Source organism: Saccopteryx leptura, chromosome 11 (genome assembly GCF_036850995.1).
Source record: "Saccopteryx leptura isolate mSacLep1 chromosome 11, mSacLep1_pri_phased_curated, whole genome shotgun sequence".
Classification (NCBI taxonomy): domain Eukaryota; kingdom Metazoa; phylum Chordata; class Mammalia; order Chiroptera; family Emballonuridae; genus Saccopteryx; species Saccopteryx leptura.
Window position 1 is genome coordinate 15,350,979 of NC_089513.1, and position 144,179 is coordinate 15,495,157.

A 144,179-nucleotide genomic window follows, 5' to 3' on the forward strand; every position below is an offset into this window, starting at 1 on the left:
CTGTATGCTGCCTACAAGAAACTCATCTAAGCAACAAGGATAAAAACAAATTCAAAGTGAAAGGCTGGAAAACAATACTCCAAGCAAATAACATCCAAAAAAAAAGCAGGCGTAGCAATACTCATATCTGATAATGCTGACTACAAGACAGCAAAAATACTCAGAGACAAAAATGGTCATTTCATAATGGTTAAGGGGATACTTAATCAAGAAGACATAACAATTCTTAATATATATGCACCAAACCAAGGAGCACCAAAATATATAAGACAGCTACTTATTGACCTTAAAACAAAAACTGACAAAAATACAATCATACTTGGAGACCTCAATACACCACTGACCGCTCTAGATCAGTCATCCAAACAGAGAATCAATAAAGATATATTGGCCTTAAACAAAAGACTAGAGCACCTGGATATGATAGACATCTACAGGACATTTTATCCCAAAGTGACAGAGTATACATTTTTCTCTAGTGTACATGGATCATTCTCAAGAATTGACCATATGTTGGGCCACAAAAACAACATCAGCAAATTCAGAAAAATCGAAGTTGTACTAAGCATATTTTCTGATCATAAGGCCTTGAAACTGGAATTCAACTGCAAAAAAGAGAAAAAAAATCCCACAAAAATGTGGAAGCTAAATAACACTCTTTTAAAAAATGAATGGGTCAAAGAAGAAATAAGTGCAGAGATCAAAAGACATATACAGACAAATGAAAATGACAATACGACATATCAAAATCTATGGGATGCAGCAAGAGCAGTGATAAGAGAGAAGTTCATATCACTTCAGGCATATATGAACAAACAAGAGAGAACCCAAGTGAACCACTTAACTTCCCACCTTAAGGAACTGGAAAAAGAAGAACAAAGACAACCCAAAACCAGCCGAAGAAAGGAGATAATAAAAATCAGAGCAGAAATAAATGAAATAGAGAACAGAAAAACTACAGAAAAAATTAACAGAACAAGGAGCTGGTTCTTTGAAAAGATCAACAAAATTGACAAACCTCTGGCAAGACTCACTAAGGAGGCCCTGGCCGGTTGGCTCAGTGGTAGAGCGTTGGCCTGGCATGCAGAAGTCCTGGGTTCGATTCCTGGCCAGGGCACACAGAAGAAGCGCCCATCTGCTTCTCCACCCCTCCCCCTCTCCTTCCTCTCTGTCTCTCTCTTCCCCTCCCGCAGCCAAGGCTCCATTGAAGCAAAGATGGCCTGGGCACTTAGGACGGCTCTGTGGCCTCTGCCTCAGATGCTAGAATGGCTCTAGATGCAACAGAGTGACGCCCCAGAGGGGCAGAGCATTGCCCCCTGGTGGGCATGCCGGGTGGATCCCAGTCAGGCGCATGCGGGAGTCTGTCTGACTGCCTCCCCGTTTCCAGCTTCGGAAAAATGAAAAAAAAAAAAAGACTCACCAAGGAAAAAAGAGAAAGAACTCATATAAACAAAATCCAAAATGAAAGAGGAGAAATCACCATGGACATTATAGATATACAAAGAATTATTGTAGAATACTATGAAAAACTTTATGCCACTAAATTCAACAACCTAGAAGAAATGGATAAATTTCTAGAACAATACAACCTTCCTAGACTGAGTCAAGAAGAAGCAGAAAGCCTAAACAGACCTATTAGTAGAGAAGAAATAGAAAAAAACATTAAAAACCTCCCTAAAAATAAAAGTCCAGGCCCAGACGGCTATACTAGCAAATTTTATCAAACATTCAAAGAAGACTTGGTTCCTATTCTAATCAAAGTCTTCCAAAAAATTGAAGAAGAAGCAATACTTCCAAACACATTTTATGAGGCTAACATAACCCTCATACCAAAACCAGGCAAGAATGGCACAAAAAAAGAAAACTACAGACCAATATCTTTAATGAATACAGATGCTAAAATACTAAACAAAATACTAGCAAATCGAATACAACAACATATTAAAAAAATAATACATCATGATCAAGTGGGATTCATCCCAGAAGCTCAAGGATGGTTCAACATATGTAAAACGGTTAACGTAATACACCATATCAACAAAACAAAGAACAAAAACCACATGATCTTATCAATAGATGCAGAAAAGGCTTTCGATAAAATACAACACAATTTTATGTTTAAGACTCTCAACAAAATGGGTATAGAAGGAAAATATCTCAACATGATAAAGGCCATATATGATAAACCATCAGCTAACGTCATATTAAATGGCACAAAACTGAAGGCTTTCCCTCTTAAATCAGGAACAAGACAGGGTTGTCTACTCTCTCCACTCTTATTTAATGTGGTACTAGAGGTTCTAGCCAGAGCAATCAGACAAGACAAAGAAATAAAAGGCATCCATATTGGAAAAGAAGAAGTAAAGGTATCACTTTTTGCAGATGATATGATCCTATACATTGAAAACCCCAAAGAATCCACAAAAAGACTACTAGAAACAATAAGCCAATACAGTAAGGTTGCAGGATACAAAATTAACATACAAAAGTCCATAGCATTTCTATATGCCAACAATGAAACATTTGAGAATGAACTCAAAAAAATAATCCCCTTCACGATTGCAACAAAAATAAATAAAATACCTAGAAATAAACATAACAAAGAATATAAAGGACTTATATAACAAAAACTACAAACCATTGTTAAGGGAAATCGAAAAAGATACAATGATGGAAGAATATTCCTTGTTCTTGGTTAGGAAGAATAAATATAATCAATATGGCCATATTACCCAAAACAATATACAAATTTAATGCAATTCCCATCAAAATTCTGATGACATTTTTTAAAGAAATGGAACAGGCCCTGGCCGGTTGGCTCAGTGGTAGAGCATCGGCCTGGCTTGCAGAAGCTCGGGTTCGATTCCCGGCCAGGGCACACAGGAGAAGCACCCATCTGCTTCTTCACCCCTCCCCCTCTCCTTCCTCTCTGTCTCTCTCTTCCCCTCCTGCAGCCGAGGTTCCATTGGAGCAAAGATGGCCTGGGCGCTGGGGATGGCTCCTTGGCCTCTGCCCCAGGCGCTAGAGTGGCTCTGGTCGTGGCAGAGCGACGCCCCGGAGGGGCAGAGCATCGCCCCCTGGTGGGCAGAGCATCGCCCCAGGTGGGCGTGCCAAGGGGATCCCGGTCGGGCGCATGCGAGAGTCTGTCTGACTGTCTCTCCCTGTTTCTAGCTTCAGAAAAAAAAAAAAAAAAAAAAAAAAAAAAAAAAAAAGGAAGAAAGAAAAAAAAGAAATGGAACAAAAAATCATCAGATTTATATGGAACTATAAAAAACCCCAAATAGCCAAAGCAATCCTAAAGAAAAAGAATGAAGCTGGGGGCATTACAATACCTGACTTCAAACTAAATTATAGGGCCACTACAATCAAAACAGCATGGTATTGGCAGAAAAATAGACACTCAGACCAATGGAGCAGAATAGAAAGCCCAGAAATAAAACCACATATATCAATATATGGTCAAACAATTTTTTTTTTTTTCATTTTTCTGAAGCTGGAAACAGGGAGAGACAGTCAGACAGACTCCCACATGCACCCGACCTGGATCCACCCGGCACGCCCACCATGGGGCGACGTTCTGCCCACCAGGGGGCGATGCTCTGCCCATCCTGAGCGTCACCATGTTGTGACCAGAGCCATTCTAGCGCCTGAGGCAGAGGCCACAGAGCCATCCCCAGCGCCCGGGCCATCTTTGCTCCAATGGAGCCTTGGCTGCGGGAGGGGAAGAGAGAGACAGAGACGAAAGCGCGGTGGAGGGGTGGAGAAGCAAATGGGCGCTTCTCCTGTGTGCCCTGGCCGGGAATCGAACCCAGGTCCTCCGCACGCTAGGTCGACGCTCTACCGCTGAGCCAACCGGCCAGGGCCTGGTCAAATAATTTTTAGCCCTTGCCGGTTGGCTCAGCGGTAGAGCGTCAGCCTGGCGTGCGGGGGACCCGGGTTCGATTCCCGGCCAGGGCACATAGGAGAAGCACCCATTTGCTTCTCCACCCCCACCCCCTCCTTCCTCTCTGTCTCTCTCTTCCCCTCCCGCAGCCAAGGCTCCATTGGAGCAAAGATGGCCCGGGCGCTGGGGATGGCTCCTTGGCCTCTGCCCCAGGCGCTAGAGTGGCTCTGGTCGCGGCAGAGCGACGCCCCGGAGGGGCAGAGCATCGCCCCCTGGTGGGCAGAGCGTCGCCCCTGGTGGGCAGAGCATCACCCCTGGTGGGCGTGCCGGGTGGATCCCGGTCGGGCGCATGTGGGAGTCTGTCTGACTGTCTCTCCCCGTTTCCAGCTTCAGAAAAATACAAAAAAAAAATAAAAAATAAAAAATAATTTTTGATATAGGGGCCAGCAACACACAATGGAGAAAAGAAAACCTCTTCAACAAATGATATTGGGAAAACTGGAAAGCCACATGCAAAAGAATGAAACTGGACTACAGTTTGTCCCCTTGTACTAAAATTAATTCAAAATGTATCAAAAATCTAAATATAAGATCTGAAAAAATAAAGTACATAGAAGAAGACATAGGTTCTAAACTCATGGACCTGAGTTTTAAAGAGCATTTTATTAATTTGACTCCAAAGGCAAGAGAAGTGAAGGCAAAAATTAATGAATGGGACTACACAAGACTAAGAAGTTTTTGCTCAGCAAGAGAAACTGATAACAAAATAGACAGCCAACTAAATGGGAAATGAAATTTTCAAACAACTGCTCAGATAAGGGCCTAATATCCAAAATATACAAAGAACTCATAAAACTCAACAACAAACAAACAATCCAATAAAAAAATGGGAAGAGGACATGAACAGACACTTCTCTCAGGAAGAAATACAAATGGCCAAAAGATATATGAAAAGATGCTCTTCTTCTTTAGTTATTAGAGAAATACAAATCAAAACTGCAATTAGATTAGCTATTATTAACAAGATAGGTAATAGCCTGTTAGATTAGCTATTATTAACAAGACAGGTAATAGCAAATGTTGGAGAGGCTGTGGAGAAAAAGGAACCCTCATTCACTGTTGGTGGGAATGTAAAGTAGTACAACCATTATGGAAGAAAGTATGGTGGTTCCTCAAAAAACTGAAAATAGAACTACCTTATGACCCAGCAATCCCTCTACTGGGTATATATCCCAAAAACTCAGAAACATTGATACGTAAAGACACATGCAGCCCCATGTTTATTGCAGCATTGTTCACAGTGGCCAAGACATGGAAACAACCAAAAAGCCCATCAATAGATGACTGGATAAAGAAGATGTGGCACATATACACTATGGAATACTACTCAGCCATAAGAAATGATGACATCGGAACATTTACAGCAAAATGGTGGGATCTTGATAACATGATACGAAGCGAAATAAGTAAATCAGAAAAAACCAGGAACTGCATTATTCCATACTTAGGTGGTATATAAAAGTGAGACTAAGAGACATTGATAAGAGTGTGGTGGTTACGGGGGGAGGGGAGAGAGGGAGAGGGAAAGGGGGAGGGGGAGGGGCACAAAGAAAACTAGATAGAAGGTGAAAGAGGACAATCTGACTTTGGGTGATGGGTAAGCAGCATAATTGATTGACAAGATAACCTGGACATGTTTTCTTTGAACATATGTACCCTGATTTATTGATGTCACCCTAGTAAAATTAATAAAATGTAAAAAAAATAAAATATTAAACTTAATATGTGTAAATTTTTAAAAGGAAGGAGGACCTAAGCTTAAATAAACGCCTCTTTTGTTTTTTCTCTTTATAAAATAGTACATTCTCTTTACAGAAAAACAGAACAGGATAAAAAAACAATTGAGATGACAACAACATCACAATCAAGAGATAAGTAAGCATTGCGAATATTTTTTATCTATTTCTTTCTAAATTTTTTCTTGCATGCATGTGCACATCAAAACACAGGCAGAGATGTTTTAAAAAATTAAACATTTTGTATTTTGTTTTGAAGCTTTTTCTGCATTTACAAATTAAAATATTCCCACAGCATTCCATATATTCTTCAAACAATTGTTTACTTGGTATTTTTTACTACATATTGAAATAAGTCCTAATTTTTTTTGATATTATAAATAAAGCTATGATGAATATCCTGGTATAACAATAGTGTGTTTATCTCTTTCTTTATCAGCTTATTGTTATACTTGATGCAACATCTTTTGTATATCTTTCTAATTTAGGTTACATATTTTTTGTTAAGTTGATGTTGTCCTTTATACATTGACTATATTAACATTTTTTAATAGTTCCAAATATTTCCCCAGTTTTTCATGCATCTTGTACATTTTGATGCTTTTATTGATATCTAGAAATGCTCAATTTATTGATTTTCCTTTGGTGTTCGTTCCATTGCGTTTAGGTTTGGAGAGTCCTTCATTGCCTCCAAGATCAATAAAATGCTCACCTACATTTGCTCCTCAGCCTGGAAATTGTGCATGCTCGTTGCTTTGCTTGTTGTTTTTTGGAAGACGCAGGAGAAGAATACAGTAAATGTAGCAGCACCTTTGCCCCTCACCCCCTTCTTTCCCTCAATCCCGAACCACGGATGCCCCTTCAGTTTTGGATGGTTTTACTTTTCATATGTCTCTGTTTTAACATCAGCTGGAATTTATCTGGTTGTGTGGTCTGAGGTGAAACTCAAACTTGAGAATTTCTTTTTCCAGATAGTGAGCCAATTTTCCTAATACCATTGTTCAATAATTCATCCCTTCCTCCTTGGTTTGTGAAGGACCATATTTTTTGAATTACAAAGACATTATGCAACAAAAATAACCTGCTTTCAAAGGCTTGAATCCGAGCCTGGCTAAGCACGTGGCAACTTCTACACCTACATGCTGTGCGAAGGCAGAGCGTGCCACTATAGGGCAGGCGGCTGGAGTGTCCATTGTTAACAGAGTGTTCTAATTTGCTGAACCACACAAGTCTTTAATTTTTCAGTTCAGTTCAGTTCAAGTCAACTGACTTAATTTCGACCAGTGTTTACCAAATGCTTATTACATGCATTCACTGTAGTCCATGTGAATTACAGTTGAGTCAGTTTTGGATTTCAACCCAGCTTATGAACAACTTGTCTTGATAACTCAGACAAGAGCCAGATAAAATCCTCTAACGATTCCGGGGGTAGGGGGGTGGGGGGGAGGAGCCTTTGCTGAAATCATTTTAAATGATAATTTTCCGAGTCTGAATTGATTTGTCTTTTAGGGCTGCAGGGTCCCTTCATGTTCTCATCTGAGAAGCTGACACTAACAAATTGCCCAAGTCATTTGGACTCTGCCATGGGAGCAGACTGAAGCCTCATAAACACATGATGGAGCAAAATAAATAAATAAAGCAACATATGTAAGTCAAGGAGACACATTCCTTCCTCAGTATAAAAACGCAGGAAGACAAAGATGCCTGCCATTCCTGGATAACTACCCCTAGTTCATCAAGTACACAGGAGCGGGCACAAACAACGCCCTTATCACAGGTGCCACGTGAATATAGAAAACAATCATGTCCACAAATATTCCATTTTACTTGTATTTCTATTGCTTATCTTTTCTTTTCATCATGTTAGTATTCGCTTTTTCAGAGAATGATACAAAAACAACCTGGTGAGATTTTATGTATATTTTTGGTTCCTATTAGAGAAAACACAATTATTCATGGGATCCCATTTGTCTGACAGGAAACTGCTGACAGGAGGGAAATGTACCAAAGATGTGTTTCTTCTGTTGGTAGTTACACTGCCATCTTTCTTTATTATTCCTGACACACTGCCTGTCACGCCAGGCACAGGATGGGAGACTAGGGAAGGCTGCTTGAAGCCGCACTCCTCCGGGGAGCTTGGAAGCACCTGCTAATTGCCAGGGACCACTGCATTCATTCACCCCTTTCGCTGCTCTCCACCTCTTGAAATCTCCATAGGGCAAGCTTTCTCACAATCCATGTGGAGATTGTTTTTAGTTTATTCAACAACATTGTTGTTTAAAATTTACTTAAAAGAAAAAAAGATTTACTTAAAAAAGTATTTTTTAATACTATGGTTTTTTACTTCCTAATATTCAGCATAGTTGCAACTTTATATTTATTATTGTGACTTTTTAACTGATTATGTAAATCCAGTATGGAGAATTTAGTGTTTCTCCACACCAACGTATCCCCAGTGCTCCAAACAGTGTATGTAATGGGAACTCAGTAAGTATCTATTGACTGGATGTTGAATGAACCAATTACAGGGAAGACATTTTGCTGTATATGAAAGTAGACACAAAGATACATGACATATTGTTTCTGTTCTCGAAGTACTTGAGCTGGGAGCCAGGACAGGCAAAAAATTAAATAGAACGACAATTCAGTTCAAGGGATGTTTTTCAAAAGTATACCAAGTATCCAAGTAAAGTAGCACAGTCTTATATCCCACCTGTGTGTGAAATCATGGCCATAGATAACAGTGGACTGGTTACCAGGAGGAGGGGACGGGGAGTAAAGAGGGAAAAGACTCTGGAAACTACTTACTCTGACAGTGTGAGCTTCCACCACAAACTTCCGCCCACAGGTGATTGTTCTTTGGTGAGGTCTTGGAAATGCAGGAGCACTGAGAACTTCAGAACCACAAATTAACTGGGGTGGGAGGAGGGGACAGCAGGCAGCCCCCCAAAGGAAACGGTCTTCAGGGTAGAGACACTTTATTTGGTACACACGATGCTGACCCCCTTAAAAAATTCAGACCCGCCCTGGCCGGTTGGCTCAGCGGTAGAGCGTCGGCCTAGCGTGCGGAGGACCCGGGTTCGATTCCCGGCCAGGGCACACAGGAGAAGCGCCCATTTGCTTCTCCACCCCTCCGCCGCGCTTTCCTCTCTGTCTCTCTCTTCCCCTCCCGCAGCCAGGGCTCCATTGGAGCAAAGATGGCCCGGGCGCTGGGGATGGCTCTGTGGCCTCTGCCTCAGGCGCTAGAGTGGCTCTGGTCGCAACATGGCGACGCCCAGGATGGGCAGAGCATCGCCCCCTGGTGGGCAGAGCGTCGCCCCATGGTGGGCGTGCCGGGTGGATCCCGGTCGGGCGCATGCGGGAGTCTGTCTGACTGTCTCTCCCCATTTCTAGCTTCAGAAAAATGAGAAAAAAAAGAAAAAAAAAAAAAATTCAGACCCAGTTTTCTCAGCTTTCACAAAGGGCTTCCAACTGCATGGACAGAGAAAACACACCGACTCACATAACAGTGACCTAGAAGCTTCTGAAATTGATTTAAAATGCTGTGGTTGCTTTTGTTTGGGAATGTAAAATGAAGAAATTGGACATTAAGCTTTTAACTCAAAGGAAACAAAGGAGAAGAACCTGAAAAACTTAATATTAAGAAGGAGGACTGGAGTTAGGCAACTCTTAATGATAATGGTGGAAAAATCATTAAATCATTGCCAGTCTTTCTATAGAAACCACCCTCCTTGAATCGTGTGGGCAACTTTTAGTCTGATGGGTTTCCTATCTTGATGTCCTGGACCCCAGCCCATCAGACGCTTTAGTTTTCCTTTGCTTCTGGTTAATTTTAGAGTTTAGCAGAAAAGAGAAAATGTCAGAGTTCCTCTTGTGGTAAGATTTCTAAGACTTAATACCAATGCTCCAGGTAATGCGAACTCTGCCGTGTGTGTGTGTGTGTGTGTGTGTGTGTGTGTGTGTGTGTGTGTGTAGATTGATTACACCTACAAAATAGAAATACAACTGAGCAATATCTTGTAGATATGTCACACTGTCACCATCCAGCCCCACCCAAGCTGCCCCGTGTACTTTGGTCTGATTCAAGCTTAGATCACAGATAGCTCGTACCAGATGCATTTCAGCATCATAATAGTTTTCGGTCACCCAAGGCCTGGGAGCTACAGTTTAATTTGATCCGCCGCAGCAGGGAAGCAGCAAAAGGTCCCACCAGAAGGTATTATTCAGCACTCTGGATCCAGTATTTACTTGTATCAATTAAACAGAGAAGTATTCTAATACAGGCTTTGTGTAATTACACTTTCTATATTTAAAAGTTTGCACGCCATGAACTTGCTAGATTGAAAAACTGGAGTGTAGTAATATTTAAAGTTGTCTGGTGGAGGCCCCCTCTTGTCCTGGACTCGAAAAAGAAGCGCTGTCTCCAGTAGGCTCGGTGCGAGCTGAGCCACCCCGGTCTGAACAGCTGCTCAGAAGATACCATGTGGCAGTGAGCATGGCAGCTCTGCCAGAGAGTGGTCGCGAAGGAGACAAGGCTCCCCGTACGCATGCAATTGGCCCGTGTACCAGTGCCTGCCCTTCGGGAAGCTAAGCGAGAGCAGTGGTTCCACTGTCGTTTCATTCTGTCTGAGCATGCGCACCGCTCGCCAAAGGAGGAGCCTTGACTGGCTTCTTTTCCAGCCCGGAGTTTGCTCACGATGCTCATCGTAACCCGTAACCCAGTTTCCCTTGCAGGGTCAGAAGAACGCAGCCCCCCAGCGATGCCCCACTCTCCTGATTCCCTTCAGGTACATTCCTGCTTAGTCCTCACTCAAATCTGCAAGATACTTGATGAGCACTTGGAAGATTTTGGTTTTGTTTTTTTATTTCCAGACTAGCAAAACCTTATAAAACTTTATAAGTCTGTTGGAATAGTGCTGCAAAACCTTGTTTTGAATGGGTGTGTCGTGTCAGATTGATTGGAAGTTTCTGGCTAGAATGTCTAATTATCACCTAGTAAAGACAGCCTTTTCATTAGTCTCTTTTTCGTATGCCTTGAGATTTGCCAGCGGCAGGGTAAGTCTTGCTTGACTGACACCTGTCAGTGGCCTGTATGGAAATGACAAATAATATGACAGGATGAAGGTAAAAGGTTTCACCTCAACACTGACCTGTGCCAGGATTGCTTTTCCGTACTTGTTTTTTTGTTGTTGTTTTTTTGTTTGTTTGTTTTTAGGCAGATGCCATGGACATGGCATCCACTGACTTGCCCATTAGAAGTTTGTGTTCTGGACAGTGACTGCAGTGGCCTGAACGACTGGTCATCATAACCCAGATGTGAGCTGTCTGGGTTTGACGGGCTGATCCCTGAATGATCCAATGCTTTGCTCTCCACCACTCAGATGGCTGAAAACAACAAATTCTACTTAGAAGAGCTGAGTCCGTTCCCACTTAAGCCACACCCAGTGTATTTATAGTAATGTATAGTAATGCATACATCTTAATAAAATCAAAATAGAAGATGACAGATCAGTGGGCTCTGATTTGAAAAGTGTGGTATATAAGATCATGGGGTGTTTTCACAGGCCCCAGAAAGGACACGGATATGCTAATTCCAATTTCTTGCCTATTCTATTCATCCTGATCAGCACCCCAAACTGATTCCTCTGGAAACATCAACTTTTGTCACATTAATCACCCACTTAGAGGTTGCTGGAAGACTGCCCATTGCTGACCATAAAAATCCAAATTCGACTTGGATTCAAGGCTGTGTAGACAACATGGTTAACCCCTCCATCCTTCCACAAAACCTCTTGTTCCTTGGTAAGAGCTACACTTTGCCAAACTCTCTCCTCCGTGTTTCCTGAGCCCACCTTTCCCATTCTTATTTCCAGCCTTGTTTAGGGCTTTCTTCCAGTGTCTCCTCTGCCTGGATGTCTTCCAAGAATCCTCACCAGACTTCTTGCCTTGACTGAAGTTTAGCTTTTTCTGGGGCCACAGATTCTCCTGGGACTCAAAGGGCAAAGGTGGGTTATTCTTTACACCTCCAGTGACAAAGTGTAAACTCACGTCTTTGCTCTGGTCTGTGTAGGTCTCATTGAATGATCCCAGCTGTGACTCTTTATGAAGTCACCTTCTCTAGAGCTAGGCCCTCACAGAAGCTCGTCACCATACAGAGCTTCCTTGGCTACAGTGGCCGACATGGTAGCTATTAGATCACTTCTGTCATTGCAGCAGGTTCTAGCAGATTGCTGTGGTCCCAAAGCTGCTTTTTCCATTATTCTTTTTATATTTTTTTTCATCAGAGCCAACGTAGACCCAGGCCATAAGTCATGTTAGCATAAGGTAGGTTGATGCTGATGGAAATATGTCCATAGGATTAGGTACTACATTCCTTTTCTTAAAACATATTTTTTTTAGATTATATTTATTCATTTTTAGAGAGGGAGGAGAGAGAGAGAAGAAGGGAGGAGCAGGAAGCATCAACTCCCATATTTGCCTTGACCAAGCAAGCCTGGGGTTTTGAACTCACAACCTCAGCATTTCAGGTCGATACTTTATCCACTGCGCCACCACAGGTCAAGCAGGTACTGCATTCTTATGATATGCCAGACACTGTGCTAAGTGTTTTATATGTATTATCTTATTTAACCCTCCTAACAAATGTTTGAGGTGAGCATAATGAGTCCCATTGTATAGACAAGGAACAGAGACTTAGAAAAGTTAACTAACTTGCCAAGGGCCACACAACTGTCAGAATCCAACACAACTCCCTTATGTCTAACTCCAAAACTCCTGCTCCAGTGATTCTCAAACACATACCTTCAACCAGTCTATATCAGATTGCTTGGGGAGCTTATTTATTTATTTAAGTGAGAGGCGAGGAGGCAGAGGCAGAGAGACAGACTCCCACATGTGCCTTGACTGGGATCCACCTGGCAAGCCCCAACTGGGGCTGATGCTCTGCCCATCTGGGGCCGCTGCTCCGTTGTTCGGCAACTGAGCTATTTGAGTGCCTGAGGCAAGGCCGTGGAACTATTCTCAGCACCCGGAACCAACTTGCTCAAGCATTGACTGCAGGAAGTGAGAGGAAGAGGGAGAGAGAGGGAGAAGGGGAGGGGGAGGGGTGGGTAAGCAGATGGTTGCTTCCCCTGTGTGCCCTGACTGGGAATCAAACCTGGGACTTTTAAACTAGCAAACAAGCTGGACTTCATCACAGACTTAGAGATAAGCTTATGTGTTTTCAGGTTTGTACAAGAGTCTACTGGGTGCTTTGTATAAATAACATAGGCAGCCTAAGGCATGGTCCCTTCCTTTCCAGAAAGACCATGCACTTGGCCTGCTCTGTTCTTTGCTGTTCATCCCCCTTGCAAAGTCATAGATCCAGGTAGGACTGTGCCATTTCCTGAGCTGCTTGAACGAGACTGAAAAGCTATCCTCAACCCCCCACTGCTGAGATGACTGCTTTGACTCTCAGGTCACAGTCAGCCCAGCCTGCCTCCTCTAAATGGAGTTACAGAAGGAATAGCTACACATTATTTTAGGTGGGGTTCAGTCTCAGTAAGGGAAATAGCAGCCCAGAGAAGAGGAAAAAGCCATATGGTTGGCAAGTCAAGAAAGGTTTCAAAGAGAAAGAAAATCTGATACTCAGTGGTGCAGTTTTGAAACCCATTGCATGGAAACAGTAACTTCAATAAATGTATTTTTTAGTGATGTACCAATCAAAAAGTTTTACTGCATTATTATTTCACTTTTAGTATTTTTTCCTGTTATAATTTGAACTAACAGTGGCAGATTTTGAGGTTTCATATTTATACAAAGATTCATGTCACAAAATGATGAGATCCTATTTCCACTGTAATCTGGAGTGGATAAATTAGGACCAAATAGTCTGGTGGTTACACACACAATTGCAGTTTCAAAATCTGCCGAGGTCATTAGCTAGGATATATTCAATAGTAGAATGATGTGTGAGCCTGACCAGTGGTGGTGCAGTGGATAGAGCACTGACCTGGAATGCTGAAGTCCCCAGTTCAAAATCCCAAAGTCTTCAGCTTGAGCACAGGATCATTGACATGATCCCAAGGTCACTGGCTTGAGCAAGGGGTCACTGGCTCAGCTTGAGCCCCTCATAAAAGCACATATGAGAAGCAATCAATGAATAGCAAAAATGAAAGAGCTATGAGTTGATGCTTCTCATCTCTTTCCTCTCAAATAAATAAGCAAATAAATAGATAAACCTAGAAATTATTCTTTTTTTTAAAAGAGATAAGATGGAGTGCAAGTGTTCAAAGTAAGAAATTAAAGATAGTCATAACTTCCCAGGGAAGATGCAAATGAAATAATTATAGAATATTACACAGCAGTAATAATTGTGAACAGAAATGTGTGGTATATGCTCTAATTGCTTAGGCATTCAGAGAACATGATCCATTTTCTCTCCTAGTGTGTTTTAGAAGTTGCTAATGATATAAATAGCCTAGTTTGCTTGTTCAACATCCAGTTTCCTGGGCCCCTCTCCAAATTTATTAATGCATAGTCTCCAGGGGATCGTATTTCCCAAATGATTCCTGTTATTACAGAAGTTTGCACAACCATGAACTAGAATGATCATCAAAATGTTGGGAGTTGCAGCCCTGGCCGGTTGGCTCAGCGGTAGAGCGTCAGCCTAGCGTGTGGAGGACCCGGGTTCGATTCCCGGCCAGGGCACACAGGAGAAGCGCCCATTTGCTTCTCCACCCCTCCACTGCGCTTTCCTCTCTGTCTCTCTCTTCCCCTCCCGCAGCCAAGGCTCTATTGGAGCAAAGATGGCCTGGCTGCTGGGGATGGCTCTGTGGCCTCTGCCTCAGGCGCTAGAGTGGCTCTGTTCGCAACATGGTGACGCCCAGGATGGGCAGAGCATCGCCCCCTGGTGGGCAGAGCATCGCCCCATGGTGGGCGTGCCGGGTGGATCCCGGTCGGGCGCATGCGGGAGTCTGTCTGACTGTCTCTCCCTGTTTCCAGCTTCAGAAAAATGCAAAAACAAAAACAAACAAACAAAAAAAAATGTGGGGAGTTGCTGGAACAGAGGTAAAGCATTATGGCATGGGCAGAAATTAGGCACAAAGGTCAGAGGGCGAGCGTTCCTGGGAAGGCATCTTGGAATATACAGAAACTGAGTTTAAGTTTCTATCAGCAGAAAAAGGGAATTAATACAACCAAATGAGTGCTGGGCAAGTTGCAAAAGGGTATTTTGTTTAGAGATAGTTAGCCTTCAAAGTCACAGGTTTTTCTGGGTAATTAAAAGAATGTGATTTTAAGTGAAATCTGTTTCTGTCTTTTTCTCTTTTAGAGCAGAGCATGCTGTAGTCGAACCTCCAGACCTCTTGAAAATTTATATTTGGACTTGCTACCCAGATTTTGAAATGAAAGCAGGGGCCAGAAGGGTATCACGTTAAATGGGAAGAACCAGGAGAAGCTATCATATCCTTTTATCCATTTACATTTAATCCAAACCATCCATCCTCATAACAGTTCTTCTCTGCCTTCCCCATGGGCTTAATATAAATCATGGGAGATAATTTGCAGAGAAGGCTATTTCAAATTGCGGCAGAGCAGTTCATTTGTTTCGATAATTCACTTTGGTGTAAAATTCAATTATTACTGACAAATACACGTTAGTAACTTAATCATTATAAAGAACAGACGTCTGGGCAAGGAACAAGTAATTGGGGGATACCCAAGTCTTTTAACCTCCCCCATTCCCCCAAATGATTCTAGAGAATTTTCAATCCTTGTAAGAGCTTTAAAAAAATCTTATTCTTCTTATCCTTGGATACAATACCTCTCATCACTAATGTTCAAAATAATAAATGTGTAAATACTTGCCACAAATTTATATACTTGCACAACTCCGTAACATTGCAAAATCCGGCCTAACTATTCAGAAAATTGTCTTGATTTTTTCCCCCTCTTACACAGACCAAAGAGAGAACCACACCCCGTTTGTTGGAGCTCTGACATCTGACCTCTGCTGATTGGTCAGGTTTGTTAAATTAAAATGGAGTCACGTTTTTGAGGAAAGGGGAGATTTGGCGAAGCCAATGTTGAAGAAAATTAGTTCTACTCTGGCCAACATCGACTTCCTGGATTTTTGCATTAATTGAGATATGCTTTGTGACTGAGGAAACCACTTCACACAAGGATTGGGTGAATTGGGGAGATTTCATAGACCAAAATGAATACAAATTGAAAAGGTAGGTGTGACAGAGGTCACAAGCCAGGACGCCATACCCTTGGGGCAAACAAGGCAGCTCCGCACCCCCAGCCCGCCCTGTGTGTCCTGCCCAGCAGGCACTGAGGCCTGCGTCTGATGAGCCAGCGGAAATGTTAAAGAGCTGGAGTCTGTCCTTTCCCTCATTATAGTTCCCCACTTCAGGTAGTTAGTATGCATTTAATCCTTTCGTATTTGTATTGGAATCCACTGCTCTATCCAGACCCCAAAGGAGTGCGACTGAACAGTTTTCACAGCTCAGCATTTTTTTGTACAAGGGAAGAAAGCTGGACAACCAGTTTATAAAATGCTGACAGAAATACACAGTAATTTAGAGAGCTTCTATATGCAGTCTTCAAGATTAACTGCCCTACATCTCCCATTATTGTTTTAACTCATCCTTCGGAAATGGTTTAGCACGTAGAGAAAAGCTGTAAAGGTGTGGTGAGCAGTGAATTATTTACAAGCAATAGAAGAATGGTGATAAACCTTTTAAAACTTGTATCTATGGAGCGGGCACTTCAGAAAGTAAATAGGTATAATAACACATCTATGGCTCCCCCTCTCTTCCACCCTTGCATGCATTTCTTTTCAAACTGAAGAAAGCCTGACTAGGTAGCTGGCCTTTAAGCCTTCAATTAATTGAACAAAGATTTCTAAATTGTTCAATTGGTTTCATTAGGAAGTGTACAATGACATAATAAAGTAAAACAAATGATATAAAGCAGAGCCACTAATTAGCTCTACATGATTGATATAGCTTTGGACCAGGCATTTGATCTCAAACAAAATGCAGTTCCTTGTTAAGAGGATTTTTAATTGATGTGCAGAGAGGTATTAGATGATGTTGGAAAATAATTACTCCAAACCTATTCATGCATTTGGCTGAACATAACAAATGAAGTTTGGGCACTGGATCTGGCGAAGTGGACACGTGCTAATTAATAACGAGAAGAACAAGCATCTTCCATGCGTTTTTAACCCAGTATTTGCTAGGAGATTGCTGAGCAATTATGCACCATAATGAGGTTGTCATATAAACAAGATTAACATTACTCAGATGTCAGAAGAGATTTCAAATTCATGCAACCCATATGTATTTTCTGGTTGTTATAGATTGTAACGCAATGCTAACCAGTCAAGGTTGCCGCTCCAAGTTCAGGTATGATTCAGGAAGCATCACAATGAAGAATCAAATATTCACTGGTTCCTAATGGTCAAATTAAGATTGTCCTCTTAGAATAAATAAGCAGATGCACTTGAGCTCATGTCAAAGTACCAATACATTAAAAAAAACTTTTCTCAAAATATGAATATTGACAGGGGAAAATATGCTCTTCATCTCTAAAAACTTGATGAGCATATGCACTGAGTTACACATAATTTGTTAAATCTGACAAGAACGTTAAATTAACATTTGGTTGATCTTGGCCAAATTCTTTGCTCAGAAAAATGTGTGCATGTTGACATGAAATTAGAGGGGTTTATGGATGAATATCTGAAGGCGGAATTTGTCCTTTATTTTATGTATGGCTGTCCCCCCCCAACCCCCCAAAGGTAGCAGATAAAGCTAACTTGTGATAGGACTTTACAGCCAAAAATGTAGCATTGACTCAAGCGTTTAGATATAGTAGACAATTTAAAACTGCAACAAGGAAATCTTGAGTTTGGTGTGAGCTAAAAGTACTGAATAATTGCTCAATCTACTCTTGCAGTATATAAACTCAGTTCAAGTGACCAATTTAATATCTACCTTTTAAAAAGTTCATTTTACTCAATCATCCTCCGCAATGTTTAAGCACTGAAAACTTGACATTTCCCATTAATGGCTGTAGACGTGAATTAAACTTTCTAATTTCTTTTGCTGGACTAAGAAACGTTATGTGTGTGTTGTGTGTGTGTTTATGTATAGATTGCGTGTTTGTGTGTGTCGGGGATGTGTGTATAGAGGAGGAGAGGGGTCAGAGTCAGAGTGGAATATTCCAAACTAACCAGTGTCTCAGTTTCTTCACAAAGGTTTACTGCTCATCTTCGCACCCACGCAATCGTCTTTGCCTGAAATGGTCCCTCTTTATAAATGTGTGTGTGCACGTGCATGTGTTCATGTGTGGAGGTGTTTATTTACAAAGGTTTTTTTCCTAAAAAGAATAGATTTTTAGGCCACTATTTTCTCTAATTTTTTTTATAGGTTTCCTTGATGATCTTGATAATTAAAAGTTAATTCCTTTCTACTCAAGAATTGAATTTTTAAACCTAATAAATGATATCCTTTTCTAACTGGAAACCTCATAGAATAGAGCAGTGATTATTACAGGACGCTCCATGTCTGATCCTGCCTCCCTTCAGTCCCAGGCCCTGTTACTGTGTTTGCTGCAGTGTGGGTAGCACAGTGCAGAGACTGGAGGACAAGACCCCCACCCCCCGGGCTTCTCCCGAATCCTGGGGGCGAAGAAGCCTGTGATATGAGCAGAAGCGCAGGGTGCTCTAGAGCCCGCGAGATGCTGCAGTCTCGTTCAGACGGGTCACATGCCGACATCACGGTGGCCTGCAGCATCAATAGACTTGGATAGATGAAGAGAAATGTGGAGGAATTCTGGTGGGAAAAATGTAATTCTCCCCCAATTAAATTCCAGAAGCATTTATAATGAGGAGAATAATGAAGGGCTGTATTGCTGCCCAGTTCTGCGGAGATATTAACAGAAGTGAAGAAACAGAACGAGAAATCCAAGGAGCAAGCTGGCTCCTAACCCAGGATGGGTCGCTCATTCTGACCTACGAACTCAGAGATATTGAAGTGGAGTTTGAGAGGCCTCCTCCTCTTGGGCAAAGCACTGAACCATCTGAATAAATGCTGCAGAGCAAAAACAAACAGAAAATCCCTGGGATCTAAGTGGAAGGTTGGTCTGTCTCAACGCTGGCGGAAAGGCTGTGGCTGTTGAAAGACTCTTCTGTGTTTGAAGTCTAAGTAATTACATGGATTATTGTACTGTGTAATGTTAAGTGAAAGGAGAGTTATTGACAATATAATTATAAATTATGACCATATTAAATAATACAAATTGAAATAAGACCGGAAGGAAATAAGCCAGAATGCTAATACCAGTTTTGTTACAGTGGTGAGATTAAGGGTCATTTACCCTTTCTTTTCCAAATTGCCTGTAAATTTTTTAAATTATTTTTATAATGAACACATTAAAAAAAGATTTTATTTCATGAACTTATTCCAGAGAAAAATCAAGGAAGCTTCTAGAAGAGCAATCAGTAATTCTCTCTGTTTTGTATAGCTACCCCAACCGATGGCAGGTGGCAACTTCCAAGTGCAGGCCACACTAACTACCTGGGTCCCACATCCAGGCCAACAAAATGTTCACCTTTGCTGAGTTGCCCGGACCTGACCCTCCTGAGCCCCCTGACTGGGGGCAGGTGCAGAAGTGGGTGGGAGGCAGCAACAGCCAAGGTACAGGGTGTTGGGAGAGTGAGGCCAGGTGGAGCTGGGCACCAGGACGGGCACTGGCGCAGGGAGGCGACAGGAAGTGGGGCTGCGAGTGTTCTAAGACCGCACATCCGCCCCCCATCTTGTCCCATGAGACTTCCCTCACAGAACACTTACCCAAAAATAAAATTAAGGATATCAAGGCAGCAACGGCAGAGTAAACTGCAAGTGTGCGACCCTTCTGAGCACAGGCCACGGGTGACTGCACTGTCACTGACCCCTGAGTGACACATGCTCCCAGGTGAGTCAGGTGGTAAGTTGCCTTGCAGAAGGTGATTCGGCCTGCGCCATATGTATTTAGACTCTATCCTCTATTTGGGAAGGATTAGAGACTTCTCAAATGAGGTTTTATTTACCGTAGTTAGATGTGGCCTGACCATTTGGTCAGGCATCTGATTGAGACGATTTGCTGTGCTGTTCCCTCTGATCAGGGGCTTTGTTTGGAACCCAGGGCTCTAAAATACGGAACTGTTCGTGCTCACTGTTGTGCATAGGAAGCAATTTTTCACTGACATGAAGAGACATTTGGATATATTGAACTTGAAATTATAGAGGAAAAAGTACAACTCCTTATGATTTAAGAAAATTGTAGCCATTCAGATTTCCATTGGAAAACTGGCAACTGAATGTTATTCTTTACATTTATTTCTCGTTGCCGACCTTTCTGGAAATGGTGACGTCATCAATTGTGTGCTTGCATGTGTGTGTTTGTGTGTGTGACTATTTGAAGTACATTCACTTCAAAAATGTCAGTCATACACATGAATCTTGTTTTAAACTTTTCTAGAGATCCAACTTCAGGGCTCCAGCAGCCCATGGCACAGTAAGTGCACCAAATACTGCCCCCTGAAGTGTCATGAAGTTGTCCTGTTGGCACTGTTCAGTCCATCAGGGCTGACCAAGGAGACAGTGTATGAATCCCACAACCATCCTGACCTTGCTCACTCTGTGGGCAAACTCAGGCCAACCTTTGGAGTAGCCTCTTTTTAATGAAGCAGCTGAAATCAAAGCCAGGTGCTCCCCTCAATGGTTCAAACCTGGAGTCAGACACAAGATGTACAGAGATCAAAGTCCAAATTGTCACAGGCAGAGGATAAGCTGGGAGCAGCACCCTGGAGCCTCTCTTTTGATTTAAACTATTGTAACATCCCCTGCAACCCCAACGTTTTCTTGCAGATGCTTCATCTGTGCGAGTAAATGCAGTGTTTCCCTGTTGTGTCAGAAGCCCTCACGGTTCCGGCTGGTAGCAGCACACAGTGTGGTCTAGAGTCTATTTCAATGACTAAAAAAGTCAGCTATCTCCCCCAGGACTTTTGATGACAGAGAATAATTCAGTTTGCCAAGTTGTATTGTTTGACTTGACTTGCTCCTCAAACTGACTCCAGACTAGCGATTATATGTATTTTTGGATGAATAATTGTTAAATTATACCTTTGTATAAGTTTGAGTCAACTACTTTTGAACTGCTTATGCACATTTCAAATAAGAGGCGATAGTTCCACCAATCGTTAAAGAAGAATTCATGCATGCCCAAACATATTTGATCCTGTGACCCTCTCCTGGAGAAACTCCCACTTAGAGCCTGCCATGTGCCAGAAGCGTTGCAGATGGCCACCCCTCAGCCCTGGGAGGGACAGGGTACTGCTGCCTCCCCAGTTCCCAGAGGCACAAGAGCTTGAGCCACCTGCCTACTGGCACAGGCAATGTGACACAGAGGGAAGATATAACCAGTAGTCCCCGGACTCCAAAACTCCTGCTGGTGTCAACGTCTTCTCTCGCTGAAGTCTAACTTTTCTTAAGGGAATGCAACTTTCCGAGGCTTTTTCCACCAAGAAAAGGGATCCCTCCCTTCCTCTTCAACCCTCTCCCCCCCATGCACCCTGGGACAATATTTTCCTTTTAGGAGCCCTAGCCTGAGAGCCCAGTTGTTTAGAACATTGTCCTGATACACAGAGGTTGCTGGTTTGATCTCTGGTCAGAGCACCTAGAGAAACAGATTGATGTGTCTGTCCGTCTGTCTGTCTCCCTTTCTTTCTCCAAAATCAATCAACAAATATTCTCCTTTTTAGAAGATTTCTTAAGCAACTCCAAGTCCCTGGATGATCCTTCCCCCTTTAGATTTTTGGCGAGGTCACCTTCCCATTAGAATGCCTGTGAGGGAGAGGGGCAGAGTCTGGGAAGGTTATCCTCCCTTTCCACTTACCTTCTCTCTCCTCTGGGCTCCTTCCTCCTTCCTCTTCATCAGCCATTTACTCAGAGTAGCTTCTTTGCTGAGCAGGGTTTCAGCATTTTTACAGGGTGTTTTATTTTTTTTTTTTATTTTATCATGACTAAGGTCTTTTCTTTCTGGATATGTTTAGGCTTATTGTGAAGATAGCTTAAAACAATGCTGGGATCCTGAATAAACAATGTTAGAATCCGGATAGAATAGCCAGTGCCTACGCCCAAGCCTTCCGGAAGGCGCCGAAGGTCAGTCTCCCACTTCTGACATGGTGGAGTGTATATGTTCTCCCCGGCAGTCTCCTCTCCCCCAGCATCTGTGTGAAAGAACCAGAGTGAGTGATGATCACTCCTACTGTGCAGATTGAGGCCCCAACACCCAAGTTTTCAACAATGAGTGGTAGAGTCAGAATTAGCACTCAGTTCCCCTGGCAACGGGCTGTGCCCGTTGTAGTATTGGGCTGTGCAGCTTGTCCCCACGAAGGACCCACCTGGCCCTGGCCCAGGCCATGGCCTGGGGCCACTGCTCTCTCCAGCCATCCTTTGATCTGTCATTCTCTGTGCTTTCTCAGCCACATGTGTCTTTGATATAAAAGAAAAGTGAGAAAAATAAATTTGCAGCTAAAGCAAATGGTGCAAGTCTGAGGAAACATTTCCATCAGTATGTGGGACTTTTGTTTGAATTTTTTTTTATGTTTGTGCAGTTGTCTGCGTGCCTTTTGTTGTGAGCCTCTATCAATATTTTTTATTTCAGAGGGTGAGTTCCGAGAGAGAGAGAAAGAGAGAGAGAGAGAGAGGGAATTGTGTCTATTTTTCTTTCCCAGCTTGCCACAAAGCACCCAAACTATGTGTGGCTGCTCTACAGAACTTTTTTGATGTCATATTTTCTCTGCCTCTTTCCAATTTTGTTCTAATGTTTTTAAAATAATTCTTTGACTTTAGGAAGTATTTGTTTAAACAATATTTCTTTGGAAAGTCCCTGCTGGGTTCTAGCTCAGGACATGTGCAACAGTGGCTCACCGTCACTCGGTTCTGCTCCCCATGTCTGAGAATTGTAGGCATAAAGATGGACCAAAGGAGTAGACATTGGCTAAAAACATGGCTGTGCCTAGAATAGATTGTGGGTCTTGGTTCTTTGACTTTTTGGTGGTAATGATGGTTGCATTACAGTGTAAATATACTTAATGCCATTGAACTGCACAATTAAAGAGTTAAAGTCAGCCTGACCAGGTGGTGGCACAGTGGATAGAGTGTCGGACTGGGATGCGGAGGACCCAGATTCAAGACCTCGAGGTCTCCAGCTTGAGTGTGGGATCATCAGGTTTGAGCAAGGCTCACCAGCTTGAGCCCAAGATTGCTGGCTCGAGCAAGGGGTCACTCAGTCTGCTATAGCCCCACGGTCAAGGCACATATGAGAAATCAATCAACGAACAACTAAGGAACTGCAAGGAAGAATTGATGTTTCTCATCTCTCTCCCTTCCTGTCTGTCCCTATTTGTCCCTCTCGCTCTCTCTGTCTCTGCCACAAAAAGAAAAAGAAAAAAAAAGTTAAAGTCATACATTCAGTTCTAATGTAAGTTTTTTTTTTTTAAATGATAGCAAGTTAAAGTTAAAAGTCTCCCTTCATATGTTCCTTAATCTCAGTCTCCTCTAAAGAGTAATTTCTATAATAGATGATTTGACTTTATCTAGTTAATATATCTTGGAGCTTTTAATAATGGTTCTGGATAGTCTATATTTTACACCAACCATTATTTCTTCAGCCATTCCACCCTTGACAGGCATTTAGGTTGTTTCTGATTTTCCATCATTACAAAATACCACTGTATATATCTTTGTACGTGAACCTTTAAGCAAGTTTATCATATTTCTACCACAGATTCCTAGAAGTTGCTGGGTCAAAAGCCAAACACATTTCAAACTATGAAAAATTATGCTAAAATTTATTTTTAAAATGCTATCCATTTGTATCAACAACATATGAATGAGCCCATGTCTGACAACCCTGGATATTCACAATTAAAAAAATTTTTTTGAGACTTTACTTATTCATTTTAGAGAGGGAGAGAGAGAGTGAGAGAGAGAGAGAAAGAGGGGGAAGGAGCAGGAAGCATCAACTCCCATATATGCCTTGACTGGTCAAGCCCAGGGTTTCGAGCCAGCAATCTCAGTGTTTCAGGTCAATGCTTTATCCACTGTACCTCCACAAGTCAGACTGGATATTCACAATTTTTAAGATTTTTGTCAATTTGATGGGTAAAAATAATATAATAATTCTACTAATTAAAACCTCATTAAATACTGTGAATTAATGATATTTTCATATCATTTTATGTTTATTATGTTTCTTTTTCCTGTCCATTTTTTTGTCTGTTCCCCCAACCCGTTACTTGCCTTTTCCTTTTTGATTTACAAAAATTCTTTATATATGAAGAATGGAAATATTTCTCTATTATAGTATCAACATACATTTTCTTCTACTCTGCCACTTACCTCATCTGCTTATAGAGTTTTCTGTATAAAAATTTACATTGAATTACAGAATCAAATTTGTCAGTGTTTTGTGTTTTTAAAAGGAATTCTTCACTATCCCTCTTAGAGGAAATTTTCTTTTATAATTTATATAGTTCATTTTAATGATATTTAAATGTTTTATTAATTTGTATATTTGCATGAGATAGTATCCAATAATTGTGTAACTCCTTCAAGTTCTGTCTTTTTTATGATGCTTTAAAATTGGACTGACCACATGCTCAGAAAACAGTCATGCAGAATAGTCATAGATTTGGACGTTTCTCCATTTAGAGTCTCACGCTGCATGTCCTTGATTGTCTATTTAACTAACCAGCCATTTAAATAACCTTCTGTGTGGCATGTTCATTTCTTCTCTTGCTACTTGAGGGTGTGGCTGTGCTTTTTGTGTTTGTTTTTATTTTTAGAAATCATTCAGGCAGGGGAGGGGGGTAGGTGTTGCTTTATCCTAGTAGATATCAGAAGAATAAAGTATTTCTGAAAACAGCCTTTGAGTTGGTGATGGCTTTGTGAAGAAATTTCACAAGCAAAGGCCCTAGAACGGGACTGATTATTTCAGACAACTGTGGCTCCTGTGTAGATCTCTCCTGCAATGTGTGAACCACACTACTAATTTACTCTTTGACCAAATGCTCCTCCTCCGTACTCCCCTAAAGCTTGGGAAAACAGCCTTAAGCTTCTCACTTCTTTAGTAAAGAACTTCTCAGTTGATTTCAAGTGAAATGCCAACAGTCTCACTTTTTTTCAAACACACTTCACAGCCATGGCTGTATATCCACTTTAAAAGTGTATGTTTTGTGGGTGGGGGTGCGGTGTGCTTTGAGCAGTTGTCTGATGTTTTATTTTTGGAAATTTCTAAATTGCATTTTGGGAGATAATTAAGGGTTGCTCAAGTTTCTTTCGGAATTAAAAAAAGGTATATTTTACCTCTTGTGCATTTTTGCACTCAATACTTCATTCGTCACCTCCTCCTCTATTTTATAAATCTTTTAATTAATGGTGTTTATTCTCCTCTCATTCTGGTCTGAGTCGTGTTTTTATGATCGTATTATTAGGAAGTGATAACATGTGTGGATTTTTTTTTTCTGTATCTGGGCTTGCCAATCACTATGGAAACAGGCAAATATTTACATAGCTCAGATACTGATTAATACCTACTGGTTATTTTGACATTATAAAGTTACTGTGTGAATGTAAAGAATTTCTCCTGAATAGTAAAGTGGTCTATTTTAATTTATTTACATTTGTAATTTTTCCACCAGAAATTAATCCAGTAACTAAAGATTCCATCAAATTACAGCCATTTCCAAAGTCATTTTTGCCAATGAAAGACTCAAAATCAAATGCTAAATGTTTAAAAATGGTAGTTTTAAATTTTAATAACAACTTTTGTAAAACAAAAAGTTCACCTGACACTAATAATAGATATTTCACTGAAGATAGTATCAGTCCTATACTATGTCCAAGATGGTGAATCTTAAACGGATTTTTTAAAGAGAAATTTTATTTGAATCTCAAAGGACTATTTAGTTAAAAAAATGTAAGCCCAGAAATTCGACCTCTTGGGGGCGCTTAGTAATTCTGAGAACAAAATTACGTCACTCTCTCTAGCTCTTTCTCCATTTGGGTTTTCTTTTTCTAAGAGACATTTTTTTAGTTTTTCATTTTAAAAATATTTTTCTAGTCGAAGATCCAAAAGTTGTAGTCTATTATGCAGAACTGTGGCTCTCAAACCTGATTAAGCAACAGTCTCACCAGGCGGTTTGTTAAAACCCACATTGCTGGGCTGCTCTTCCCAGAGTCTTGATTCAGCAAGTCTGAGTGTGCCCACAACACTGGTGTTTTTAACAGGTTCCCAGGTAATATTAACTTTTGGTCTAGGCACCACACTTTATGAAATCTAGATTCTAGGGCCTAGAGTCTAATATTTTTTCTTTTTCTCAACCGAGTTGGGAAGTTTTTATAGATACTGCAGACTGTTTAGAAACAATCTTTAAAATGACTATGCAGCATATTCAGCAGTACAGTTGGAGCTTTATGAAATCCAAACAATATGGATGGATTTGTCACTCCAATATGGCTGAGAGGTGGTACCTTAGAGGTTCAAACTTCAGAGTGGTCCATGTAGGATGGGTCAGGAGCCCATTAACACAACCATATTCTTAATGTTTTTCCTAATCTTTTAAGGGAAAGTGTTTCTCAAAATACCATGGAAGCATCTCATCTTACTAATCCATTCAACTGAACTCTTAAATCACACAAACCATTAGTTACATGGTGGGTGGGTAGGAGGAGTGGAGACTGCATCTGTGAAGATTGTTGTTATGTTTTACATCAATACTGCCTCATATCTTTCAAAAAGAAAAATTGAAGTTTCCCATAGTATTCATTTCTACAGAATTGAATGTGAACCTCTGTGTCCCGTCTTAGCCAACAAAGTCATTAGGGTGACACATCTTGGTGTTATGTTTAGGTAAGAAAAGACTAAGATTTGGAGTCAGAAGATCAGGAAGATTCTTGGTTCTGCTTTTTTACTTATAAGATCTCAGACACACTCTTTATCTTTTCTAGATCTTAGTATCCTCATCTATCCAGTGAGGCTCGTAATATTTATTCCATTGGGTCAGTAAATATTTCTTAAATGTTTACCAGCTACTGTGCTATGCTGTGGTGATGTTATGAGAATAAGGCATGCTTCCTACCTTCAAGGAGCTTATGGAATTATTTTATGAATAAATAAGAGTGTGGGTGAGAAGAGTTTAGAAACCTATAAAGGCCTAGAGTAAAATATTATTGCTCCTTGCATAGCAGCTGGCCCTGGATGAGGATGGAAAGACAGTCATCTGTGCATGGAGAGAAGATAGGACAACTCCGTGCCGAGGGGACTCATCCCCTGAGAGAAGTCACTACCATTGATTTTGGCATCAAACTAGTAGGTTGCAATTACAGCAGGTATTTTTCCTTAAAATTCTTTTGACCCCTGGAGACTTTAAATTATATTTTATTTCAAGGAAATATTGATGTAACTGAGAACCAGAGAATATTCGAAGAATGGTTGGAACATTTGCTCAACAAACAGCATTCGGATCTGTGATATGAAAAATAAATTAAGTATAACATTGAAAAAAGCATTAAAGAAACACTTCTGTGAAATCTTTTTTAACAACAAATGACTTGGTGTCTTATAAAAAGTAGTTGCTTTTTGTTTTACTTTCTGTTGAGTGAGTAAGACTCTAAAATTCCAGCTCAGAACAGAAGGCAGATTTCTTCATATTGAAGGTGGTTGTGCACTGTGGTAGCATTGAAGTTACTGGGTTTCACATCTTATTGAATTTTTTTACTGGTAAAGCAATTTCACTCTCAAATTGAACATGTCATTTCTTCTTTATTAAATTTCCAAGTTATTCTTTCACCTCAGGTTTTTATGTTGCCTCTTATTTATTTCTGGACTTCTTCACTCAAAATGTTGGAAGGTACCAGTGTTAATATCAAGTACCATGTACCCTGAACCTGTCACTTAGACCCTAACATGAAGGGACAGAACTCACAGCTAACGTGTATCTTGTTGGTAAACTTGGGTGAAGCTCTGAAGGAGAAATTACACTTGGCAAAGACAAATGGCACGAATGTGTCATCATATGGTTAAGTAGGACTTTATTTCAGTGTGTTGTAGGGAGGGCATCACTCCACCTTTTTTTTTTTTTCCTGCAAGATGCCTAATGACTTTCTGGAAAACATCAAACAATAACTTAAAACCTAAAGAGAAAATTGGTTGAACTACTTGTTCAGTGTGCTTTAGGTTGTAAAATAGTTCAGCTATAAATATATTTTTTTCACAATATAATTTTTTTAAGTGAGAGGAGGGGAGATAGAAAAACAGACTCCCACATGTGCCCCGACCGGGATCTACACAGCAACCCCCATCTGTGGCTGATGCTCAAATCAACAGAACTATTTTTAGCACCTAAGACCAGCACTGAAACCAATTGAGCCACTGGCTGCCACAGGAGAAGAGAGAAGTGGGGAGGTGGTAGGGTAAAGAAGCAGGTGGTCGCTTCCCATGTGTGCCCTGACTGGGAATTAAACCCGAAACATCCACAGACCAGGTCAATGCTTTATCCACTGAGCCAACTGGCCAGGGCCACAATATATTTTTTTAAGAGTCAGTTTAAATATCTGTTCATTCCTGTTTGGAATTCTGTAGTCCTTTCTCCTTTCCCCCCACTATTCACAACACATCTGGAACCCGGCCATAATACTCAGCTTTTCCCTGAATTTGTTGATTTCCCTATGTGCAGTGAATTCTTAATATCTCTAAAGAAATAATCTTTGATGCCATTAGTTTATTTCTTAAAAACGTCATCAGGCTCATAATCTTCACCATGAGCTTCAAGGCCAGCTGTTTATTCTCCCTTGCAAGTCTGCCCCCTTTTCCCACTGGTCCCTGCTCAGTACCTCTCGTTTGGTTTAACTAGTTTGCTTCCTAGAATTGCTCTCAATTGACTAATTTCAGTGTTATTTATGCTATCCATTTCCAATAAGTTAAATCACTCTCAGTCTTCTAAATCCAGCATGTCAACTACTTCTCCTAGAAAGATTCCAGAAGAGTGGCAGACATTTAGACAGTTCTGTGGAAAAATGTGCAATGCACAATGTAGTAATGCAAAGAAATCCTGATGAAGGGGTTTAATTATCCAATTGCTTAGAATCCCAATGACCTCTTATAATATACTGCTCACAAAAATTAGGGGATATCTTATCACTTTATATTCATTTTGAAATATCCCCTAATTTTTGTGAGCAATATATTTTGTGCTTCTCTTCCCTCCCTTCTCTTTCTCTTCTTTCTTCCTTCCTCCCTCCCTTTTTGCCTTTCTTCCTTCTCTCTCTCTCCTTTCCCCCTTCCCTTTCTCCCTCTCTTTCTCTCTCTCCTTTTTACCCTCTCTTTCTGTTAACTACTTTCCTTTTACTTAAGACTCCTCAAAATATAGATTGGGAGAAGAAAGAAGAGGCAAGATTTGTCTATCTGTTGTTTTGATGATTTTATTAGCACTATAGCCTACACATTGTTAAGAGATATTTTTTAAAATGACTAAAATGAACTGTATTATTCAGAATACCTTGATTTGTTGTCGGCTGTGAGGATTCAAACATCTATTCTATTACCTCTCCATGTCGGACAAAGACTGTTTGTTATCTAGCAGTGTTACAGATTATTAAAGTTAGTTAAATCATATCTTCAAATGCAAAATTTAACCCATAAAATCTTAGTAATAACAACAAAGTTCTATGTCACTGCCTTCCTCATAGGAAGAGGAATATAGTGAATACAATTAGACTAGGATGATTCTGTCCACACTTTGGGCAAACAATTCCAAATTATTTCCTTCTTGTGCCATCTTGAGCACTGGTGTGTGTATGCCTTGAAAATCTCCAGTTACTTCAAGGCAGAATCATAAGACATTTTTCACTCTTTAAACAAAGTTTTATAGGTATCTGCATGAGTCATACACTGTGTTAAACATTGAGGATATAGAAATAAAAGGTACTTAAGTTCCTCTCTTTAATGGTAGGTGAGTTGCAGGGGTGGGTAGAAAGAAGAAAGCAAATGATTAATTATAAGACAAAGTTATAAGTGCATCATTGATATAAGTTCAGAGAACTATGCAAGGAAAGTGAAAGTTTCCTTAATACAATATAAGCATAGAAATAATCAACATTAACAATGCAGAACATGCATAAAAATATGATTAAAAAAATCACATTGAACTATAGGAAACCGATGTTTTTGAAGGGCAGAATGGTAGACTGAGCAGTTTCATCTAGTTCAACTTATGAAAAGTCACGGTTTTCTCACTCTGGGATAACATTGGAATATGAATCTCCAAAATGCTGCTTTTTGCATTCTATATTCCCAGAAAATAGGCACATATATCCACATGTAGTGTTTTGTTCTTTTTCTTTTTGTAAAATAAAATTATTACACTATAAATTTGTTTTGTAACTTTTATCACTTAAGAATTTTGTAAACATCTAATCGAATATAGGTCTAGATACTTCTTAATGACTGGATACTATCTCACGGTGTAAATGAGTCATAACTTATTTATTATGTCTTTATTGTTGGATATCTGTGCTATTTTCCAATTTTCACCATGTACACTATAATCACTATAGACAAAACACTGAAATGACCTTGATGATGTGACTCTCAATGATTTTTAAAAGGTCATTATAGCCTGACCAGGCAGTAGCACAGTGGATAGAACATCGGACTGGTATGCGACCCATGTTTGAAACTCTGAGGTCACTGGCTTGAGCGCAGGCTCAACTGGCTTGAGCACAGTCTCACCAGCTTGAGCACGGGGTTGCTGGCTTGATTGTGGGATCATAGACATGACCTCATGGTCGCTGGCTTGAGCCCAAAGGTCGCTGGCTTGAAGCCCAAGGTTGCCGGTTAGAGCAAGGGGTCACTCGCTCTGCTGTAGTCCCCCCAACCCCCGTCAAGGCACATATGAGAGAAAGCAATCAATAAACAACTAAGGAGCCACAACGAAGAATTGATGCTTCTCATCTCTCTCCCTTCCTGTCTCTCCCTCTGTTTTTCTCACTGTCTTTGTCACAACCACACACACACAGAGGTCATCATAAATTAAAACAATTGAATAAAGGTAAGATTTAGCCACTAAAATTTTGTCCTGTGATTTGCATCTCCTAAAATGCAGGATATTGCAGAATGTTTACTAAAACCTCTATACCTCACTGCATTAATTTTCAAACTTTATGATTTTTTTTTAATCAGGAAACTAGGCATAGAAATGGAAGGATGAATAACGACTAAGAAAAGAAGCCAGCTAAACACCACTTCCCAGTAAACAAAGCGCATCATGTACGGTAACAATTGCCCTGGCCCTTCCCCGGAGAAGAGCGAGGCACTTGCCATTGTTTGGCTCTCTTTCTGCTCCCATGTTATTGATTTAGATCATGACATGTTTGTAAGATTGCAGCTAAGTCACCAAATGGGAAATATCTAAGTCAAGCTGCAATTAACATGTCGTAAAGTGCTGGGTAATAAGCTACACATTACCTCCAGGAGTGACAAATTTTTAGAACTGAACTCTGGCGTAAGCCTGAAGCAGCAGAAGACAAGAAAGGAAAAACAATCCTCACTAGGTTATTGTGGGGTGTGAAAGCCGCGCTGCTGTCGAAAGGCAGTGTGAATCCATATTATGCAGAAATCAATGGCAGTCCAATCTTTGCAGACTGCACGAGGCGCCGTGTGACAAGGGCACAGCGATTCTCCTAATCAAGCAGGTTGTGTGAAAGCAGAGTCCAGCTGAGCTTGATATATCCAGCTGGACTTTGTTTGCGACTTAATGGAGCAGCTCATAGTTATAACACCCCAAAGAAATCAACCCTCCTCGGCCGGAGGAGCGCACGGGAAGGGTGGGAACTCCAGCAGGTCTATGTTAATTCACTTCTATAGGTCATCTGCAGAGAAAGAACTTGGCAAAATAATAAAGGAGCATCATTCTGCTGTCTGTGTTTATAGTCCTCCCTCAGGGAAGCGAGTTAGGTGGGGAAAAAAAGCAATGTGACGGGGGAAACATTTCATTTTTTTTATTCTATGCATTATAAAGCTCTTGGCAGGGCATCGGGAACTGGACTTAGCTCCCCCTTCTTGAAAGCCGCATGTTACAGGGGTTTATAAGCCAGAGTGACAGTGATAAAAGGCCAATTCAGGGCTTGGGGACAATTTTTTCCTAACAACATGCTTTTACCTCTTTGCCTCCTTAAACACCTGCTGCTCTCCTCAGCTCTCTCCAGAAGAGCCTCAGGGCAGCTCTGACTCTGAGCGGGACGTGAAGTTCAAAGTTAACGGCCTGCTCTGCGGTCACTGCCAGGGGGGTGTGGATGATCAGTGCCCTGCTCACACCCTGGCACGAACAATGCCGCCCTCAGAATGCATACAGAATTCAGGAGGGCGAGGCGGGGTTCTTTAGATGGGGTTCTTTCACCTTCTGCAACCAGGGCCACTTTCTCTACAGTCATTGAGATGCCCCTCCCATTCTTAATAGCATACCCAAAATAGCACTTTTGCCACAAACGCTCTTGGGATTAAAGCATGCGGAACAAAAGGTGCCTGGTTAATAGACAAATGGATTGGAAAGAGGAGTGATGAACTTTCTGAATACAAGTTTGTCCAGGTGCACCAGGCCCGAGGGAATGCGCTCCGCGGATTCGAACATTCACTGCATTCTCCCTCCTCTCTTCAGGGCACAAATCCTCACTCCTGGTGGAAGAGCCTGACTGTGGCCACCTGCAGGGTTTTAGCCACTGAAATCTGGTGGTGATTCAATAGGAAAAGTCCAGAGCACTGATAATCAATTCTGTCATTCTGTGATGCTTTGTGTCCGAAGAGAATGTACCAAACTGACCAAAGCTGGTTTGCCTGCTGAAACCCTGAGTCCCACAGGCCAGTGTTCCCTTGTTCCCGTGAAGGGAAGCAGCTGTGGTGACAAGGAAAATGGGTCAGTGGAGGCACCCACCTCGGCAAGTCTGAAGTCAAGGAACGTTGGCCAAACCTGATTCTTGCTCACCTGCTATGAGACAGGCAGCGTTTTAGGTGGACTGCCGCTTATACCTAAATGAAGTGGTGTGGGAGATCTGAAAGTTTCCTCTTTCCTAACAGAGTCCCTGACTCGGGGCTGAATGAAGTGTTCCTTTTTATATGTGGAGTGGATTGTAAAGCACGGGGCTGCAAGGCGGAGAGCTGGCTTCGAATCTTCACTCTGCCTCTGCACCTGCGTGAGTCTCCTTTGCTCCTCCTCAGCATGATTTTAAAGCCCTGCCTGACATCCTGTCTTTTCCTTGATGAGTCCATCTGATGCAGTGCTTTGGTGGAATTGGGAAGATATCTTACAGAAGTGGGTATCCCCATTTGGATGCCCCTTGCAAGCAAGCCGGTCCTGCTTTCAGGGCCTAAGTCTCCTTCCTGTTGGAGGATGGTACTAGGCAGCCCCTGTGGCTGGGACCATCCAGTGCAGGCTCCCACTCCTGGTTAGAGCGCAGCCTTGACCTGTTTGACTCTTTGATGCTCCACCTGGCATAGTACTTAGCTTATGAGGCCAGAAAGTTGAATTATTTTATCAGAACGATTTAGAAACAGGAACCATTGCAAAAGGAAGAGTAAATTTGTGTCACAGGCTGAATAATGACATCTCAATTCCTAAGCACCAGATTTGTGAATGTTATTTTATGTAGCAAAGGGACTTGGCAGATGTGATAAGGATCTTGAGATAGGGAGATTTGCCTTAATTATCGGGATGAACCCAATCACATGAGTCCATATAAAAGGGACACAGGAGGGGCCAGAGTCAGATGACAAGGTAATAGAATGACAGAGGCAGAGGTGAGAGTGATGTGGTCACAAACCAAGCAATACCAGCTGCCTTTGGAAGCTGGAAGAGGCACAGAATGAGTTCTCTCCGGACTCTCCAGAGGACAACAGTCTTGTCTCCACCTTGATTTGAGCCCTGTAAGACTCATTTCTGACTTCTGACCTCCAGAGTGTCAGATAATCAATTTGTGTTGTTCTATTTGTTACAGCAGCAATAAGAAACTAATACAATTTTAAAAAATACAGTTAAGTATAAAGTTAAATATTCAAAATGAACATTCACCCAAGAGTGGTTAGTTTAGATTTTATTCAAAAGCATGAATTAATGAATTAATGTTTTTCTACATATGTGTTTCCTCAACTGGATGTAAGAATTCACAATTCACACTTCTTTCAAATTCTTCCTAGGCATCAGAGGTTTATTTGCCGTAAATATCCCATCATGTCATGGTGGGGAGCTGCCATTTACAGAGCAGGATGCCCCCAAATTGCAGCTGCTTTCCCCATGCAGGGGAGCTCCTGTCCTCAGCCTATCAGCCGCCCGGGAGAAGCAGACTCTCAAAAGTCTCTAAGTCCGTAATCTTCAAGCTGCAGGTAGGAAAACTTGGCCTCTTCAAACTCCTAGAGTCCCCTGAGAAATAGAGGCATCAAACGTTTGTTCTCTGTTGAGACGACTGCGGAGTTATAACTACTGAGTGAAAAGGAAGACAGGTCCGCTTTTTCTGCTTTCACTACATCACCCCCTGGCTTTTCTCTGTAAGCTACTTTTGACAACCCTGCCTTAACTACTTGATTCATTTCAACGTGGTTCAGTTGAAAAAATATATGACATGATTTAGGGTTGGATGTCCAAGTCCTCCACAAAGATTGATTGTAAAATAACTGATGAGAAACAAATTTAAAACTACCCTTCCTTAAAACTTCCAAAAGGTCAGTATATTTAATTGGAGAGGCAGGTGTCAGATAACAGTTGTGGCCGCAAATTCTTTGCAGATGTCAGTTTATAACCCCATCAGTGCAATTTTCAGTTAACATGGGCCTTGAGACGGAACAGTCACATCCGAAAGCCTTGCTGTTTATTCTAAATTTGATGCTTTTTCACAAAGTTGCACACAGATTTTCACAGCTGATCATCTGCATGGCTGAATTTTCCACTGGAAGTCTGATTTGGAATTTGCTCTCTGTGGAGACATATACTGGACAGTGACAATGTAATTAATTTAAAGTTATATATAAACTGAAGATGTGTTAAGATTTAAAAAGCTCTCAGCAAGTCTTGTGAACTTGTTCATTGAGTGTAAACCTTTAGCTGTGTAGAACTAAATTTTCTTTTTTTTCTTCTTCTTTTACATCCTTTTTCTTTTCTTCCTTCCCCTTCTTCATCTTCTTTAAATCTTTACTCAAAATCTGCAGATGCTTAAAGTATCTGTTGTTGTTTAACAGAGTACCCCCAAACATAATAGCTTAATATAACCTTCCTCATGACTCTGTGGGATGGCTGGGGCCCAGCTGGGCTGTTCATCTGCCCTTCCCATACAGCATCTCTCATATGGTTGCATTCAAATGGCATCTGGGGTTGGAAAAACTAGGATAGCTCCATTCATACATCTGGGACCTTGGTGGGGATAGCTTGGAGGTTGGAGACTTCACTCTCTTTCTCCTTCTCCTTCTCTCTCTCTCTCTCTCCTCATTAATAGCTTAGGCTTCTTCACATGGCAGTTGGATTCCAGGAATGAGCATTCAAGAGGACAATCCCTAATGAGCAAGCACTTATTTATCTCCTGCACGCCTATGTTTGCTAATATCCCATTGGCCCAGCCCAGTGAGAGGGGACCACCGGCATAACTCCTGGGAGGTGTGAGTCATTGAGACCACAGTCCAATACAATTCAGATTCACGGTATCTTATCAGAAGAAAAATTTCTTTTTGCCCCTATATCAAGCATGTATTTATAGAATTTATTGGAAATAAGGATAGATCTAATGTTTAGAGTCATCTTTCAGTCATGAATACAGGTAAGTTGAGCTAGTGAACTCATTATTTAGTTGTAATACTTCACATTCAGTTATGACATCTTATAGATGGTGGTATTCTGATGCTGAAGACAACACAAGGCAGGGGTCAAGCATCCCTGGTTTCTAATGAAGGATCTGCAAGGTTCTCAGTCGGTTGTCAGTGTTAATTTTAAAGTCCAGTTGGGTGGAAATAATCAACAGTTTTTAAAACAAGAGTCCTGGTCAAGTGCATCCAAGTTCCATTGCTTTCACCCACCTCCATTAGAAAGAATTCACTTTGGGTTTAGCCCCACCCATTTTCTATGTCCACAGACACAAATTTTCATGGACATTGTCTAGTCATCATTTCAGTGGGTGCCTTCTGACATGCATTTTCCCTTAGCTATTTTCTAGGGATAGACCAACTTCCTGACAACTTGCTCTACAGGTAGCAACCAATCCAAGCCTGGCACATGGTATGTGCTCAATGAGTAATTTTTACTGAATAAACAAAACTCTAGGTATAGTATTTCAATATATGTTGACTTTTTTGTTTAGTCTCACTTAGTGAAAAAGTTTTTTAACTCATTAACCTTACTTTGACAACACTGTCTTTGGGTTAAAACTGGCTAGGCATTTTTCTATATTAGAATGAGGCAGAAGTTTAAAAAACTTCCAACCGCACACTATTTATCTGTGAAGGAACACTTTCTTTTTGTCATCAGTTAAGGTTATTAAAAATCATCAAGTAATGAAAGTTGTTAAAATTGAAAAAACTGTCACCAAAAGTCAGAACCTGAAGAAAATGTGGTGACTTGGACTCTGCTATTAACAGCCACCTATTTAAGGTCATTGAAAATGGTTCCAGTACAAAAAAAAAAAATTGCAAACCACCATGGTTTTACCTGTGACTGAAACATGCTGATAAAATGCGCTCCCATTTCCCTCTCTTTCTTGGGCCATTAATATTTTTCTGCTATATTTGGAGCTGAGCTCTGACCAAATCAATAAAGTCATTTATTATAAAGAAAACGTTTAAGAAACAACAGACTTGACTACTCTGATAAAACATAGCAAGCTCAAAGTATAAATGCAGTGTTGAGCGAAGGATTTGATTTATATGCAGAACAAAAAAATCCAGTAAGCAGAAATGGAAGTTTTTATTGTCTTGTCTATAAATGACTGTCCATAAATATAAAATGATTATTTATTAAAATAAATTTAGCATTTTATTGTAAATATGGTCATTATAAAGAACAACCCTTTATTATCTCCTGCTCACGAGGGTGCCTTGTAAATTTTAATCACCTCTGTAAAGTAGCTGCCTCAGTTTGCCAAGATTTACATAAAAATACATATCTATTTATAAGTTCAATTTATGCTTTACAAATTACTTACCATGTAAAAAGCTTTTGTTTGCAGGAGGGAATAGTACCAAAGGAGCAAGAGAGGAAATTCCATGTCTCAGATACCATCTGGTGTCAGAAATGATAAATCCTGGTTTGAGTTATAGATGTCTACACCACACTGTGACTTCTAAATGCCAAAGTTATTAGCATTTCAATTTGGGAAGGGCTGGGTTTTTTTATGGAAGGGGCTGGGCTGTTTTCAATGAAAGGTGACTCCAGGGAAGAGGGAAACTCCTTGTTGCAAAATATCTATCTCCTTTTCCCAGGTACCAAGGACTTGGACTTTTCCTCTTTAACCTCTTTTTTCCCTTCTGGAGACAGAGAAAGCATTTAAATAAACAGTCCTGGGGCAGGAGGCATCCAGTTACATTGCCAGTAAAGCATCAATGAGATCCGCCCTCCCAAGTGGAAGATTTCAAGGCCATGGCAGCAGAGAGGAGCTTAGAGAAGAGGGAAAAGCAGGAAGGCTCTGAAAAGGCTCTGATGTCACCGTGGAGAGGCCGAGGGGACTGATAACAAACTGGGCCTCCACATGGGTTTGCTAGCACTGACCCTGCAAACCTGTCATCACTGGTGATGTCATTTTATTGAAGGATGACAGCCAGACAATGGGACATGACACCGAAGAGTCCATGGGGGTGACCTTCCTCATTTACGGGCATATTTTGCTGATGCACGAAGAGAAGATTTGAGACTTTTAAGACCTGAGCTTTCATGTCAGAGTAACTCTGACCAACTCCAGTCCCAGCACCCAGCCTCGATGTCATTTGCTACAAGGAATGGAGTAACTAAATTTTATAGTTGTAATTTTGTGTTCTTTTTTATTTAAGAGGTTCCCACAAATTGTATAAGGATAAGGCCACTCAAAACCTATGCTTTTCAGTTAATCCTTAGGAGGACAGATGAAGACTTCTGTAAGTCAGATCAGGGAATGCAAATAGTCAATATCCTACAGTTTCTAAACTCATATTGATACAGTAGTTTTCTGTTTGTGAAACCAAATTCCTGGACAGAGATTTTTTTTTCTCAGCCAATCATCTCTATAAGTAGAAGCAGGTTGGTAGAATATTCTCTCTTTCCTTAGAATGAGCCAGAAAGATTTTTATTATTCTATTTAATCTTTTATTCTCTTTAAGTAACCATTATCATTATAAATCTATTTAAATAAATGTCATGAATGAGTGCTTACTTTGTGCCAGGCTCTATCCTAAGTCCTTTACATGCTTTATGCCATTGAATCCTCAGGATTACCATTACAGTCCTCATTTTCCAGCTCAAGAAGATGAAGCACAGCGAAACTATGTCAAGTGTGGAGTCAGAATCTGAAGCCAACGGCTGAGCCCTCGCACAACCCAGTGCGTATGCACAGCTCAGGTCAGCATCATATTCACAAACTGATACATAGATTGCATGGTAAGATGTTCTGGTCCTGTCTCCCCCATTCAAATACCCATAGGGTGCGTCCTTCGTCCCATGAGTTCCCCAGCTGCAGAAGGTGCTCCAGTAACGCTAAATAAGCCACGGCCCCGAGATTGCCATGGCCCCTCTGTTTCTCACATTATTTTAGTCATGGGTAAAATGGAAGCCAAGGAACCTGACTCTCTAAATAGGGAGGAGAAGGAATGAGCTAATGTCTTTAGGGTCCATGGAGCTGCTTGGAACACAGGGTTAGATAAACAGGAGGTTTATTAGCTATGCCCCTGAACAAGGCCCTTCAGTCTTTGCTTTCCACCAGCATGCAGCGTGAGTAAGCCGCAGTCTCTCTCAGCTCATCCCCCCCGCCCCCCCCCCCCCCCCCCCCCCCCCCCCCCCGCGGGCTGCCCGTTTTAACTTGGACCGAGCTTCTGGATGGACAGCGGAGAGGCTGGAGCGGGGGCGGGAGGAGAAGCTGGGAAGGGAGCTAATGGAGGCATTGATTTAACAAGGATGAGTTCCGCTTGTTAAGCATATGAGTAGGGACCAGCAGCTCAGACAGAGCTCATTTCTTGCTGCTTTAGGAGCTTGAGGGACTTGGATTCCTCGTGCTAGACTGCTCAGGGCTGACCCTTTTCAGGGAGAAAGAGAAGGTATTTCTCAATTTTGTTCTGCCCTTTCAAGGGACCCACATTAAGCCATCGAGTAAGGCTTAATGATGTCTATATCAAAACTCATGGGCTCTGGAAGCTTTTCTCTCCCTCTCCTTTCTCGGTTGAACCGCTAAGATCCCGCAGACAGTGACCTCACCAGGCACCAGCAGCCCCCACATTGCGGCGCCAATAGCCAGTTCTCTCGACTGACCATCTGTACTCACGCACTCTCTTCCTTGAAACATTTTATTCAACATTCTTCTTGTTTTCCTCTTTCCCCAATGACTGCTTTGTTCCCTTTTTCTATAGTCTTCTCAGAGCCATGTCTAAATTCTAGAGTGCTCCAAGGATAATTAATTAATACCTACCTCTTAATTTTTCTTCTGTCTAAAATCCCACCCTAGACCCCATCCAGTGCAGTGGCTTTGAACATCATCTCTAAGTCAATAATTCTCCCATTTGCGGCTCCCTCCTGGACTTACTCTCTGAACTCCAGACTCTTGGGCTCGGTCACCTATTTAACACCTCTCTTTGGTTGAGATCTGTACCCCACACGTGTGCAAAACTGAACTCTGGCCCCATCTCCCAACCGCTCCTCCCACTGTCTTTCTCATCTCAACATTATTCATGTCCTAGTCCTCGGAATCATTTAGACTCTTTTCTTCATTTAACACTCTATCTCTAAATCCCACTGGCTTGGTCTTCAATATATCTTCTGAACAGAACAGTTTTCCTCACCTCTGCAGCTCGTTGCTGGGTGTGGCCCAGTCTCACCAAGGTGATAGCAGCAACCTCCCAACCGGTCCCTCAGCCTTCACACGGCCCCTACAGTCCGTTCCCAGCACAGCAGCCAGAGGGCTTCCTTGAAACTCTAAATTAGGTCATGTCACTCTTCTGCTAGAAATTCTCCAATGGCTTCTCAAATCACGCAGAATAAAATCCAAATTTGTAATCTAAGACCATGATCTTTTTCCCATCACTCTCTCCCTGACCTCATCTTCCTGTCTCACCATAGTGGCCTCCATAACAATCCTTAAACATGCTCATTTGCTCTTGACTCAAAGCCTTTTTGACTTGCTATTTCCTTTGCCTCAAATGACCTTTCAGCAGATGTCCACGTGGCTAATTTCTTTTCTTTATTCTAGTCCCTGCTTGAAAGTCATCTTTTACGAGATGACTTCCTTGGTCATCGTATCCAATAAGGTGCCCTTTCCCTCAATTTCTCAACCTCTTTGCTGTTACCCTGCTTTATTTTTTCTTATCATTTTATGATAATCTGATCGGTTATATATTTACAGGTATTTCTTTTGTTGATTACTTATTTCTTTTCTCAAAATAGAAAACATAACTTCATTTATGTAAGAGCTTCCTTTGCTTTCTATACCACTGTATGTACATGGGAATGACAACAAATATAGGCTGAATTAATAAATGAATTACTTCTGATGAGTAGTTAAAATGTGTGTGTATGCTGTACATATGTGTTCTGTGTGTTTGTGTGTTGTTTCTGACTCATCAAAGGCTATGTGGATGGGAGATTAGATTTTATTCCTTTTTCAGAAAGTCAGTTTATTTTATTTTATACTCTTTGTGCCATTATGGCCCTAAGGAAAAGAGCAGAGTCAGTACGTTCCTGAAAAGAGAAGATATGATGTAGGGAGGTTACTGCTGCGTAGAAAGGGAAAGAAAATTCACTTCTGCTAGTCCAAGATGACTACAGAAAGGAAGAGGAGACAAAGAGATCGGATAAAACATGACAAACTCGCCCTCCCTATGCCCTTCCCAGCTCAGTGCAGATCACAGAAGTCTGAGCATACAAGATGTTTTCCTGTTTGGTGTTCTGATGGAAGACCATGTCTTAGAGTGGTCTCCTACCCTCCTACATCAATCTATGGGTCAGAATAAAATTGTTGTTATAACATAATTAGGAGAAGGACAGGTTGAAATTAGTGGCCCAGAACCAGGTTTCCTACCCTAGTTTCCTATACCTTCAAAAAGATCTATAAGTTGCACCTTGTTTCTGGCTGGTGAGATTACCATGTATCAGTGCAGGGATGGCGAAGTGGTCCTGTTGCCATGCCTGCTGAGGCGATTACTCAGGCCAAATAGCAAATGCAAATCATTTCACATGTCAGAGATAAAAAAAGATGAGCAAGGCCCTGGCCGGTTGGCTCAGTGGTAGAGCGTCGGCCTAGCGTGCGGAGGACCCGGGTTCGATTCCCGGCCAGGGCACATAGGAGAAGCGCCCATTTGCTTCTCCACCCCTCCGCCGCGCTTTCCTCTCTGTCTCTCTCTTCCCCTCCCGCAGCCAAGGCTCCATTGGAGCAAAGATGGCCCGGGCGCTGGGCATGGCTCTGTGGCCTCTGCCTCAGGCGCTAGAGTGGCTCTGGTCGCAATATGGCGACGCCCAGGATGGGCAGAGCATCGCCCCCTGGGGGGCAGAGCACCGCCCCTGGTGGGCGTGCCGGGTGGATCCCGGTCGGGCGCCTGCGGGAGTCTGTCTGACTGTCTCTCCCTGTTTCCAGCTTCAGAAAAATGAAAAAAAAAAAAAAAAAAAAATGAAAAAAAAAAAAAAAAAAAAAAAAAGATGAGCAAGAGTTGGTCTGGGACAGGGTCACTTGAGAAGACCACCAGGTTCTTGCTGAACCAAGAAGGCAAAGACCACAAGTTTACCAGTCACAGGTTTCAGCAGCAGAGTAAACAGTGACCAATAGAATATTCATCACAACAGAGATAATATGACCCACATGCTAATCTATGACCTCTTCTTCTCCTGGTACAAAGATATTGTGAGTTGCCTCATACATTCATTTACCTAGAGGGATAATCATGTTATGGTCTAAGCAGATTCTGTTTATAAGATTGGGTTAATTGTTTTCTTCCCTGTCCTGAGGTCGTGGAGGTACTTTCTTGCATTGGTTTTATGTACAATAGTATGAACTTTATAGCTAGTCCTTTCATCTTCAGTTATTTTAATATACCTGGAATTGATTTTTGTTCATGGTGTGAGATAGGAATCCCATTTAATATTTTCCCCATTATTGAACTATGAAACTTCCAAAAGTTCCTAGGTTTTTCACTACTCAAGGGTGAAGTTTCTTGTAATTTGATGGGATGTTAGTGACTGTCTGTATGGATTATTTCTAGGTCAGATGTCTGTTAGTTGGTTGCTTATGTCGATTCCTCTATTGTCCATGAGTGCTCCATGCAACTTTTAATCTCCAGGACCAGGTTTTTATAAGTTGACAGACTAAGTCAAGTACATTGGCTGGTTGTAACACCAGTTCACATCATATTTGCCTGAGTTCCTCCATAGAACTAAAATAGAAAATAATTCTGGCTTAGGATGTGACACATTTGCCTTTCCACATTACTTTGATAGAAGGGAAGCCCAAGGCAGAAAAACTATGAATCAGCAAGGATGAAAATAAAATCTCTAAAAGCCTGACACAGTTAAGAATTTCTTTGCTCTGAAGCCATACATTTTTTAGTAAACAATAAGCATTTATTCAGCATCTGCGAAATGAATTTTAAGTTTACAAAGACTTAAAAAATGGCAAAATCCCTAGTTCTTTGCAACAGGCAAACCAGAAATTCACTTAATTTGTTACTCATCGTTTTGGCCTATAAACTCAAATACTTATTAACGCTGTAAATATGCCTTTTTACTGGCTGGCTGACAGCTCCCATGCTTTCTGTGCTGTCTCCTTAAACATTTATGAGTGTTCATGAATATGCAAATACACAATCTAATGTCTGCAAATGGTTGCAAGTACAAATGCTATGTTAATATTTCATACAGTGATGGGAGCAAATCAACAATCATAAATTTTGAACAAATATGTTGCCTCATTAATAACTAATGAAGCAGTGCACAGAGCTGAGGCTTTGGCATTTAATGCTAGAAGTCTTTCAGGCAAAGTCCTGTTTCCAAAAATTTCACTAAGATCTGCTCCTTCCAGGGTGGCGTCTATTGGGGTGGGGTAGGGAGTTATTTGAAAAGAGAGGGTTTCAAAATATTTGTTTTAAAAACTGGAACTCACATCACATGGCAGAAATAAAAATAATACCTACGACTAATGAATTGTCCTAAAAGAAGACCTTCATAGCCAAGGTGTGGGCTTGATTTGGTGTTTCCATTTTCCTGAGAGCTGATGAAGGCATGTAATATCAGCCAGGAGAGCTTAAATACTTAGTGGAAACCTAGACATGTAACATCAAAGGAATGTGATGGCTTAATCCCTTTAGCCTCTTGGGAGGCTCCGGGAGATGAAGGGATTTGCCTTGAGTAGCAGGGACTGTTCTGGGACTCATAACTTTTGGTTCATGATCTCATTCCTGCCACACTTTGCCAAGCTGCCACCTCTCTGCGGCACCAATTTCTTAAGAAATCCCATGTCCTGGTTAGTCAAATATTAAAGTGAAATCGCACAATTACTACACACCTGGGAGATTATGTCAAAGATTTAGAATAGAATAAAATACCAATAACAGATTCTAAAGTCATTTTCTATTTCTGGGTGTCAATATATTCATTTATAAATTGGATTAAGAGCATTTTATCCAAATTGAGAACTCTCAGGGGGCTCTTCCTTGAATGAAATATAAGATATTTCAGAATTTTTCAGCTTCCCTGAATAATCATAAAAAGCATCAGTGGCCATTTTATAGTCCTATAAGAATAAGATGTATGGTGATAGAATAAAATAGTATTAACCATGTAATTTATCTTAGAAGATTTCTTTCAAAAACAAATTTTTGATGTCAGATAAATTACTTGTTATCTGTGTTCTCTTCATGGCAATCATCAAAATACTTTTAATAGTGGCGGTAATTTACCATTTTAGTGTTTCTTCTGTATTATTTTACTTCATCTTCACAAGTTGCCCCATAAATAGGTATAATTATCCACATTTGAGAGATGAAAAACTCCATCTGAGTGAAGTTAAGTCATTTGTTAAAGGAAAAAACAAAGCCTTGTTATTTGAATGTATGTTAGAGTGAATGATTACATACATACAGCTTTATAAAATAGTCTTTTAAAAATATTCTTGACTTTTTAAATAGGTTTTTTTGCCATTTATATACCTAGACCACATTACTCTCATCTTCTTTTGTTCAGACTCCATTTTAGGATAACCTAATTCTCTTCATTGCTCAAGTCCATATCCAGATAGAAAATCAAGTGTTTATGGGTTGGCAATAATTTCTTTGCTTATGTTGCCCATACTCAGTGGTAATAATGTATTAATTCTCCTTGTAAGGATCTTTGTGGTGATAAAACTATTGTGTATCTTGACTGTGGTATATTACAGGAATCTACACATCTAATGAAATAACAGAACTAAATATACATACATATTAGTGCATACAAAATTAAGGAAGTCCAAATAAGATTGGTGAATTGTATCCATGCTAAGTTCCTGGTTGTGGTATTTTACCATAGTTGTGCAAGGTGTTACCATTGAAGAAAACAGTGAATGACCATTGAGTTAAAGGTGCATGGGGTCTCTCTTAATTGTTCCTTATAATTGTATATGAATCTATAGTCATCTCAAAATTAAACTACAATTTGGAAAAATGACAACTAAAATTCATTAAACAATTTTCTAAAAAGTCCTTTGTGGTCAGTTGATGTGGAATTGTCCCCACAACTCTTAAGGAAACCTGGGACTTAATGGACCATAAAGGGCATTTCAATATATTTTGTGCTTGGACTTTGACCCATTTCACCCATGGAGTGCTGGCAGGTGTAGTGGACAGGTTGTAAGGCCAAGGATCCAGACATAATGAATTCTTGTGTTCTCTAGCAATGTGATTTTGAACAAGTTATTTTCTGCTTTGAACCTGTTTGTTCACTTAGAAAATACTATGATGAGATTAGCATAGAGCTAGCTCTGAGTAAGCAGGTAAAACACTACCTCCCATCTCCCCCGCATATTTGTATTTTTCTGAAGTGAGAAGCAGAGAGGCAAAGAGACAGACTCCCATATGCACCTGACTGGGATCCACCTGGCATGCCCACAAGGGGGCGATGCTCTGCCCATCTGGGCCTTGCTCCATTGCAATGGGAGCCATTCTAGCACCTGAAGCAGAGACCATGGAGCCGTTCTCAGCACCTCGGCTAACTTTGCTCCAATGGAACCTTGGCTGTGGGAGGGGAAAAGAGAGATAGAGAGGAAGGAGAGGGGGAAGAGTGGAGAAGCAGATGGGCGCTTCTCCTGTGTGCCCTGGCTGGGAATTGAACCCAGGACTTCCACACACCAGGCCGATGCTCTACCACTGAGCCAGCTGACCAGGGCCGCAAGAACTATTTTAATGATTCCTCAACAATTATGAATTCAGAGCCAATCTGGGTTTCCTTTATACCTCCACTATCCCCTTTTTCTAGCATCCTATCCCCACCTCCCTCCAGCCCTTAATCATTTTGAAGTGAATTAGCAACATAATAACATTTCATCTATAAATATTTTTAAATGTATTTCTGAGAGGAAATCATAGCAAAAACATAATCACAATGTCCTTATTATTTCTAAAGCATTAACAATTTCTTAATATCATCAAATATTCAGTGTGCACATTTCCCTGATGTCTCATGATTTTTAAAAATAGATTGTTCAAGTCATTTTCCAAATGAGGCCATAGAAGATATGTCTAATGCATAATTTTTTTTATAATTTTATTTTTAATGGGGCAACATCAATAAATCAGGATACATATATTCAAAAATAACAAGTCCAGGTTATCTTGTCGTTCACTTATGTTGCATACCCATCACCCAAAGTCAGATTGTCCTCTGTCACCTTCTATCTAGTTTTCTTTGTGCCCCTCCCCCTCCCCTCACCCTCTCCCTCTCCCCCCTCCCCCCGTAACAACTACACTCTTATCAATGTCTCTTAGTTTCACTTTTATGTCCCACCTACGTATAGAATAATGCAGTTACTGGTTTTTTCTGATTTACTTATTTCACTTCGTATAATGTTATCAAGATCCCTCCATTTTGCTGTAAATGATCCGATGTCATCATTTCTTATGGCTGAGTAGTATTCCATAGTGTATATGTGCCACATCTTCTTTATCCAGTCATCTATTGACGAGCTTTTTGGTTGTTTCCATGTCCTGGCCACTGTGAACAATGCTGCAATGAACATGGGGCTGCATGTGTCTTTACGTATCAATGTTTCTGAGTTTTTGGGGTATATACCCAGTAGAGGGATTGCTGCTTCATAAGGTAGTTCTATTTTCAGTTTTTTGAGGAACCACCATACTTTCTTCCATAATGGTTGTACTACTTTACAGTCCCACCAACAGTGTATGAGGGTTCCTTTTTCTCCACAGCCTCTCCAACATTTGCTATTACCTGTCTTGTTAATAATAGTTAATCTAACAGGTGTGAGCTGGTATCTCATTGCAGTTTTGATTTGCATTTCTCTAATAACTAAAGATGAGCATCTTTTCATATATCTGTTGGCCATTTGTATTTCTTCCTGGGAGAAGTGTCTGTTCATGTCCTCTTCCCATTTTTTTATTGGATTGTTTGTTTGTTGTTGAGTTTTATGAGTTCTTTGTATATTTTGGATATTAGGCCCTTATCTGAGCTGTTGTTTGAAAATACCATTTCCCATTTAGTTGGCTTTCTGTTTATTTTGTTATTAGTTTCTCTTGCTGAGCAAAAACTTCTTAGTCTGATGTAGTTCCATTCATTTATTTTTGCCTTCACTTCCCTTGCCTTTGGAGTCAAATTCAAAAAATGCTCTTTAAAACCCAGGTCCATGAGTTTAGTACCTATGTCTTCTTCTATGTACTTAATTGTTTCAGGTCTTATGTTTAGATCTTTGATCCATTTTGAGTTAATTTTAGTACAGGGGGACAAACTGTAGTCTAGTTTCATTCTTTTGCATGTGGCTTTCCAGTTTTCCCAGCACCATTTATTGAAGAGGCTTTCTTTTCTCCATTGTGTGTTGTTGGCCCCTTTATCAAAAATTATTTGACTATATATATGTGGTTTTATTTCTGGGTTTTCTATTCTGTTCCATTGGTCTGAGTGTCTATTTTTCTGCCAATACCATGCTGTTTTGATTGTCGTGGCCCTATAATAGAGTTTGAAGTCAGGTATTGTAATGCCCGCAGTTTCATTCTTTTTCTTTAGGATTGCTTTTGTTATTCGGGGTTTTTTATAGTTCCATATAAATCTGATGATTTTTTGCTCCATTTTTAAAAAAAATGTCGTTGGAATTTTGATGGGAATTGCATTAAATTTGTATATTGCTTTGGGTAATATGGCCATCTTGATTATATTTATTCTTCCTAACCAAGAGCAAGGTATATTCTTCCATCTCATTATATCTTTTTCGATTTCCCTTAACAATGGTTTATAGTTTTCATTATATAAGTCCTTTACATTCTTTGTTATGTTTATTCCTAAGTATTTTATTTTTTTTTGTTGCAATCGTGAAGGGGATTATTGTTTTGAGTTCGTTCTCAAATGTTTCATCGTTGGCTATTGACTTCTGTATGTTAATTTTGTATCCTGCGACCTTACTGTATTGGCTTATTGTTTCTAGTAGTCTTTTTGTGGATTCTTTGGGGTTTTCGATGTATAGGATCATATCATCTGCAAAAAGTGATACCTTTACTTTTTCTTTTCCGATATGGATGCCTTTTATTTCTTTGTCTTGTCTGATTGCTCTGGCTAGAACCTCTAGTACCACATTAAATAAGAGTGGAGAGAGTGGACAACCCTGTCTTGTTCCTGATTTAAGGGGGAAAGCCTTCAGTTTACTGCCATTTAATATGATGTTAGCTGATGGTTTATCATATATGGCCTTTATCATGTTGAGATATTTTCCTTCTATACCCATTTTGTTGAGAGTCTTAAACATAAAATTGTGTTGTATTTTATCAAAAGCCTTTTCTGCGTCTATTGATAAGATCATGTGGTTTTTGTTCTTTGTTTTGTTGATATGGTGTATTACATTAACCATTTTACATATGTTGAACCATCCTTGAGATTCTGGGATGAATCCCACTTGATCATGATGTATTATTTTTTTAATATGTGGTTGTATTCAATTTGCTAGTATTTTGTTTAGTATTTTAGCATCTGTATTCATTAGAGATATTGGTCTGTAGTTTTCTTTTTTTGTGCCATCCTTAACTGGTTTTGGTATGAGGGTTATGTTGGCCTCATAAAATGTGTTTTGAAGTATTGCTTCTTCTTCAATTTTTTGGAAGACTTTGAGTAGAATAGGAACCAAGTCTTCTTTGAAAGTTTGATAAAATTTGCTGGTATAGCGTCAGGGCCTGGACTTTTATTTTTGGGGAGGTTTTTAATGGTTTTTTCTATTTCTTCTCTACTAATAGGTCTGTTTAGGCTTTCTGCTTCTTCTTGACTCAGTCTAGGAAGGTTGTATTGTTCTAGGAATTTATCCATTTCTTCTAGGTTGTTGAATTTAGTGGCATAAAGTTTTTCATAGTATTCTACAATAATTCTTTGTATATCTACGGTGTCTGTGGTGATTTCTCCTCTTTCATTTTGGATTTTGTTTATATAAGTTCTTTCTCTTTTTTCCTTGGTAAGTCTTGCCAAGGGTTTGTCAATATTGTTGATCTTTTCAAAGAACCAGCTCCTTGTTCTATTAATTTTTTCTATAGTTTTTCTGTTCTCTATTTCATTTATTTCTGCTCTGAGTTTTATTATCTCCTTTCTTCAGCTGGTTTTGGGTTGTCTTTGTTCTTCTTTTTCTAGTTCCTTAAGGTGTGAAGTTAAGTGGTTCACTTGGGCTCTCTCTTGTTTGTTCATATATGCCTGAAGTGATATAAACTTCCCTCTTATCACTGCTTTTGCTGCATCCCATAGATTCTGATATGTCGTATTGTCATTTTCATTAGTCTGTATATATCTTTTGATCTCTGCACTTATTTCTTCTTTGACCCATTCATTTTTAAAAGTATGTTGTTTAGTTTCCACATTTTTGTGGGATTTTTTTCCTCTTTTTTGCAGTTGAATTCTAGTTTCAAGGCTTTATGATCAGAAAATATGCTTAGTACAACTTCGATTTTTCTGAATTTGCTGATGTTGTTTTTGTGGCCCAACATATGGTCAACTCTTGAGAATGATCCATGTACACTGGAGAAAAATGTATCCTCAGTCACTTTGGGATGAAATGTCCTATAGATGTCTATCATATCCAGGTGCTCTAGTGTTTTGTTTAAGGCCACTATATCTTTGTTGATTCTCTGTTTGGATGACCGATCTAGAGTTGTCAGCGATGTATTGAGGTCTCCAAGTATGATTGTATTTTTGTCAGTTTTTGTTTTAAGGTCAATAAGTAGCTGTCTTATATATATATTTTGGTGCTCCTTGGTTTGGTGCATATATATTAAGAATTGTTATGTCTTCTTGATTCAGTGTCCCCTTAGCCATTATGAAATGGCCATTTTTGTCTCTGAGTACTTTTGCTGTCTTGTAGTCAGCATTATCAGATATGAATATTGCTATGCCTGCTTTTTTTTGGATGTTATTTGCTTGGAGTATTGTTTTCCAGCCTTTCACTTTGAATTTGTTTTTATCCTTGTTACTTAGATGAGTTTCCTGTAGGCAGCATACAGTTGGATTTTCTTTTTTAATCCATTCTGCTACTCTGTGCCTTTTTATTGGTGAGTTTAATTTGTTTACATTTAGTGTAATTATTGACACTTGTGAGTTCCCTATTGCCATTTTATATATTGCTTTCTGTTAGTTTTGTGTCTTGTTTGATCCTTCTCTTTCGTTTTTCTATCTTTTGTTTTTATTTGGTTGTATTCCATACATCTTTCTTCTGTTGCTATCTTTTTTATCTCATGTGCTTCTGTGGTGGTTTTTTCAATGGTGGTTACCTTTAAGTAATGAAAAGGGTTCCTACCCTGTTCATTGTAGCGCACTATTTTGTGAGTACTTTTTCACTCCATCGTCCTTTGCTACTGTTAATCTCCATCCTCTCCCCCCCTTTCTTTTTGTTGTTGTCACAGTTTAAATTTGGTTTTATTGTGTCCTTGGAGCTCTTACTTGTGGCTTTGTTGGTTTTTTTTTTTTCTTTGTATCTGATTGGAGAATCCCCTTTAGTAATTCTTGGAGTGGAGGTTTTCTGATGATAAATTCCCTCATCTTTTCTGTATCTGTGAATGTTTTTATTTTCCTTCATATTTGAAGGATAGCTTTGATGGGTATAGTATTCGTGGCTGAAAGTTCCTCTCCTTCAGGACTTTAAATATTAGGGTCCACTCTCTTCTAGCTTGTAGAGTTTCTGCTGAGGAATCTGATGATAATCTAATGGGCCTTCCTTTATATGTTGTATTCTTCTTTTCCCTGGCTGCCTTGAGAATTTTTTCCTTGCCGTTGGTTTGTGCCAATTTCATTATGATGTGCCTTGGAGTAGGTTTGTTGGGGTTAAGAAAACTCGAAGTTCTGTTTGCTTCTTGAATTTGAGGCTTTAGTTCTTTCCACAGGCTTGGGAAGTTCTCATCTATTATTTGCTTGAATATGTTCTCCATTCCATTTTCTCTCTCTTCTCCCTTTGATATACCCATTATTCTTATGTTATTCTTTTTGATGGAGTCAGATAATTCTTGTAGGGCTAACTCATTTTTTTTTTAAATTTTTGAGTCTCTTTCTTCTTCTCTCTGTTGTTCAAGTTGCTTGTCTTCTATTTCACTAATCCTCTCTTCTATCTGGCCTGTTCTATTAGCTAAGCTTGTTACCTCATTTTTCAGCTTGTGAATTGAGTTTTTCATCTCTGTTTGATTTGTTTTTACAGTTTCAATTTCCTTGGAAATATATTCTTTGTGTTCATTGAGTTGTTTTCTGAGCTCCCTAAATTGCCTTTCTGTGTTTTCTTGTATATCTCGGAGGATTTTTAGAATTTCTTTTTTTTTTTTTTAATATTTTTTATTTATTCATTTTAGAGAGGAGAGAGAAGGAGACAGACAGACAGACAGAAAGGAGCAGGAAGCATCAACTCCCATATGTGCTTTGACCAGGCAAGCCCAGGGTTTTGAACCGGCGACCTCAGTGTTTTCAAGTCAACACTTTATCCCACTACACCACCACAGGTCAGGCGATTTTTAGGATTTCTATTTTAAATTCTCTGTCATTTAGCTCCAAGTTTTCCAATATATTAAATTTTTTCTCCATAGATTTTTCCTCATCTAGCTGTGTTACCTCTCTCTCTTTTGTATCTATGATATTCGATTTTCTCTTCCTTAATGGCATCTGAGGGTGGTTTTGTTGATAGTATTAATGAGATTTAATAAAGAATAAAAAGTTAAAAAAATAAAAAATCGAAGAGTTTTAAAAAAAAATAATGAAATAAAGAAAAATAAAATAAAATAAAAATTAAAAAAAAAAGAAATTATTCCCCCCCTCCTTTTTTCCTCTCCTCTCCTCTCCCCTCTTACTTGAGACTAAATAGAACAAACAATGCCTGTAATGGAGGGCCTGAATTGGGGAGAAGTAATAGAGGGGCAAAAAAAAAAAAAAAGAAAAAAGAAAAAAAAAGGGGTTATGGACCCACAAAAAGAAAATAAAAAAAATTGGGGTCAAGAATAATATGATTTGCTTTTAGGTGTTGGTTGACTAAGAGTTATGATGAGAGGAATAAGAGGGAAACAGGAAAATGAGGGGATAAATTAAAAAAAATTACTATTATATTTAGTGGAACAAGAACTAGATAAAATGGAGAGCCAGGGATGGAAGCACTGCTAGTGTGTTAAAAAGGTGAAGTAAAAACCCCCTAAAATGCCACAAACATAAGATTGAGTCCCAGATAAGATATTGTTCGTTATTGAGGTTTGAATGAGTGGAGACGTAAAGGAGAAAGGAAGAAACTAATATAGAGGGAGAAAAGAAAGAGAGAGAGAGAGAAAAAAAAGAGGGAACCACTAAAAGAAGAAAAAAGAAAAAAGAGGAGAGAGAGAGAGAGAGAGTTAAGGGTTTTGGAGTGCAACCCTCATAGAGAGAAAGGAAGAGGAAAGAAAAGATAATGGGAGATGTAACACTTATGGGTAGTGTAGTTCAAGTAGAGGAGAGAGTAAGACTGGCAGAGATGACCAAATTGGAAGAGGAAAAAAAACTATCAAGAATGAAGATAAGAGCCCTGGCCGGTTGGCTTAGCGGTAGAGCGTCGGCCTGGCGTGCGGGGGACCCGGGTTCGATTCCCGGCCAGGGCACATAGGAGAAGCGCCCATTTGCTTCTCCACCCCCCCTCCTTCCTCTCTGTCTCTCTCTTCCCCTCCCACAGCCAAGGCTCCATTGGAGCAAAGATGGCCCAGGCGCTGGGGATGGCTCCTTGGCCTCTACCCCAGGCGCTAGAGTGGCTCTGGTTGTGGCAGAGCGTCGCCCCTGGTAGGCGTGCCGGGTGGATCCTGATCGGGCGCGTGCGGGAGTCTGTCTGGCTGTCTCTCCCCATTTCCAGCTTCAGAAAAACACACACACACAAAAAAAGAATGAAGATAAGAGAAACAAATGAACAAATATAAAAAAATGGGATAGGTTATAAAGTCTGCGTATTATTCTTGATTTTGAGAGGTTATCTTCTTGCTTTTTCTTTTCTCTCCCTCTTCCTGGTTGGTGACTCTGTACCCCGCGTTCTGCCCCTTTGGCACGCTCAGGTAGAGGTTTGCAGTTGATAAGTCTCTATGGCAATGTCATATATTGTGCTTTAGTCTCGTTGGCAGTCGAGGCTCATTAGCATTTATAGGCTCCGCCAGTGAGAGAGTCCGTGTTCCTGGAGCCTCTCTCCTAGTCTTTCCTTCCTCAATTAGTAGCCTGATGATCCAGCTATGGGGTAAGTAAGAGGCTCAAAGAGCTGGCAACTCCCCACTCTATTTCCACTCAGCACAGGGCGCTGGGTAAGGCTCAGTCAGTCAGAGCTGCTAGCATAATCAGGCGAGGCTTCCGCCCACTCAAAGACCTCTGGCTCTACCACTCTGTCCAATAACACGGGCGTACACTGCCGAGGCACTTGGAGGAATCTCTCACCCACTATCTGCGCGCGCAGACCGAGATATCAGGCCAGCAGTCTCACACTCTGAGTGAAACCCCCACCTGCACAGAAAAGTTCCAGCATTGGAAATGGCTCTCGCTCCATCCCTGTGGGCGGCTTTTTCAAGGCGCTGGGGCGGCCTGAAATTCTGCTTTTGGTCCACACAAAGGCCCCTGACTCTGCTCCTCTGTGGAGTAACACGGGTCCCACTCCTTAGGTGCTCGGAGGAATCTCTTGCCCACTCTCCGTGTGCGCAGACCAGGATATCGGGGAAAATGGCTGCCCCACTTGTCTTTCTTTGTCTGGGTTTGGCATGAGTGTTAGCTTGTGTTGACTGGGTTGCCACAGGAACAGTTTTTCCTCGGCTTGGATCTCCGTGCCACAGCCTGGTTCGGCCGTTTGTGCCGCGGCCTGGATTTATTCACCCCCTTTGCCCGCCTTAGTTTCTATATTCTCAGTTCCCAGAGAAAGCCGCCCTGTTTAGGTTAGTGAGGAAGGCAGAGCATTTCTCACTCCCTATTTCCTTCGGGGTTTGATTATATATTTAGCCAATTTTTCGCTTGACCATACCTTCGGGTGTATTGCGAAACATCTGGAGGCTCCAAGGATAGGTTTTTCTGTTTCTGGTTGAAGATCTTGTTGAGTTTTGGGGGAGATTTATCGGTATTGCTCCCTACCGCGCCATTACTCTGACGTCATCTCTGCATAATTTTTTTTCTGCCTATTCAGAAAGGCTTCAGAATCTTTCTGAATAAAGCGCTTCAAACCATGTTTACTCTATGGGTCAGAATTAACACACAGTGAACTTGAAAGCCATCACTTACCTTGGACTGGAGTTCAGATAAATCTATCTGGATCAGTAGTGCCTTATGATTTTTAAGTTACTATTGAGACTGTCACCAAAAGCCTGTAGTTCTTGCTCTTCTTAATCTTTACATAATTAAAAAAAATTTTATTGTAATAAAAACTTAAAAATATATATCTCTATAGATTTTAAAAACATATATTAAATAGAAATTTATATTTTTAATCTAGGTTGCTATCAAGTGATTCAGACTAGGACAGTTGGGGTTCAGTAGTCCGTGTTTGAATCAAAGCATCATTACTTACCAGATACATGACTTAAATAATGGCTTGATCCTCATGAGCTTTAGCTCCCAGAGGCCTGTGGTAAAGATCAAATGAACCAATTTAAGTAATTGATAGTAATTACAAGCAGTTCATAAAAATGAAAAATAATTGGCCTCATAACCGACACAGGGTTAGTATTCACACATTATATTTACTATTTTTTTACTGTGTTACTTTAGAACGTTACCCTAACATCATTTTTGGAATCCAGAATGGTAATACTGGAAATTCCACTCATCTGAAGGCCTGACTTTTGGAAACCTCAATCATTCTGAATGCAGCTGTAGTTATGAAAATGATGAGGAAAGAAGAAAAAGAACTTGACTTGCAGGGAAAACAAGTTTCCCAAGATCAGAGTGCAGCTACCTCCAACCTTGTGAACCACTGGAACAGGTAGTGAGAGGGGCTGGAAGGAACGGCACTCTGGGTTATTTAGGGGTGGGACAAATACGGTTTTAACATCTGAGGGCATCCTTGTGTTGCTGAAGAACCGGAAAATGGTGTTCCTGGGACGACCAAGAGAGACATTACAAATACAAACACTGAAAAGTAAATGAATTGTGTACAGCTGTTTAGAACTACAGAGTGAGCTGTGAGGTCCCTCACACAGGATAAACACACATGCACACACAAAATGGGCATACTTCTTATTTAGGCAAATAGTTTTTAGACTGCTTCAAAAACTTTTTTAAATTGAGTTTTTAGAGAGAGAGAAAGAGAGAGATTGATTTGTTGTTCCATTTATTTATGTATTTATTGGTTGATTCTTGTACGTGCCGTGACTGGGGATCGAACCTGTAACCTTGGCATAAGTCAGCACTAGCTGACTTACGACCATGATTGGTTCCAACAGACCAGTTGTAACACGATTTGGTCGTAAGTTGAGTAGGCTATATGTACAGTACTGTGAAATGATGTTATAAAAATCTTTAAGTCATATTTTATCATAATTTTCTTTCATTATTATTAAATATCATAATTTTCTTAGTTCATTTTATGCCATTTGTATCATCTCTACACCATTTTGTTTCTTATTTTTACATTCTTCAGGTTTAAGTAAAACACTGCATTACCAGTACAACTGGTTTAATATTTGCAAAGATAGTTTCCTCTTGGTAGACATCTTCGGAGGGGTTTGATGAAAAATATCCAAGACACAAAACACAGATTGCTGTACCGAGTCTGGGATAACAGTTGAAATGGTGCATGTGGAGATGGTAGTGCTGCCGGAAGCTGGTTCGCACTTTCGTATGCCCAGCCGGGCAACGCTTGCACTGCCAGACACAGAGCAGTTGTGGCTAGCGATTGTGGTCGTAGAGTCGAATGGTCATAAGTTGCATAGGTCGTAAGTTGATCAATATTTGTATTGGGATGATGCTACAACCAACTGAGATACTTGCCAGTGCTCAAAAACTTTTGCTCACTCATTTTTTAGCACTTTCTGGAGCTTTGCCAGCTGTAAGAGACACACTAGACAGAACCTGGTGCTCCCATGTGGTCTGGAAAGGTATGGTTTTGGCCCATACTCTGGAGCGTCTGTCTTTATTCAAAGTACTGTCTTATTTAAATGGGGCCACTCAGTAGTTTTCCATTTTTAGAATCCTCTGGGGTAGAATGGAATGGAGCCATGCTTGGCCCATTGGCAGAGCTGCAAAAGAAAGAAAACAACACCAAGCCAGGCGAGGGCAGGAAATTCTTTCAGAGCCAAGAACACAACCCAGCTTAGTCACATAGGTGAAAACTGAATCTGAGCAAATGGGTCTCAGTGGAGGAGAACCAATAGGAGACTGAGTTAAGACCCAACCCTCACTTGACCCTGAAATTGCCCAGGAATCTTGAAAACAGATTGTCTTTGGAAAGCAGGGTATCTGTGCCAACAGCTGCTTGAACCAGCCCAGGCCAGGTAGCCAGCCAATCTCTATAGAATTATTTCCCTCCCCTTTAATGGATGTCATTTGGGACTCTATAGACTGACCTAAGGCCTGGTGGGTGGCGATGAGAAACAGGATGGGAGAGTTTGGGTATTTTTCACATCAGAGTGAGAAGGAGACAGAACCGTGGCCACCAAAGGCAGTGAGCGAACAGAGGACAGTAACATTTCATAAGGCACAGACTGACCTTTACCCGGGGGCCGGCATGGGGAGTGTGCAGAATTACTGGGGAACTCTATGAAACCACAGGGTTGAATACAACCAGCGAAGACCTTTTTAATCTTTGCCCTTCAGCTTAATGAATTCTTATTTTGAAAATGTAGAGCCCATGTCCTCACCTCCTCTAGTCTCCCCAATGCTTTCCCAGCCTGGTCATTTATGCCTACAGCTCAAATTTGGGACTTACTACCTCCATCAGGAGAGAAGAGAGTGAAAAACAAGAATAAGGAACATAAAAAAAAAGCATCTCTTTCCTCTTTGATTCTTCCTTCTGTTTCAAACCTCTTTGCTTCCACGATGTGTCTCCAATTAATCTGCTCCCAATTGTTCTCTGAATTGCTCAAATCTTCCCTGAACTGTGAAGTACCAACTTGTTCCTGACCTTGAAGTCTGAGAAAGTTTTTATTGATGGACTAAACTTGCATATATTGTACAAGAGGCATTTTTTTCTTTCATAAACTAAATAAAGTGAACTGCCCCCCCCAAAAAAAATATCAGGATGACGTCAGAGTAATGGCGGGGTAGGAAGCGATACCGATAAATCTCCCCCAAAACTCAACAAGATCTTCAACCAGAAACAGAAAAACCTATACTTGGAGCTTCCAGATGCTTCGCAATACACCCAAAGGTATGATTGAGTGAAAAATTGGCTAAATATATAACCAAACCCCGAAGGAAATAGGGAGTAAGAAATGCTCCGCCTTCCTCACTAACCTAAACAGGGCGGCTTTCTCTGGTAACTGTGAATATAGAAACTGAGGCGGGCAAAGGGGGTGAATACATCCAGGCCGCGACACAAACGGCCGAACCAGGCTGTGGCACGGAGATCCAAGCCAAGGAAAATCTGATCCTGTGGCAACCCAGGCAATACAAGCTAACACTCGCGCCAAACCCAAACAAAGAAAGACAAGCGGCGCGGACATTTTACCCGGTCTCCTGGTTGATGCGCAGTTAGTGGGCGAGAGATTTCTTCCTAGGCCCCGGAAGTGAGTGCCCGTGTTGCCCCACGGAGAGGCAGGGTCAGAGGCCTTTCTGTGGGCCGAGGGCAGAGTCTCTGGGCAGCCCCAGCGCCCTGGGAAAGCCACGCACGGGAGGGAGTGAGAACTAATTCCAACGGTGGAGATTTTCCGTGCCGGAGGGTGTTTCACTCAGAGGGAATCGCGGCCGGCCTCATATCCTGGTTTGCGCGCGCAGATAAGGAGTGAGCGATTCCTCCGAGTGCCTCGGCAGTGCGCACCCGTGTTATCGCACAGAGGGGCAGAGTCAGGGGCCTTTGTGTGGGCCAAAGCGGAATCTCGGGCCGCCTCAGCGCCTTGCAAAAGCCGCGCACGGGGACGGAGCGAGACTCAATTCCAACGCTGCAACTTTTCCGTGCGGTTGGGGGTTTCACTCAGAGCGTGAGACTGCTGGCCGGATATCCTGGTCTGCGCGCGCAGCCAGTGAGTGAGAGTTTCCTCCAAGCGCCCCGGAAGTGGGCGCCCACCTGTGTTACCGGACAGAGTGGCAGAGCCAGAGGTCTTTGAATGGCCGGAAAGCCCGCCTGATTATGCTGGCAGCTCTGACTGACTGAGCCTTACCCAGAGCCCTGTGCTGAGTGGAAATAGAGTGGGGAGTTGCCAGCTCTTTGAGCCTCTTACTATCCAGGCAGAGGCAGCGGCAACCCCATAGCTGGATTATCAGGCTACTAATTGAGGAAGGAAAGACTAGGAGAAAGGCTCCAGGAACACGGACTCTCTCACTGTCGGAGCCTATAAATGCTAATAGCCTCGACTGCCAACGAGACTAAAGCACAATACATGACATTGCCATAGAGACTTATCAACTGCAAACCTCCACCTGAGCGTGGCAAAGGGGCAAAACCCGGGGTACAGAGTCACCGACCAGGAAGAGGGAGAGAAAAGAAAAAGCAAGAAGATAACCTCTCAAAATCAAGAATAATCTGCAGACTTTATAACCTATCCCATTTTATTATATTTGTTCGTTTGTTTCTCTTATCTTCATTCTTGATACTTTTTTTTTCCTCCTCCAATTTGGCCGATTAACTCTCTACCGGTCTTACTCTCTCCTCTCCTTGAACTACACTACCCATAAGTGTTACATCTCCCATTATCTTTTCTCTTCTCTTCCTTTCTCTCTATGAGGGTTGCACTCCAAAACCCTTAACTCTCTCTCTCTCTCTCTCCTTTCTTTTTTCTTCTTTTAGTGGTTCCCTCTTTTTTTTTCTCTCTCTCTCTTTCTTTTCTCCCTCTATATTAGTTTCTTCCTTTCTCCTTTACATCTCCTCTCATTCAAACCTCAATAACAAACAAATTATCTTATCTGGGACTCAAACTTATGTTTGTGGCATTTTGGGGGGTTTTACTTCACCTTTTTAACTCACTAGCAGTGCTCCCATACCTGGCTCTCCATATTATCTAGTTCTTGTTCCACTAAATACAATAGTAATTTTTTAATTTGTCCCCCCATTTTTCCGTTTTCCTCTTAATCCTCTCATCATAACTCTTAGACAACCAACACCTAAAAGCAAATCATTTTATTCTTGACCCAAATTTTTTCCTTATTTGCTTTTTGTGGGTCCATACGCTCTTTTTTTTCTTTTTTCTTTCTTTCTTTCTTTTTTTTTTTTTTTTTTTTTTTTGCCCCTTTATTACTTTTCCCCAATTCAGGCCCTCCATCACAGGCATTGTTTGTTATAATTCACAGTACACCACAAGATTTTCTCAAGAAAGAGGAGAGAGGAGAGGAGAGGAAAAAAGGAGGGGGGGAATAATTTCCTTTTTTTTTTTTTTTTTTTAATTTTTATTTTATTTTATTTTTCTTTATTTCATTATTAATTTTTTTTTAAAAAACAACTCTTTGATTTTTTTTTATTATTTTTTTAAACTTTTTATTCTTTATTAAATCTCATTAATACTATCAACAAAACCACCCTCAGATGCCATTAAGGAAGAGAAAATCGAATATCATGGATACAAAAGAAAGAGAGGTAACACAGCTAGATGAGGAAAAATCTATGGAGAAAAAATTTAATATATTGGAAACCTTGGAGCTAAATGACAGAGAATTCAAGATAGAAATCCTAAAAATCCTCCGAGATATACAAGAAAACACAGAAAGGCAATTTAGGGAGCTCAGAAAACAACTCAATGAACACAAAGAATATATGTCCAAGGAAATTGAAACTATAAAAACAAATCAAACAGAGATGAAAAACTCAATTCACGAGCTGAAAAACGAAGTAACAAGCTTAGCTAATAGAACAGGTCAGATAGAAGAGAGGATTAGTGAAATAGAAGACAAGCAACTTGAGGCACAACAGAGAGAAGAAGAAAGAGACTCAAAAATTAAAAAAAATGAGATAGCCCTACAAGAATTATCTGACTCCATCAAAAAGAATAACATAAGAATAATAGGTATATCAGAGGGAGAAGAGAGAGAAAATGGAATGGAGAACATACTCAAACAAATAATAGATGAGAACTTCCCAAGCCTGTGGAAAGAATTAAAGCCTCAAGTTCAAGAAGCAAACAGAACTCCAAGTTTTCTTAACCCCAACAAACCTACTCCAAGGCATATCATAATGAAATTGACACAAACCAACAGCAAAGAAAAAATTCTCAAGGCAGCCAGGGAAAAGAAGAATACAACATATAAAGGAAGGCCCATTAGATTATCATCAGATTTCTCAGCAGAAACTCTACAAGCTAGAAGAGAGTGGACCCCAATATTTAAAGTCCTGAAAGAGAGGAACTTTCAGCCACGAATACTATACCCATCAAAGCTATCCTTCAAATATGAAGGAGAAATAAAAACATTCACAGATACAGAAAAGATGAGGGAATTTATCATCAGAAAACCCCCACTCCAGGAATTACTAAAGGGGGTTCTCCAATCAGATACAAAGAACAAAAAAAAACAGAGCCACAAGTAAAAGCTCCAAGAAGAACACAATAAAACCAAATTTAAACTGTGACAACAACAAAAAGAAAGAGGGGGAGAAGATGGAGATTAACAGTAGCAAAGGACGATGGAGTGCAAAAGTACTCACAAAATAGTTCGCTACAATGAACAGGGTAGGGACCCTTTTCATTATTCAAAGGTAACCACCATTGAAAAAACCACCAGAGAAGCACATGAGATAAAAAAGATAGCAACAGTGGAAAGATGTATGGAATACAACCAAATAAAAACAAAAGATAGAAAAACAAAAGAGAAGGATCAAACAAGACACAAAACTAACAGAAAGCAATCTATAAAATGGCAATAGGGAACTCAAAAGTGTCAATAATTACACTAAATGTAAACGGATTAAACTCACCAATAAAAAGGCACAGAGTAGCAGAATGGATTAAAAAAGAAAATCCAACTGTATGCTGCCTACAGGAAACTCATCTAAGTAACAAGGATAAAAACAAATTCAAAGTGAAAGGCTGGAAAACAATACTCCAAGCAAATAACATCCAAAAAAAAGCAGGTGTAGCAATACTCATATCGGATAATGCTGACTACAAGACAGGAAAAGTACTCAGAGACAAAAATGGACATTTCATAATGGCTAAGGGGACACTGAATCAAGAAGACATAACAATTCTTAATATATATGCACCAAACCAAGGAGCACCAAAATATATAAGACAGCTACTTATTGATCTTAAAACAAAAACTGACAAAAATACAATCATACTTGGAGACCTCAATACACCGCTGACGGCTCTAGATCGGTCATCCAAACAGAGAATCAACAAAGACATAGTGGCCTTAAACAAAACACTAGAGCACCTGGATATGATAGACATCTACAGGACATTTCATCCCAAAGTGACTGAGTATACATTTTTCTCCAGTGTACATGGATCATTCTCAAGAATTGACCATATGTTGGGCCACAAAAACAACATCAGCAAATTCAGAAAAATTGAAGTTGTACCAAGCATATTTTCTGATCATAAAGCCTTGAAACTAGAATTCAACTGCAAAAAAGAGGAAAAAAATCTCACAAAAATGTGGAAACTAAACAACATACTTTTAAAAAATGAATGGGTCAAAGAAGAAATAAGTGCAGAGATCAAAAGATATATACAGACTAATGAAAATGACAATACGACATATCAGAATCTATGGGATGCAGCAAAAGCAGTGATAAGAGGGAAGTTCATATCACTTCAGGCATATATGAACAAACAAGAGAGAGCCCAAGTGAACCACTTAACTTCCCACCTTAAGGAACTAGAAAAAGAAGAACAAAGACAACCCAAAACCAGCCGAAGAAAGGAGATAATAAAAATCAGAGCAGAAATAAATGAATTAGAGAACAGAAAAACTATAGAAAAAATTAATAGAACAAGGAGCTGGTTCTTTGAAAAGATCAACAAAATTGACAAACCCTTGGCAAGACTTACCAAGGAAAAAAGAGAAAGAACTCATATAAACAAAATCCAAAATGAAAGAGGAGAAATCACCACGGACACCGTAGATATACAAAGAATTATTGTAGAATACTATGAAAAACTTTATGCTACTAAATTCAACAACCTAGAAGAAATGGATAAATTCCTAGAAAAATACAACCTTCCTAGACTGAGTCAAGAAGAAGCAGAAAGCCTAAACAGACCTATCAGTAGAGAAGAAATAGAAAAAACCATTAAAAACCTCCCCAAAAATAAAAGTCCAGGCCCTGACGGCTATACCAGCGAATTTTATCAAACATTCAAAGAAGACTTGGTTCCTATTCTACTCAAAGTCTTCCAAAAAATTGAAGAAGAAGCAATACTTCCAAACACATTTTACGAAGCCAACATAACCCTCATACCAAAACCAGGCAAGGATGGCACAAAAAAAGAAAACTACAGACCAATATCTCTAATGAATACAGATGCTAAAATACTAAACAAAATACTAGCAAATCGAATACAACAACATATTAAAAAAATAATACATCATGATCAAGTGGGATTCATCCCAGAATCTCAAGGATGGTTCAACATACGTAAAACGGTTAATGTAATACACCATATCAACAAAACAAAGAACAAAAACCACATGATCTTATCAATAGACGCAGAAAAGGCTTTCGATAAAATACAACACAATTTTATGTTTAAGACTCTCAACAAAATGGGTATAGAAGGAAAATATCTCAACATGATAAAGGCCATATATGATAAACCATCAGCTAACATCATATTAAATGGCACTAAACTGAAGGCTTTCCCCCTTAAATCAGGAACAAGACAGGGTTGTCCACTCTCTCCACTCTTATTTAATGTGGTACTAGAGGTTCTAGCCAGAGCAATCAGACAAGACAAAGAAATAAAAGGCATCCATATCGGAAAAGAAGAAGTAAAGGTATCACTTTTTGCAGATGATATGATCCTATACATCGAAAACCCCAAAGAATCCACAAAAAGACTACTAGAAACAATAAGCCAATACAGTAAGGTCGCAGGATACAAAATTAACATACAGAAGTCAATAGCCTTTCTATATGCCAACAATGAAACAACTGAGAAGGAACTCAAAAGAATAATCCCCTTCACGGTTGCAACAAAAAAAATAAAATACTTAGGAATAAACATAACAAAGAATGTAAAGGACTTATATAATGAAAACTATAAACCATTGTTAAGGGAAATCGAAAAAGATATAATGAGATGGAAGAATATACCTTGTTCTTGGCTAGGAAGAATAAATATAATCAAGATGGCTATATTACCCAAAGCAATATACAAATTTAATGCAATTCCCATCAAACTTCCAATGACATTTTTTAAAGAAATAGAGCAAAAAATCATCAGATTTATATGGAACTATAAAAAACCCCGAATAGCCAAAGCAATCCTAAAGAAAAAGAATGAAGCTGGGGGCATTTCAATACCTGACTTCAAACTCTATTATAGGGCCACGACAATCAAAACAGCATGGTATTGGCAGAAAAATAGACACTCAGACCAATGGAACAGAATAGAAAGTCCAGAAATAAAACCACATATATATAGTCAAATAATTTTTGATAAAGGGGCCAACAACACACAATGGAGAAAAGAAAGCCTCTTCAATAAATGGTGCTGGGAAAACTGGAAAGCCACATGCAAAAGAATGAAACTGGACTGCAGTCTCTCCCCCTGTACAAAAATTAACTCAAAATGGATCAAAGATCTAAACATAAGACCTGAAACAATTAAGTACATAGAAGAAGACATAGGTACTCAACTCAGGGACCTGGGTTTTAAAGAGCATTTTATGAATTTGACTCCAATGGCAAGAGAAGTGAAGGCAAAAATTAATGAATGGGACTACATCAGACTAAGAAGTTTTTGCTCAGCAAGAGAAACTGATAACAAAATAAACAGAAAGCCAACTAAATGGGAAATGATTTTTTCAAACGACAGCTCAGATAAGGGCCTAATATCCAAAATATACAAAGAACTCATAAAACTCAACAACAAACAAACAAACAATCCAATAAAAAAATGGGAAGAGGATATGAATAGACACTTCTCCCAGGAAGAAATACAAATGGCCAACAGATATATGAGAAGATGCTCATCTTCTTTAGCTATTAGAGAAATGCAAATCAAAACGGCAATGAGATACCACCTCACACCTGTTCGATTAGCTGTTATTAGCAAGTCAGGTAACAGCAAATGTTGGAGAGGCTGTGGAGAAAAAGGAACCCTCATACACTGTTGGTGGGAATGTAAAGTAGTACAACCATTATGGAAGAAAGTATGGTGGTTCCTCAAAAAACTGAAAATAGAACTACCTTATGACCCAGCAATCCCTCTACTGGGTATATATCCCAAAAACTCAGAAACATTGATACGTAAAGACACATGCAGCCCCATGTTTATTGCAGCATTGTTCACAGTGGCCAGGACATGGAAACAACCAAAAAGCCCATCAATAGATGACTGGATAAAGAAGATGTGGCACATATACACTATGGAATACTACTCAGCCATAAGAAATGATGACATCGGAACATTTACAGCAAAATGGTGGGATCTTGATAACATGATACGAAGCGAAATAAGTAAATCAGAAAAAACCAGGAACTGTATTATTCCATACGTAGGTGGGACATAATAGTGAAACTAAGAGACATTTATAAGAGTGTGGTGGTTACGGGGGGGAGGGGGGAATGGGAGAGGGATAGGGGGTGGGGAGGGGCACAAAGAAAACAAGATAGAAGGTGACAGAGGACAATCTGACTTTGGGTGGTGGGTATGCAACATAATTGAACGACAAGATAACCTGGACTTGTTATCTTTGAATATATGTATCCTGATTTATTGATGTCACCCCATTAAAAAAATAAAATTATATATTAAAAAAAAAAAAAAAAAAAAAAAATATCAAAAGCAGAAAATGATTACAATAGAAAGTATTAGGATTAACCTTAAGGTAGCAGTCAGGCATTAGATAAGGAGTAATTTCCTAAGAGAAAATAACCGTAGGGCACACACTATTATTTTATAAACCAGATGGTGCCTTTTGGGGCCCTGGAGCCCCAATTTACTCGGCTATAGCTGAACTTGCTATGAAATGTATTAGTGACCTAAAAAAAATAAAGTGGATGCAACTTCCAGAATCCTCATTAAGATTAGGTTAGAAAGCAACTGAAAATGGAAGGATCCAGAACAACATGTGAAGAGTGTGCAAGCAAGATTCATCCACCTACCTAACACACCTTGATGTCCCCTTCCCCTCCGGCCAGGAGTGTCCCCTCACTGCTGAGCCGATCCCTTTGAGCTCCCACAGCACTCTTCTTCACTGCTCCTCTGCCATCCACGCGGGATAACAGAGCCTTTTCCGACCGCGGAACCCGCCTGACCAGCCTCCTCTGCTTAGCAGCTGCTTCCCTGGCTTGAGTCGTTGATACTCCCTAAGCCTGTCGCCTCCTTTGTGAATTGGGACTAATGACAGTGCCCTCAGTGGGTCATTATAAATGTGACACTGGAACATAGTACTTAATTAATGAACAGAAGCCATTACTATTTATAGCAGTGATAATGTTAAGACAGATCATTTGATACCCATACACACTCAAGGGTGATGTTCAAAATATTTAATAGAAGTCAGGGCATGGGTATTGTCCCATCAGAACAAACAGTTGTCCTGGTCTGGGAGCACAGGTCCCTGCCATGCCTAGCACTAGTTTTTTAGTTGCTGGAGTGTGGGGCTAGGGGATAGGACTGTGGGAAGAGGGGACGGGGTCTAAGTAGCACATGAAGAATTCAGCAAGCTTAGAGCATGGCTTATAACCACCCAAAGGAGAAGTACTAAAATATTTTAATTGCAACTAACCGTTTAGTAGGGGGAGGAAATCAAATATTAACCCTGCATATAATACCTTATACTATTACTTACTGTGTGACTGTACATGACTTAGAGTCTCAAATAGATTACGAGCTAACATTTGAACGTTGAAATGAAATCTTGTACTTTTGACTTTCCAAATAATAGTGTGGACTATCAGAGGTGTTCAAGAAACATTTACCATTTAAATGTTAAGTAGAAAATACTGTTATATATTATTGGTATGTATTACTCATGTTTTGACCACTTTCTAAAAGAGAGTTATGGTGGATTAACACACAGGACCATCAATGCCTTAGAATCATATTAGGTCAAAAGCTGTAAGACAAGGAATAAAGTGTGGTAAGCCAAGCTGCGGTTTGTCTGCAGCAGAACCCAGAGCTTTGTGACCCACCCAAAGCAAAAAGAGAAACTGATTTGTTGCAGATTCAAGTATCGAATAAAAGGAATCCCAGAAGCACACACAGAATTCCCTCTAAGAGGAAATCATTGCGTCTAAGAGATATTGAACGCCACGGAGGGCGTTGTCTTCACGAGCAGTCCTTCCTCCCCCTTGCATCTGGGTCCCTGTCCCCCACTAACCCCGTGCTCTCTGTCCCAGCGGCTCAGGAAGTCTCGGTGCAGTCTCATCACCCCATGAGCCTCCACACCTTACAGTCTTTACGAAGGTTGCTCCTCTATCTGGAATTCTCTTTCCTCCCTTTCTTCCTCCATTCTGCAGCTCAAATTCACCACCTCTTTTTTTTTTTAACATTTTTTTTTTAGATTTTATTTATTCATTTTTTAGAGAGACAGGCGAGAGAGAGAGAGAGAGAGAGAGAGAGAGAGTGTGTGAGAGAGAGAGAGAGAAAGAGTGTGTGTGTGTGTGTGAGAGAGAGAGAGAGAGAGAGAGAGAAAGAGTGTGTGTGTGTGTGTGTGTGAGAGAGAGAGAGAGAGAGAGAGAGAGAGTGTGTGTGTGTGTGTGTGTGAGAGAGAGAGAGAGAGAGAGAGAGAAGGGGGAGGAGCAGGAAGCATCAACTCCCATATGTGCCTTGACCAGGCAAGCCCAGGGTTTCGAACCGGCGATCTCAGTGTTCTAGGTTGACACTTTATCCACTGTGCCACCACAGGTCAGGTATCACCACCTCTTTGATGCTTGTCCCCACCAGTATGGCTCAGAGATGCCTCTCAACCCACCCACAAACTAGGCCACCTGTGCCCATTACAGTCATTACAGCTCAACGATCGGTGCAGAGAATCGATCTCTCCTGCCTTCGGCCCACAGCCTCCACCCTCTGTGCTCCTGCCTGGTTTCATTGTGGAGCCTGGTACCTGGCTTCCCTCTCTCTGACTTTCCAGTGACAGATTCATGTACAGTCTGTTGGCTTTTGATTTTGCTTCTCTCCAAGGAAAATATATCTTTATAAAACATATGACAGTTCCAGGAGAGCATCAGCTTACCTTTAGTGAGTTAGAAAAGACTTCCAGAGGGCACAGCCAACTTAGAAACCTTAGGGTCGCGTGTGAATCTTTGCTAGTATGTCTGACTCCCAGGATTAAGAGACCTGCGTCATCTGTTTATTTCTAGAGCCTTTGATTTAACCTATCACTGCTCCATAAATTTCTTTTAAATGAGCCTATAGATTAATACACAACAGGAAGTTTTATTGGATCTCCACCACTTTCTTGATGAACTCCATTTCACCAAGATTCGTTGACAAGAGTCACAGTTATGCTTGAAGTTTTTCTGTTCACTGAGCAAATGTTCGATGGGAGGCTCTGGGCAGCTCTTTGGGGGTAGAAGCTGGAGTCAAGTCTAGACAGGATATTCAGCTGATATTCAGGTGCTGGGTCAAAATTTTGCCAAAAGAGAGAATGTCTCTTTATTAGCAAGTTAATTAGAAATAAATCATTGTGCAATGTTGGGGGTACACCACTTAGAGAAGCACTTAAAGAGCTCTGGGTGAAATTTCCTTGCTCTTTCTGTGACTCATACCATGTCTCTAACGCTCTCTAAAATGGTGGGACTGTGAGGCCAAAAAATTTGTTCAATCAGGGCCATGCTTCGAGCAAGAGTTTGAATAAGTCTGTAGATACTGAGTGACTCACCAGTTAGGACTTGTACTTAGAGATGTGCCATCAGACCTAATAATGTGGATTGATTTGTTCCAAGTAGGCATATCCATATTTATTGCCATGGAATACTGCTTTCCTGCTCACAGTCAAGCATTCATAGGATAATGCTCCCAACTGACTCTGGGGGACTCAGGGAGGCTGACTTATGTCTAGGCTTTGTCAACCAAGGGAAAGGGGAAGGTCAGTCTTGTAGATTGCCTAGGCAAGGGACATTTCAGCATATTATCAATGTAAAAGCTTTTCCCAGAAGGTAGCCCAACTTGAGTGTTTTGAACTATAATGTGTTCAGAGAGATCTTTTCTCTGTTTCAATCCTTTTGATCTATCAAGTTACCTACCCCAGTTTTTCAAACAGTTAAACTAAAAGAATGCATATTAAGTGGAAATTTTATGACTTGTAATATTTGTGTCTTCCTCCTAGGAATGGTAAAGAGAGAAAAATACTTAAATAAGAATAAGCAGTAACTTCTGTGAAAAGTTTTACATTTGAAGTAAAAGAAAAGTTGCTACTAAATATTTCTCAGTGACTGAAATAATGACTAGCATACAGTAAGAAATAGGTATGTGAAATAATGAATCTGATGGGCAACAACGGACCGTATCAAACTGTGATTATCAAATAATGTGACCTGATGGCTAGCCTATGGAAGTCACTCTCTGTTTTAGGTTTTATGATAAATATGCATCAGCAGAACCTTCTATCACCTTGACACTTCTCAGTCTTATGATTCGTGGGCTCAACAGATTCCAAGTCCAGATTAGTCTTCTGATAAATTCCCAGGCTTCTTTTTGGAGGAATTATATAGAAAGTGCAATCATAATAATGATAATGAAAACTAGCCTTGAGTTTTTATTATGCACCTGTCCCTGCATAGCCTTGAAATACAGGTTTGAGTATCTGTATTTATATGTGAGGCTAATTTGGAGAATTAGTGGCCAAATCTCAAGTTCAACCTGCATATACCTTAAACACAAAACCTGTGCTTTTTCGTTTATATTTGCACCAAAAAAGAAGTATCGCCTCTGAAGGAATTAGAGTAAGATTGAGAGTAATACACCCAGGGTTCCCGACCCAGGTGACTGAGACACCGTCCCATTGATTTTAACTAAAATCACTGTAATCAACCCACTCTACCAAAGTCTCTACCAAAGTGACATTTTCCTGTCCTTGAACAGCAATAACACTGCCACCATCACAACAAAAACAATCTGACACCCTAGAAGGCTAACTGACAGGAAATATGTCTCCTAAAATACAGACCTGTTATGAAAAAAATAGTGTTAAATCTCATAGGGAAGATTATCAGATTAGAATATTTGCCTTTAGTCCTTCCTCTTGCCTCGCCCAAGAAAAGGATTTTCATGGAGTTTTATGTGTCATGGAGCATCAGCATCTAAAAAAAAAAATGCAATTATCTACCGTTGAAATTTTAACTTGAATGGTTCTGCCGCTGACTGCTTTCCACCACTTGAGTAGGCTAAGTCTAGACGGTCATGACTCACCGTTTTTCTCATGATGGTGAGATTTGATCAACAGTCTGTGACTGCAAAGAGCACTGGCCTCTACAATGGGTAGCATGGAATTTAATGCAGCTATATCAGCAAGAGAGAGATTTTGATGGCACCACACTGCAAGCCCTGAAGACAGAATTATCAAATCAACTGGCAGAATTTACAAATGATAAACAGTACCCAGTTGATGACTCATATTCAGATGTTGCTTAAGGAAGAGCAAATGAGTTGGATAAAAAAATATAATAAGATTTAATATATATGTTTTAAGAAGAATTAGTGCATGTTTTTGACCATGGGCAACTGGGTGGCTAGTGTCTCCCATCCTAGATGATAGAGCATTTAGTAATGGTGAAATAAATGGAAAGTTTACTCTTTGGAACAAAGAAAAACATACAGTAAAAACCTGGAAACATAGCTTAAGAACTTGATCTAAATCAGAAAATGCTAAAATAATTATACCACGAGTAAATGATCAACCTGATTTTAATGGCAAGGTGTTTATTTAAGATTATGGGAGGAAAGGTTCTTATCCTTTAGCGCAGGGGTCTCAAACTCAACTCAGCATGTGGGCCGCAGAGCAAGATCACAGCCGTTCGGCGGACTGCACTAGGTCTACAAAAGGCAACTGTTACGCAACACTTTCCTCACTGCAGTTGAAAACAAAAAAAAATCAGTACAAAATTGTTTGGCGGGCCGCGAGTTTGAGAACCCTGCTAGCGCATACTATGCTGAGCCATGTGTAATTTTGATGATTTCTTGTGCAAAGCAAACCAATCATCTTGCCTCTAGAAATTGTCTGACACTGCTCCCAGGAAACCACATTCATAATTCTTGAAAGTTACCCTAGTATTGCCTCGGGTTGCAATTTGGAGGTAAAAACCTTTTGGAATCTATTTATGACTCTTTGGCATCTTTGTTTGATAAATATCATTTTAAAATTTTGCCAAGGGAAGTATCTATGATCCTAATCAATTAATCATAAATATGATAAGTATTGGGGTTGGAAGAACCATTAATTCTTATTTTGAATTTTTGTATGTCTAACACTGAAGGATATTTGTCTTTCAAACTCTCAAGTATTTATTTCAGTGTCATGTATTTTATCATAAATCATTTGCTCTTTTAAAAATGTTCTTTGTTGGATTTCTCCCACAAAAACCCTAAGCTCCATCACTATCCCCTCTCTGTGTCTAACAATTTTTAGAGCAAAGAATGAGACTGAGAAGTTGTGGAAGGTCATCATCCCTGGCTTAATGTCAAGGAAAGAACATTGCTTAGAGAAATTGGGAAGACTTTTAGCGTCGTGTTTCCAAAAAAAAAAGTCATCAAAGGAAGAAAAACACCAAAGGGAGGAGAAAGTATCAAGGTACAAGAAATTCCTGATTGGAGCATAAAAATCAAAGAGCAAGAAAAAAATATTCAAATATTTGTATCTAGGTTCATATATCAGTATTAAAAGGGAAATTGTAAGTTTGACAGGAAAATATTCAAATGTTTGCATCTAGGTTCATATATCAATATTAAAAGGGAAATTGTAAGTTTGACAGGAATTTAGTAAAAGTGAGCTTTTAAAAGGAATTGTAAAATGCTGATAAAAGCAATTTGGAAAAAAGTCCTAGACACCAATCAATTCTTCTAAAGTAAAAGAGAGAAGCTTGCATATTTGTATTGCGAAAGCCTTTATGATAAAAAGTGTCTTCAGGAAACGTCATAAATCGGAAACGAGTAAAATGTGACTTGTGTGCTTTTATGCTTTTAAAATGTGTAAATTTAAAGCAATGTTGGTTTTAAACAAGACAGTTGCTATAGGCAATTCTTGAGACTGTGCCGCTATGGCAAATATCAAGTGGTAGATAAAAGCAATTATCAGGGAAATCATGCATCTTATATTAATAGAGGATAAACCTTTAGGGCAAGACTTTGTAGAGTCAGAGTATGTAGTCATTGCCTTGCCCCAGCCTGGTTTAGGAACCAAAAGACTTGATCCATCCCAAAAGACTTCCTTACTGAATTGGAGTGAATACCCATGAGGACCATTCTTTTTAATCAAAATCTATTTAGAGAGCTCCTGCTAGAACGTGCATCTGCTACCCAGGGGGAAACACAGTACAAAATTACCTGTTACTGCAGCAACCTGATCTAATAAAAATATTAGCTAGCTTGCAAATCTGGGTGTAGAATGCCAGAGGTCGAGTACCTGGGTAGAGCCGTCCTACAGAGGAAGGGTATTTCTAAAGTTACGGACATGAGGGAGCTGCTCAGAGGGAACACACCGGAATCCTGTACCCCAGACCAGGGTTAATTAGGGCACAGAGCATCTGGGAAGAAGACCCCTGTAGAAGGTCACAGGGTGACAAAAATTTTATCTTGTTCACAATTTTCTTCAGACATGTCTCTACTAGACTTTCTGGAACCTTATTCTAACCCCTTTCTCTGTAAAACAAGATTTAAGATAATTTGGTTTGTTTTGGTCTTTGCCCAAGTGTACCCCACTACTGAAGTATCACGAGGGCATAGAGGTAAGCCTTATTGTTAGACACTGCCTGGTAGCTCAGAGTCAACTCTGCACTGGGATTTGATATCCAGGTGAACCTATGAAGTCAAGACTTAAATTGTTTGCTCCACTATCACCCACCTTTCCCCACACACATATTTACACAAAAAGGAACAATGAAAGAACAATAACTAAAAATGAGATGGTCATCTAGTGACCAATGAACTAAAGAGTTTTATTGGATCCCTAGGAAAAAAACAGCTTTATAATGGAATATCAAGATATACTCTAACCAGAAACCCAAAATGCTAATTAGAAATGATAATAAGAAACAAAACATGGGCTGTTATGTTGGTGACTTCTGTGAATGCTGCCTGGTATGTGAGTCCACTTCCTCAAGAAGTCAAAGAACTGCTTTTACTCCTTGGTTCTGCCTTTCCTCTCCTCAATGAAATATAATCATAATAACAACAACAACAACAATAACCAACATCCCGATATGTGTCCCTGAGCACTGGATTTGGGGAAGGGTGGTATGACTTTCCAAAGATGAGTCTGGCAGTCCACAAGCTTGGGGGATGAGAATGTGTGCTCACTGCTGGTAACAGAGACTGGAAAACCTCAGTGTGAAAATATTCTGGCCAGGACTTTTATGGGTTCGTTGGTTCTCCCTGACTCCCGCTTCCAGCAGGGGTGAATGAGAGCGACTACCGCAATTCATGGCTGTGACAGTCCATTAATTGAAACGTTTAAGAATGCAGTTGATGTAGCCTGCACTTTGACCATTATTTATTACTTCGGTGTGATTTAGTAGAGGTTTTCTTAGTACAATAACTGTAATAAAGACGTCCTTGGTTTAATTTGACATTTTCTCTTTGAGGATGATTAACTCTGACATGGTTCCTTAGTAACCAGCCCAGTTCACTGGTATCATTGTGGTTACCTGGAGTAGAATCCCTAGAGAAAGAGGAGATAATCATGTCTGTGTCTGAGGTCAACGCTTTCTTGACTCTGACTTCACTGGGAAGCAATTCACTTCATATTCTTTCATCATTATCCAAGTCAACATAAGTGCAAATCTACCCTCAACTCCCCATCAACGTGTAGCACTTTTTATTTGTCCCAGGGGATTATTTAGAAAAATACAGAGATGGAGTTTCATTTCAGACAGCATATCAAAAATAATAAAAAAACTGCATGTCTTTTGAGGGCTTGCTATGGAATGGAACTTGTTAGTAGTGAATGTATTTATTTCCTTTACCCGCGTTGGAAGCTCCATAATCCCACTGTGAGAGCTCCTAACTCTTAGGACAGGGAGGGAGCGAGCAAGAAAGAGATGGGAGTTTTTCATCTGATCCCCCCTCCTTTCCTACTGTCACTGAATGAAAGCTCTTCATATCAAAGAGATTGAGTTCTCAGTTCAAGGACGTTCCTGTTAATAAAATAGACGTGGGTGAGTCTTCTAAATCCCTGCACATAGTTCCCGCAAATAAAAGCCAGTCTGCCTCCTGAGTATCCGTGGTTTCCTCCTCTGTGGGCGCGCCCTCGGCAAGGCTGTTTGGAGCCGGGTGAGCGGTGCAGCAAGTGGCAGGGAAATGGAAAGAGGTCAAGGGGACAGCTCGTCCGAACCTACTGGTTAGTTTTAAATTGACCAGCGTTATAGCAAACAATCCCCTTATTACTCTAAGCGGGGGAAAGATGGTGACAAACAGCAAAAGTGGGCTGAAAAAAAATGCCAACACCTGTCTAAATGTCTCCCTTTCTGTGGGGGAGGAGTGGCGGCTTGGAGGAGGTGTAGGACCTTCTCTGATCTAGCAGAGCTGATTCCCTGGTAACTTTATTTTATTTTATTTTTTAAAGGAAACTTCCACTCTTAGCCTACCCTGATAGAGTGATGCGACTGCTAATGTACCTCGTTTTTAACCCCTGACACCATTTATCACTCGACAAACTGGGCCTTCCTTGCGGTCGCTTTGAGATTTTTTTTCCTCTGTGTTGACACTGGCTTTCGGCACTTCCATTCAAGCATAGTAAAAAAAAAAAAGAGTAAAGAAAAGATCATTCTCCTTCCTACCTTAGTATAAAGATGAACCAGTCAATCATTCATGGAGTACCCTGCTCACATCTGATGGTACAATTTCGGATGTTGATAATTTACTTTTGATGCTAATTAATTACAAGTAATCATAAAAACAAATTAAAACCACTATACTTATAGCAGGTTTTCTTATGCTCCTGAAATAATGCATTTTTATGCATCTGTTTACTTGCTTTGTAAAAAAAAATGTAATAATCTATATTCATAGAAAAACCACTTTAGTGCTCTGCATCAAAGCTGTAAGCCATTATTGGTTATTTGGTTTGGTTTTTTCCCCCCCCTAAGATATTAAAATGGAAGAAAGAAAGTGAGCCACACCAAGTGGAAGAGATTAATGCATTTTAGGACTAACCTAAATGCAGGAATTTAGTTTTGTGGCTTTTTTTTTCATTTGTTTGTTGTGTATTTCTCCTTCTAAGGAACAAACATATTACTTTGCTCCTGAAAACCCATAGGAAGATGGAGTACTAGCTTTGGCTTACAGGCCTAGAAGAGACATAAATCTCTCAGAGACCCCTTTGCATTTTCCCTGTGTGGGGGTGGGGGGATTACTCTCTGGGTTCTGTTCTCTCCGACAAAGAGACCTTTTCACCCTATTTGAGAAACATGGTGAATGGAACCATGGCGTATCCTTGGCAGAATCACTGTTTGTGCTGTGATTTCTCATTCCACACCTTCTCCCACCACCTCAGAACTTCCCTCTGGGAAGCCGCAGAGTAGTGGGAAAATGATGGTGGGAGCCAGAAGACCGGGGTTTCTGGTTTGGGCGCCTGCTGTCCATCTCATGCGGTGCAAACCAGGGAAATGAAATAACCTGGGAGTGCTTAGCAAAGTACCCAGCTTGAATCATCACGATCATGATCGCAGTCACGATCATCACCACCACCATTACTACAGCAGCTAATATGCATCGGGTGTTAAAGATAAGGACTTTCTTTACTTACGACATCTCACTTAGTCACCCCACAGCCCTGCAAAGGCAGACTCTATTTTCCGTGTCTTTGCAAGTGTTCGTCCTGTCTAGCAAGGGTGTAAACACCTCAGGGAAGACACTGTCCAGCCTGCTTCGCAGGGTTCAGTCCCCACCACTTCGTATGGAATTCCTTTACACACCATGTTCACAGTTTGTCGGGTGTTTGCACACTCACTGGGGAGGGGCTGGCGGCAGCTCTCCTTGTTCCATTGACTGGGGAATGTGGGATAACCTAAGTTTTATCCCAACTCAACAGCCATCACCTGCTTCTCTTCTCAAACACGCTTGAATCCTGCCTTCTCATTAGTTGGATATCTGCTACCTATGGGGCACCCAGGTTACAATTAAAGATGATGTTAAGTGAAGTTGAGACTTCTCAAGGAAGATATTTTAATTTCTTCCAAATATACTAAAGTAGCTTAACTCAATAACCACCTCCAGGGCAAACCCTGGGTAAAATAGAATTTCTTTACACACACATAACCCAGCCCCCACTCCAAACCGGATCGGATCTGAAGACATGTGTTATGTATTAAGTGGTGGGGATAAGCCTAGTTTGACCCTGAAGAGGTCTCTGAAACCTGGTCACTTGATTTTTAAACCTTGGAACTTTATGAAGCTGTTAGAAGTCAGCCAGACTCAGGGGCTTTAATTTATATTATAGGTAACTGAAGCCTTGGTTGTTAGTTTCAAGCCATTCTTTAGAAAATAATTGCCATTTATAATTTTAATTGATTTTCACAAAACATGTATTTGGGCCCTGGCCAGTTGGCTCAGCAGTAGAGCATCGGCCTGGCATGTGGAAGTCCCGGGTTTGATTCCCGTTCAGGGGACACAGGACAAGCGCCCATCTGCTTCTCCACACTTCCCCCCCCTCCTTCCTCTCTGTCTCTCTCTTCCTCTCCCGCAGCCAAGGCTCCATTGGAGCAAAGTTGGCCTGGGCACTGAGGATGGCTCCATGGCCCCCACCTCAGGTGCTAGAATGGCTCCAGCGGCAACGGAGCGACACCCCACATGCGCCGAGCATCACCCTCTGGTGGGCATGCTGGGTGGATCCCTGTCGCGCACATACGGGAGTCTGTCTGTCTGCCTCCCCGCTTCTAACTGTGAAAAAATACAAAAAAAAGGTTTTTGGTTTTTTGACACAAATAATTTGCATGTATGAATGTTTAGGTTGCCCCTTTTTAGTCCCTTCAAACCCAGAGGAACAACATGTGGAAGCATATGGTGCTTGTCGTATTTCTAGACCTGTAGTCAGACACACTGAGGGGCCATGTGCTGGAGTGCTCACAGGCAGGCACACCTGGTCCAGCCTGCCCACCTTGTGTGAGACCTTAGGTCATTTAACCACTACGAACCTTGGCTTATTCATACAGAAGGATCAGAAAACCTACTGAGATGCCTCTGAGGTTTAAATGTGGTAAAGTTAAAAGTCCAAGCGGAACGTCTGGCAGGGAGTTGGCGCATAATAAATATTCCTTCCTCTTCTTCCACCCCCTGACTTTTACAACGTGTAGCAAAAAGAAAGAAGTGTTCTCTGTTTCTACAGAATTAGTCCCCAATATTCTTTTAATCCATCCACAACTTGATTTTCTCCTTTTGTTATTTTGTCCTCTCCCCCTATTTTTCTGCTCCATGCTTCTCAAAGGGAAGAAGCCAGCCGGTCTCATAATGTCCTCTCCGATGGTGGAGTCCCTAGGATGCTTGCCTTCTGTGTCTACCAGATCCTACTCTCTTCTCGTTCCTTCCTTGCCTCCCACACTCACCCTGCTTGGCTCGTGCACTAACCACCCTCAAGTCCAATCACCTCTTTCCTGCTTCCGTTGGAACCACAGGGGAATAGAGGAGCAGAAGTTGGTAGAAAGAGGTTGTGCCTCCATTTAAGATCTGTGCCACTGGCCAGAGCTACTAGGGGTTTCACATGCTGCAGGGGAGGGTCCCTTTGGCAATAGGATACAACAGGATAACTTCCTGTTTAGACACTGGGAGGCTTCTGCTGTCTCCAGGGTAGCAGATGTGCTTAAAGACAGTTTAGAGCCATCCTAACTCATGATCAAGCTGTATTGAGCCAGGAATGAAGGTGGGCAGAGCACGGTGGATGCACTGTTACACTGGGCTCTTCTCTCTGAGAATATTTTATGCAGTTTACATTTAATACTACCCTAAAGGCAATCTACCCAGTACCTTACACTCTTATCACCAAATGTGTATTGTAAGGGAAAAATTAATCAACATAGGTCTTATCCATTGGCTATTAACTCATTATGAGTGTATTTTAAGACTCCATTATCATTAATTGAAAAAAATCACATTAGTTACCATTTATTTTAAAAATCACATGTTTCAACTGTCTTCGTATCTATAAAATGAATCCATGCCTAATGGCTGGCATGGAAACACCCTGGTCCCCAAGCAGAGCAGATAGCAGAATAACCCATTCAGTTCTCTAGTGAACACCTTTCATATCTTTCCCCACACACCATCACCACCAACAACATACATATTCAAGCACGTGAACTGGATAGAGTCATGTCCTGGTTTGGAATCATTCTCACATGGGTCTGACTCGTGAAGGGAAAATTCCCCATCCACTATAAGCAGACAGCAAGAGGCAGGAAAATGACAATATTTTAACATATGTACATTGTTTTTCTGTTTATAAGACTTTTTTTCTTATACCACATCTTGACTAATCCTTGTAACAGTTTGGGGTGGTCTCTATTGTTATCCTAATTTCACTGACATGAAATTTGTGACTTAGAGACCCAACATTCCTGATAAGAAGTTGCCAGAACTCAAATGCAGTCTCTCTGACTCCAAATCCTGCACTGGACCATGGCACTAATTGCATGTGTTCAGTCATCACAAACACCATACCCCAGATGTATGGGCCAAAGACTGAGGGTTTTGCTAAAGTGGGGAGGCAGCAGCTCCGCTATGGTTTCTGGTCCAACAGAGACTCAGGAACTAGCATTACACAAAACTGTGACATTTACATTTGGAGCATGCCCTCCTTTCTCTGCACTAATTCACCTCCAGTTTGTTTTTCCCCCTCCTTCTTTATCCCATTGCAGGTACCCAGATAAGGGTCAAGCTTCCTTGGAGATCTTTTGATCCAGTTTGAGAGAAAAAAAAGTGAAAGTTCGAGGAAAGAGAAAGAAAGAGATGTACCCAGAAGAAGGTGCTTTCTTCACGGTTAGGCTAAGTTCTGCTATAAGGAGAGCTACACACCTAAAAAACAAACACAGACTAGAACGCAAAGGGCTAGCCTTCTACAAGAGAGGTCATGATTCAGAGCTGGTGACATGGTGGCATCGGCTTCCGCTGAGCTTGGAACTCAGCCCAACAAGGAAGGTCCATGGCGAGACTGAAGAAATGAGGCTGGTGACAGAAGTCAGGCATTTGGTTTGTTTCACTTTGGACATGTTGTGAGTAAAGTTTCCACAGTCAAGGAATTTGGGGGAGATTTGTCAAAAGGCCAGGACCTGGGCAAGAATCCATAAAGGATTGCGGCTGAGGACTCCCGTTAGAAGCAGGGGAAACCATGTAAATAGTAAAGCCTAGAAACAGGGGCAATCAGATCCAACATGGGAAGGGAGGCATCTCATTCGAGTTTGTGTTGTATGTCCAGATAGATTGTCAGTGGTGGTGATGGTAGTTGAACTACGACAGCCTTTGAAAGGACGTGACCTGGGCCCTTTCAGAGAGCCCCATTGATGGGATGGTTTCCTACTCTTACAGGGACATCCTAACACTACCCTAGGTCAGAGTTATAAAACAGCAAAGTGAAGAGCCATTTGGCTCATTCATTCATTTGCTCATCTTTTTTTCTTTTGGCAAGGAATTATTGAGTAAGTATCTCATGTCAGGTACCATGCCAGATGCTGGGAATACACACATGAGGAACAAACGGTCCCTGCCCTTCGAGAGGGAGGCCACCTTGTATGCAGACAGTTATGAAGTAGAGTGGAGAATGCTAGAGAAATAGCTGGGAAGTGTTAGACTAGATGGTGGGGGCATGAAAAGCCTGCAGGGTCTCATGCTTTTCCTCAAAAGGGAAAATAAGAAGACATATTGCAGGAACATTTAGAAAATATTTGTGAGCAAGGCAATAACACCTTTTTTGTAAAAATTAACTTTTAATTGAGGTATGATATAGTTATGGTAAATTTCATAAGTCTTCAGGGTTCAGCTAAAATTTTATGTGCATATACCTGTATCTTCACTACACAGATCAAGACACAAAGTATTCCCACACCCCAGCAAGCTCCCCTTGCTCTCTCTCTCAGTCAATACCCCCCCCCCCCCAGAGGTAACCACTGTCCTGACTTCCGCCACCTTAGGTTAGTTTTGACTGGCTTGAACTTCACACTTGAAATGGAATCATATGGTGTGTATTCTTTCGTCCCTGTCTTTCTTACACTATCAACTCGATGAGCTCATCCATATTATGCAAATGTCCCTATACTAAAATGAGGTAGCAGTGGAAGTCGTTCCTGGATTTCAGGATTTTCTTAAGGGGAGTTAATTGGCTGGGAATGGGGAAACAGATGGTGGACTGGAAAAAACATAAAAGTTTAGATTTAATGGGGGTGGGTTTCATTTGTGAAGAGACCACTTGCTAGCTGTGTATCTTGAGAATATCATTCTCTGAAGTTTAGTTTTCTTCTCTGCAGAATGAAGATAACACTACCACCTACTTTATGGAGCTGTTAATATAACATGTAAAAAGTCAGTTTCAAGTTGTAAAGTGAGACACAGATAGATTTTTAAAGGTTTTTTTTTATTAGTTTTTCGTTTGAGCACAAATTGATGTATTGTGTGTATTTATGAATGGCTAAAGATATATGAAAGACAATTTCTCCATTATACCTTTTAAAAGTGTTCTCTTAGTAATCAATGGAGTTTTATTACTCAAATACAATTCAATTAATATTTCAATAATTGCCCTGTTAAATTTAATATTTTATTCTAGTTGCATGTAATCTGAAGCTAAAACATGGGTTGGTGTTCCAAGTCTTGGAATCTGGTTGCAAATCAAATGAAACTGAATTTACCAGACTTGCTAACACCTGTAATAATGCACTTTAAAATGTACCCTACCTCGAGCATCTATTTTCTTCTGTTGGAAGTCTTGTATTGTAAAAAAAAAAAAAAAAAAGCAAGCATTACACAGAAGGAAGGAAAGGTTTTAGATTTCTTTAGTCCCCTCCTTGATTTTCAGTTTGTTACCACAAAGGGAAAATGCAGAGATAGACGCCTCGTGAAATGAGAAGCGACAGGAGACGGCTAGGATGAAGTTGCATTTTGCGTCAAGTTAGAGCAAGTAAGACTTCGAGGCTGACTTTTTAATTTCTGGAATTAATTGGTAAATACCTTACTTGCTCTTCAGTGTGATTATGAGTTCAAAATTAGAAAATAGATTCATTCAAATTCTCCACCAACTGTTGTAAATTTTCTTGCTGATGGGAAAGAGGGGGAATTCATTCTCTCAATGGCTACATTGCCAGCCATCATCTGGAGCATTCTGTCTATAAACATGAAACCAGAAACGTTGGCGGGAGGAGACATTAACCAATCCCCTACCAGGCTGTAAGTAATACCACACCCTCCACCTGGCACCATTAATAATCCTATTCAATAAACCCTTTATTATTAATATCACTGGTATAAAAAATGACCCCACACTTGCAGGTGTAACTTAATGAGGCACATGTTGGGGCCAGATGTCTTACAAGGCCAGCCCTACCACCACAGTACACAGCTTTGTGCATGTTTCATAAAAAGGGGCCATCTGAAAGCATTCATTGCAAGAGCATATTCATCACGTAGCCTGGTCAGCTCAGGAGTGACGCTCTCCTACTTAAGTTTAAACAGATGGAAAAAACCTGGGAATTATATTCAACATACCTTCTCCTTAAAAAAAAAAGTAATTATCTGATTAAAACTGCCAAATACGTTTTCTTTTTTTCACTTCCTTCATGAAAATGTTGAGGAGTTGGCAGCGCTGTCACAGCCTGGAGTTAGGAGGGACGCTTGCCATTCAACTGGCCTCCACCTGCTGCCGGCTTTGTGATGATATTTCTGGTTCCTTTCTTTGCATTTGCGAAAATGTAGAACAGATTCTTGTCAAAACTTGGCCATTCAGAAGTTGACTTAAATAACAAGAAGAATAGCACCTAATTATGATAATGGAGGATTCTACCTGAGTTCTCCCAGAGGAAGTAAAGGGTCCTATGGACGTAGAGGTTCTCGGGTGTCCCCACATAGGAAATATGGACACCTGTGTCAACCAGCTTTTGCAGGGATCACATCTAGGGTATAGATTTGTTGAGTCTTTAGCTCTCATTAACCCTTTAGTACAGGATTCAGCGGTGTAGGTGGTGCTGTAATGGAACCACTGTGAGCTAAATTAGAATTTTAGCTAGTCCTTGAAAAAAAAGCATTATGTAGAGAAGGTGGCTAGAGCCTAAGAAAAGGTACAGAGAAGGGAATGACCACACTGGATCAGACAGATGGGTGCTCTCAATCAGCTGAAATAGGGGTGCCCTGAGCAGGCTTTTGTTTTAGCACTCCTTCTAACTCGTGTTCTCTAAATTTGTTCAGAAGAGAAAAGGAGTATGAAGTTACCTAAAAGGAGGGAAGGGCAGAGAAAGAGAAGAGGGAGGTGAGTGGCAGTGTTCAAAGTTCTCAAATAAATTCAGCTTTGGCTCCAAACACCTATACCTCAGTCAACACGGTGAAAGCCCTGATTCTAAGATGATTCGATCTTGTTTGAAGGTTATTTAAAGCCCATCTGTTGAGCCTCAAGTGCATCTCATGGGAGAAGGGTGTGTCTTCTGCTACTCTACACAGCTTGTCAAAGAAAGCCTTCCCCTCCACAGGTGGGAGGCCCTCAGAGAAGACTTTTAGAAATACTGTTTGCTCCATCTTGCTACATTTCTAGTGTTGTTGGAATAAAACTCCCGGGGATATTCTAGATGAGACAGGTAAACTATTCCTAAAAATATTTTAGTATGTTTATAGGGTGCTGTATCATGTATTCCTTGGGTGGTCTACTCTTCATTTCAACTCTGTGAGTTGACAAGGCTGGGAAGGAGGTGAGCAGAGCTGGTTGTCTAGTTCCACCACACTCCCAGGCCTGAAGCTTCTCTCCCATAGCTCCTTCCCCCAATGGCCTGTGCTAACACTGGTCCAGGGAAGAAATGCTTTGATTTCTCTTTCCCTTTCTTCCTTCATATTTCCATTAGCATGTCTATCAGTTGTGCACTCGCTCTCTCTCTCTCTCTCTTCCTCTGCTCACTCTTCTCTCTTTGCAGGAAAGTTTTCTTTTTTCCAGGGATCATATAGCAGCATAAATTATCAAGGTTTATGTATTACTACTTCAGTCGTCTAGAGAAAGAACAATTTCTCTTTCTTGGTTCTAGTTCCAAAATTTTCCAGGAAGGACCCTGGTAGGCTTTCTCCCCCCCCCCCCAGTTCTCTCTCTCTCTCTCTCTCTCTCTCTCTCAGGCTAAATGGTTTGGGTTCTAGTGCAGAGATCCCCCTTGTAGTTGTAGCCAAACTTCAAGTAGCAAGGTCTCAGGAGATCACCAGGGAATCATGAAGAAACAGGAGATAAAAACTACATCGTGGAGGCTCCAAGGAAAGCCAGAGTATTTGATTATACTATTTTTCCAACAGAGCGTGCTTTTCAGAATCTGCCCAAATCAGGGGTGTATTAGATTGATTGAAGCAGACGGAGGCCAGAGCCAGGGAGACAAATGTAAAGCACGTTACTTATCTCCAAGGATGTTCACTACAGAATTATTTATCATGGTGAAAGATTAGAAATATAAATTGTCTAACAATCAAGGATTAGTTAAACAAATGATCATCATAAATTACAGCACAGCTAGATAATGGGATACTCTGTGCACTCACCAAATTTCTGTTCTAAAGTGGGTTTTTTGTTGTTTTTTTTTTTTAGGAAGCATATTTCAAAGCTCATGATCTTGTATTATCTAGCCTCTTAGGAGACATAGATATCGCACAGCACATGCTAAAATCATTGAGTCTATACATAGTTAAATCCCAAACCTGACTTTGCCAAACCAAAAATCAACTTCCCTCATAAAGTTACTATCTAACCCTGATTAGCTAAGACTACTAAATCTCTAACTTGTTCCTTTTCAAGTAGAATTTATGGTGACATCATATGATTTGCTCCAATACACATATATAGTAAGAAATAATTCTCACTAACCTCTTGGACAACTTACATTTTTAATAATTCAAACTGATCAAAGAAGTAAAAAATCATTTGGCATGAGCTACCTTCAGTATAAAGCAGAGCCTTCACTGCTTTGGGAACTGAGTTGGGAAAAATATACGAGTGAGGAGACAGACAAAAATCGGGCTATCTCCACCTGCGCTGCACCTTATCAGTGGAAAAATACAGCATGTGAGATTCTACCACTACCAATTTGAGCACTCTCTTGTAAGAACAAAGCTGTTTTATGAACTATTAGCTGTTCGAAGGAAGTCAGGCTTCAAATGATTTTTTAAAGCCAGTCATAAGAGAAGTGGGTGTAACACAGTAAACGAATCAAGTTCAAAGAAGGCCAATGAAATAACTATTTGTTGACAGAGCCCTTGCAGTACCCCAATCTGGAGCCTCAGTACAGTTACAGCCTTGATGCAGTTATGAGTTTGGCCAAAGCAGTGTCTTACGTGAGGCATCTTTGACCAGGTTCATGGAACAGGCTGACAAAGAGGCATCTCTTTAATTGTGTTGCAAGGAAGAATCATGCTATGATCTCAAAAGGACAGCATACTTGTAAAATTTATGTAGCTCTTTAATACAATGCGCTTTGGTTTAAAGAGGTGGGGGATTTACATGTGTTAAGTGCCCCTACAAATCTACTTTACCCTTTCCTGGAAAAGGGCAACACAATAATAATAGTTAAATTTATGTGTAAGATGCCTGTTGAGCAGAGCTGCTCCAATCGGTAAATATTACACAGTAGACTGATGACTTCTGCTTTTAATCGTGAAATATGTGCCACAGAATGCTATCTGCTGAGCGAGGGACATGAGCCCACACTCCTTTAGCCTTTGCGGTCTGGTTGAATAGTATGAGCAGAAGATTATATAAAACCCAAACTCCAAATGGGCTTCCTGCCCACTGTTGTTTCCAGATTCTGCCCACCCTGCATATAGATGTCAGAATATTCTTTCTTAAATAACATTCTCAAAAGGAGTGTTTTTCTATTGAATTTTATATCCCATCTATTTTCATCTCTCTGTCCTTACAAGCCTCCAACAACTTTTTCTGGCTTTTATTTTTCCACTGGAAAAAAAACCCCTAATTTTTCCTTTTTCTTCAGCATGAAATGTATAAGTAAATCTTCTAAATATTAACTTGCTCATTAAACACGCACATACACATGCTGTAGATAATATAGTTTTTAATTAATATAGTTTTAAAAGAATAGTTATGTCTACCTTCTTTGTTTTGGAACTGCTCCCGTGCCAACTCCCCACCCAGGCTGAAGGGCTGGGTCCCTCCAGCCTTGTTTTGTGTGTGGGTTTTATTCTTCTTTGGCCACAGTGGGTGGGGACCAGGGCTGAACACCTGACCCGTGACCGGGGCCATTAAGATTCACTCTCTTAAGAATTTAAACTAAGAGATGGGACCAGAGGTCGTGGTGCTCCCTGGCCCATGAAAATTTGGTGTGGAGAGAGGCCGTCTGTTGAGAAAAGCAAGAGAATGGAACAGATGGTGGATCATGTGGCCCCAGAGAGAAAAAAGAGACTGAGAAAGTCGCTGCTTGCCTGCTGATGGCTTTCTAGGTCCTGGTGCAGCATTCTGAGAACTGGCTGTACCTCCCGCACTTGGCTTCTGTGTGACATCCCTGTACTGTTCCCACCGATCTCTCTAAACTTGAATGTGCAGTGGGTTTCCGTTTATTACACCCAAAGGGAAACTAAGGTAATGCACATGCATCCATGTGGATCATACATCTGTATTTATCATATTAACACACATTTAGATATCATATTTATATAATGTGTTATGTGCAAAGGGAGTGGGTTTAAAACAGTGGCAAATGCTAGGACTGGGCCCCTACTTTCACATGACTTAACCAACAAAGCAGGCAGTCAAAGCGCCGAGAAAGCCCAGCAAAGGCTCAAAAGCAGTGGTCCCCAACCCCCAGGCCACGGACCGGTAGTAGTCCGTGGGCCATTTGATACAGGTCCACAGAGAAAGAATAAATAACTTATATTATTTCTGTTTTATTTATATTTAAGTCTGAATGGTTTTATTTTTTAAAAAATGATCAGATTCCCTCTGTTACATCTGTCTAAGACTCACTCTTGCCGCTTGTCTCGGTCACGTGCTACATTTATCCATCCTACCCTAAAGGCCGGTCCGTGAAAGTATTTTCTGACATTAAACCGGTCCATGGCCCAAAAAAGGTTGGGGACCACTGCACTAAAGAATTTGGAAGAGGAAGCTCGCCCGTCCTATAGACTGGGCAGGTCACTGAAGGAAGGGTATGCGAGGAGGAGAATAGGAAGGGGCTCACAGGGCAACAGACTGGTAGGGCTTAGACTCAGGTCATGGACAAGAGAGAAAACGAGGTAAGAAAAAAAAGAAAGTAAGAAAACAATGAGGGTTGGCAGGTGATTAAACAACCTTGCTTTATAGCAGATTCAGATTGCAAATTGCTGTGGACATGCTTTCCAAGTTCCCTCCTTCTGGGAAGGTCCAATATCTCTAAGTTGGAAGCTATTCATGAGCTAAAATCTTACTTTTCTAAAGCAAGATTTCAAACTGATTGAATTGATAAGGGTTATTAACTAAGCTGAGTGAGTTTTCTTTATAGATCCCAATACTTTGGTCATTTGTCAAAATAAATTATAAAATCTATAAAATATAATTGTTATTTTTTTAAATTTTGAAAACCACACTCGGTTATAAGTGATCAGCCATTATCTCCAAGTAAGATAGGATAGTACCTTTGATTTCTTTCCCTGAGAATTGGATATAAATTTCTTATTATCTTCAGTGGAAGTTTACACGCACGGACATGGGCACACAAACACATCATAGAACACCAGAGCAACAAGGAGGAATCACTGGACATAGGAGAAGATAAAGGACCAATGAGGCTGGAGGTCGTGGAGGTTGATCTTCTGGATTTTGCAGTCACAAGGACTTCTTCATTCTTCTAGTCATATGACTGAGGGCAGGTGACTTCAGTGACCGCCACCGAGGAAGGGGTTAAGGACAGACCCTCCCTCACAGTGCTCTGCAAAGATTGGGTGAGGACATGCCTGCAAGACACTCAGCACAGGGGCTGATTCACAACAAGCATTCAACGCTGATCAACCCTGTTATTAAGTCGGAGACTTCCCAGGCTTGGGCAGCGGGACACTGACAGACCTAAGACCTGAACTCAAGCCTCTTGACCCTCAAACAAGGATTCTTTTCATTATTTGTCATACAAGGATATTTAGAACCTACTTTAGAAGTGGCAAAGAGAATAAAAAATCGGAAGACAGGGTACCTAGAAGCTGTGCTAGACAAATCAATAGAAGAAGTTATCTTTCACTTAAATTTAAATTAAAAAATATATATTTCTTTTTGCATTGTGCGATTTGACAATGATGGAGAGAGGATATGTGTCTTTTTAATGTTTTTTTTTTAATATTTGTAAAATTTTCATATGGTCTCAGTTGAAATGGAAGTCATAAGATTTCTTTGGTACTTAGGTTAGAATAGAGAAAGGCTTGACTCAGCACATCTCCAAAGGCCGGGCGTGGTGGCTGAATGCCCCCAGAAGCTGAAGTTCAGGGTGTTTAGCGACATCCCTGGTCTCTACCCACTAGATGCCAGTAGCTGCCCCTTAGAAGGTGTGACAATGAAAAATGTCCCCAGAAATTGTCAAATGTCCCCTGTGAGGCAGAATTGCCCCTGACTAAGAATTGCTGATATAATCTTATACTGGATATGGAGGCTGCGTTTTCTAGTTGTTTCTTGTATATAAATCTATTTTATTAGACTATAGAATCTGCAGACATGGACGACCCTTGAATCCCATCTACCCAACAGCCCAATGCTAGAGATTCAGATTCACTTAACTACTTACTGCTTAACTAAAAAATAAATAAATATAAATAAAAAATACAACTAAGCTAGTGGTTAACATATTAATTCCTGATTTGTCATAGGTTGATTTAAATAGAAGTAACATCAAAACTAATCATTTCTGCTAACTCTTAAAATGTCGCTTACTTCAGAACTCATCCTTCTCATACAATATGTAACATAACCCAAACTGTTTTTTCTTCTTTTCTCTTCTTTTTCTTTTTGTCTTTTCTCTGATCATAATTCCAAACAAACCTCGCACAACAATAGCTGGGATATTTAAAGTTTGATTTTAATTGCCATCTATGCATTTCCTTCTTTATAATGAACTGTAAATATCTCACACGCACTAAGGACATCTTTCTTGAAATCCCTTTGTCACTGGTGTCACGACGTCTGAATTTGAAACCACTAGAAATGTTCAGCCAAGAGGAGGCAGCGGGGTTTGCCCTGCGCCTGACACCCACCCTGGCAGGCAGGGATGCTCAGCGAAACTGTTTGTTCCTTGATGGGCTTATTATCCTGACATTTATCACATCCTGATCAACAAGAATTTTCCACTTCTAGTTTTAGTGCTGTTTCCTATTTTATACTTCTTTTTGTCTTGCAAATGGAGACACACATGTGCACATAAACACCAATATGTACCCTTGGGAATAAATATGCATTGCTATGTTCATTCCTTACTGAAAACTGCAGCTTATGGTACTGAAGGTGTAAGGCCAGGATTGAGAACCACACCTGTTGTGAGTTTCTACTGGACTTGTAGGAAATGTCATACCACGATGAGGGAGTAGAAGAACTATATGTGCAGGGTCCAAGTGCAGAGGTACGTCATTGTGGGGAGACCAGAGGCACTTCTGAGAGGCCCCAAGAAGGGGCATTTACATCATGGACTTGCCATGGGGTGGGGTGTGGCCCCTGGCTTTGGCCCAGAGGCTGAGCTTTGTAATTGCATTGGTGAGGGGTGGTTCCAAGGACAGACTCACAGGAGCACAGGTCCTGAGATGATGCCCATTCAGAATGTAGCAGAAAGGTGTACCACGGGGGCAGGACTGCCTCTTGTCCCCCTGGAAACATTGCCATGACCAGCCAGGGAGTCATTAGAAGGAAGTTTAATGGGCTTGGAGGAATTATAAAGGGATGTAGCTATACGGTCTAAAGACAGACTGCTCGAGCCAAGATATACAACATCCATTCCTCTCAGAAGACACATGTCACCATAGTGGTCAAGTTGAGTTTTGCCCAGAGGGTTCTCCTTTTTGGCTTGGGATCCCATGACCCTCAGAGTTTCCCTGCCCAATCGGACTGACCCATTTTTTTCTAAAGAGAAGTTATCCTTCAGGTAGTTGATTCCCTTCTAGAATCCCACCTGGGGAAACAGAGAGGATGCGGGTGACCTGTGAGGCAGGGGAGTCACAAGGAAAGCTATAATGAAAAAGAAATGATTTTAAAAACCAGGTCCATGAAGAGCTGAGGAGAGCAAATCAGAGAGTCTCCTCATTTCAAAAATGACTTTGGATGTCTTTGCTTTTATTCTTCATATGTAGATTTATAGTTTAACTCCCAGAAAACAATCTTATTTATCTCTCTTTTAAATCCTCACTTGAGGTGAAGGTGGGAAAAGCTTGCATTTTTATTCCTATGGAAATTCACGAATATTTGAAGTTTCTAAAAGCCTCTCTCCAAGGAAGAAGGCAGTGCGGAGTGGGGAAGCATGCAGATGCTGGACTAGACTCCCTGTTAGTAAACTCTGGTATCTGCTGCCTAGTTTGGGCAAAGCGCCCTTTGGTGTCTGTTTCTTCATCTCTAAAGTGGAACTAACAAGGTTGGCTGCGAGGATCAAATGAATGAACACAAATAAAAGGCCTCGATTTTTGCCTGGTGTATAGAAAGCCTTTCAACATGTTAGCCCAATATTTTTTAATCTGATTAATTAAAATATCTGAAAGGTTTTAGTAATTTTTTAATAAACATGGAAAATCCATCATCAAAGTTTTTTTCAAATGTACAACGCAATGATTCAATATTTAAATGTATTATGAAGTGCTCACCACGTAAGTCTAGTTAATATCTGTCATTAAAGATTGTTTTTTAAATGTTCATGCAGAAGCTTTTATTTCTTAATCTCTAAAACATGGAAGAAGGAATTGCAATTACAGGTTCTAAGAATCCTTGGAGATCCCCCACTGGTACCTCTTCACTCTTTAGTGTCGGGGAGCGTGGACCTCCAAGAGGGGAGAGCACTTGTCGGAGGCCGTAAGGTGGGAAGCCGAGGTGTGTGGGAGAGAAGGAATATGTTACGTCTCCTGTTTCTGACTTCCCACCAAGGAACCATTTCTTATTCTATTGATGGAGTTCACAGAGATGTTCTACCAGAAAAGTTCAGGATTTTAACAGTTTCTTCTCCTTCCTATTTATTTGACTATGACAAAATAGATGACAGGAAGATTAATAAATACATAGATAGATGATAGCTTTATAGATGGTAGATAGATAGATAGATAGATAGATAGATAGATAGATAGATAGATAGATAGATAACAGACAGACAGGCAGAAAAAGCAATGGATAAAACTAGCTTAAGGTTTTCCTATTGTAACCATTCCACAAAATGTGTGAGTTGTCCATGAAATTGACCAGTAGGAAGAGTTCACTCACTGGAGGATTTGTAATCAGAAAGGAAAGGAGATGGGAAAGATAGGGGACAGTGACTCTGTAAGTAGGACATTAGAACCTGGGGCTAAGAATGTCTGCTGATGTCAATGTCCGGTGAGAGAAAATAACAATGTAAATATTTTGTTACCGGCAAACATTGCATCAGACATTTATTTGGTACCAGGATCTTCAGATCATTTAGAAGACTTATTTAAAGTCTCAAAAACTTCCTGTGAGAAAAAAAAAATCTGAAAGCCAAGGAGAAGAGCAGCATCTGCTTAAGAACACATAGCAACCCTACATTCAGATCAGGACAGGAAGTTAAAAAAAAATAACATATCCAATTGAAACTGCAGGAGGACACAGTAGACAGAATGTAATTAGTGGGGTTGACTGTCAGCCAAAACCTCAGGCAACCACCCACTTGCTCTTATGAAAACTGCCTGGAGATTTTTAATGATGATGAGCTGTTAGGATCTCAGTTTTAAATCTTCTTCGAAATGCAGGGCACTGCCATTCCCTCCAGCAAGGCTGGGATATTGGTTCTGGGTTGGCACCGAGGTGTTCTCGGAAAGGTGAACCCTAGCTCCTGAATGACTATGACTTGTGGTCACAGAGAATTTAGTCTTCTCAGTGCTTTAACCCCAACAAGTCGAGCTGAATTTGGGACAAGTTGGGTGCTTCTGAAATGAGGACATTGCTGTATGGAATTTAAACTTGAGGTGTGGGAAGGAGTGTCTCCACTGTAGTGCTTTTTCAGAAGGGTATGATGACAGGGACTGTCGATTGAGTCACTAGGGTAACGGATCCATGTCTAGGTTTTAAGATGCTCAGAGACACAAAATGTATTGGCAGGTGCTGGCAAGTTCTGCTGCTGGTCCTCTCCCAGGGGCCCTGAAAGAGCCACCGGGGAGGAGAGGGAAGGAGATGAAGCCAGAGTTGGTTTTGAATCCTAACAGTATCTCTCACTAGACACATACATGATCTTGGCCAACCAAGCCCCTTAACCAAACCAAACATCATACCAAAGAAGGCAGAAAGAGGGTTTGGACCCTAATTTCTCAAATCTTTTAAGTTATAAAATGTTGTTTTCTATTTGTTTAGTTGTACTTTTTATACATGCACAAAGGTGTCATTGTGGTGCTCTCTCCTGTGCCTAAGATTGGGGGTCCAAAGGACCACGCTGATCCAGCTTCCTTCCCTGCAGAACGCATGCGTAGTCTGTCCTGTGGCTAATGACTGCAGCTGCTTCCTGCGGGGCCTGCTACAAGATCTATAAAAGGCCGAGACGTTATGGTTTCAGGAGCAGGTAATGAGCACACACAGAAACCACATGGTTTTTTCTTTCCATTTGGATTTTTAGTTTGTGGGCTTTCTGCACAGGAGTTCGTGGGTAGAATGCCAACTCTCACAGACAACAAAGATTTATTGTATTAATAATCTGCAAATTATGGATTGCAAAAAAACAAAGACATTTGGGGATTTCATTGAACTTTTACCAAAAAGATGCTTCCATGCTGAGGTTTTCAACTTTTTCACTGTGCCCAGTTGAAATTAATTATAAACTATACATCTATTTGCATCTTAATTATGAAAACATACTATGGAATATATTTAGGATAAAGTACAATAGAAAAATATGGCAATTTATGAATTTGGATATCAAGTCAAATGTAATACCTAATTATGACTGTCTCCCAAAAATAGCTTAAAAATATGTCTTCTTTCAATGCTTTAGGAATTTTATCCATTCACATCCATAAAAGACCAGCCCATTTACTTGCCTGATTTGGGGCTGCTTGTGATAGTCTATACCTGAAACATGATGGAAAACCAACTTCAAAATCAATTCAAAAAAATTTTGGACTGATGACCATTAGCACAGTCAAATCTTGTCCTATAGCTGTTCTACTGGTGAACACTGGGTGTGGCTATAAACATTGTTCTTTTATATTTCTCGTAATCCTTTAATTTTTTCTAAGCCTCCTTGCCTGGCTTACCTTCCTTGTCTTACCTTTTAATGTCGGTTCTTATCCCTCTTCTTGTTCGACATATTCTCTATGAGTGATTTCATTGACTATTCCATCTAAAAATGTGGCTAAAAAGATGTAACTCTACAAATGAAATCCATGGTTAAATAAGTTGTGAAAATTTTTGGTTTGTTAAAATTATTTATTGCCAATATGTATTGTATGCATTACAAAGTGTTTCCTACATTTATCAGACCAAGCAACACTTTTTTCATGGACCATCTCACTGAACAGTGTTCTTTGGGGAATCCTAGTTTGGGTGACTTGCCTTTGTCTCCACGTGTCTGTTCCTTGATATCTCTGAGACTTCCTATATTCTGCCATTGTGACCAATCACCTGGGGTTGGAGCAGGGGAAACAGAGCAGACAAAATCAGAATTACGTTCCTTGTTTAGACCATCAGAGGCTGGCCTGCTACTCACATTAGCCCTTCTGGCTAGAGCTTCATGACCCACCCACACTTTTTTTGCTTCTGATCCGGAACAGTAGGATGGTGGAAGAAAGAATAACTAGCTCTGCAAAGACCATGGTGAGGGTGTTTTCAATAGGAAATCCATTGTCATAAGATGGAACTTAGAAGCTTCAGCCACCTGTTACAGCTCTTCTTACAATCAACGTGCCACAGCTGCTTGACATGTCAATCTCAACAGTTCAGTCCTGGGACGTTTTATCTCCTTCACAGCAAAGGGAAAATGGAAAGGTTGAGTGGTCCAGCCTAAAGAGGAAAGGAAAAGAGAGAGACAGAACATTATTCAAACTTTGCATACATGATCTCAGTCACAATCTATATATTAAAACTGAATTTTAAAAGACCTGAAAGTTAAGAAAAAGAGAAAAGAAAAAGAACATTGGGGAAACATTCTCAGGGAAAGAGTTGCAACATCTCTTCAAGATCAAAATTCCAGCTGGGCTTTTATCTGTCTCTTCCCACTGTAATACGAACTCTCCTTCATCCTCATTCTAGCCCCTCTTCTCTATTCTTTTCTATCACTCCACCACCACCTACTTCTCTCCTTCATTCACAGTAAAGTGTCGTTGCCCCTAATTCTTCAACTGCCCTTTACACTCAATTCCCTGACTTTGGCTCTACCATACAATACCAGCTTTACCTAGTAGGATCACCAATACCTCCTAATGGTCAAATGCTATGGAAAATGCTGAGTTCTCCTCTTGGTTGAAGCATGTGCAGTAACTTGTATTCTTAACACTTTCTCTTTTTCTGATTAATAAGATCTTTATTTATAATTAATTGTTCTTTTATATTTATCTTAATCCTTTAATTTTTTCTGAACCTTCTTGCCTGGCTTATCTTCCCCCTTCTACCTTTAACTGTTGGTACCTCCAAAGTTCTGTTCTTATCCCTTTTCTCATTCTACATGCTCTCTTCTAGCTATTTCATCCACCACTCCAGGTCTAACATTCTCAATCATGTGAGTGTCTGTTCCTTGTGCACCGATGTCTCTGGGCTCTACTCTACCTTTTCAAGTGTTTCTTGGATATTGACATGAAGAGTCCCCAAACCAAACTTATTTTATTTCCTCTTAAATCTGTTCCTTCCTCTAGAATCCAACCCTGAGTTAAAAGGCCCCTCTTTTGTTCAGATACTTAAATGAGAAAACCAGGAGGCTTCCCCAACTCCAGTCAAACCTTCACCCTGCCCCACAAGCAAATAAGGTCTTGTCATTAGTGCACAGGCTTTAAACATACCCAGAGCTGCTCTCCTGCTTGCAGTTTGAGAAGCAGATGTTTTAATGTGGTAATTAAAGCCCTTTAAAAACTGGCTATGACCTATATTTTCAGTCTCATTTTTTGTCATTTTCATCCCCAAATTCCCATCATGACTTGCATACTTCAATTATACCTCACTGCTCACAGTGTCCTAAATATACTGGGTTCTCACTCATCTAGATGCATTTCCTGAGGATTGCCTTTTTAACCTGGACCATTTTCTATATTTTCTTAAGACCTATATCCTCTTGGAGAAATTCTCCCAATCTCTGCTTTTCTCTCATCCCCCGGGTCGTGGGTTTCTCCAAGTTCTTTCTGCGCAGCACGGGGGGCTCTGGTGCAGGGCTTCCCACATTGTACTGGAATCCTCTACCTGAGTGTCAGTCGACTCTACCACACAATAGATGTTCTTCCTTCTGCTCTTTCCTGGACTCAAGCACAGTGTCTCATTAATAAATAATCAACTTTAAGCTGTCTTCCCTAACTCTGGTCTCCTCAAATGTCATTCATGTCCAAATGAGATAGATCGACCTCTCCCTCACCTCATTACTGCTTCTCCTTTATGGTTAGTATGTATAAGACATGGGTTTAGCTGAAAGAAAGAAATAGGGAAAAGCACAGAAATGGAAAAATACATTTACTTTGAGGGTCAAGGAAGAGCTCAGCTTTATTTCAGCAAAGGGCACGTTTAGGAAAACAACAGAATGTGTGTATTAAGGATAGTTGCATGAATGACTATGACAGGCAGAAAGAATAATAGTCTCCAAAGATGTCCATGTCCAACCATTACAATTTGTGAATATGTTAGGATATATGGCAAAAGGGAATTAAGGTTGCAGATGGAATTACATTTGCTAAGCAGCTGCTGATTTGGATTATCTGGGTGAACCCACTACGTGCACAAAGGTGCTTATGAGTAGAAGAGGGAGGCAGAAGAGAAGTCTGAAGTGGGATATGATGTGACAAGGACTCAATCCCTTGTTGATGGCTTTGCAGATGGAGCCAGGAGGTATTCACAAACCAAGAAATATGGGCAACTTCTAGAAAATAAAACAACACAATGAAATGGATTCTTCCTTACAGCCTCTTAAATATAGTTTAACTTTGGGCAAAAGTTGGTTTTAGCCCAGGGAGACCTGTGCTGGATTTCTCACGTATAGAACTGTAAGAAATAAGTTCATGTTCTTTCAAGCCAGTAAACTTGTGACAACTTTTTGCTGTAGCAACAGAAAACTAATACAATGGTATTTAAAATAATGTTTTAAAAAGGTACAGGAACTGACCAATCAGAATGGATGCCCAACCAATCAGAAGTCCCTGCTAAACATCAGTTCAGGGTAAACATCAGTTCAAAATAAACCTACTGAAGGCTTGAGCAGGGACGTGTCCTTGTGTAAACAGTAAGATCAGTGTGACTGCAGAATGGGTGTTGAATCAATAGCCTCCCCTACATATCTCTGAGCACACTTGGGGTAAAATTTTCATTGAAAAGCTGCCTGTTTTAAACATACAAGCATCTTTAAAACTCTGTGTGATTCACCTGTGGGACCTGCCAGATCATTTTGTTTGACTATTTGTGTTTAAATTATTAAAGCAGCAGAGACTGTTGATGTTTATTGCTCATACTAGGCACAGTTCTTTGGCAGCCATTTCTCTCAGCGAGAGAACCAACTAAATGAAAAAAAAATTAAAAATTCATAACATTTAAAGGCTTCTTTCTTGGTATAATAAGTTATAAATTAAGACGGATAGTAGTATTTTTTCCTCTTTCCCCCAAATATGAGATGAATGGTAGAAACTGGAGCATCAACAAATCAAAAATCACATGATTCCTTTAGAAAGTCTCATGGCCCCTTTTGGAGCATTAGCCTTGAAGAAAAGGCAGTTTTGTTCATTTTTTCTTCCTTTTCCTTCATATAGTAAATAACACAATTCTTTTTTTTTTTTTTTACAAAATTTTTAATCCCATTTATACTTGATAAATTTAAAAAATTGCCACTTACATGAATGAAACTCATATATATTAGAAGTTATTTAATCTGTGGGTTCTATTATGTGGTACATCTCTGTCTGTATGTTTGATTATTAAAAGGGAAGCCACATGGCATAATGGACAGGACATGGACTTTAATGGATGTGGTTTCAACTCTCTCCACTCTTTCATTACCATTTACCAGCCATCCTGCTGGTGCATGTTAAGTGAAACTTCTAAGTTTTAGTTTCCTATCTCTAAAATCAGGACCAAAAAAGAAGCCCTCAGAAGGCTGTTAATAAAGCTTACTCTTATAGAGCTTACAACGTGCCAAGTTCTGTTCTAGTCTTTATGTCTATTAGCTCATTTAATTCTCGCCCCGCCAGCATGTGACAGGTACTTTTATCAACATGAAGAATCTGAAGCTCAGAGAGATTCTTTCTGTTTCACCCAAAGTTTCACACTATAAAATGACAGAGTTGGGATTAGAACCCAGGCAGTCTGGGTCTGAGCTCAACCACTTAGTCTAATGACTGGTTTCCTTCCTCAGTTATTGTCTGAAGGATTACCCAAGCAATGCTCAACTTCAGTCAGGCTCTGTTTCAAATCCTCTTTGAAGTTGGTTATTTGCCACTTTGAATGAGTTTTCCCCTAAAATTGTGCTGTAAAATTGTGAATCTATTCCAGCTCATTAAGGAAAAGCAAACAAATATATAAATTAAAACAAAAACCTTGGTGGTGGTAAATATTCTAATTTGTAATGATAACTAGTAGAAGAAAAATACCATAGAGGACAATAGAAATGGTGCCAATAAGGTCATTTGACACTTCCAGACCTCAGGTGCCTTGTTTGTAAAAGAGCTTATACCCAAGATCCTAGGTAGATGAGGATAAGGGAGTGGAAATTGTAGAGGGACACCAGAGGGGAGTTTAAGATATGTGAATTGTACTCGGAACTTGATAACATGGATTCTTATTTTTGTTTAATTTTTTCCAGAATTTTTGAATTTTCTTTCTCTTGATATATATAGGTCCATCACTAGCACTATTGTTACAAGGAGGAGGAGAAGGAAGAGAAAGAGAAACAAAGGAGGTGGTAACCTGGAGGAGGCAGAGCAAGAGAAGGACTAATTGCCTTTAATGAGTTGAGGAACAAGACAAGATGGAGGTGATTTGGGGGAAGACTTGCAGGTGGGCGAGAAGTAGGAGGAAAGTGGGCAAGTCCAGCAAATCCAGAGTTTTTGCTAAGTGCATTCAGAACAGTAAATTCAGCCCAACCCAATGTTATATTTGTCATCTTTGGTCTAACACCCTTAGAAATTATTCCCACACATATGCTAGATTTTGTCTAGGGACAATAAATGGTAGTTGAGATAAGTCTTGAGACCAGACATTCTCTAACAAGATGGTTGCCCCAAGTAGTTATTCCCAGATCTTCAAGCAAAAGGAAGCTGGTCTTCTCCAACCCAAGAGGGTGGCTGCTTACCCTGCCCTCACTACCACTGCTGCCATTACTCTGCTAACGTGAGGCCAAGTCAGCAGGTATTTGGTCCCCTAAGACACTGGGTTAATAGGAATTTTTTCACATATAGCCACAATTAATCAAGATGCTGCTGCACACCACAAAACACCAACATTTCATTGCCACTAGCAGGTGCCAGCATGGTGTTCAAGCCCAGGTCCAGAACCAGACGGATCCCATAACCTGTCCGGGACAGCCTCTTCGCTGGCACTACTCCTGAGACAAGAACAATCAGAGTCCAAGAGGAAAACATAAACCACATGAGCCATTGCAACTGGGGAATATAACAAGGGAACCTACAGGGTGAGAGAACCAAAGGGCAGTTCGGAGGAGGGGCTACGTGGAGGTGGGCACAGACCTTTGGTCGGGGAGCTGCCTAGTTGCTGCAGTTCCTCGGGGTGGGGGTGTTGGAGTTGGTCCTGAGAGGGCTGACCTGGAACGGCACGCATCCAGAAGAAAGAAGTCCCTTCTCCTCTCCTCCTGGCTTCATTCTTGTACTCCTCCTATTGGCTGATCCTCACTGGAAGCAGAGGGAAAGTGTACTTTGCAGAGTGTTAGTCCCAGTATCACAGAACAGATTGTGGAAAGCTAGGTTTGGGGGGAGGTTGGGGGGGAGGGACTATCACAATCTCCACACAGCGAGTGAGGAATGAGAAGGGGTTTGCAGTTCTATGTAAGTGACATGTGTTGGTCAGACCATTCACATAGTGTCTATATTGACATAACTATAGCAATGAGTTAAGGTGACTGAGCAGGTAGGAATTTGAAGCCGATAAACTACTAAACCAGTTTGGCTGTATTTATGTGACTCAATGTCTCAGATCTGCATGTCTAATCATGGCTGAAATGGAACATTTTAGGTATTGTAATCATAACTAAGTTACTGCTTTCTTTATTTTAAAATTGTTTTGGAGATGTATGGGAACAGCCACGTTTGGTTTATAGGATTTGGGAAAGAAGAAAACCCATTTTGCCCTTCAGGGGAACTTCAGCATCCTTCCAATGAATAATGGGCTTGTCTGGTTCAGAGGAAAGAGAAGGAAGGTCCCGGGAGTGACAGATAAAGAAGGGAAAGACGTCAGCCCATCTTCACCTGCTTTACAGGTGGGCCCAAGACAAACTCTGCCTACATCCCTTCGTGGGACAGGGCCTCTACCAGGTGAGAGGGACGGGGCAGAGATGCCATTACCCCCTGTGGCTTCCTACAGTGGTTGCTGCCTCCTTCAGTGGCACAAATTCTCCAACACTAACGAACCCCAGACTAAGCCTTCAGCCTTCTGTAGGCACCTATTACAGGAGCTCCTGGCCCCGGGACATGATGCTGCCACATGCACCATGGGGGCCAGACACGGGGACCAGAACCTGGCCCCAAGCACTGTGGTCAGAGGCCGGTGAGTGATGTGGTCTGGGACCATGGGTGCTCTCTTGAGTGGTGCTTTGGTCTTGACCACAGCATCAGAGCTGATTGGGCCCACTGGGCTTGAACATGTTTTGAGTTATGCTGTATTGCAGACATATGTAAAACAAATCTGGGAGCCCATAAGTATGTGACCAGTTATTTTGCTCCTCTGCAAAGTGTTTATTACATTTTGAAAACTGAGATGATACAACGAGGCAAACAACAGAAGCAATCACAAACTCCAAACAGTTTTCAAATCTATAAACAATTTTTGAAAAACAGTCAAGTAACTTTCCAGCTGTGTTGCCAACACAGGGTGGAAAACAGATCTTTCTTCCGATCCAAGAAAGTTTTGGGTATGTTCAGAATGACCCACACACGTCTGTTGAGCTGATCTGAGCAGCAACAAATCACGAAGAAGCCTTGATCCAGATATTCAGGACCAAAAGGAGCTTGGCACAGGTTAGTGACTGTGAGTCTCTCAGGACTGGGGGCCCAGAAAGCAGGGTGCAGGGCCTAGTTCTGCCCCAGTCATATGGGGGATACCAGACAAGCCACAACTGTCTTACTTCTTTGTCTATAAAAACAAGTGCTTTATATCCATCAGTGCTTTCAAACTATTAGCAGTGACCTATTCAGTTTTGAAAACAAGGTGTTGGGTCGCAACCAACATTTTAAAAGAAAACAAAGTGGAACCACACCAAAGAGAAACTCTCGGAGTGTACTGCGGGTAGTAAGCACGTTTTGCATCCTGTGGCGTTTCTGTTCCCATAGTGTGTCTATTGAAATTGTCTTGCTCCTCTACAATATGCTTGTTTAAATGACAGGAATGACACAAGATAAAGAGGCAGACAGAGGAAGCTATCACAAGCAAGTCCTGGCTTTTAATGATTTTTGAAAAACGTTCCAATAATTTCATTTTACTGGCAAACAATATTTATTTTTTGGTATTAGGTTATGCAATAAAATGCATTTTTTACTAAGGATTTTGGACAAGAGGTTCATTCCTCTAAGTTCCCATCCAGCTCTAGTCCTCTGTGACCCAGGAGAGGGAAGGGGCATGCGCACTGAGCCCGTAATCATGATACCCAATGCAGCATCTTCAGCGCCTCCTAGCTTCCAGGCCTCGTGCTAATTGCTTCCCATGCACTATCTCATTGAACAGTCCCAGCAACCTTATGTGTTAGGTAATCGTGCTGCTGTTTAAAAAGGACTTAGGAAATTAAGCAATCTTGGAGATACTCAGAACATATAATTGGCAGGAGAGCCAAGATTTGAAACTTGTGGGCTGACTCACAAGTCCTTCTTAATTTTTCTTAGTTTGCTGCCAAACCTGTGAGATGCTGAGTATCAGTTAGCAACTTGGCCCGTGCCAAAGAAGGGCACAAGTCTCTGCCTAGATTCCCAGGGGGACGACTGAGGCTCCCCTCCCTTTGACCTGGGCAGGTGTACTGTGCACATCCAATGCCTGCTTGGCCTGGAAGAACAAGGCAATTAGTTGCTGTATTTCTGTGCATTTCATTTTACTTATCTAGAAATGAATTCTCCTCACTGTCTCCCAGAGTCTCTTTGACATCCGAGAAAGCGAAAAGCTATGGTTGTGCTTTCCTATGAAATGAAACTATCAAGCTCTGCTGTTTTCACAAGGGTTTCCGCCCTGTCTGGGGCTGGGCAGAGGCCCTATGGTGAGAAGGAAACCTTAGCCCACTTGGAGGGTGAAAGGGACAAAGAAGGCTTAGTAGAAGCACCTACATTACCCCACGTGAAGTCTTCCTCTTCTCCCAGTGGATGACCCCACTAGGGCAAGAATGCTGGCCTGTCTTACGAGGAGTCAGAATAAGCCACTGGGTGTAGCTCTGACTAGGAGAATAACAAATGTTTCCCTTCTAAAGCTATTGAGTCCCATCAACCATGACATTTCACCAGTAGAGAGTCATTCCATTTTCTTTAAGGCATGGCATTGACAGAAATTCTCGACTGAAAATAAGAAACTATCACATACAAAGTAATTAAGAGCCTAGGCCATAGTTAGGTCGTTGTATAATCTACCGAAATGGCACTGGCACACAAATAGTGACTTGCAGGGTTAAGGGAAAGCTCAGTAGTGTAGAGCACAATCTGGAAGGCGGGCTTAGGTGGGGTCTGAGTGCTTTTAAAGTTCAGAGTGCGGCGGGTCCTGGGATGGCACTGAAGGCAGTGCTTGGCCACCTCTGCAGTTTTGAGGGAGGTGGTGGTTCTGTAGGATGACTACCGCGCTTTCCAGTGCACCAGTTGTTGACACGCGTAACCCATTTCACACCCCCAGCATCCCTGCGGAGGCAGCTGAGAGTGAGAGAAGAAAAGTGACTTGCCCAAGGTCACCCAGCTGTGAAAAGGCAGGTCTTCTGACTCCTGGACCCTTCTACCTGCAGCACGAGCCTCCCCCGGTGCCTCCCCTGGTGCCTCCCCGGGTGCCTCCCCCGGTGCCTCCCCCGGTGCAAGCTCCGCCTTGGTGCCCGCACCTGCGCTCAGCCCGTCTCACTGCACACCACTTTGGACACATCAGGAAACATGGAGACGAACCCGAGAAAATAGGATTCGGCCTTAGATTCCTGGCTGGGGACCTGGGATTGGGGACACACACACACACACACACACACACACACACACACCGCGCAGAGGATCACCGAGAAGAGTATCTGTTCTAAGTTCATAATTCACCAGAAAGTTATTGGTGATGAAAGCATCGGGGCCTTGCTCCATCTCCGCTTTTGCCCTGACTTTCAGTTTTCCGCTCCTTTCGCCTTTTCTCCCCGCCCACTTTTTAGTGGCCTTTGTTCTTCGTTCCTGAGCCATCTGGTTGCAAAGTATGGTAGGAGCACAGTGCAGCAGGCGCATGAGAAAGCAGTGCAAAAAAAAAAAAAAAAAAAAGGAGAAGGAAAACAAAAGACATGAAAATCTTGAGTTTTTAATTTCTTTTTTCAGATTGAAATATCACTGCTCTTAATTTTGAGGCAAAATTGCGAAGAGGGCATTTGGGTCTTTGAAAGGGAGGCTGAACAGACGTAGGCAGAAGAAAGGACAGCCCCAGGCCACCCTGCGCGGGTCAAGGCTGGGCTGGGGGCATGAGGGGCAAGCCACACCGTCACCTCTGGGCCGGTGACAGTATCAGCGGAGGGGCCACATCGGCACACCTGCTTCCTACGGCCCCTCTCGCTGCAGCGCTCAGCCCGGGCACCGCGGGGCGTGTTCCTTCTGGAAGCCAAAGCTTTGAGTCTCTCTCTTCACACAGGGAGCATGTGTGTTTATGTCCGTGGTATCCACCACGTGAATGCATGCAGCCACTACCTCAAATGTCATAAATCCTCTCTCCCCCTTTCTGTCTGCCTGTTTATCTACAATCTGTCTATTTAAATTCTTTTTAAACAAGAAGGGAATATCTTTATGCCTGTTTGTAGGAATATTCTACATCCATCTGTTATTTACATCATTCGTTTTCCTGAGGTGTCTCCAACAAATCCTGGCTGGATGCACTGTATGTGTTATTAATAAAACAGCTGTAAAAATATTAACTGTACGGCCTAATTGTCAGCCCTGATTAGGAGCCAAGTTTATCCCCGGACGGATGCGGAGACTCAGAATTTGGGCTTCCTTCCAGATCTGACCCTTGCAGCTCACTTTGCATTTGATTCTTTGACCATTTAAGCCGCCTTTGGCTTCTCTCCGCCCCCAGGGAGCTGCGCACATCCGGCCCACTGGCCTCCTGGCTCCTTCGGGTGGCGCTGCTCCAGCTTCCTGAGCGCTTGTGGCCAGGGCCTCTACCCGACCCTACCGTCACCCCACCCGAGTTAAACCTAACAGCCATATGCCACATAGTCACCTTTCAGGAACTTCAAAGATGAGTAGAAATATTGTCAGTATGGCTTCTTCATGTGCACTAGTATGAAAGAGCATTTGGAAAGTCTGTATTGGAACGTACATCTTCATCACAAGCGAGAATACCAACAATCCCCCCCTCCCCTGGGAGGGGCTGCAAGGTGGTGCCCCCATAGTACCGGGAGTTAGATCAATCTTTCAGACAGACCTTCTGGATATAGAAGAGAGATGAAGAGGTGATAATACATTTTATTGGAAATAAAGGATTCAAAATAAACCAAGTGAGGGCTGAAGTTAGCTAATGAGACACTTTGGTTACTGTTCCCCCTGACTGGTGTTTATCTAAGGGCATTGGGTAGAATAAAACTTGATTCTGCCAGTGCCCAGAAAACTTTGGTATTGTATGTCATCTAGTTCTCAGCTGTTGAGAAAGCAATGGGAGAAGGCTGGTATGCTGCTTTGCCTCATTACATAGGAAATACAATAAATTATCTGCCAGTGTTGCACAGAGCAAGGGCTTAATAACAGAATTAAAGCTTATAGCCCCAGTAAAACGTAACACAGCTGTGAATAACTGTCAGAAATCTGGACAGATTCAATGCACCCTTCTATCAGGGGTTTGGAAATTTTATAGCCATGACCTTTGATTTTGCTTATTTCTCTAGGATTCCAACTGGCTTTCTTGCCATGTAAGATTACTTCTTAAATTATCTCTAACCTCACAGTTTCTGGGCTGTCCTTGCAAATGTTTCCAAAAAGACAGCATGTGCTGGGGTCACCATCCGACTCCCAAGTCTTGTGACCATTTGTATTGACAATCTGGTAGGGCACAAATGATTTGCTCAACTTCTACATTTTTAAAACACCACTTGTAAGGGGAAACCACATATTTGTTTCTAACAGAGGTGATAAAAATGTACTAAAAGAAACCCCAAACTTCTTTTTATCTTTTAAAATAAATGGTTGCAAGACAGTTATGAACTTGTCACATAAACTACTGGAGAGATGGACCACAACAGAAAGTCCAACATTCTACTGCCTTTGCTTTATAAATGCACCTTTTTAAAAAAATTTTTTTATTCATTTTAGAGAGGAGAGAGAAAGGGAGAGAGAGAGACAGAGAAGGTGAGGAGGAGCAGGAAGCATCAATTCCCATATGCGCCTTGAGCAGGCAAGCCCAGGGTTTCGAACCGGCAACCTCAGCATTTCCAGGTCAACGCTTTATCCACTGTGCCACCACAGGTCAGGCCTAAATGCACCTTTTAAAAGACCTATCTCTTAAAACATGTGTCTGTTGTAAGATTGTTTGCCTAACAATCAGACTAGATTCAAATGACTTTGTGGAGACCACCTGTTTTTAACCTTGAAAGGATTAGTAATTGCTACATGTTTTAGTGATGCTGTTTCCTCCCCCCTCCCTTTGTTTACCATAATGTTACCTGAGTTTAAATGCATTGGTGTTTCATGGTCCATATATTATAAATTTATGGCAAATTGAATGGGGTTCCAAAGCAGCAAAAGGAGAGTAGGAATCTCAGCCTTCATAAGAGTGATACCATCTTTATCTTGCATGGGTACATGGGTATCTTTCACAGCTCCTACAGACAATTATACACCGATTAGGGCTCCATGGTCATTGACTAATGGAAGGGTTAATAAAATTCTCTGCTTGGCGTAGGAGGGAGGACTAAATTTCATCCTGCTTTCAATTTCTATATTTCAATCTCATGATAAAAATCTTTTCAGCAATTTCTTTTTTGCCTAGATGACTATTGATCTACTTTTTATGGGAGGGCTCAGCTCTATGCTAGACACCATGATGAACTTGTAATAAACATTGAACATGCTTCCTGTCAATAAAAAGTGGAGCCAGGATATCACCTATGGGAGGCATCGGATAAGTTGGTGTAGAATGGTAGGAATGGACAGAGGCAGATAGGACATTCAAGGTTAGGAAAGAGTATTGTGGGATTAGGTATAAGACAGAATTTCTTACAAAAGACAAAACAGGAGTGGGACAATAAAGCAAGCAGAAAATGGAAAAACACGGGGAGTTTAAGACTGAAAACTTGGTGTGTCAGTGTGTACTTTGTTGAGCTGCTTGTCCTAAAGCCCTAAACCTAAATAAAAATAACTTCTTTTTTTTTTAACCAGATGGAGACTGGCTGGGGAGCTCAAAGTATGAAAATAAGACAAGCTTTTTAAGAAATCAATGTTTATGATGTAGAAAAAACAACAACCTTGCACTCACGTGTCTGGTATGCATTAATAACTGAATACGTTTAAGACAGACTGAACTGTACGCCATCATTAATGCCCATTAAAACTCAGCATTCAGAGAAGATAGCAAGGTGACTTATTGATCCAGAGATGAATAGGGTAAATGGTCCTCGGGGTGCTTGATTACCAGAGAGAAGGCTACTGAAGGAACAAGTTTATATCTCACCATTCTGGAAAGCTCAAGTTAAATAACAAATTCGGGAAATATTTACTATTTAAGACAGAACACTGACTCTCCATTACTTTCAGCTGGCAGGGAAGTGGAATTGTTTGTCTCAGAAGAGGTAACAATTTGTGTGTGCGGGGAAAAGGTCTGGTTGAGCCCTTTTTGTATTAATAATACCAACACCATCTTAAAAGATAGGACGAGGAAAAAAAAGAGCTAAATTGCATTACCTAAAAAATTAACTGGAATTTGGGAATTGGTCACTGATGCCTCATTATTGGTTAAAAGAGAAATTTGACAAGAGGCTGGCAAGGATACTAAGAAGAAAGACAGCCAATGTGAAAGTCAAGGTGGGTGGATGGCCAAGGGACTTTCAAGGGTAGTGGTGATTAATGTTCAATTATTAATTGCTTCCGATTCTGTGTTGTGGAAAAACCACCTTTCCCTAACTTGAAAGCTTCTGTAAAATCCGTCACAGTAAATATGTGTCTAGCGATGTGTTAGGGGTGCTAGGACAGAATGACACAGTGAGGCCATGTTCAGCCTGGTTTGAAGTGGAGAAGAACGAAAATGCTGGTCACTGGAACTGAGAGAGCTAGTTTGGAGTCAGGCGGCCCAGAGGCTGACCCAGAACACAAGCCTTCCTTTGGTAATCCTCAGAGATGTCAGAGAGAATGCAGAGTACTTTCCACTGGTCCTGGCATAGAGACTTGAGCCATTTTATTTGAGTGATAAAGAAAAGAATGTTATCAGGCTTCTGACATCTGGGTTACTTCTACCCATGCTAAACTACCTGGCTGAACAGAATAATAACAATATATTCATTCATCCATTCATTCAACCACCCATCCATCCATTCAAAAAGCACAAAGAACCTACTATGTGTGGAGTATTATAAGACAGGAGACAGCGTTTCTTCCAGATTTTACTTTAAGAATGAATGTATACACAAAGCATATTAAAGAAACACAATCCAAGTATTTGAGGACTAGAGTGAGCAGCATGCAACCATGTGGCTAGACTGCAGAGGAGAAAGCGCTGCTGGCTGAAGTGGTTATGAAGCTTCGAGAAGAAGGTTGAACTTGACATGGGTCTTGGCCAATGGCTTAACTTTGGATAAGAACTAAAGGAGGGAAATGCCATTCATAGTAATTCTTCATACTTATGTGCCACTTTATCATTCAGCCTGCAATTTCATGTATAATATCTGATTTATTATCAACACTACTCTGTGGAGGAGATAATATGAATCCCATCTCTCAGAGGAAGACACTGAGGTGTATAGCTTAAGTGACATCCGGTAACATAAAGTTAGACTAAATGGCTGTGTCAATAATCAGAGTAATTGGTATTATTAATCTCCTTTCTGATTCAGAAACACCTTCGGCTTCCTTATCCTTTTAACAGTTTGTGATGGGTCCCCTATTAAAAGAACAGGATAGAGATAGATAAATGAAATTTTTTCCTTTTTTTTTTTTTTGTATTTTTCTGAAGCTGGAAATGGGGAGGCAGTCAGACAGACTCCTGCATGCGCCCGACTGGGATCCACCCGGCACGCCCACCAGGGGGTGATGTTCTGCCCATTTGGGGTGTCGCTCTGTTGTGACCAGAGCCAGTCTAGTGCCTGAGGCAGAGGCCACAGAGCCATCCCCAGCGCCCGGGCCATCTTTGCTCCAATGGAGCCTCAGCTGCGGGAGGGGAAGAGAGAGACAGAGAGGAAGGAGAGGGGGAGGGATGGAGAAGCAGATGGGTGCTTCTCCTGTGTGCCCTGGCCGGGAATTGAACCCAGGACTTCCGCACGCCAGGCCGACGCTCTACCACTGAGCCAACCGGCCAGGGCCAGATAAATGAAATTTAAACTCACAGAAGATGTAAACTGGGAAAGATCACTTATAAAATTATTCATTATTCATCTGAATGTCCAATTCCACATTTTATATGAAGTAATTTTCAATAACACTATGAATGTGTCACTTTTCTGGAATGCATCATAGATATTTAAAATGGGAAGATGCCCTGGAGACTTCCCTGTCCAATGGCTCACGTCCACAATGGGCCTCACTAAATGCATCTATCACATTGCCAGCCCTGCTTATTACTATTCTGATGTTATGAATAGTACCAAAGAAATACAAACTATAGTCTCTTCCCCTAAGAAGCTTCTAATCTGTTCTGTGAACCTTTTCTCCTTTCACGAAAGGATTGTGATAACTTGGGCTTCCACCTCAGAAACGTCATACCTCTGGACCAATGTCACCCCATTAAATTTAGTTTCTGAACAAGAAAAACATTATACCAAGTTAAACTAAGCAACTCCTAACATTACATTATTTGTAACAGAATAAAAAGCAGTTAATATAAGCATTTTCTCTCTCTATTCCCATTCTGGGCATGAGAAGCTAGAGCTGTATTTCCAAATGTCCAAGTTGTCCTTATTCCCACACCTGTAGGAAAGTGAAAACATCCCTCCCCCTCACCACTTTATCCCCCTCATTCACCCTCCTTAGGCCCTGAGTAGCATAAAGCTGGGGAAGAATCAGAGAAGAGTTTGAGATGAAGAGGTAGGAACATCTGGACCCACAGGAAATGCAGGGATGCCCAGATGGTGGCGCAGAGACACGATGGGTTTCCCAGCAGCGGGCCTCATGTAGGATGTGCAGCAGTGAGGAATTTCTGGGGTGGGGGAAGGTTATGAGAGACCGCACACACATCGTGTACCACCCTGGCCCAGAAGGCATCAATGACCTTCCCAGTGGGTATGACCATGGTCAGTTGTGTTGACTGCTGAGAAAGCCCCCTCTATGTCCTCCCAAAATACAAGCCTGCCTGATGCTAGAATACCAGCACTTGGCACCAATAACAGGTGAACAGGTGACTAAAGAACCATGGCGATAATGGAGACTAACAGAGGCAGACGAGGGAAGTTCCCTTGAATGTTCTCACAGCACACACACAAATCAACATTTTTAAAATGAGCGAGTGGAATTTCCTACTAACCAGGTGTGTGGGCCCCCGAAGCAGACTTAATTTTATAATGACTGGAAGCTGTACATGTGCTGTTCCTTGCCCATAAGTGCTGTATGGTAGAAGATGCACGTATTTATCTACAGCTGATCTGCATTGTGCACAGCTTCCGTATGCGTCCTAACGGTGCTTTCATGGTCACTCGTGGACATACAGAGAGCGGGAAACACTGAGTATCCTGACGTGCACACTTCCAGCTGACACTGACCAATGTCACACTGCCCTCCTGTTTTAGCTCACGTTCGAAACAAGCGTCCTTCTTGTGATCTATTTAGTGCCATGTCTTTCACATTTTTGTGCTTTTTGTTGGTGATTTTTCTGATTAAAATGGCCCCAAGCACAGTAATGAAGCACTATCTAGAGTCTGAAGTGCAAGAGAGCAGTAATGTACCTCATGGAGAAAACACACAGGTTAGATAAGCTTGGTTCAGCCTTAAGTTCAATGTAATGAATCAACAAATATATATATATATATATCCTTAAACAAAAACCCATATAAAAGGTGGTATGTTGGTTCATTCATCAAAACATTTGACCAGAAGGTCACATGAACCACCCCGAGCCGCCTGTGGGAACAATGGTCCAGTAGTCACTAACTCAGGGTTCATGGTGATTTCATAGAGCATCACAACCGTGGACAATGAGAACTGTCTGTAATTACATATTCTTTGATTCAACTTGCTATGTGCAAAGCATTGCACTAGGCATCAAAATAAAAACAGGCAACAAGGGCTGAAATTTCCACCAGACCCTAACATACTGCCACAAGACCACAGCAGAATTCAATACAGGCTGTCACCGAGCAAGTGTCTAGAGCCTCATCCAGAGGGGGTTCTTTCTGGAAGAAACTAAGACTGTCATAAGCGATCTCATTTATAAAAAGGCCCCTAATCAGCACCCAGAGGCCAACTCTGAGGACACTTACAGTGTGGCTTCTGTGTGCTTGGGGTCACCGTTCCCTGTTATAAACACCACTCCATTTTCCAGGAGGTTTTGTGCATATCTGAACTTGGAGGAGACATGGCCCGCTGCGTCCCAGCATGGGGGTTTATGTAAATAGATTGTAAAATAATCAGCTTGACCCTTCCCAAATGTAGGCAATGTTAAATAACAAACAAGCCAGTGGGGGGAAAATGCACACAGACCTATGCCTGAGAGAAGGTGGGTTCTTGCCCCCGTATAAATGAAAACTGACAAGTTTACAAAAATGAACGTGGCACACGAGGGGTGATCATTGACTTACAAGGGAGGAGCCCCCAAAAGTCAGCCATTTGCTACTGAGCCATCTTTTTTTTTTTTTTTTTTTTTTTTTTTACAGAGACAGAGAGAGAGAGTCAGAAAGAGGGATAGATAGGGACAGACAGACAGGAGGAACGGAGAGATGAGAAGCATCAATCATCAGTTTTTCGTTGCGACACCTTAGTTGTTCATTGATTGCTTTCTCATATGTGCCTTGACCGTGGGCCTTCAGCAAACCGAGTAACCCCTTGCTCAAGCCAGCAACCTTGGGCTCAAGCTGGTGAGCCTTGTTCAAACCAGATGAGCCCGCGCTCAAGCTGGTGACCTCAGGGTCTCGAACTGGGTCCTCTGCATCCCAGTCTGACGCTCTATCTACTGCACCACCCTGGTCAGGCATGGGCCATCTTTAAGTCCTGGCGCTCTTTGACTCAGATTGGGGGTTTTGTCACACTTAGGAAATGAGATTGCCAAAGGGGGGATTGCAGTCATCAGGTAATGGATGGTTGGGGCTGAATGCTAGCCTGGTAGCAAAATACTAACTGCAAGGTGATAGAGAAGTGTAGACGGCAAACACCGGAAGGATGAAGATTTTTGCCTGTCTCGCTCGCTGCTGAACCCTCCGAGCCTAAAACAGTGCTTGGTATGGGGAGGGCTCTCTATAAATACTTGCTGAATTAGGCTCCCTTGCATTTTAAAAGGCTGTGACACCGCCAGCGCTTAGGTTTCTGATAGAGGGCATCCTGTATCTGTGTCTTATTTTGCTTAGCTGTGTTCTCTCACTTCTGAGCCCCTCGGCCCAGTCTCCCCCCGTCTCCTGCGCAGCCAGGGACTTCAGTCCCAGAGGACATCAGCAGAAGAGCTGAGATGCCCTGTTGCTCAGCAGAAAGGCACCCAGAACCCATCCAGCAACATTACCTGGGCCTCCACTCCCAGGGGTCCTGGTCCTGACCATTTCCGGAGGAGTTTCTGCAACATCTGGATATTGGCCAACCTGATATGTGAGAAACTGTATCTTGGGTATTATAATTTGCATTTCTCTTATTAGGAGCAAGGCTGCACATATTTTCATATGGTTAAGAGCCATTTGCCTTTCTTTTTTTAGGGAACAGTCTGTTCATTTCCCTAGTCCATTTATCTACCAAGTTATCGTCTTTTTCTTCTCTATTTTTAGAGGCTACTTATATATTTGACGTGTTAACCCTTTGTGACCAAAATATTGCTAATATTTCCAATTTGTCATTATTTATATATTGCTTAGAGTATTTTTTCTTTGCAAAGTCATTTTATTTTTAATACTATCAAATTTAATTATATATTTCCCTTAAGACTTTTGGACTTTGTTAAATAGTTGAGATAGTTTTCTTCACCCTAGTTATTGGAGGAAAATACTCATCTCTTCTTCAAGTCTGTATAGTTTCATTCATTTCCCATTTAGCTCTCGGAGCCTTTTGGAACTTATCCTAGTGTACAATGTGAGAAACGGATCCAATTTTATCTTTTTCCATATGGCCATCCACTTTTCCCGACACCACTTATTTAAAAGTCCATCTTTTGCCACCAATGTGAAATGCCATCTTTATTGCGTATTAAATTTCCATAGGCAATTAGGTCTATTTATGGGTTTTCTATTAATTGCCTGATCTATTCACATGCCTATACCATTCTTTATTAATTACAGAGGCTTTAAGATGTTTTAATATTTGGTAGGGCCAGTCCCCATCCTCGTTGCTCTTATTTTGCAAGGATTTCTTGACTACTCAAGCTTACTTTTTCTTCTAAATGATGTCTCTTGGATGACGTTCAACTTATAAATTAACTAAGGATGAAACTGACTCTCAAGTATGCAAGAAATTGATATATCTTTCCATTTCTTCTAGTCTCCTTCTGCGTCCTTTAGGGGTATTTTTAGTTTTCTCCATATAGCTTTTGCACAATTTCTGGGGGTTTTTATGCCTTGGTTTGTTATCATTATTATTATCATAAACATATCTGCTATATATGTTCTAACTACTTTTAGTTTGTATACATGAAGTCTGTTTGATTTCTTTCCCTGTCTGCCACTTTACTAAATTATCTTTTACCTGTAGAACTTTTTGTATTGAGTCTTTCGGACTTTCCAGTCATGTATTCTGTTACAAGAGCTATTTTTGCCTTTCCTTCCTGTATTTTATGTAATGCAGGTGTTATCCTAATTGTTTTATTTTTTACTAACCATTATATTATGAGCATTATGTAATATCATTAAATGGTCGTCAAGGCGTAATTTTAATGGCTGTATATATTGTATCATATGGATATGCCAGTATTTAGTTAGCCATTTTGAACTTAAAATTCAGTGTTTCTCCTTTTTACTTTGTAAATAATGTTGCAGTGAATATTTTTAGTTTGCATTAATTTGTGCACATTTCTGATTATGTCTTTAGTGTAAACTGCTAGGAGTGGAATCTCTAGGTCAAATAGGATGCCAGTGGTTAAGGCTTTTAAAATGCAAAATGCCTTATGGAAAAGGTGAGCCAATGTATGTGTATGCACACACCAGCAAGTGTGTCTCCTTCACTGACCCTCACCAACTTGGTATGTAAGGAGTTTGACGACTCAGTAGGCAAACAATATCACATCTTTATGTGACTGGTTTATTGTTGAGAGATCTCAATTTAGTGTAGGCACATCTGTGAAAAAAAATTTATTGAGAAGAGTATGAGGGTAAAAGACCAATATCTTTTTACTTCAGTGGACACAATAGCAATATTCTTTCTCTGTAGCTTGACTACTTTTCTGACTTCGACCAACTATATATTGACATCTCTGTGTGGTAGGCACACAGGTGCTGGCTCACCCAACTAGTAGGTATAAAGCTTTTTGGATTTGTGGAATTCTCTGGAAGGTCTTTTAGGATCCCTTTTGTATACTTCTTTGCCATGGGAAGTCTGGCTCTCTCTCTGTTTCATCTCAGTTCCCACCACTGGAATGGCCTCATCTATCAGACAAGCTTTTTGAGTGGCTCAATACTAGCTACAGTCTCAGCGTCCCTATAACCCACCAGAAACTTGTGCATCCTTGGGGAGGCCAGTTGAGCAAAGTGCAGGTGGCACCTCTGTCCCCTCATCTTGTGACTGTCTCATAGTTCTCTTCCCTGATTAGACAGGCACAGAAGCATGTCCGAAAGCCTGTCTGCCCCTGAAGCAGAGTTTCAGAGAAGGAAGTGAATACCAATCTGTCCACCTGTTAGCACTTGCAAGCTCAATGGGCGATTCTCTGCAAAGTTTCTCAGCTATTTATGTTGGGAGTGAGGGAGAGAAAACAACCCCCTCCCTCGACCATGGGACCATGGGAGAGAGGAACACCTCTGAGGAGTGACACTGCCCACTGTCTGACCGCTCCCAGCTTGGATTCCTGTCCTCTCCTGACCCACGCCTGTCCTCTGCTTACGTAATGGTGGTGTAGGGTGGGGGCTGGCTGCTCTTTCACAGGTCAAGTACTTAGCACCTGTTGTGGTGGGCTGGGGGGCTAGTACTGATTCCAGAGCAAAAGCAGAGCCCCCTCCACGTGCTGGTAGGCTGATTTTTACTTGCACCTCTTTGCTGGGAAGTGAGAGTGCACATTTTTCCTATATTTGTTAGCAATCTAATTTCTCTTTTTATGAATTGCCTGTTGGTGGCTTATTCCTCATTCTTTCATTTCTTCCTCTTTATTGAGGCTTCCTCCTTGGAAAGTAGGCTGACCTGAGTTCTCTAGGCCACATAACTTTATAGCCCTACTAGTTCTGAATTTAACACAATGGCTTTCCAATTGTAGTATCTGCCTTTAGGGTGTCAGTATTAATATTCAAGATACAATGTGCTAAGGAACAGGATATAGCGATTCACTATTTGATATTCAGCAGCTGGTTTATAAATTTATGCTAAATATGCATAAACAGTGATATACATATTTACATGTATGCATGAATACCGATTACATAAAGATATGACATGATGTTCAAAATCAGTTTTTTGCCTCCCATTTAATTTTCCTATCACCACTCAGTCATTCATTCAACCTAATAACAACAATCTTAGAGAATCAATTTATAACCCTACCAGGTGGCAAAAGGCTTCTCCAAGTGACCTCTTGGGGATCCCCTCTGGCTGTCTTCTGGAGAATAGGAGATTAAAAACATGTGTGTTCCCACAGTACTGCATTCTGGAGATGTTTCATCCCTTAGTCCTGCCCCGTGTAAGTTATGTAAGATGATTGAAATCAACAAAGAACAATTCATGCATTCACTGGGATTATTGTGCTGGTTTGTAAGGACAGACCTCAAATTGGAACAGCAGCTCAAACACAAGCAGTTCGTCCGTACTGTCAAGCTCAGAGAACACTCAATTCTGACTTGGCAGCAGAGGGGACAAGTGGAGAAGACTCCTTGGTATTTTGTGTGTTTATTAACTCTTTGAGATGGAAATAACATGGATTTAATGTAATGTCCCACAATCTCCAGGCGTCAGAGCTGCAACCTGAGAAGCTGAACCTGGAAAGTGGGGGGAAGGGCCGGAGAAGGCTCCGGAGCGCTTGATGAGTGTGCATGGCATTTTGATGTTACTATGGGGATTGCTATAGTAACAATGCTACTCACCCTTCATTTATTAAGTTATTTTGTTGTGGAACCAAAAGGTAAACCAAACATCCAAAGAAACAATGGCTTTAAAGAGATTTTGCTGTTCCTGCAGCCCACGCCCAATACGTCAATGAGAGTACTTTGAGTGCAAAGGACAACATTGGTAGATAATTGAATATAATTGAAGAGAAGAGATCCCTCAAGGTTTCCTCTGAGACTGGGAAAATAACAGCTGATTTGTGTCATCGTGCAGTGTCACATTTGAGAATTTACGGGCCCTGATAAGCACCCCTCGGCGAGGACCGACCCCACCCTCACTCACTCTGTTACTCTTCTTTCTTTCATGCAGAAAACAACTCCCCTCTCCCATAAAAGGAATGGAAAAAATTATGCTAACTAGAAGAATAACCTTCATCTTGATGGGCTCCATAGCTGTAAGTGCTGTATTCCTAGAGTCTGCATCGGAAACAATAGGCCCACTAGGAGAGGGTAGAGGAGGAAGGGGGGGGGGGGAGGAAGAGGAGAAAGAAGAGATGGGGGAGAGGGAGGGGGAGGGGAAGAAGAAGAAGAGTAGGAAGCCTTGGGCATGTCCTGAGGTGGAATTTCCTGCCTCCTTCCTCTCCTTGGACCCTTTCTTTTTGGTCCCTTGGAGATCTCTGCCAGGGAAGGTGAATTACCCTGCAAAATACTCCCAGACTCGCTGAAAGCCAAAAAGAGATTGTGAGAAAGCCATGTGTTTTGGGGTCTGCCCTATGGTGATGGAACATTGTAGTGAGAAACTCTCTATGGGGTGAGGTTGTATAAAGGACACAAATGAAACAGAGTAGCTAGGAAAGGCAACTTTGAAAAACCAACCCGCTTCCATATGAGACAGTTAATAACCTGAAAAATTCAAGCAAGTAACCCCTTGGCTTGAACCTCCCCCACCCCCTTAATTATAAGGAAATGCTTCCAGAGTGCTTCTAAGGGGAAGTCTCCATTAATTTTATGCTTGTCATTACAAGTCAATCAATCAATTGATTGTTTTTTGGTGCAGTCAAGTCAAGGCTTCAAGGCTTGTGAATAGAGGCAGTCACCAAGAGAAAAACAGGAGGGTAAGTGGAGATAAAATCCAACAAGACATGGAAGACCAACGTGAGTCTAAAAAGGGGCTTCAGGAAACAGAACAAGTGCTATCCCGTGCCTGTCATACACGTTACTTCAATGATTCATACGGTAGTCCCTGGAGGGTGTTCTTATCAGTATTCTTAAATTTCAGAAGAAAAAACTACGACAGAGATGATAAGCGACTTTGTCTGCAACAAACCATTCTGTAACAAGAAGAGCCTGGTTCTGAACCCGGGCAGCTGATTTTGGGTTCCATGTTCCAATCCGTGACCTTGTACAGCTTCCCCAAGCTAGCTCGTGCAAAACAGCTGAGGCAAACTCCAAAGCTGCTTTCTAATAACTCGGAGAAAGAGCAGCGGAGGAGAGTGGAGGCTGGGCTGACGAAGGGGCGTGTGCCCTGACTGGGGGCTGAGCAGAGGCAGAAGCCTCCCAGGGGCTGGAGAGCCAGCGAGGCAGAGCACCTCACGCCTCGGATGAGAAAAAGCAAGCGCAGACGGCACCCCTAGGAAGCTCTAAAACGCACTGAAGTCTGAACCTTCTTTCTCCTAAAACCAAATGAAATCCTTGGGGTTCCTCCTGTGTACCTTGTTTATAGAAACAGAACAAGGCATGGGTCCCTTTCTTTCCTCTTTCACAGGCTGGAAAAGTCAAGCTCTCTAGAAAGAAAGAAAGAATCAAGCATTTGAATTTTATATTGCAACCATCTGAACTAGCAGGAGCCGCTTAGAAATCTCCTTCTGCAAGTCAATAATAGAAGCACATTTAAAACCTCACGTGCAAATTCCTGGCACCTTCAAAGAGAAATAGAAAAACGTTAAAATAGCTCAGCCTCTGTTATACGTCAATAAAAAGTTGAAACAGCCCCTGGCCTCATGTTTAGCAAGCCCTCCGTTTTTATTTGGATCATTTTGTTACATTTGGTCTTTAAAAGTTTCAAGGCTTTCTCTACCAAGGACTGAAAAAAAAAAATCAAAGCAACGTAGGGACAGGCTTGTTTGAGGAGAGGAAGGTTGGGCAGGGTGTGGGTTACTGTTGCCAATGTCAGGGTCCTCTAAAGGGAGGGAAGGAGAGGACCAAATAAGCTTCTGAAAAGAATTCACGTATGGCTAGTACACGAGGGCGTGCGTGTGCTTGCGTGTGTGCACATGTAGGCAGTGGCAGAGGCTGCTGAGGACGGAATAACCTCCCTTGACTGTAATTAAGCTTCTGCTAGGCTGGGCGTTCGCTCACCGGGCATGTTTCCCCGGCTCTCAGCACTCGACTAATCATGTGAAGTCTTTTGTGCCGCGGAGGCCCCTGCTCCCCTTCCCACATAGCCAGAGCCCGGAAGCCCATCACTCTAAGTAGGGAGTTACTGATCTCCATGGATGGGTTAATATGGAAAAAATACTACAGCATTTGGGAAGCCTCTAAGAGAAATCACACATCCAAATGCCCTGGGATGGAGCATTGGAGAAAGGGAAGGGCCAGGAGGGGAAGGAAGACAAGAGAGCATTAAACATGTGAAATGTCCTTGCATTTTATAAGGTGCAAACACGAAGTTAGCTCTACTTTGCTGCCATGTAGTAAATACAAAATTACTAGGCAATTATATTTAAAACATTACAGAACCTCTGAAAATAATTGCCATGTTTAGGGCAGTTTTTCAATCCCTTGATAACAGTATAGTTTAATGGATAGAAACGACTATATCATTTATTCTTCCAACATTAAACGCTGCCAACCATGTTAAGTACATGATCAATAATCGGAGTTTACAGTGGGCGTGTGGTTGTTCCCAGAGCTGCAGCTTCGTGGGAAAGAATAAGATGTAAAATGAGAAGCAAAAAAACACAAAAAACACGGAAGGGAAGTGCTTCAGCAGAGCAGGGACCCCAAAGGCTTCTTGATGCATTTATTTTTACGGCGCACCAGGAACAATGTCAGAGTTAAACTTGGCACTTTTAAAGGATTTGTAAATCAGCTGTAAAGTATTGCCTCTGGATTGGATTTTTCCATTTGAGTCTAATAGAAGCAAGGTTTGGAGTTGTAGGAGAGGTCTGGGGTGGGTGGGGGGAGTGAGCCCACTGGAGATGAGAACATTTGTCTTTTAACTTCTCACCATTTGTCACATACCTGGGTATTAGAAAGAAAATTAAAGTATTCACTTGGAGGCAGACTGGAACCCTTTGCAGGTATTAATTTTACTGAAAAAGATATTCCCAGTTCAGCCATTATGTACCCTGAGCGGCATATCTGAAATTGATTCAATAAATGACTGTTTAAAAAAAAAAAAAAGAATAAAGATGGAAGAGCTACTTATGGGAGGCGTGAGGGTGGGCTGCTTAGGAAGGAGCCAAGACTGGAGAGGAGGAAGGTGGCCTGCTTCCTGATGTGCACCATTCCTTTGGAGTGGCACAAACCCCTCTGGAGACTATCAGTCTGCACAGGGACCCTGTCTCATGAGCTGACAGCCTTTCTCTCCTGAAAGACTGTGAACAGTTGTTATTGAGAACTTCCTGTGTGACAAGCACTGTGCTAGCCATTTTAACTTGCATGACCTCATTAAATCTTCACAGTCATCCCAGGAGATACGTAATATCACAATTCCAGAGTACGACAGAGTGGGAATTGATATTTTGCAAGGTTCTGGGGCCGAGGTGACACAGTGTTGTAGCGGGAGGGTGGGATCCAGCCCAGCCCTCTGAATTCCCAGCTTTCACTCTTAACCACTAATGCATCCCTTCTTATCCAATCCAATCATTGCTTCCATTTAGGTCAAGGGAGGCCTAGAAGGGACCATAACGGATAGGGATCTACCTGGGGCCACCCAACCACAGTGCTTGCTATCTCACATTTGTAAGCTTATTTAAATGTTAGAAATAGCCTAAGAAAAATCATTATCCCTCTTTTATAGAAGCAAAAAATGGAGTTCATTGAGGTTACGCCTCACACGCAGTAGAGGTTCTAAGCCAGCTCAGCTTGCATCGCAACTTCTCCTGTCACCACTGTAACAGCTCAAGCTGCCAGCTTGGCTAACCATTGAGAGCCAGTCGGCCTGAACTCAGATAGGCATTAAGGAAAATACAAATCTGCCTTTTGCACTTGTCTCACTTGTCGGTGAGACACAAGATACTCCTGAGTGCTTGGTTGGGAAGGTCGATATGCCTCTCAGCTCTGCACTGGCCTCTCCAGGCAGGCTAATGTCCTCACTGGCATTCCTAGAGAGTGTTTCTGATCTTCATATTCTCTCTGCCATCCCAATGATCCAGGTTTTTTCATGTAGCCAGGCTCAACTCAAGTTTGTCTTGCTCCATGAAGCTTTCTAGTATTGCTCTTCCCATGTTTTCTGTTAATTCCTATTATTCCCCTGATCTCCCGAATCAGTGCCTATGTGAGCAGCATATTGTTCACTCTAACCGTGGTTTCTGACTTCTGCTTTCTCTAACACTCCAAAAACTATACTGATACATAATTTTTGAAGATCCTATATGATACCTATAACACACATGAATACTTGTTGAGTTGGGCTTGAATTAAGTTTGGCATCCTCAGAGCCCTGAACATATGTGATATAGAAAAAATAAACCAAGTAAACAAAAAATTGGTTTAATTAGTTAAATTCAGATGAGACACTTGCACGGTAAAGAACAAGATCAGGGAGGCTGGGATGCATCCACCAAATCTTGACACAGGACCCATCTGTATTCCTACTCTGTAGTTCTCAGAGGCATCAGAGTTGCCTGCAAGCCTTCTTAAAACACACCTCTGCCCTTTCCCTTCAACCCATCAGAGTTTCTGATTCAATAAGTCTGGGATCCAAACTGAGAACTTACATTTTAAACAAGTTACCAGGAGATGTCAATGTTTCTTGGCCAAAGACCACGATTTGAGAACCACTGTGATTCTCTACCCTGTGTGGATGTTAGAATTACCTGGGATGAGGGCTGAACATCTGTGTTCTGTCCCTCACCAGACCCATGAAACCAGAACGTCTGGGGAGTGGTCTGTCCTAGCAAGCAGTCAGAGAAATGATCCCACTATTTTGTAACTGTCTCCTCCCTCCACTGACTCACCTCCTAAAACTGAGATCCTTGAGACTTCCATGGCCACGTTCATTTTCCAGTGATTCACTTGGAAAATAGGAGTTCAATAACTCTTTATAGAAGAAGAAGGAGGAGGAAGAGGATAAGGATGAGGAGGAGGAAGAGGAGGAGGAGGAGAAGAGATACAGTAGACCATTAAGTGTATGGAGCAAGATCATTCTGCAGAAATATGGCAACCAGGGACCCACCACTGAGATGGAGGCAAAAGATTCCTGAAAGGCAAGGCAGCCTCCATATGTGTTTATTTTGCTTTTTTTGAAAATGTCATTGTGATCTCAGTATCTAGGATTATAATCATACAAATAAATGTCTTGCACATTTTGTCCATGCTGCCCAAATCAAGGATCATACACTCAATGGCATGCCGAGTCACACAGGTACAAATAAGCAAATTTGGACTGATAGAAAGTTCACGAAGGGTTGCAACTAAATGGGCATGTTCTGTCTACAGTGGATCTAAATTATTGTTAAGTGTTAAGTCACATTCCCTTGGTACATTATTTATATACCATCCTAGGAAGGTCAAAGTCATTGATACTCAAATATTTATTGAGCAGCTTCGAATACTTTTTGCACATCTACTCTTATTAAAGCACCTATAAAGATTGATGGATGTTTCATAGGACATACTCAAGCTCACTCCATGCTCCCTTGAGCTTTAGCAGAAGGGAATGCCCTTTTTTTTTTTCTTTTCTTTTCTTTTTTTTTTTGTTGTATTTTTTCTTTTATTTACTTATTTTTTGTATTTTTCTGAAGATGGAAATGGGGAGGCAGTCAGACAGACTCCCGCATGCGCCTGACCGGGATCCACCTGGCATGCCTACCAGGGGGAATGCTCTGCCCATCTGGGGTGTTGCTCTGTTGCAACCAGAGCCATTCTAGTGCCTAAGGCAGAGGCCATGGGGCCATCCTTAGTGGCCAGGGTGGCTTTGCTCCAATGGAGCCTTGGCTGCGGGAGGGGAAGAGAGAGACAGAGAGGAAGGAGAGGGGGAGGGGTGGAGAAGTAGATGGGCGCTTCTTCTGTGTGCTCTGACTGGGAATCGAACCCAGGAATCCTGCACACCAGGCCAATGCTCTACCACTGAGCCAACCGGCCAGGGCCTAGGAATGCCCTTGTTGAGCAAGCTACCCAAAAGAAAATTATATGACAGACCGAGCAAGTCAGTCTCATGCTGTTCATCACCAGAACGCTGCAGCCCGGTGTAAACAGTTTCAACTTTCTCGGGAAGCAGCATGGCAGATTGGGAAATCCTGTCCAAGGGGTCCTATACTGCCCCTTCATTTGGAGTTAACCCTCAGGGACCCCAACCAGGACAACTTTGGCAGATGGATGTTACTCATATACCTTCATTTGGCAAACAGTCGTATGTCCACATTACAGTGGATACAGATTCCGGATCTATAGTAACCTCTGTCAGAACAGGAGAGGCTGCTAGGCATGCTATAGCTCATTGTCTGTATTCATTGTTCTATTATTGGATTTCCTAAACTGGCTAAACTGAAAATGCTCCGGCATATGGAGCAAAAGCATTTACTATATTATGTCATGCTTACAATCTTTAAAGTTAAGGTATTATTAAAGTGTACTCAGCAAACATTTTAAGGTCAATTTAAAAAAAAAATTTAAGAGGGGGTAGTCATATCCTGGAACTCCTACGGGTCTACCATATCATGTTTTTTACTTAAAAAAAAAATTACATTTCTTTGGAATGCTGATGAACAGGAGACACCAAATCTTTTTCGCCTGCAAACTACTACCTTCTTTATTAGATCCAGCTAATAACACTGTTTTGTCTTTTTCCAAATAGCTCCAGATATATGGAAAAGATTTATATAGGTGGATGGGGATCCTCAAACCCCTCAGCGAGATCTTCTGAGCATGGCTTTTAAGATACCTAGAGGCAGAAAAACCCCAATAGAGATCAGGGGAACTACCAGCTTTTAGGATACACCCTTAAAGGCTCCAACTCCCCAAAGGGGTCTCATAGGATGCCATCTGAGTCCTGCTTCAATAGTGGAAAGGAAGGTCATTGAGCTAAAGCCTGCCAGGCTTACATGCTTCTGCTGTGAGGAAACAGGGACACTGGAAGGTAGGTTTCCCCCTCGCTCCTCTAAGGGAGGGTTCAGTCTCTTCCAGCCCTGTTCCAGCCACCTATGACCTAACCTTGCCCAGAAAGCTGGGGTTTGCCACTGAAGGCTGAAGGTGCCCAGGGCCGTCAGCCCCATCTACGACACTGTGGACGAGCCTAGGGTATTTCTTCCAAGAAGCAGGTAAACTGATCTCATTTGCACAAGGGCCATTTAACTATGTTTTGCCTGAATAGTTAGGTTCTTTATTCTTCCCTCAAAGATCTCTATTGTGGGTGTTGATGGTCCCATTTTCTGCTGCTTTGCTTAATATATGGTGTTTCCTTTGTCTCTCCTACCTCAATGCCCCACTCATATTTTGGGCTGGGACCTACTCCTAATTTAGAGCTCTCTTTCCCCCTTTTGCCAACTTCTATTATGAATCTACCTTTGCCACCCAGCTTAGTGTATCCCAAGGTTCTCTTTACCATGCCACAGTCGCAGAACTCCAGGGAAAAGCAACCTGGTCTCATCTCTCCAGGCAGAGGAGAACAGAAGCTCCATATCCACGCATGCTGCAAATGGCTTTTCCAGTCTACCTGAACCATTACCAGCTAGAAGCAGTGGTCATTGGGACTTGGACATGAGCTGCAAAGTATAGAATGGTGACACCAATTCCAGTGCCATGCGGACTTTTCCTGGATGTGGACTTTTACTGGACTCCTCTGCTCCCTGTGACAGCTCCTAACAGACTGAACTGTGGTTGGGTTGCATTTTTCAGGGATTTGGCATGGTGATGGGGCCAACTTGGACTTGGTGAACATGTTAAGGACACTACTCTTTTAGGGATTCTTGCTATATTGGCAAGAGTTTGCTTAAAGTCTTTTAATCACTGTAAAAAAAATAGAAGACTGGATAAAGAAGATGGGACACATATACACCATGGTATACTATTCAGCTAGAAGAAATGATGACATCGGATCACTTACAGCAGAGTGGTGGAATCTTGATAACATTATGCGGAGTGAAATAAGTGAATCAGAAAAAAACAAGAACTACAGGATTCCATACATTGGTGGGACATAAAAGCGAGACTAAGAGACATGGATAGGAGTATGGTGGTTACGGGAGGGTGGGGGGAGGGAAGGAGGGAGAGGAGGAGGGAGAGGGGGAGGGGTACAAAGAAAACTGGATAGAGGGTGACGGAGGACGATCTCTCCTTGGGTGATGGGTATGCAACAGAACGAAATGACAAGATAACCTGGAAATGTTTTCTTTGAATATATGTACCCTGATTTATTGATGTCACCCCATTAAAATAAAAATTTATTTATTAAAAAAAAAAAAAAAAAAAGATTGATGGAGCATGTATCAACCATAGCGCCAGGCAAGTTTTCCTGTTTTAACCAAATCAATTTGTTGACTATCCCCCCTCAGATGAGCCTGAATTTATGTCAGTTCTCTCATTGGAAGGGCATCTCCTAATCTTCTCCTTATGAATCCAAAGCATCATTTAGAGCAGGGGTCCCCAAACTTTTTACATAGGGGGCCAGTTCACTGTCCCTCAGACCGTTGGAGGGCCGCCTCATACAGTGCTCCTCTTACTGACCACCAGTGAAAGAGGTGCCCCTTCCGGAAGTGCGGCAGGAGCCAGATAAATGGTTGAAGGGGGCCACATGCGGCCCGCGGGCCATAGTTTGGGGACACCTGATTTAGAATCTGAATCAAAATAAATCTTTAACAGAATTCTTCCCTTCTTGACTGTTCTTCTTCCCTTCCCTGGCCCTTACCTGATCACTTTTCCTTGGCAACTCCCTTAGCAATTAGTATGGAGCCTATGATTATTGCTTTGACTCATTGATGATTGTCCCCAAGATTCTCTTATATTTAAGCATATCAGATATAATACTAAGAGCCTCTGTATTTCTCCAAGAACATCTAATGCAGAGCATTGTGGTTGCTCAATAAATGTTTAATAAAGTGAATCACAAGCTTTTAGGGTGTCTCATTAATTTTCTTACATGTATCACCAGGAATGAGTTGTTCAGAACCCTTTTATACTCTGGAAAGTCTTTGAAGTAGCTTCCTCTGGAAGCTCAGTGAAGCCAGGTCTCTGAATTCTCTAATTCTGCTCCAAAGAGACATAGTATGTCTCTTTAACTATGACTATTTCCCTTTTTTTAGAATTACTTCCAAATACATTCTGTTCATGGGTATACTGGTTTTTCTCAATGCATTAGGACATTTTTCATAAAGATTTGCATCTTCAAAAGTACACATTTTCTTTGACCCAGAACAGTGAATAATTTCTACCTAATTGATAGTCCTGCTTGGATATTTAACTTAAAATTACTTCCATAAAATCTGCAACATATTTCTTTTATTGGGTTCTATACTGATTGCTTTTGGCTACATTCACACCCTAAAATTCCAATGGGCGGGAGCCAAGGCTGCATAGTTTTGTGGCTAATAATAACAATAATAATGAGCACATTTCAAAAGTGCTAATTACAAATTCAATTGGGTTGTATTCTCATTATAAATGCTACAGGTTTTCTGCCAGGTTGCTACTTCATGACAGTATGTTTTCAAACACCTGTTTACCTTTATTATCACTAGATATATTCAAAAAAAGAAACTTACAAAAGTTGAGATGCATATTAAATTTTATGTGTCTTTTGTAAAATTTGGAATCTTTTACCCCAAGTCCTTAACTGCACACATTGAAGCAAAATGAATAATTATCTATACTTTTTGTAGATAAAGCATTGAAATGTCAAGATTTTTTAGTTATCTAATAAAATTCAACAAAATATAGGGTGGAATGGGGTGAGTATATAGAAGAGAAAACAGAATTATTCTGATAATTTTCTTGCACCAAAGCAAACTTTATGAAATGTCAATTAGGTTTAAATCTGTGCACCATGTGTGGAAAAGTAAGACTACAAAGGTGTAGAAAACACAGCCTCTCTCCTGACTCTATTGGAAGAGATTTCCCTGTAGACGAATGTCATAAGGTGGTAAAGTCAGAAGGAAGGAGAAGCCAAAAGGAAAGGTTGAGTGTGGACTTAAAATATTAAACAGAGGCATTAAAGTATTTTTGCTTTTTGAAATTCAGTTCTGGTAATGTGGTTAATGACAATCTCCCTGGATCAGGAGAAGTGAAATCACGTTGATGAAGGGCGGCTCCACGTGTGGTCACTGTGAGAGTCTCACTTGCAGAAGGCAGAAGACTGGGGATTGTTGTTTTTTAAAAAAAATCATCTTAGGAGTATGACAGATGCTTTATACAGTGATTCTCACTTCTGATTACATATTAGAATCACCTGGGGAGCTTTGAAAGCACATCATTGCCCCCAGGAGAATGAATAGAGACCTGTGGGAATGGCAACCAGACAGGAGGATTTTTTAAAATCTCCCCAAGGTGATCCTACTCTGAAATGAGGGTTGAGAGTTACTATATTATTAAGAGATGGTAGATGGCCTGACCAGGCGGTGGCGCAATGGATAGAGCATCGGACTGGGATGCAGAGGACCCAGGTTTGAGACTCCGAGGTTGCCAGCTTGAGCACGAGCTCATCTGGTTTGAGCAAAGCTCACCAGCTTGGACCCAAGGTTGCTGGCTTGAGCAACGGGTCACTCAGTCTGCTGTAGCCCCATGGTCAAGGCATATATGAGAAAGCAATCAATGAACAACTAAGGTGTCGCAACAAAAACTAATGATTGATGCTTCTCATCTCTCTCCATTCCTGTCTGTCTGTCCCTATCTATCCCTCTTTCTGACTCTCTTTCTGTCTCTATAAAAAAAAAAGAGAGAGAGAGAGAGAGATGGTAGATGTTAGAGTTATTAAATGTGTTCATAGTTCTTTATTTTTTGTCAATGCTTTGAAAAAAAACTTCGAGTGTGTGTGTGTGTGTGTGACTCACATAAAGGGGACTTGGATGGAAGTCATCATTTCACGAGTGGCCGTTACTCTTCAAATCTGGAGAACCTCATCTAAATTCAGTTTCAGGGTCTATTTGGCTTTTAAAATGTAGATTGAACTTGGAGATATTTCCATGATTAAAAGATGTGACTATTTGAGGATCAGAAACAATGATGACTACAATGAATTGAAGCTTATCAGAGATATGGAAACCTGAGTCCATAATGATACTTTAAACATAAACAGAAGCCTTCATTGATCACCTTGAAGGCTGCTAAGGCACCAGCTCATTATTTTGAAAATATATAAATGTATTCTGAAAGTGTATAAAGTGTATTCTGAAAGGGAAAATCTTAAGCATCTCCCCTCTCTTCCCTTACTTGGACTAGAACTCAGACTAATCAGATAGTTGATGAGGAAAACAGTACTTTATTTAGAAGAACCATGTGTACTAAATGGAGAAAAAGAATGACAGAATTAGAAAATTACTGTTTTCCTGCCTTAATGAAATAATAGACCGAAGCAACAGCAATCAATAGCAGCTAAAATTATTATCGGAAAAGTGGAGGGGGAACTTTATAATGGTTGGATCAGGCAGATCACACGTGTATTAATTTTCCATGCTTGCTGTGACAAATTACCACAAAATCATTGGCTTCAAACAACAGGAATGTATTATTTCATTGCTCTGGAGACCAGAGCCCAACATCAGTTTCACTAGGTGGAAATCAAGGTGTTGGCAGGCCAATGCTCTCTCTGAACACTCCGGGGGGAGAGTTTGTTCTTAGCCTCTTCCATTTTCTGGTGGCTGCTGGTATCCCCTGGTTTGTGACCGCACGGCTCTAATCTCTGCCTCCTTAGGCTTTGTGCACCTTTTCTGTCTGGGTGAAATGTAACCTCTGCTTCCTTTTCATGAGAACACATGTGATTGCATCTGGATCCTAACCAGATAATCTAGGATAATCCTTCCACCTTGACATCCTTAACTAAGTCACATCTGTAAAAACAAGCTCCCCTCTTTTTTGTGCCACGTTAGATAACATTCACAGGTCCCAGGGATTAAAACATAGACATCTTTTAAGGAGTGCCTTTTCTCCTACCACAGCACTGAACCATTAATCAGTCTTTACAATAAGAAAAATGGGCTAAATTAATTATTTCTACCGCCCCCCCCCCAAAGCAACTCAATCTAATCAAGCCTCTAGCTCAAACTGCTGATTTATGGGAGATAGAGAAACATATTAAATGACACCAAAAAGATAAAATCAGTCAAATCCAGCAATTCTTTAAGACAAAAGACCCATTTCTCAACCTCTATCATAAATGTGTCAAACAAAAAAGGGAAACAATTACATACAAATCAGAAAAGATAGAAGAGTATATTAGCTATAATCAATATGGATAGAATCTTGTTTGGGTTCTGAATTGAGCAAAATAATCATAAAAAAGGCATATTTGAGGCAATCAGGACAAATTGAACACAAACTGATAACACTGAGAAGTTGTTGGGTCTGGAGGAGTCTGTAATAATATTGTGATTCTGTTAAAAATGAAAGTAAAGCATGACTACTAAAATAGTGAAATGATATGTCTAGAACTAGCTTTAAAGTACCCCAGCAATCACTTAATAAAAAGAAATAACCAATAAAAAGAAGTGATGGTAGGGAAATAGAGACACTAAGAACAGCAGGTGTTAATTGTGGAGGCTTGGTGAGGGATGTGTGGCAGTCTATTAATGTCGCCTTTTTATTTTTATGCATGTTTGAAAATTAATCCTCTCAGTGTTCCAGTGTTCTCAAGAACCCCATAGGTTCCCAATCTTCTTGGAGAATTGCATGACTAGATGTGCTGATATCCCACATACTGCCCCCAAACATGAAGATATTTCAGCCAGCAGGAAAGATATGATCTTAACACTATACTGCTTCCCGATGCTTGCGAGTCTCAGTCCCAGAACAAGGAGAGAGTCTGCAAACTGTAAAGATGGTGGTTGGGCTTCTGAATCCATGGGACCTGGATCTGAATCAGAGCTTTGTGTGATGTTCTTCTATCTCACATGTTGTGTGATGATTACATGAATTGGTAGGTGCCCAGCATATAATAGGCATGCCTAAAGAGGTCTACCATGTTTTAAAGTCTTCACTTAACACTAAATTGGTTTCAGACAGGACTGTACACATGTGGTAAAAATGTTGAGTAAGATAAGCCTCATGGGAGACTGAAGATCTCGGGGAAATCATTTATTCTAAAATGAGGATGTGATCTGAACAATGCATTAGATCCCAATAAAAAATAAAAGGTTTCATACCTGCAAGAAGAAATGACTTTCAGTCACTCAAATCAATTTTGGAATCAATCCCATGGACTCATTCCTTGGTTGTGGAGTCAGACAAGGCTATAAATAAAACTGAAATAACTGCTTTGCTAAAAATCAAAACCAAGCAAATGATAATATTGCAGTGATAGCCTGCAAACCAGGGATGATTTCAAAACATTTATAAAACCAGGCAAGGGTATATCACCCGATCAGAACAGAACAAATGCCAGCCATGAACTGTGATGAGCTCAAGGTCATTACTACCAAAAGCTATCACAAAAGGTGGAGGAAAACCATCCCATCCACTCTGTTAACAAACATGGCATCCTCAGCACAGCAGGTGCTCACATCAGTTGATTTTCTGAGCAGCCACGGTGGGAGGTATTCTTGCATTTCTGTGGGTTGGTGCAATGGCATACCTGGTTTGCTTGCTGGAACATCTCTTTCAGCAAGTTGGGAGACAGCAGGCTGAGAGGGCCCCCTATGAACTAGTTCACGCAATTTACTCCAATGGAAGACTAAGAGTTGGGGTGCAGGATTGAGAATATAAAAATTATTAGATTTTTGCAGAGGAGAACAGAAGCTCCACATCCACACATGCTGCAGATGGCTTTTCCAGTCTACCTGAATCATTAACAGCTAGAAGCAGCGGTCATTGGGACTTGGACATGAGCTGCAAAGTATAGAAGTGTGACACCAATTCCAGTGCCATGCGGACTTTTCCTGGATGTGGACTTTTCCTGGACTCCTGCTCCTTGTGACAGCTTCTAACAGACTGAACTGGGGTTGGGTTGCTTATTTCAGGGATTTGGCATGGTGATGGGGCCAACTTGGACTTGGTGAACATGTTAAGGACACTACTCTTTTATGGATTCTTGCTGTATGGGCCAAGAGTTTGCTTTAAGGCTTTAATCACTGTAGAAAAAAAAATAGAGGACTGAATAAAGAAGATGTGGTGCATATACACCATGGTATGCTGTTCAGCCATAAGAGATGATGACATCGGATCACTTATGGCAAAATGGTGGGATCTTGATAACATTATATGGAGTGAAATAAGTAAATCAGAAAAAACCGAGATCTGCAGGATTCCATACATTGGTGGGACATAAAAACGAGACTAAGAGACATGGACAAGAATGTGGTGGTTACAGGGGGTGGGGGGAGGGAGGGAGGGAGAGGGGGGAGGGGGAGGGGTACAAAGAAAACTAGATAGAAGGTGACAGAGGACAATCTCTCTTTGGGTGATGGGTATGCAACAGAGTTGAATGACAAGATAACCTGGACATGTTTTCTTTGAATATATGTACCCTGATATATTGATGTCAGCCCATTAAAATAAAAATTTATTTATAAAAAAAATTATTAGATTTTTAAACTGCAGGGAAGGCTTTTGCTTTTCATAAAGCAAAACAATTAAATTGGAAGCAGGCACTAGCTGTATTCTCAGATGGTGTAATTAATTGAGACATTTTAACTCATTGGCATGCAATGGTTGAGCTGCTTTTAAAGGTAAATCCAATAAAGAATATTGAATTTAAAAAATTCACTTGTTTGTATTCACAAGTTAAAATCAGGATGCTGGACAGAGTAACCCATCCATCAGTCAAAGACAATTCTAAGGGAAGAAGACAAAAGACCTTTTACTCTTAGTGTAATGGCTTTCCTAGCCCAGCCTTCTGACACACTTATGAAGATTGGCACTGAATTTAAGCTCCAAATCACTCAAATCAAAAAGAGCTACTCTCAGTCTGTCATCAGGAAGCAAGCTCTCCAAAATGTATTTTTATCCCAGACTCATCTAAGTTATGACAACTCACCTGGTTGGTTTCTGCCATTTGAGTGGAGAGAGGCATCAAAGTGACAGGACATCACTCTCTGTGTTCCCTGTGAGATGAGACGGAGAAGAAAAACAAACCTGGGGAAACAGATTTCAAAGTATTTCCAAGACATCTCCAGACTAGAGAGATACGCGGCACTGTTGACACTTTTTCTTACCCTGGGCTCTTCTGAAGTTGAAATTCCTGCCTCTACCGTAGCCCTTATTTGTCTATTTGTTTATTTATGTTACTGCTTTGATCTTGATGCATCTCCCTCTCCTTATGGATCTGTACACTTGTAGCCCCGTGTACTGGGCTCCCTCCTGGTCATTCCCTCACACCTCAGATTTGTTCATAGAGCACCCCCTTCCCATTGCTTAGCCCTGTTGATCCTGGGCTCATTCGCCTTTCTGTGGACCCAATCCTTAGGCTGCGTTGATTTTCCACGTTGGGAAGTGATGGAATCTAGTGTTTGCTTACTTGTCATATAAAGTTAGATTAGATAGGTAGGTAGCCAGATGGATATATAGAAATATAATATATATCCATGAAATATATGTTTACATACATGACATCTATATCTGTAGAAATATCTATATATCTATTATATGTAATCACAGATGTTACAGCTGGCAGGAACCTCCGAATGTATGTATTAGATGGCTGTTGATCTAGCTATCCCCTAATTTTCCAGATGAAGTATATTTTTGCTGCCACTGCTGGTATTATTTCAGTTGGTTTAGATTGAACACAATTATGCATGCATTTCAGCTTTTTCCATCTTACCCTTTGCTTTCTTACTGCACTTTTTAAATAATTTTTTCTCCTTTTCTAACTTCTTTTGAAGAGATTGAGTTTTTTATATTCTCATGTTTTCCTCTCTTGATTTGAAAGATACATATCCTGTTTCTATTACTTTTGTTATTCTTCTTAAATTTTTAACATAGATCCTGATGTGATAGGATCTTAAGTTAACTTTGCTCTAATATGGCGAGGGCCTTGGGACACTTTGACTCTGGTGTCCCCCTCCCACCTTACATGCTATTTTGTCCAATATTTAGTTCCACCTTAATTTCCCATCCTACCAAATTATTCTTCTAGTTATTTTCATGGCTGTTGTTTTCATACTCATCGATTGTTTATCTAAACCCATGTAATGACCAGATTTTTTATCCATAATCTTGCATCTCACCCTTTCCTTTTGAGTTTAAATCCCTTTTTCCTGAGCTACATCCTTATTCTGAGATTCTAGCATGGGTTTGATAGTGGTAAGCCCTCAGTTTTCACCTTATAATCTATTTCACTCTTATTCATGAGTGAGAGCAGTTGAATATAAACATCTAGGTCGACAGTTCTTCCCCTCGGAATTTGGAAGATGTTATTGCACTGTCCTCTGCTTTTCCCTCATGTTGAGAAGGTTACAGGTAGTGGTTGTTTGGTTAGAGGCGCTTTGCCTTTTTGCTTTTGTTATTCTTAAGATTTTTTGTTGGTCTTCGGTATTTCTATAAGATATGTTGATGTATTGCCTAATCCCATTAGAACCACCTAAGCTTGAGGTTTCATATTTTTCATCAAATCTGAAAGATTCTGGGCCATATCTTTTCACATGCTTCCTCTGTCTTTCCAGGGAAAAGGGGAAACAGCAAATGGACAGATGCACACAGTTTATAATAATACAGACAAGTGATAATAAATGCTATGGAGAAAAATAAAACCTGGTGAGGATTGGTGACTGATGCAAGTGAGAATACCAGAATAAAGGGTGGACAAGGAAGGCCTGTCAGCTCTGGTGACTTGACCAGAGATCTGAGTGAGATGAAGGAGCAAATCAGGGGCGCCTCTGGGGGAAGAGTCAGCCCCCTTTGGTGTCACATGCACTGTGTTTAAGGAGAGGCAAGTGAGAGGAGAGAGGTGGACACTGGGGTCAGAGAAGAAGTGACAACACAGACTCTCTCAGGTCATTGGAAGGACCTAGAGTATTATTATAAGTGAGGTTTGATGCTACTGGAAGGTTTTGAATAATCTTACTTACCTTTCAGAAGACTATGGCTGATTGCTCTGTCATAACAAGGGTAGAAACAGGGAGGCTAGTTAGAAAGCTAATGCAATTGTGAGGCAGACAATGGTTGGTGGCTTGAGAATAGTAACTTCCAAGGTGGTAAGAAGTGAATGGATTCTGGATTTACTTTGAGGGTAAAGCTGGGTGGATTTGCTGACTCTATTGCTCTATTTAATGACTTTATAGCCAACTCAGTAGATAGCCTGGCTTTTCATTTGTTCAATGAATAAAGAATGAATGAACAAGTGAATGAATGCATAATTCTTAGGTTTTCTTTGACACCATTTCCAGTGATAAAATTAAAATCATCAAACACTGAGAAACTGTATATGTTTTGTTGCTGCAGTTAAAGTGGGTCCAACCATATTGTACAAGTAGCAGCAGATCTAGGACCTGTACTAGATTGCCTGCTTTATGTCCCAACGTTTTCATTTCATTACAAATTTTAGATCTATTGTCCAACTTCTGCTGGAATCTGGGATTGTTCTATGTCAACTCTCTGACCAACATGTATATTTGTTTCTGTCATACATTTGTTCTGAAATAATATTTATGTTTTCAAGACAAATGTAATCAGCCAAATGAACAATATATTTTTGGGTTTCAGAATGAATATGGACAGTTCACATTTCTCTGTCAATTTGATTAAGGATCATGTTCAATAGAGCTGACTGACAAAGGTCCCTACTAAATAAAAGATAGTAAGAACATACTATAGAAACTATTTGCCCCTTGCAACAATATGGTAACTATTCAAATGTTACGGTGGACATACTTACTCTAACTTTTAACAGATTTCAAAGAAATTTGAAAGTGACAGAGATAAATGTCTTAAATGAATCTGTAAATTCATCAATAATTTTCTAATCAATCCTACTTTTATTAAATTATCTTTTGAAAATTTAATTAAAATTTTAATTAATTCCATTTATGAACCGCAATAATGTCTTCTAATTATGTGATTATACCAAGTGAAGTCTGCTGTTCACAGAACGAGTGGTCTAAGATGTCTAATATCACCAAGGATACATTACTCTTCCTTATAATATACACAACGTAGAAAATTGCCCTTGTGATTAGTACTCTTTATGCTTCATATAGTACATTAACAGAATCTAAAGGCTGAGATGAGAACAAGTGTATGGGTCTATAAGCCGTGCCAAGCAAATCGGTGCCAAGTGGGTCCAGCTTTCATGGTGGCAACTTCACAGAAGGCACAAGGTAGTTAAAGAATATTGAGAGGAAAACTTCAAATATCACAACATCTTGGGTTGGAAGGAACTTGAAAGACTATCTCTTGTGAGCCCTATTTCAATCTCAGACTGCACTTGATCTGGAATTACTAGTCCCTTTCCTGCGTTAGACTTGACTACACATTTAGATGCCAGCAGACTGCTGGGCTCTGCACTGGGGCACTTCTAGAGAAGCACGAGCAGGCTTCCCAGCCGTGGCAAGCTCAGAGCACACCACTGCTGAGTCTTCCACTGGTGGCCCACATATGGCAGTTTGCTCCCCACCGAAGTCAAACCAGATCTGTAAGATTTCCTCTCACTTAAGAAAAAAGAACATTAAGGATAAGGTCCCCCTTTTGTGCTGCTCTCATTCCAGGCTGAAGAACGAAAGCAGAAGATGGTGAGACCATGGCCAGCATACATGAACAGAACCATCCTCCCAGGATAGCACCGCATGAAAGCCAATCACTCTTCTGCTCTGTCCTCGAGAGATGGAGTGGCCTCGGCCAGAGTGCATTTTTCTCCCTGTGCAAACATTGTCCCACTCGGGTCCTGTGAACAGAGCTCGTAAGCTTGCCTTATCTCATCCTCACCCCCACCCCAACCAACCATCACTGCAGTGATGTTGCCCACGATTTCACAGTGGATAACTTTCTCCCAAGAGAGAGAGCGCCTGAAACCAGTTTTTCATTAATGTCAATAATTGCTACACCAGCCTTTTGCTAATGACAATACCAGTTCACATTTATTCCATACTAAGCATAGCATAATACTACGTCATTAAATTCCACAGTACCCTGTTGACATCCCCTTTCTGCAGATGAAGGAGTGAAGGAGATTCAGAGAGGGTAAGAATCTTGTCCAAGTTTCTATGGCCAGTCGGCTCAGGAGCCAGAATTCCAATCGGGTGTCTGATTCCTCAAGCGCGCACTGAACCTCTGGTGGAGCCGCATTTGATCGTAGCAGGAGGGTGGGGGAGCTAGAATGGAGGCACAAGCACCTGCCCGCACACCTGGCCAAAGTTCTTGGAATTCCAGACACCCCTTAAAGTACAGGCTTATGTCAACAGAGTTTTCTAGAGAAGCTGAGGTTATCTGGGAATCTGGCTGCCAGCGAGCGCTCTCTGATCTGCCCTGCTCCATCCAACAACACAGACCGACTTTCTCGCCAGCAGCCAGCAGCGCAGGGCAGCCAAGACTAACAAGTGTAGGCACTGTGCAGGGTACGGGTGCATGAATAGCACTATTCTTCGCTGGCCAACACTGGCCCCATTGTTTCAAGCAATGAATAGAGCTGTGTGGAAAAAAATAATTCACACACGAGGCAAAAGCAGCAAAATTTGTCTCTTTGTGATGGTTTCAAGACTGGGTGAAAAAGTCATTCTTCACCTGGTGCTATTTTACATACTCTTTCACAAACAGAAAGCACTTTCTGGCGAGGGAAGAGCCTCTTTCTGAAAATTAAAAAGTTACAGATCGCCGTGCAGGTGGGAGAAGCAGGCGTCGACCCCGAAGTTTGACTGCACTCATTCATGCCAATGCCGGGGAGACGGAGAGTGATGATACATCATTTTGATTTAGTGTCGTGGACCGCGATTCCCATAATTGTCTTGACCTAGTCCAGGCTCGCAGCTCTCGCTTGCATTTTCCCAGATAGTGGAGGGAAGTTTAGCACACAGCATGAACTACTGTTTATGATCGGACTCTCCTTCCCAAGCAAATAATTGTCAAACCTCTATTTTCCTTCCATCCGGTTAGGCTCAATCATTCCCAGAACCACCTTGGGGTTACCTGGCTGGGCAGGGGTAAATGACAATCTGGGGACCTATCCCTACTTTGCCCTGTGTGTACCATTTGATGTAGTCAGAGTCCCACAAACCACTACATTAATGTCTACATGTGGAAAATGGATGCCTTTCTTAAGCGCAGGCACCAACATAACTCTAACAGGCTTGTGTCCTCCACACAGAACCTCCTTGTTTTCAAACCATTTGTAAAATCACTATTGGAGGTAGATGTCTAATGTTACAAATAATTCTCAATCGAGTGCTGAATGAATTATTATTTTGTATACTTTAGCGTCATACAAAGTAATTTGAATTTTGCCAAAATTGATATCTTTATTTTTGCAAAAACTTTCGGAGGCAGCCTGATAGAGTGACAAGAGCATATATGGGCTTTAGATGCAAGTTGATTTAAATCCGGACTTAACATGTAGCTCTGCAGGGTGACTCTGTGTCCTAGGTTGTCCTGGCCAGACCCAGTTTATACCCAACGTCCTGCTGTAACTAACCACTACCCTCTTTCACCCTAAAAGAGTGTCCTGTTCAAATGAAGATGATAAAATCACCTTATATTTATGCCACCTTGGGCAAGCAACTTAACTTTTGTTAGTCTTTCTTTCCTCATTTATTAAATGAGAACAACAGTGTCTACCCATTAGGATTAGTGTTGGTGTTAGAAAGAAGATGTGTGCATCGCCCTGAATATTGTCTGAGGCATAGCAGGGACTCAACAAAGGGTGACTACTGTTAATATTTCCTCTGGAGACAATGCCATGAAGCAGTGTTTCTAAGTGCTTGAAAAACCATAGACCACTGAAATAAAATAGTAAAAAATAAATAAATAAATAAATAAATAAATAAATAAATAAATAAAGGAATAAGACCAAGGTTTTCTTTTGTCAAGTAAAGACATTAAAGAAAAATAACACCACCAATTACAAACATCTTCTCATGAAAAAAAGGTCATTTTAAAAGCTGAAAATGGAGGAAAGAAAATCTTAGAATTAAAGACAGCCGATTTAACTTAAGGCATTTATCATTGCTTTTTAAAACACAATATTACCTTTCGAACAGAATCAGACTATACCACTCCATAACATGCCATTTGGGCATAAGGGTTATTTTTGCACTGAAGGCAATGAAGAATTGTTGGGAAGGAAAAATTTTCTTCTACCCTTCTAGGGTCTTTGACTGGTCTAATAATCAAAGTAACATAAAACAGTTGAACAGGATAAAAAAACACAAATTTAATTTTGTATGTACCGGTGCTCAAAAGATCATGAGGCCCATGGGAGGTCAGGCAATTGAGGCTTAGAAAGTGTCCTGAGCTGCGGAGAAAGGGTAAGGGGGTGGGAATTCAAAGGGAAGGAAGACAATCCACAGGAGGATGGAAAGAACAAACGTGTGTTTAACAACTATTTGCCATGTCACATAGAGAAGTCTTTCTAATGTAAAATGAGGTTATCTTTGGTAATATCTCTCTTCCTGGAACAGGCCCTCAATCTCAATTATTTTAGACAGTTAAGAAAGAGGTAAAAAGGAAAACTTTCCAGTTCTTCTATTTTTAAAAAATAACTAGCCTAAAGCAATCCTCGTGTCAAAGAGACACATTTTGTGTGTTCTGTTCTCCAACAGAATCAACAAATCCAGGAAAAATTCTCTTCCTTCCCCTTATCTGCCTAAAAGCAAAGCATCAAGTTTTCTTTGAGGGAGATGCCTTCCACACAACCAGGGAGAAAAGAGAGACTCATCACTGAAGATGGGGAGTCAGGATAAGTTTGCTTAAACAGACCTTACTAAAATAGCCCTTACCTTCCGGGAGTTCCCCCAGATATTCCTAGTCACTTCCCTATGAAGTTTTGTTCCTTGAAGCCCAATCGCCTTTTCCTTTGTTAAGAGAGTATACAAACCCCCAGGTCTAAACATTTCTTTGAGTATCACTTTTTTTTTTTTCTGTGAACTCCCATGAATATAAAAATTAAGAAAAATACTGTGCCTTTTCTCCTATTTATCTATCTTTTGTAATTTGATTTGCAGGCCCCCAGATACCGGATCTAAGAGGATAGAGGAAAATTTTTTTTCCTTGACACTTTCTTTTTAGTAGCAGCTCCATGAATGCTCAAAGACTCACACTGGTCCAAAGTCCGAAAGTTGGAGAAACACTGGTCTTGGAACACAATCTGTTCCCTTCTGTCTGCGACTTTCCTGACCAATATCCTCTTTTCCTTCCCGTTATTTTACTTGCATACTTTCCAAATGTTATTTTTATCATTTGATAACTTCATGCTTTTAGATATTCTTCAGTCTTTAAGCTCAGTGCTCAGTAGGCTATGGATGCTTTAAACTATGGCAGATTTCCAACTTCCTGTCTTCTTAGGTAAAATTCTAAATTTTGCCAGCTTAGTTAAACATAATTGTTACTCTAATTCACCTCTGTAAATTTTACACACACTATTGGAGATGCCAATCAATATAGCAAAAATGTCGGCGGTTCAACAAAGAAATCAAAAGAGATTATGCCCATAGAGTAGCTCCATGCTCCATGCATTTATTTTTTAACTGTCCCAGCATCATATGGACTTAGCTTGGTTTTCATTCTGTACATGATTGAGAAGCAAAAACTCTTTTTTTCCTTTAGCTTTCTAAAAACTTCACCTTTGTTAAACCATTGGGAAGAACTGATCCCAGTAAATGGCTTTAACGAAGGTGTGAGAAACCTCTTCAACAGGCCTCCCACTTCCATTCTATCTTTTCCTCTGAATGCCATTTAATACCTACAACGACTTTCCTAGCATTTAACCTAACAATGCTTTTAAAGATTTAATATTACCCTCTTTTCCCTCAAATGATATTTGCATAAGCCATAATTAAGTTTTTGGAGTCTTATGAAGAAAAAAACCTATTGAAAGGAATAAAGCAGTGAAGCAAACATTGTAAATTGGAGGAGCTAATCACACAAAAAATGATAATAGCTTCCAAACGGTAGAGTCAAAATTTACTTATATTTTCTGACTATTATGACTCTTAATATTTTAAGATATATTTATACTAAGATATATCTTTGCTTTCCAATTTGCTCTTTTATTCAAAATGATCTTTTACAACGAAAATCTTGTAACCCAATATCATAATCAAGCTATTGAACTTCTAAATTGAAGCCAGGTTCTTTTTCAGCACCTCATTTTCAAACATCAGGAGATGAAAAAGCATTTACTCTAAGATGCAAATTTTCTATGGTTTAGGAAAGTGGAAGCATCTCTGGACCTGAAATACCAACATGAAATGTCCTTTAATCAATATGAATCTTTTGAATAGATGCATATTCACGGTTACGACTTTAATGTTATTGTTAATTTTCTATTTAATACAGAATATGATATTCTATTGTGTTACAATTTTGTATTTTGCTTTAACGAAGTTTTCAGCAACTTTACAAACTCTTTAAGGAATGGAAATGTGTCAGTTGAGCTGGGCTTGAAACAAAAACCACAGTCTATACTCACACAATCCTGATTACATGAAGTTAATAAGCAAATGGCAAGAAACACTGTATATTTCAGCACCATTTACTTTCATCAATCCTCAGGGACCGAAATATTTTTTTCAAAGCTCCCCAAAGTTCTTTAGATGATTGAAATATGCGGGGATGGTGGCGAGGGCATGTGGCCAGCATCTATGTAAACAATAAATAAGGGGGAGAGCCACACAGGTCCAGGCAAGAGTTGCCCTTGGAGTTGGTCTCATTAGAGTCCTCCTAAAACAATATTTTCTCAGAACTTGGGACAAAAATTGCATTAGTGGCTTCCTTTTGAAGGTGACAGTTATTTTCAATATTTTATACAACCGAGTGATAAAACAACAAAAACTTTAAATTAAACCTTAGCATGCTACCAAACTAAAGCTTTGTGTACAAGGCTAGGCTAGGAATAGCCCAGCAGACATTTTTTTTTTTATCAATTTAACAAATGTTTGTTTTCAATTTGTTTTTGACAATGAACTTAATAAACTCTTTTACCTAGTTAAGATTTATGAAAAGTGTTTCTCCCCCCACTATTTATAGAATGTGTAATTTGCATAATGGTAAGACTGGGCATTTTCATTCTTGCTTTTCAAGCACTTTCCATTCCAATTTTCATGGTAATAGTAAGTGCACTTAGCAACAATGGTCCATTGATCTAGCATGTCTCCTACCTGCCCTGGAGCAACTGGGCGATTGTTAACCATAGAAGCCTCAAAACAGATAAAGGAATCGGCCATTATGTAAAAGCTCAGCCTATAATGGTTTCAATAATAATTAATATGCAGGATAGCTAGTCCTGTCACACACCATTTCAGACTAGAATTGCATCTGTCAGTCCAAATCCCGACTCCATTTGAGGCATCCAGCCCCGAATCTAGTTAGACAGCTAACTGAATTAAAACAAAAATCTACAGATGCATGATAAATGCACAGGATGCTCTGTCACACATGGATGACTCCTGTACAGGCCAAATGACAGATGCATTTCCGCGACTCCAGGCCAGGCTCCAGCACAAACCACTCTTCATTTATCAATAATTGGGCCTTAATTTCATTTGGCAGTGGTGGAGCAACATGCTCAGCTTCCTCTCCAATAGACGAACACTAATTAGACTTTTTTTGTTGGGGGGGAAGTGAGTGGAAGGGTAGGCACCAATCTTTTGATTTCTTTCAAATTGTCAACCATAAGCAAAGTTAGAGTTCTTCCTGTGGAAGGCAAAGGTCTGTCTCACCCACGGCTCATTATTAGTAATAATATCTTGCAAGGGGAAGTCTTCAATCATTAATGGTCCATTTTGATGAGGATGAGAAGCACTGAAGAGGCCAAGTAGGAAAAGAAACATATGAGGATGGATGGAGCTTACACATCACGTCTCTGAAAGTACTTGCTAACTCTTCTTCCTCTTGGCTGATTTTGCTTTACTTTTTAGGTCTCTCTCTCTAATATTCACAGACATCAAGGACAGATGGAGGCGGTATACACAGGAAAATTGTAAAAACAATTCTTAAAACTGTAATTGCAAAAGGAGAAAACTGTTAGGATTATTTTCTCAGGTTATCATGTGAAAGTTCAGACCAATTTTTAATGTGGTTGCTTTTATTTTAGGTGAATTTAATGTAAGAATTAATAAAATGCTTATGAGTTCTTAAAAGGATTAGTGTTCCCCACTACCATCCAAGTTCCCCACTACCCCCAAAGGATTTCTAGTCATGTGTACAAGAGAACACAGCAGATTTGTATCACCTAAGCCAGTCCCAGAATTACAAAGGTAAATGGAAATTTCCATGTATGGCCACTTATAGCTATATTATGGAGGTTAACATTTGTTATCTCAATGGCTACGAAGTCCAAATATACACTTGTTCTCTCTCTCTCTCTTTTTTTTTAAGCAAGAGGCAAACTGGCATAGCAGATAAATGACTATGGCTTTTTCCCTTGATGGACCTTTCCCCATTTAAGAGTCACTGCTAGTTGCTCATTTGGACCTAGAATAAGCCATGATTTTCAGGTTCTTTTTGAGCTTCATGCCTCTCCTTTCAAATGCCACAATGAGTGACAAATGGGTGATCTGCTTCTCTCTCAAATTCCAAACATGAGCTTAATGTCAGCAAGGAGCCCTATTGACCCACTCTTGAGAGTACATTATTCCCTGCCCCTCAGACACTTCTCAATATCACATTTATTATTCTTCATTGGCATAGGTGATGGCAGTGATGTTGTCCTGAGGACTGATTGCTATGCCCAGATGATCTGTTGAAGTTGGCTGCCTAATCCAACATACAGCATAATTGAAGAGGACGAGGAACAGAATCCATTCCCGTTTCACCCCAGTCACTATGCCAAGTTCAACAGAGAGATCTCCATATGGTCAAATGCAAGTGAGGTAATGTGTATATTATGCCATAATAAATGAAGGCTCATAGGTTGCAATAGCTCATAGTAGCTATCAGGAATCTTTCCTAGCAACTCATGGGAAACTGAGCAGCATGCCATAAATGGGAAAGCCATAAATAATTTTGCAACTCAGCCACCAGGGTTGCGGTGAAATGCTGTGCTAGCATTACCCACTCTAAACACTGACAGCCATGTGAGCATGTGTGCCATTTTGTAGGCAGGCTCCCCTGCAGAACGCAGGGGCATGGAAGGACTGGAGGTTTACTGGGGGAAGGTCTGAACGCTGAAGGAGTTGTGAAGACAAGGGTCTGGGCAGTGTGCTACTTCCAACTTCAGAGTAACAGGGTTTGTCAAGACTGCTGGCATTTGTACTTCTCAAGAGATCTTTAACGAGAATGGAGTACTTGTGGGGTATATCATATTATTACTTAAAATGCTCACTGACCCTCCTGGTGGGAGAATTCTACTTTCCTACTTTACTGACATTCAGCTTGGCCACATGTCTCGGTCAGTGAAATGTGGGTGAAAGTGTCACATGCTAAGTCTCAGCAGGAGCTTTAAGAGCTATCATGTGATTCTCCCACATTCTCTTTCCTTCTGCCATGAGGCCAGTAATATCCCAGATAGGAGCTGCTCCATCGTGGGGGTTCTGGATTAAAGCCATGTGGAGCAGAGCCACAGCCGACGTATGATGGACAAGTAGCATGAACAGATCTAAACTGTTATTATTGTCAACCGTAAGGATAAGAATTTATCTTAAGATGCCTGATATAGATCATAGCACACGTTTAAGATAAAATGGGCTACTTAATTCTAATTGCTTTAGAACAGATGATGATAGGAGAATTGGTTTGCAACAATACACATATATACTAGTTTCTGCTACCCTTGACTCTCTCCTCTACTTGTACATAAATTCTTGGAATGACCTGCAGCAATTTGCACCCAGCTAGGGTATGTCTTTTCCTCTGACTTGTGTGACCTCTTATTAATGCCTCCAGTATTTGTTTAGCAGTCCTTCCCCCTCTGGACCCCAGCAAGGAAAGGATTCAGAAACCTTACAGAGTGTTTCAAGGTATGCTGATCTATACTACAGTACATTAGTGCATTGAGCATGTTGATAACTAGTCATATTGAGCTCACAATCTGTCATGCCCAAAGGGAACAAATAAGTTGTCCCAAATCCCTCTTGGAAGATACAGGCCTGGGATAGTTGTACTGGGGCCAAGGTTGCTGAAACTTAGATTGAGGTCACGTGTGGGGCAGACTTGCTAGAAGTATACAGTGGACTGGGCCATGACTGTGGAGCTCGAGTCAAGGAATCAGCACCTAAACGAACACACTGAATACAAAGGTCGAGTTCAGGCATAAAAAAGAAGCTATTGGCCAGGGCTCAGGAGGAGGCTGGAAAAGGGAGCAGGGAAGGTCTCCTTAGCAATATCCATGCTGGTTAGGATTCTTTGTTGCTAGCGTATGGGAGAGGAGAATAATTTTCCCTCTACCCTTCTGAGTTCTTATCTGATACCCTCGTAATACAAGATATATACGAGAAAAACAAACGTTTATTAACACATATCCCTCATGCATACATAGGAGATATCCAGGGGGGAAAAATAACTCCTTGAGGTGGTTTAGAATTTAGACTTAAATATCATCTTAATAGGAAAAGGGAGGGGAGACCTAGTTCTCTTAGGAGACAGCAGACAGCTTTTAGGAAAGATAAACGACCCCTTAGAGCAGGGGTCGGGAACCTATGGCTCGCGAGCCAGATGTGGTTCTTTTGGTGACTGCATCTGGCTCACAGACAAATCTTCAATAAAAAATAATAATAACATTAAAATATAAACATTCTCATGTATTACAATCCATTCATTTTCTACCGCTCATGTTCATGGTTGCGGGTGGCTGGAGCCAATCACAACTATCCTCTGGGACAACACCAAATTTTTATTGGATAATGTGTAATGTACACAGGTCATTGTATGACTCTCACGGAATTACATTTTAAAATATGTGGTGTTCATGGCTCTCTCAGCCAAAAAGGTTCCCAACCCCTGCCTTAGAGGAATAGATGGGCAGTATGGTAGTTTGCGACAAAGTGTATCTGGGTAGGTGTCCACGTCTAGTCTCCTCTCCTGTGATAAGGATCCACTTTCCCTGGCTGGTGATACTCCTGGGAGGGGGTCTGTGAGACTTGACTCCTTTTGGAGGGTCTGTCTTTAGGCAAACAGGGTGAGTTCAGAGACAGTCTCTACCTGCTTTTATTGTTTTTCAAGTGCTTACCATTTAAAATAATAAATATAGCAAAGTGGCCTGTTTGGGGGTGTCATGTCTTACTGTACTTCACCAGCATCAGAAAACATGTGACTCCCTTAAACAAACAAAGAAGAAATGTGTTGGAAGGATACCATACCCTACCATAACGACCTTTAGTGAAGCTCCTAAAATCAAAGCTATCTGAAGAAAATAGACCTTGGAAAGGTAAGAGCAGCCCTAGGGATCTAAGTAGCAGGAACTAAGTGACAGTCTTTCAGTGTGCCAGCACTGGGATGCAGCAATTCCAATAATGATAATTATTACTGCTGTCATGCTGTCAACATTTAAATCCCAAAGAGAGCCTAATATCCTGACTAGTGGCCTGAGAAGCGCAGGACATCTTGATGGACAATTTGACCAGGACTGTGGGCAATGGGAGGGAGGAAGCCCCCAAGAGGAAGGCTAGAGGTTGGGGGTTGTGATCAGAAGGCATAGTGTAGATCCTGGAAGAACAGAAAAACAGATGTCCACTTTAGCCTCCATAGAGACCTTTCTTCTCTGGATTCCAAACTTAGACCTACCATATCCCCTCAAACCAAATGGATCTTTAGCAAGATGGTATGTTAGTGAGAAACTCATAAAGCCTTAAACTCACTGGCCTGAGGGGCACTTGCAATTTTATCAAGAATAACATTTTAACTTAAAAATCATTTCATCTTAGCCAAAATTGACTCTGCCTGAGAGTAAGGCCAATAATGCATGGCAGGTGGAATTGCCTTGGGTTTTACCATGAAGGAATTTAATAAATCAGATCGATGACATTAACACAAACCTTTTATGTTAATAGGAAACAAAATTCTGGCTTCTAATCATATTACCACTCCCAAATAATTCACCATGCTGAGCATTTTAACTAGCCAAATAATTGTGGCTGAGGCTCATTAGGGCTCTTACTGTTGGAGTTGGAGACACCAAAGTAAAAAACTGTCCTTTTGAAGACTCTCTAATGATATTTAACTATTTAACACAATAGTCTGAATGTTAAAAGCTTTATATGAAAGCTAAAATAGTTTTTTATTTCTTATTACTGAACACTTCACAAATTATCTTGTATATCCTAGATCACTTACACCAGCAAACCTGGTTCTGAATATAACTGTAACAGAGGGTTTCGGAAAGAAACATGACTGTGGTAGTGAAAGAGTCTATTCCATCTTGGTTCATTTTTTGATTATTTAAGAATATTTGGATTTCACATTATTTTATAATACATTGTGCACTGCCACACAAAAAAAATCTTAATGAGTTTTTAGTGCCATAGGCCTTTATTGTTTTTTATTTTGTACACATAGCCAATTTAATTTTCAGCATAGTAGAAAAAAACTTTTTCACATTGCAAAGTAGGAAAACAGCTTGCTAGAATTGGACGCATGAGCTCTTACAAAAGGGAGTAGATGCCATGTTTAAATGTATTATAACAAAATGTGGTAATAGATTAATTAGTTCTATATTTTCTAGCAAGTTATTCCATACTCATCATTCCTCATATAGGCTGCATGAAATTTAAACAGACGTTAAAACACAAACTGATAACCTCTGCCTTCTGCCTCCTTGATAGTCGTCTGCTTTCTCTTCCATTGATGATGTTACTAACCTATCAGCTCTTCAGTGACTTGTGCAGAAGACGAGCAGGCTGGCAGAACAGGGAGCAGGCAGGGAGGTGGGGACCAGGAGGTGTTCGCAGAAATGCTGCTCTTGTCCCCTAAGGATCAAGTTAATTCCTCTGAGTACTATTCTCAGAGTGTAGTTTGAGCTCTGAATGAGGCATTTACAGTATGCTCAGAAATACAGTCATATGGAAAAATGGATGCACATCATATAAACCCATACATTTCCCAAGTTTTCACTGTAGAAACAGTGTTCAAATTCAGTGTTCCATGATGAGAAGAAAACCATGAAGGAGGCACACATAGTTCCTTATGTTATTAAGAGTTATGTTTGAAGACTTTTTCATTCAAATGGATCATGCCGCCTTTTTAATACATATCTCCATTACTATGTTCAATTGTGAGACTAGACACATTTAATAATTAAATATATGATAACAATAATAGAATTTGAGGCTCCAAATGCAAATCATGAAAGTAAATCAAAATCCCAGAAAATTA